We start from the raw sequence: 118,537 nt of genomic DNA, 5'->3' as shown, positions 1-118,537 counted from the left end.
TATATATGATTGTGTAATCTCAGAGGCAAGCGGTAATAATTAGAAGACCTAATTTAAACGATTTATTCATCAAAACATGGTGTTAGGCCATCTTGATACCAAATCCACTATCATTCTCCAAAATAAATATACTGACAAAACACATGTGATGCTGCATCATCTTGGTCACAAGGTATTGGGTGGACTACTAAAAATTGTATTATGCAATGTCAATAATTACGAAAGTTTGCTGCAAAATGGAAGACTTCTACAGTATAAAGTGGAGAGGTTTATGGACCAGAGATGTTTCTACTACTGCATGTGAAGGGTCAAAGGTAGAACCGTGCGCATAAGATTACTGCCAAATAGGATGCAACAATGAAAGCAATTATACATTCCCCTGCAGGAATAAGCCAAAGTGCATTTCGACTGTGTGCCATTATTCTGATAGACACTATGGAATAATTGAACCCACTAACATCAGTCAAGATCATTTGTCATTCAGCCACAAGCTTCCAGTAGAGTTTTTGTACAAGACTGAATGTGAAAATGTGCAGCAGTTGTGATGATAGCCAGAAGATGTCATTGTTGTGTGATTTATACCCAATTTATCACATCAAAACACAGAGATTTTTATTATGCTGTAAGCAAGAAAACATGGTGGGTTACAGGTGTGTGTGTGTGTGTGTGTGTGTGTGTGTGTGTGTGTGTGTGTGTGTGTGTGTACAAGTGAGTAAGTAAGTAAGTAATTATGTAGTAGGTAAGTAAGTATGCAAGTAAGTATATAAGTAAGTATAAGTATATAAGTAAGTAAGTAAGTAAGTATAGATAGATAGATAGATAGATAGATAGATAGATAGATAGATAGATAGATAGACAGATAGATAGAAATGAGGACTAAAAAATCTGTATATTAAAAAAATGTACTCAAGTAGTAGGTAAGTAAGTATATAAGTAAGTAAATAAGTATATAAGTAGGTAAGTAAGTAAGTAGGCCTATAGATAGATAGATGGATAGATGGATAGCTAGCTAGATAGATAGATAGATAGATAGATAGATAGATAGATAGATAGACTGAAATAAGGGCTAAAAAATCTGTATAATCTGTATATTTTTACTCAGATTCTGCTCTCCGCCCCACTCTCTCTCTCTCTCTCTCCTGACCTCCTGTGTGTCTGTGCAGCATTGAGGTGACTGTGGCCAGCAGCCCGCAGGAGGAAGACTCAGAGCCAGACGTGGGTCTGCAGCTGAAGGTCAGCTTCATGGACAAGGCCGTCCAGCGTAATGCTCGCCTGGCCGGGAAGTGGGGTCCAGCTGAAAATACCCTGTCCTTCTTTCCTTTCACACCCGGAGAACCCTTTAAGGTATAACTGTGCACGGCGTGTCTTCAGTTTCTGATATTTTTGCGTTTACATTTTAGGCATTTAGGTGACGCTCTTATCCAGAGCGACTGTGTCTTCAAAGTTCTTCATTACGGGAAAAAGAAAAGTAATTCTATGGGCTGTTCTGTTTGGTTGCTGCCTTTATGTTGCATTGCCAAATGCTTCAAGATTGTGGAAAATAGTTTTAGAGGAGAAACGTGAGTTCTTACTCCTGTGCTCTTGTTCCATCTGTGGCACAATTATTGTTTGCTTGTAATGTGGGTGATCCAGTCTTATTCTGCTGTTGCACTTACTGTAAATCAGTCTGGAGTAGAGCATCAGCTAAATACCTAAAATATAAAGCTGTACTATAGGCAACTTTATATGTTGGCAGCCCCCAAATGACAGCAAGGGGTCACTGTTTGAGTGTTTTTGGACTTCAATACCCACAAATCATGTCATGTGACATCAAACTACGCACTCCTCTGACCTACATTTCTTCTTCTTTCATGGCTGATTGGGCTGAAGGAGATGAAAAAGTTCAGCCATCACTGTTGAAACACTTTCGCTCTTAAGTTTCGATTCACCACTAGACTAGTCTAGTCTTGTTTATTTATAAAGTCCTTTATCACAAGCATGTCTCAAATGGCTTTTTGCATAGCATCATATACAGTACATGTCATATACATACTACATATACACATCCTATATAGGTTACATATTTCATATACAAACTATACATCATATACTACATCATATACATCATTTTTTACGAGATTGCATATATACACAAACACACTCATGCCTATGGGCAATTTACCTGGAGGAAACCCACACAAACACGAGGAGAACATGCAAACGCCACACAGAAAGGACCGGGGCAGATTCGAACCCGCGACCAGTGTAGGTCCGCATGCAGATATATGCTCCACCATTTTTTCTGTACAAACAAACACCGTTTCGACCTGAATTGTCACATCTGACATCTGACAAAGACCAGGTCAGGTTGAAACGTTGTTTGTTTGTACCGAATAAACTTTTGGTGGAGCATATTTCTGTGCGGACCTACTCTGAAATTTGTTTGTGCAGCACCAGTCAGAAACTTGGATGTGCGTATCAAAAGATTTCTTTGGATTAGTGTAAAGATTTCCTGCTGGTGTCCTTCCCGATGCGAGCACTTAATTTGGGCAAATAAGGTGAATCTACGACTTCTCAGTCAGTAGGGATGGGCCGCTCTTCTCTGCTGCAGCCCCACTTTGTGATTTAGGCTGATATGATGGGAGGATTTTTGCATAAAAATCCTGCCTAGTGCAGCTTTACACACTCAAGTTCGATAGGAAATGGAAATGGAGCATTAATCCCCCTTCCCCCCTTCCCCCTCTCACACTCTCCTGCTCTACATCCTCTCTGACTCTCAGATGGAGATTGTTTGTGAGCACCAGCAGTTTCGTATCTTGGTGGACGGCCAGCCGCTGTGTGGCTTCACCCATCGGCTCCCCCAGCTCGCCTCCCTCACTGCCCTGCGAGTGTTTGGAGATCTACAGCTCACCAAGGTGGCCTAACGTCACGCCCTCACCCACAGATTGAGTGACGATGTTTGGGGACAATATAGGATTAGAATAGAGCTACTTCTTGTGTGAATAAATTAACCCATGGGGATGTTTTGTTTCCAATTCCAAACTAATTTACACCTGCCTCGTAATCACGTGTTAAGACAAAGTGCCTTCACTAGATTACCTGTTTGGGGACTTGAAGATATCGACTGAATGTAACGGTCGTCTCGATGTCTTAAATCCACTGAGGATGTGATTTGAACTGAATCGAATGAATTTTTAAGTAAATACAGCCCCAGTGAACATAACATTTGTATAAATATGATGTATTACTGCAAATAGAAATGCTGCGTCAGTGTAGTTACAGTGAAGAGGTGAACAGGGGTTAAAACATTGTTCTGTAATGAGTGTATTTGCATTAAAAAGAGATTTCAGACTTCATTGATTTCTTTTGAAATCAACATTTGAAAGCACTTATAGGTTTAAGAGCGCTTGCATGAAGCTGAATGTTTCTGGAATCGATCACAAAAACAAAAGATTGTCATTCTGTGACTGACTAAGTCCTGTAACTGGTGTGATGTAAAACAAAGTAGCCTTCATTAATGCATGCCAGTAATACATAGTACATTACGTCCCACTCAGTCGGCCTCCAAAATAAGGACAAAGACTATGACAGAAGAGCTTGAAGTATTGGGTTATGTCACACATTCTGTTGTTGTACCATTTTAACAATTTTTGCTTTGAAAAGCTAACTACCTACCACTGGTTTGTGTACTTTTCCATTAAAAAATAGCACTTTTTTATGTGAATGTTTCATATTGACTTTACTTCACTGCAATAAATCTTTCTTTTGTTGGGTTTTTTTCCACTCTGGTTGAGTAACTGCTACTTGAATTTATTCCCAAACACAGTTTATAGCGTCGTACATCATCTGGGCTTTTTTTGGACAGAAGCATTGTGTCGTGATTTAACGACCGCAGCAGACTGGAACAAGGCAGGAACCACCACCAGCTCACCTTGACTCATTCCTGATAACACGCTGCCAAAAGAGGAGGGCAGGCTGGACTCGGCTTGCTGTGTGGGAGCGCCTGCCTGTCCTCGCTGGGCGCGCCTCCTTCACCTGAGGAGCTGCCAGCCTCAGCTTACACTTGGTGAATGTGAAAAATATTTCCTGAGGCTTTGCTTGTCTCTACTTGTACTCTCTCTGCCCTTGCTCTCTGGAGTGGCATACAAAAAAATGTAATGGTGAAGAATATAGTCCAATTGTTATGTTTAATAATAAACAATCCCGTAAGAAATTCATGAAATACATGGTAATTTAGTCATATACACACATTAATATATTGCTGTTGTCATGTGAAAACCTCATAACTCCAATCTTGGTGACTTTCATGTGTTAACTTCAATTGAAGGATTATATGTTCCACTATGGTTGAAAAAATCTACAACTGTCAAGCTTTTGAAACACTTTCAAACCTCACCTCAAAATCACAGGGTGGTCAAGCCAGAAACAAGGCTGTTTTTCAACAACACTTTCATTTAGATTGCATGTGCCCCTCTTTGCTACTACATTCACAGAATGTATGAAATTAATCTTGTTCCAAACTGGTTAAATGTCAGGTCTGATCTGTAGTTTTTAACTTGAAGCCCCTGCCCCTATGTCTCCTGTCTGATCGCATCTATCCAGTCCATCTTCTGCTGGTGGGTCGGAGCCTGGATGAAGTAATGTGTGTCTGACTGAGTGATGATTTTAAACAGGTTGCCTTGAATGTTGCCTTTCACACCTGTGTGGGAGAGGAGGTACAGACTGGGTTATAGATAGATAGACAGATAGATAGACAGACAGATAGATAGATAGATAGATAGACTAGCTAACCTACATAACAATATGTCTAGGTTTGTAAGTAAAAAGTAAAAAAGTAAACTCCAATCTGTAGGTAGATAGATAGATAGATAGATAGATAGATAGATAGATAGATAGATAGATAGACAGATAGATACATAGATACATAGATACATAGATACATAGATACATAGATGCAAAAAGTAACAAGTATGCACCAAGTAAATCCTTGAAGTGTGCTCAAACACCAAGTGTAACCTCCCTGGTTTATCAAAATAAAGTTTGGGACCCAATATGTTTTACTGGGCCTGTTTTTAGTCAGCCCTCATAAAACAAAAAGTAGGTCGGTCCCCACATGACATGGGAGTTTTAATGAGCTTGTCTCTCAGGCAGAGACTAAATTTCCAGTTTGTGTCCAGTTATGTTTCAAGGCCTCCAGTCACCTCATCACACTTTGTCCTATAATCCAATAAATTGCTTGCAAAGCTTGTTTAGAAATGTTCACATTGTTTTCTGAGGTCACTCCAAAGCTCCGGCCCCGTCCCAACACTGTTCCCAGCAGCCCCACCTGTACCTGAGGTGGAGACGTGTGGTGACTCACCTGAAGGAACTCCGTTATCGTCCAGCGCAGAGACCAGACAGCCGCGGAGGGGGAAGCCGCCTACAGGGCTGATGTCATCCTGACAGGTGACAGGTGAGACGGGAAGTGGATGAGACAGAACCCAAACAAGTCAAGGAGGGGGAGGAATTAGTCAGTAAGAATGCTGAGTAATGGCAGCCTTGGAGGAGATCGGTGCGCTCACCTTGGTAGGATCATAGTAGTGGAGGAAAGCAGGTTCTGAGCGCAAAACGAACAGTCGCACCTTCCAGTTCTTCCTGTTGTGCCCCTGTGATTGAAAAATGTGTTGAAACATGGATCACACTTTATTTACTCATAATTGTGGGAAAAGTAGTATATAGATATTCAGTGTCTGGGCTGGGGTTAATCTTTGGGTCGGGGTTATGTGTGAGAAATAGAGTCAGGTTAGGGTTGGGTTAGGTTTAAAATTGGATCAGGGTTAGGGTTTGGGACAGGCTATAAAACATACACACATACAATAAAATGAGAAGAAAAAAATGAGATAAAAAAAAAGGAAAAGACCAGATACAGATAATAGATAAAGGAATAAGGTAAGAGCAAGCAAGGAACTGAAACATACATACACCGAAACAGAAAAACCCCACACAACATGAAGATGTTAAAAAGGTCCTTTTATAAAAATATGTTTTTAAAAGAGATTTAAAAGAAGACACTGTGTTGGCTAACCTAAGTCTGAACACACATAGTCTGAAGAGATGCAGCAAATAGACAAGTGACACTTTCTTAAACATCTACTTTTTGTCACCTGATAGTTGAGTATCAACACTGGACTATATACAAATAAGGTGTTACCAAAACATGTTGTGAACAAATGAAAGCCACTGAATATGATAACTGAATATGATTTTCAGCAGCACAGCATGTGTCTTATAGGTTTACCTGTTTAACCAGGAAGCCTCTCCTCATCACTTTTCCACTCAGCTCCACTGCTGACAGCGACGTCTCCGCCTTCACGCTGCCTCTCTTCTTAACGCTCTCAGGCTGTGATGAGACATGGAAACACTGTAAACATTAACAACTGTGCAGCACTCAAACCTCCTGTCTGCCTTCTCAGATGGGAAAATAAATGGATAAACACTGAACATCCAGTGTGGACTGATTACCTATAGTCCTGTCTGAGAGAAGCACATTTTTACATTTGAAGAGTTTCATTCTAAACTTCTATATATCCATTTTGGAAAGATGTTGCTACCTGAAATTCACCAGGCATGATTTGAGATATGATTCTGTCTGTAAAAAAATGAACTACTTTATAAGCAAATGTCTTAAGATGACTCCTAATTACAATATCATTATTACTGCACAGTAGGCATTTTATTTTAATAGGTGACTCCACTTTTACCATGTGATAAGTGTTGTCATCTGCTGTAACGGTTTTTAAGCTGCAAAACAAATTGCCTCAATGAGGACAGTCAAGTTTTCTATTCTATTCTATTCTATTCTATTCTTCAATACTAACCCATAATGTGCTTAACTTTCATGCCAGCAGAAAGTGGGTGTTATTTCTTTTAAATGGTGGATATCTCATTTTGGAACAAACCTCTTTGGATCAAAAAAGCAACTTACGAACTTACGAACGATTCAGCAGCAGAGGAAGCTTATTATAAACAAATTAAGAGGAGCAGTGGGGTCGACACCTACATATTCCCTGGTACTCACAAAGCTGTAGAGTGCAGTGGAGTCGTCCATGAACTGCTCGGTGAGGCCGGCGGTGCGGAGCGCCTCCACGCTCCGCAGCCCCACGGTCCGCAGGAAGCCTTCCTCCAGGAGGGCGGAGGCCAGCGTCACCGCCTCCACCCGGCTCAGAGTCAGCTGCATGAACACCAGCCAGTCCACCACCGCCGAGCCTGCAGGGACAGACACACATGTACACATAGACATACAGTATACGCATATACACAGACATATACACAAATACACAGATATAGTACATACACATATGCACAGACATATAACAGACATATACATAGACATATACAGAGACATGTAAACACACAGAGATATATACACATATACACACACGTATAACATAGATATAGACATAGATATAGACACACACATAAAAACAGAGAGAGAAACAGAGCAATATCAGAGACTTTGGCTTCATTATCACTGCGGTTTCATGAGCATCCAAAGTGCAGGGAGCCTAGACAGTAATCCAGAAGAACCGTAAACCCATCCTATAAATCTATAGACAATGAGGAGGATGCATTTCATAATTTATGTTTGCAAGCAAATGCCATCCCAGGTCATCTTGTAGCTTGAGTGTAAAATACATGAAACGTACAGACTTCCATGATTTTCCTAGTTTGAGTTTGGAGCGTTCAGTTCAGCCAAATCAGGAAGTTAATTTCCTTAAATTTCCTTTTTTCCCCCCCTCATTTTCTTCTATAAATTCAATCCACAATGACATAATGAGGATAAAAGAGACAGAGACTCACCTGAGAAGCAGTTGCTGTAAGTGCTGCCCTGCTCCACATGGTTGGTCAGCTTGATACCACTGTGGACGTCATACATGGAGTCCAACACCTTGCTGCAAGACAGAGAGAAAGAGAGAGAGAAAAAGGGATAGAGAGAGTTAGAGAAAACAGAGACATAGAGACAGAGACAAAAGCAGCGAGACAGTGAACGCACCACAAGGTTTAACTCATGGATAATGCTGTAAAGTCTGTGGGAGAGTCTTTGTTTACATGTGTACTGTGTGTTGTAGACAGGCTTACCTCAGATCGATGTTGTGTAACTGGGATCCAGCAGGGTCTTGCTGGCCGGTTGCCTCCCCGCCATCCGCCGGTGGCCGCAGCTTCTCCGCCGCAGCAGTGATGTCAGCGGCCCACTCATCTCTCTCTTCCCGGGAACAAGCCTCCAGGAAATGCTCCACACAAGACTTTGTCCTCAGCTTGAAGACCAGCTGGCAACAGAACAGAGAGGGGATCGATATTTATATGGACTCGCGGTTAGTGTTAAGAGGAAAGTGCTGGAGGATGTGAAAAAAAAAATACTGCAGAAAATGACAAACGAATATCAAATTGCACTTCACAGTCAGCGGGTGCAGAGATCAGGTCCCAACAAAACAGCACCCTGAGGCCATGAACTGTCTGAACAGGTGAGAGAGGTGTGAAAAAGATCACAGAGGTAAAGCCACACCTTCAGCATGATTCTGTTCCCAACAATAAAATCTAAAGAAAGGAAACACTGAATGGAAATTTTGCACCCAAGTTATAGACCAGTGATTCTCAACGTGGGGTCCGGGGACCACCAGGGGTCCTTGAGGGGGTTCCAGAGGGTCCCCAGCAAATTGATGAATTGTTAAACTTCAGCATTGTTTTATTTACAAGAAGTTAACACAATTCGAGAGACAAAATCTCATCAAATGGGGGTCGGTGGACTAAATTGGGGGTCCTTGATATGAAAAAGTTTGAGAATCACTGTTATAGACACTGCCATGAGATGGTGCAGAGGGAATTTTGAAGCTGGATGTTATTTAATTGCTATGTTTTTAACTGGAACTGAAGCTATAGAATATTTTTTTGCTTTAATGAAGTTAAATTGTTTTTGTCATTTCTCCCTTTCCTTCTGTGACAGTTCATTACATCTTTTGGCCTTTTATAGATCTTTCATGAAAGAAAACTGTAAGTCTGTATTGAAATGTTTTGAATAGCCAAGGTATTTGCAGTTGAAAAGTCTATCCATATTGCTGCAATTTGAACGCTACACAACACTTCAAAGAACACTTTAGCTATGAACATGAAGAATGCCTGAATGTGCAGGTGTTGGATGAGGAGACTTTCCAACATCAGTCATCTGAACACTTGAAACAAACTTGCATGCTTCTCCTTCTTCTTCTTCTGAAATCTTCATTGCAATTACTATGTCAGGAATAACTCACCGGCCGATTATCGTACTCCAGAAAAGGACAGGTGATCACACAGTCCTTCAGCAGGATTCTCCCACGCTGACAGGAGTCCCGTTTTCCCCCCTCAAATTTATAATACAGCAGCCTGTCTGGCATCAACACAAACCAGCGAGCCTTCCAGTTGTGGACAAGATGACCCTGTAAAAATATGATATAGATAGACAGAAAGTAGGTCCAGTCAGTGATTATCATAAGGCAAACAAGCACTAACACAAACAAAAAACAATTATATTTTCAGAAAAGGATTCATTTGTACTTTTTCCCTTAAAAGACCCAGTTTTATACTTTCTGTGATAGGATAGGATAGGATAGGATAGGATATACTTTATTGTCTTTATTGTATAAATTTGTCTTAGGCTCAGGAGTCATTGCACTTTAACAGATAGACAATTGACAGATACACTCTACATAGACACATGACACAGTCAACCCTTTGTTGTAAAAGTAAGAGCATTAGTAAAAAGGTTATTGCACCTCTAAAATGGCGTAAACCAGTGATGTATCGTTACTGTATGGATTCACATCATAAAGATTCATGTCAGGCCTAAAATGTGTATGTATAAACCCTTTTCTACAAATAAAAAGATGAATAAACTGAGTCCCTCAATACATGCCACACAGAATCAGTGTCATTAGTAATACAGTTTTTTTTAGTTAATACAAAAGTTTTTTTTACCCTTTTCACCAGGAATCCTTCTCTCAGAATTGTCTTCTTGTCCGTATCCATACTGCTCAGTGTGATCTTGCCTAGTGCTTCGCCTGTTCTTACCTGCTCAGGTTTTGAATGTAGTTTTTTTTTTTTTTTTTGCTAATCAAATGCGTCACCCTGTTCACACCCACTCACACACCCACACATACACACACACACACACACACACATTGCTCAATCCTCAGCGGTGATCCTGTAATTCCTGCCCACTGTCACACGAGGGCGTACTGACTCCTTTGGAGGCTCAGCATGGATTCATTCATCATGTGTTTTGTGTTTTGTGTTTTGTGTGTGTGTGTGTGTGTGTGTGTGTGTGTGTGAGTGTGTGTGGGTGTGTGTGAGAGAGAGAGAGAGAGAGACAGAGAGAAAGACAGAGAGAGAGAGATTTGTGTTTGTGTCTTTGTGAGTGTATGTGTCAGTGTGTATGTTCATGTGCATGTTACATTACTATTAAACGTACTCATGCACACACACAGATGTGCATGTGTAGGAGAGAGAAAGGCACATAGAGAGAGAGAGAGAGAGAAAGAGAGAGAGAGAGAGAGAGAGATTTGTAAACAAAAACAAAGGGTAGGAGTGCTGCTGTTCCCTGATGAAGTCCAGACTGTTTTTCCCATGTGAAATAAAGGAATTTTAATTTTTGCAATGAGACTGAGTGCCACACACACGCACATACACACACACACACACACACAGATGTGCATGTGTAGGAGAGCGACAGAGAGAGAGAGAGACAGAGAATAAACTCTTCAAAACCAAAGCCCAGAGAGGTATTTCACCCCATGATGACTCGGCTCTCCATTAATTTCAGTATGTGAAGAATTCAGATCCTGGAGATGAAGCTGTAGGGAACGAGCTCAAGACAGACGAGAGAATACTTATCCCGTTTTGATGAAAAAGCAGCAGCTGGTGGTCGACTGCGGCCCGGCTCGTCTGCGGCAGCTGTGTCCAATAGGAGGACAGCTGGGTACAAGTCTCCTTCAAGTGTTGATTCCTCCAAATTGCAAATGATAGTATATCTGGAAAACAAGATTACAAGCCTACTTGTGCCTACAAACAGCGTTGTTATTGAAATCCCTGCATCTGCAACCACATGTAGCCCTGCTGGCCCTTTTTGAGACATTTCTCCAATGTTCTCTCTGCTTCATGTGCCTCTCTGCTTCTTACTGACTCACTGAAGAAAGAAGAGAAAATGCCAAAGCAAGTGGACAGTCCTTTAATAAATGAGTTTATGAGAAACTGCAGCTTCTACCTCTCTCTCTACTAATCTACTCTCAATATGTTAAATGAATTCATACTTCATTAGTCAGCTTATAGTGAGTCAGGTGTTCCTAACCAGTGTGCCAAGGTGTGCCTTGGTGTGCCTTATAACTTCAGGTTTAGGCTTGAAGTTTAACAAAATTATTGCATTTACTTCATTGTTTGATGCTTTGAAGAAGGTCTATGACCGAAATGTCGCTACATTAAACTGTGATTTGCAAGTGGATGGTGTGCGGGAGCCTTATATATTTTTATGTTGCTTTTTTTCTCCCAGCACCCATGACTGAAGTTGTCAGGTATGCAAACTTTATTCTATTGTTGCATTTACTTCATTAAAATTCTATAATAAATAATATTATTCCTTCTAGCCAATGCAATTTGGGCCAAATCCAGCAGACTGTTGTGATTGCAGACCCTTCAATTTGACCATGCAACACTTTCTGTGACATTTTCAAACAATTCATAGGAATTGTCTTGTTTTGGGTTGTGAACTACTGCTGTACCTCCTTGCAAATATCCTCTTCTAGGATACTGTTCATGCTAGACGAATGAGAAAGGGCAATACCAGCGTTGTTTACATGCTGTTGCTGTCCTCTAATCACCAAAATGTAACATTTCAGGATTTAAGAGAAACTGCTTGACGGTCATGCATTTTTGAGTTCATCCAATGGGTTTTGGAAGTTGTTTCATAAGCCAAAGGGTAGTTGAACTTTATGTAATCCTTCCAATGAAGTTAAAACATGAAAATCACCAAATTAGGAGTTACGAGGTTTTCATATGACAACAGCAACATGAGTCCTATAGCACTCCAGGACTCCTTTAAACTCTCCAGCGTCTCCAAGGTGAAGGAACTTGCTCATACGAGTGTGTCGTAGGCTATAAGACAACTGGCATTTGTAGCAGAGTCAGTATGGCAACCAGCCAAATGAATGTAAAGGGCAGAATCTGTTAAACACACAGCAGAACAATAACCCATCTCTACAGAGAGAGCCCACTTGTGGGACTCAAGCAGCCCTCTTGAGTCAAACACCCTCCTAGAGCCGGGTGTTAAGTCGAGTGACTGGATAAGGTGTGTCTGGAATGCCCTCTGTTTGTCTAACCATTAACCATAAATCAAACATTAATTACGTAAAGCAAAGATGGCGGTGATTCGGCACCCCAGGATACGGAGGGCCTTGACGCAGGTCGGATCACGTGGAGCGGCCTGTCGTCCGGGTCACACACACACTTCACACGCAAACACTCGCTGCGCTCTGTTTTCTTGGTCCACAGACTTATTGTTCGCTGGGCGTGTGTTTGTGTGTCCACATCCACAGCTGGTTACACACAGCTAGTCACTGGTCAGTCCCACACTTTATGAGTTCTCAGAGTAAAACACAGAAAGAGATTTCACTTTTGGATGATGGACTGAAGGGTTTCATTCCAAAATTGTATATATTCTCTTTAGAAAATAATATTACTTAATGTTCAATGTTCAGTATTTGAATAGGACAGATGGTTACATGCTCCAAAATGATGCTGTTTTGTAAGTATGGCAACTTCAACAATAGTCAATAGAAACTTGTGTTTTTAACACCAGTAAAAATTGTGTAATTGCAGGTGTCACATTTTCCAAATGGTGAATTTGACATTTTGGAATGAAACCCTTCAACTTTTCAAAGTGCTGCATTTCATTTAAGAGGAAGTTGTTTTGATTTCTACACAAACAGAGAAATGTTCTTTTCTATACTCAAATGTCTTTGGGGAAGAAATAGATTGCCCCATAAATTGCCTTTGTAATAAAAAAATAAAAAACTGAAATTGAAAAACAGGATGAACCAGAGAAAAGAAGTCAGGTCAGTGGTTTCTGATTCTCTTGCTGTTTTCTGGAGGATTCTTCAGTCGGTCGTGACTTCAGTAAAAGAAGACACAGTGACACAGCGCTTTATGGCTGTTGACCTATTTAACAGCCGCTGTAGACGGACCTGGATCAGATGTAATGTACATGCTGAAGACCTTGACCTGCTTTCTCTCCCTGTGCCGCTCCATCACTCCAAACTCACCACAAACCAAACAAAGACACAAAAAAAACAAAAAGACCAAGGCATTCCTCACCTTTAAATAAAAAATCCCTTCATTATTGTATAAGGTAGAACACTTTGGTCCTCTTATTTTTGGGGATTTTATTGAAAACCAAAGGGCACCTACATATTACTACTTCAATATTTTATTTCATTTGTATTCCATTAACACTCTCTTCTCTTCTTTCTTTTAATAAACATAAATTTGACATTCCAAAAGACACCTAGTTTTAATCAAACTAACCTTACAGTATAGCAATACATTAAATACATTAAAAAAAAATTAAAGTGCTTTTATCAAAAGCCTGCAGCTAGGGTTTGATACTCTATGTGCTGATGTACTGTACAGTAACATGTGATCCTCGGGTTAAATAAGAGACAAAAAAATAAACATATTTCTCCAAAAGTCACCATATAGGAAATTAAGAGGGGTTGTATTTACAGACTGATAACCATGATTTCTTTTTTAAAGTATACAATGGGTTTGAATGGTTTACATTGCATCTATGGCCATGCAATCTACTCTGCATGTACTGAACAATGTAAACTTTCAATTCAACTGAAAAACAGTTAAGGTTTTCACTCAAAAGCAGTGTTATACACAAGGCAATTGACATACAAAATGCAACATTATATACAGTACAGTAGTTATATACTACACGCCTACATTTTTGTTAGTTAATACCATACTTCTTAAAAAAAAACGACTTCATTTTGTCTACTGAATTACATAAAAACCACATATAAACTCTTTCAGCACATGTATTTTGTTCGAAATCCGATCTACCATCATAATATAAACTTCTGCGTCTGAACTGTCTCCGTGGAAATTTGGTCTCCCGGGGCGTTCAGAGCATGTTCAGTATTTTACAATCCCCCCATACAGGACTGCGCCCAGCCAACTGGAAAAGCAAGCAGGCACAGCTGGACCTGCAGCAACAAATGCATTAACTCCAGCGCTTCTGAGTGGATTCGGAAGTTGAAAAGAAGAAGAAGAAGAAGTAATTTAGGATGCGCTCAGTCTGTGCCACGCTGCCACCACTTTCTCAGGGTGAGCCATCGTGTCCTTCCACTGCTCCACAGCCTCCGGGACGGGGCTGTCGAATCCCAGCTGGACCTGCCGGGAATATCAGAAAGGTGAAGTTCCTAAACCTCAACTTGTTGTTGCATTCATCTCTCCAAAGCTTGAGCGTAAGAAAGAGGCATTGTTGTGATATGTTTGCGTATGGATATTAGGGTTCGACTGATGCTGATGCCGATATTTTTGTGTGAAGCTGCAGAATTTGAATATATTTCAATTTTTCAATTTTTTCTGCCAAAAAATGACAGGTATTCAGAGTTTCCCCGAGAATGTTATTTTTGTCGTAGTGGAAAAGCCTCTGACACAGCATTTAGACCATCATGGGACACTAAAACTCTCCATTGAAACCCAGACTAATGACATTCTTCTAGGTGGGTTGGCAGCTCCTTAAAGCAGGGTGACCCACTCCACTTAGTCGATGGCAGGGGAACTCTGGGATACATTACCGCCTTTAAAACAAGGAATTAACTTACAAAAAACATTACTGACCTAAATAAAATAAAATGTGCATAAAAACTTTCATTGCAGGCTTTACAGACTCTTTTTATGTAGCTGTGGTCAGGGAGGAGCCTCATCATCATATCAGCAGAAATAAAAGGCCAATAGCGGGAAACTGATATATAGATCTAACCTTAATGGATATATACTGTAGCTCAATATTACAGGCATGGCAGGTAAAATCATGAATGATCATGAGTGAACGAAAAGGCAATATATTATATTTTCCTTTTCTCCATTAATGGGACAATCATACATTTTCTCTCTGTAGAGATATTCATCAGATGAAAAACGTAGCACTCACCTGTCCGAGACACTGTTTCCTCCTGACAGAGCTGCGGCTGTAGAGTTTGATTGACAGCGTGGAGGCGTGGTCTAAGGCGGCCAGGAGGAAGTGGAAGGTCTCCGTCCACTGACACTGACCCCCTGAGGCCTTCAGCGCCCGCGTCTTCTTCTTCATCACCACCCGCCCCAACTGGGACAGCTCCGCCTTGACAAAGTACGCTGAGGAAGAGAGGGAAAGGGTTTTTCATTTTTAAAAAGTGTCACGCTCCAGCCATCGAACTACACAGGACCACATTTACTCTTCAAGTGGTATTCCTTCTAATTTTCCTCTCCTTTACATGGTTAAACATTTGATATTAGCATTAAGGCAGTTTCCAGCGACACGTACCCTGGGTGAGGGGAGAGGAGGATGCTGGGAGGTTTTGTGCTGCAAGGACCTGGAGCTGGATGCGTCCGTTGACCGGCTGAAAGCAAGTGGCTAGATTCAGCTCAGAGTGGCACACCTGTAAAAGACAAAGCAAACATCCATTCTTGAATATTAAATACAGCGTAGTAAATATAAACTATTAAAAACTTCAGTGCAGTTCAGCTCATTTCATGGCTTCAGCATATCTCTCATGCTGCTAATGTTTATGCTGTATTGTTGATAGAGATAGCAGAATACAGTCCATAAACTTTATACTGGTCAGCTTTATACTGTGTTGATACTATCCATCCTTCTTGTTTTGTCTTGGTTCCATGCCTCTTACACTGTGCTGAAATTGCCATCCATGCCTCTTTACAATGTCTTGCTAACATCCTTCTTGTGTAAGACTTTCACAAATTCAGCTGCTGCCTGTGTTGGTCCAGAGAGCATCTGCTGAATGAGTGACAGTGTTTTGGACAATTTGAGCATTTTGTGTGGACCGGATGGGTAAAATCACTCGGTCAATCAAAGTGCCCCTCTGAGGACGTAATGATGATTCGCTGTCTGATTTCCTAAGTGCAGAACCAGTTTCCCAGACCCGCATCCATTTATCAACCAAACCACTCTCTGCCTCTGACATTGTTTGAGGTTTGACCTACTTTCCATGACATTTCCAGTATCCGCAGTCTTGATCTTTTTTTCCCAATAAACGTCTGTTTCCCAATTTCCCTCTAAAACGAATCCCCTCTCTCTCTCTTTCCTGTGATTATGCAACAGCAGAGAAGTCAGCTTCAGTGTCAGTGTTGCCATGTTAGGGCCAAGTGTACGTGCCTGTGGGTTACAATACATCATGGGGACAGTTTTATGAGCTACACATGGTGCTTTGTGCTTTTTCTTATTTACTGTGGACATACAAAGGAGTTGTAAAAAAAGACAGTGGTCTATAGAGGGAATGGTCAAGGGGAATAAGTTGTGAAACTCTGGGATATTCCCACACCGCAGGTATTTCCTCTTGGCCACAACAGCAGGACAATGAGAAAGACAATAACAGCTAATTGCTGCAACCTATAGCCTACTATATTCACTATGAACATCCTACACTAAATGTTGTGTTGATTATTTAATAAATAGACTGGGTGAGCTTAGTCTTGGTCCTCTTGGCTACAGCAGGTACTGTCTTACACTTAGTTGTCAAATTGCTATAATCTAGGCTCCACAAATGCAAAAAATTCTCATTTTACTTCTTGTAGCAGGGCTGTTAGTCAAGACTACCTTAGTCAAGTCCAAGTAAATTCCAAGATCAGGTCCAGTTGAGTTAAAGACTAGGTCCAAAGGGAGTTGAGACCAAGTCAAGACCGAGACCAGAGCAAATCGAGTCCTATTCAAGACCAAAACAGGTAATAAACTATACATTTCTTTCCAAATGTAACAGAAATGCTTCAGGATCAACAGAGATGTAGATGTGTCTGCAGCAGCTCTGTACTAAACCCTTCAATATCCAGCTAATCAATGCATCAGATTTTGGCGAATCAATGAAGAAGTTTGAAGACCATTACATGCTATACACAGGTATAATCCCTTAAACGCAGGAGGACCAGGTGGAGAAAAACGTATCTTTGAAAGGTTCGAGTCAACATCCAGCAGTGGTCGAGACAAGTCAGAGTCAAAATAGGCAGAGAGAGACAGAGACAAGTCCAATATGTCAGAGAAGTGGTCCAGAGATGTTGTTGGTCTTGTTGGTCTAGAGGTGTTGTGCCAACATTTGTATCTCCCTAAAAAAATGTGTTTCCCTGGTGGCGTGTCTTCAGTGTGTGTTGTTGTTTTGCAGCTACACAGGGAAATGATCTTGGATAACAAGCTGACTAATGTATAGCCTGACAACTTCCTTGTACAATCAGCGGATGCTTGTGGTTTGAGATAATAAGATCACAAGCCACAAACAAGCCTGATGTCAACTAGGTATGTTACTTTCATTCTTTGTAATGCTTGCGAAATGTTTTTAGGAGGTTTTACTGTTTGAAAAGCCAGTGATAGGAGAATAATCCACAGAAATTGTAATTTTTTCATAATTTTCTTCCCTGGCATGAAATTGAGGCGGAGAGGGGAATCACCACTACACACTGCACCTTCCCCTGCCCCCATCACTACCACACGCCATTATTTATTTATTTTGATTTATTTATCCATCATAGTGCAATATTCAAAACAGTGCAAATACTTACAGTGCAATACTTATATTCTGTATTTGATTCTGATTTTATCTTTTTCTTCTACTGTTTCTATATTGTTTTTTTATATTACTGTCTTTTATTCTTCTCTGTCTTTTAACAAAGCACACACGCTACCACTAAGCTAAATTCCTTGTATGTGCTAATATACTTGGCCAATAAAGTGATTCTGATTCTGATTCTGATTCTGAAACAAATTTTGGCACAACACCGCAGGCCTGGACTGCAGACCGAGACCGGACCTGTGTGCACACTCACATTGTTTTTGGACGGCGGGCTGAGGTCGAGCCAGTGCTCCGTCTCCTGGGGGCCGAGCTGCCGCAGGGAGAGGACGCACTCGGCCACGGTGCGTTTCCTGGGGCTGTGCGTCTGCAGCCGCAGCACCAAGGCGCTGCAGCGCAGCTGCTGCAGACGCAACGCAAACACAAAGGTCTCCATGAGGACGGCATCCTGGGAAGCAGAGGGAGCAGAGAGTAAAGATCAGGAAACTCTTGATGATCGAAGTTGAACTCATTTTGAAATTTCAATGTGGCACATTCACATTCCTTCTAGTATTAATAAATCCATGTGAAACTGCTGAGAGTGGATGCAAACTATGAAGCTTTTTGAAGTGCAGTAATAAAGCTTCAACATTGCTCTCTCAAATCAAAAATTTTACTTCAAACTCCCTCTCTCTCCTTTTTATTGTTATTTTTCTTGATGTGATGTTGTATGTTATATGTGCTGTCCTGTCTGCAACTTTGCTTTTTGCCTCTGTCTTGAAAATGAGTTTTGGATCTCAATGGGACTTCACCTGGTTAAATAAAGGTTAAATAAATACATAAAATAAATAAAAGTGCTCTAACAAAGCCAATGAGAAAAACTATGACAGGGGATCTTCTACTACTTCTACTGTGTACATGAGCTGAACTAGGCTTAGTCAAACCTAGTCAACATCTTACAACAAGACATTTTTAACATTTAGCAGTTAAAGTTCATAAACTCCTGTGCCTATATGTGTTAAGCAGTGACAATGTCCCAGTAAACTGAAATACAGCTTTAAATTGATACACTAAACCCAAAACAAACAACAGTGAAAAGGCCAAAAAGGAAATTCCCAGGGGAGGGAACAGCGTCAGCAGCCAGAGAGAGTGACCTTTCCTCCATGGATTCAGCAGGCAGACTGAGCTCACACTGGAGAGGCACAGTTCATTCAGTGCTACTAAAAGGTGGGTGTTTAACGGCAAACTACAGCCACACCACAAGTTTTAATCTAAAATTTAAAGTCTTAACGCTAATGCTTTTCAAACGCATATCAGGTTTTAGATACTCTGCGTTACCTGACAGCACTCCTTGATCGAGCTCTTGAACTGTATTGGTTTGGGCATGGTGATGATCCCTTTAAATCCAATCTTCTGCTGTTCCCCGCCGTCTAGAGGGAGGTTTAGGTCTGAGCACTGATAAGAAAAGAGGAAAGACGATGTTTAGTCAAGTGAAGCCAAGTCAAACCTAGTTAGAAAGCGCTTTAAACCAAACAGGTTTGTCACAAAGTGATTTTCCGGAGCCGGAAAGGACACCGATAAAAACAAGAGAACAAAGACAGTCCAAGTCTTTAGATATCAGGCCACAGATTGCATGCACGTGTGTGTGTGTGTGTGTGTGTGTGTGTTTTTTGTGTATGTATGTGTGTGTGTGTGTGTGTGTGTGTGTGTGCGTATTACTAAAAAAACAAATGAGGGGAGGGGAACAACTTCTACTGTAAATAGGATTATTCAAGCAGTCACAGAGATAAAAAAAATGAATACAAAGGCCATGAAACAGTAAATACAGCTATACTGTACAATACATACACACTTGAAGCAATGCATTTCTTCCTCGGGGAGAAACGTGAGTCATTAGCGAAAGCCCTCAACATAGGGACAGTTCTGTTACTTAAAAAAACTTCTCAACCTTCTCCGGAGTGACCAAGCCGAGAGTTAATAGAGCATTGAGAGGAGCTGATGCGATACCTGGACTCCGGACACACAGAGGGACCATTGAGCAGCGCTGCAGGAGAGCACAATGGGGCGTTTTGTCCCTCTGCGCTCCCCCCTTCCTCCGGGCATGTAACCTTACCTGGACCAGGGTGATCCACACCTGCTCCACGGCCTCCTGGTAGCTCAGGCGGACGCACACCTTCCCCAGGTCTCGCTCATCCCCGGACAGGGCGATGGACTCTGTGACGAACGGGAATTTAGTTTTACAGCAGGGTCAGGGTCAGTTAGTAATGGGTATAATGTGAATTAGGTATGAGCCTGAGATTAGTTCTGGTCAGCGTAATTCAACAAAACGATGGTATAGAACGAAATGAAACAAAATCCAAAACATAACATCGGAACTATTTATGCTTTTGCAGAGATTGATTGAAGATTAAGACTAATATTGCTGTTACACCTTTTTTGCATCACATTTAATCTAAGATTTGAATCTTGGACACTTGAGTCTTTTGGATTTTCCCACTTTACTTTTTAATTTAGTTTATGATTACAAATGTGTTCATCTGACCATTTTGACCATCAGATAAAGCTCAACAAGAACAAATTTTCCGCCAAATTCACAAACACACGCATCAAACCCTGGAAAATATGTGCAAAATATCCAAGCTAAGTTTCTACACAGGTGCCCAAGGGATAGTTAAATCCAATCCTGTGTATTAGCAAATGAATAACAGCTTTGTGGTCATGATATTGCATAGTAAGTATCAAATAAATTGCAGTTTTGTCGCAAAAGACCAGGATTTATTCAGATTTTGAAAAAATGTAACCAATTCTATTAGATTAACTTGGATTGCGCTTTTGTTTTTAATAACTTGATTTAAACATTTAAACAAACCATTTATCTCCAATGATAACAAAGCTGCCCGTCGACATGGAGAAATATCTCTATGTCCGAACGCTTATCTGTGATGCTGAATGGTGGACCACAGCAGAAACATTTGGGAGTGATTACTCTGTCTGCCCTTTCACGGTTGCACAATCCAGAGTGATCTTAATCTGACTCAGTCAAGTCCCATGGGGGTTGGCGGGGGTGAACAGGGACAGTGAGTGATGTGGGGCAAATCGTTTTCCTTTTTTTTCCCCCAAAAAAATAGAACACTGCAAGACAAAGTTCGTCCAAAAGTGGAAAGAGAGTGGGAAAGTGTTTGTAGCTGGGGATAAATCTGTTGGACAGATGTCTATGGTTGAATGAATGTATCTTTATTTGAGGTTTCTTTTATTGTAATCTGTGTTGTACGCATCTGTGTATACGTCTATGTTATGAATGTATCTTAGGTGCCTGAGGTTTGCATTGTTTGTTGGTTTGTTTATGCATCAAAGAAACATGTATAAACATAGGAAAGATGATGCTTCACAATAAAAAAACATTTGAAACTATATATATTTACCGAGGCTGCTTTCAACGGAGCCCATCATGGAGGAAGTGCTGCTCTGGACGCTGGACACAGAGTCGAAGCGCTGCGGATGAACCAAAACACACACAGAGACAGTCATCAGTCGCTATTTTCCCCTGTAAACCTAAAGCATCCCTTCAAGAATCACTTCACCTCTTCCACCTCTCCCTGTCCTTTCCCATCTAAATCAAATCCCCCTTTTCTTTTCGCACTGAAGATTCCTCTAAGTTATCTTGTTTAAAAACACCATTTCTCCCCGGCTCTTATTTCTTTACCTGGCACTTTTCATTACACATGTTCATTCTGGGGACACAGGGATATTTGATACATCTATTGCCAAGGACCTGTGCCTTTCACCAACGCTCTACTTACTTCTGTTTGCTCATAATGTTGACAATCTAAATATTTAAGTTAATTATACTGTTGCAAGATAAGAGCACCAACTAACCAGTCTTATAATGTGACTATAAATGCACACGTGTTCGTTTAGCTTATGCAAAACAGTGAGGAAAAAAAAGCTGTGGCTGTGTTGTTTTAACGTTGCTATGAGGTTTATCGCACTGTGAGCTCTGAATGAGATTTATCGTGGTTTTGGGCGAGACATTAGACAGATTGCTCATAACCGACTGTCAAATATTCATGTTAAGTAACACGGAGCTAGTGGCAGAAATACTATACCACATCCTTTATATAACAAGGGAAATACGCCCTGAACGGCCCTGACTTCACTCTTTGTACTGCTCATTGTAATACTAATTAAATAACACTCTATCCAAGACAATCAACACAGCTGCTGAGAGGCTTGAGCTGAGCGACACGTGGCAAATATGGTAAATAGAAATAAATTCCGGCACACACACTAACTTGGATAGCTGTTGGTAAAGCTTAAAACCCATCTAATCTCCAGTGATCTCATCATCACTTTCAAACTGAGGAGTTAACTTCTAAAATACTTTATATCCATTTTGGAAAGAATCTAAAGTCCATCATTCATATCTTTTATTCATAGAGGATCAAGTCTGTAAAAATGTTTTGTCTTTTTGCTTTTTGTCAGTTAAAGACTTAAGTTACCTGCCATCCTTTCAAAAGTAACAAAATTACTAAAGAGTTACTGTCATGTAGTTTAAATGACGAGTATCTATTCAATTTCAAAACTCCTTTGAAAAAGGCTCATCCTATAAAAGTGATGATTATCTCCACCAATCCCAATCAAAATGAGCTGTTCCTGTGTCGACAGGCAGGAATAAACTGATCCCAAATCCCAACTTGCCCCTTAAACCCACGACTTGCTCTCAAGGTTTGTTTTCAGTTTCCCATGTTGCTGCTGTTCAGGACACTGGGGGGGAACTTGAAAACTATATTTAGGCTGGGTTGACACAGGGTGAGAAACGCTGTGTGAATGCAGATTAGATAGAGAACAGTCTCACCTGCATGTGGCTCTGTGGGCTGGTCAGATCAAACATGGAGCTGCTCAGCCTTTGGCTGCCAGGTTTCAGATCACATCCTAGAGGCAAGCCAGTCGTCGTTACACATGATGATTACACGTGATTTGTTGTGTTGTGTGGATTCAAAATTATGTAATTAAACTCTGTAGAAAGCTGTTCTGAATTCAGATATACATACAAAACATTTACAACAGCCGTACTGTACGCGACACTGCTCAAAAGCGCATACATCTGGCCTAAATGTTAAACTGCTGTAGAAGTTATATAATGCTGAATGCATTTAACATGTACTGTATGTATCAGCGGCCAAATCCAGACAGACATTCTTTCACATGAAATTTCATATTTAGCTTCTCAAACATATGATTTCACACCCTTTCCTTTTGGCAGGAAACCTTCCATTCGGAAAATGGAAAAAAACAAGAAACTGCCTCAGTGTGTGTGTCCGGATTTGGCCGCTGTTATGTTACATGAAGTTGTCAACATTACTTTAAAAACATTACCTCAAAGATGTATTCCATTACAGTTATTAGTTACCTCATCAAATCTGTAATCTATAATGTAATGTACTGTACAGTACTGTATTCTGATTACTTTCAGAGTATAAAGGTACAGATAAGAAAAAGTGGATAAGCTCCGGAAATGTCTTTCAGGTTTGCATACAAACACAAACTTTCCTTTTTTTTCTGTTTTTATTTAAATGGCCTGCTGAGTTTTCCACTTCCAGTATTCCCAGAAGTAATCCTCAAAATTTTCACAAGTATCTATAATCAGAATACACTATTTTTTAGGTAACTTAGTGGAATACAGTTCAATTTTTTCATATTCAGCATACGTAACACAGAATTCCTTTACTACCCAATCCTGAATATCTCTGCACCGATTGTCACCAAAATAAATTTCTGTGCTTTTTGTTTTTGTACTCGGCCATTAAAGTAATTCTGATTCAAATTACACAACCCAGTGATTTGAGAAGCATGAATGTGAGATGTTGAAGTGAAGTGATGGTCTTGGCTACCTGGGCCTTGGGGGCTGGAGGTCCGGTTCTTGAGCGTGTCGCGGCGGGCCGAGCCGGGGGAAACGTACTGGGCCATGTGACCCTGATGGAAGCTGGACTCAGGATTGTAGACGATGTGATTGGTTCCCGACAGCTCGGCCTTCCTCTCTGCGTACGTGGTCCTGGCTGAACCTGAGGACCGACAGCAGGACTGGGGGGTCAGTTCAACTTCAGTTTGTCCCAGTTGTTTATTTCAGCATGAAAACTGACAACAGTGATTCATTCAGAAGCATTCATTCTCATTAACTGTCCCCCTGTGCAATGAAATTTAAGGTGATATCTCAGACACCACTGGTCTGATTTTGACAAAACTTGAAACAATGATAAATTGTGGCACAGTGTTCTGGCATATACAAAAGTTACACTGACTGGCCTGATGGGGGCGTTATAATTAGAGGGAAATCTGATCTGAAGGCAGTAACTCCTACACTGTAAGTCTGACACAAAACTTGCTACTCAGCTACACACTGATTGGCCTAAAGGGGGTGCTATAATTAAAAGTCAAAATTTTAACTCAAAAGCGATATCTCAGACACAAATGGGGCAATTTTGACAAAACTTGGAGGGACGATTCATTTTGGCTCTGTGTTCTGGCGTTTGAAAAAATTACACTGATTGGCTCGATGGGTCCAATTTTGATGAAACTTAGAGGGACCTGGTTTCTGATTGGCCAAAGGGCTGCCTGCGTTATTTGATCATTCATAGGGGACAAAATGTTTAGTTGTTGATTTTAGGTGACATCTTTGGTGCTAAGCGCTCATCACTGTGGTGTTTCTGAAACTGCATTTCCCAGAGATCACCTGTTATACTATATGGATTTACAGATGAAAACCATAGAATGGATAAAGGTTTCCTATATTTTGGGTTTAAAAGAAAATTCACTATCTGATCTGGTGAAATTGAAAGCAAACTGTTACAGATATTGTTGCCAATTGTTGCAGAAAACAAACCAAAAGGTGCTCACCACAGTTTAACAGCACAAGGTGTGGTCAGTTTCTGTATTAACTGATAATTCATTAATCCCAACAGACCCCCAAAAGTCACACTGCATCCATCCCCCATGTTGTTGTACATACTCTGCAGCCCAGACTGGAAGTTGGGGTATCGCGGGCCTCTGGGCTGGATGTAGGACGGCTTGAAGGTCGGCAGGACAAACGGCACCTCTCTCCCGTCCGGGGGGAGCTTGGACAACAGGTAGTCCTCTGAAACCCCCCTCCTCCCGTCATCTGCACCCCGTCCTGGGGCCGCTGGCCCCGCAGGAGGCATCCTCACTGTGAACACTTCAAAGCAGAGGAGATAATCCGCCGTCACACAATCAGAAAATATAAAGTCCGGCCAAAGCTGTGTGATATGCAGATGTACAGGATGGCAGTTTACCCTGAGTCTCATGCTCCCGCTCCTTCTCCTTCCTCATGAAATTCTTGCAGCAGTTTTTGAAGCATTCCATTGCTGTGATTGGGAAACAGATCAGCAGTGAAACGTCTATACATGTTAGATTACACAGAAAACACTACGACCACTGGTTAATTTGTAGGGCATGGAAAGGATAAAGACTCGAATGCTTTAAAATAGGCAAGAACATGATATGAAAGGGGTATTGATCATTAACGAAACACTTCAATTTGAAATATAACTTGAACTTGATATATTAGTCGTGTAGGCTATTATGTGCGCGGTTGGCGTGTAGGAATGTGCGGTCAGTTGTCACACACACAAAAAATACAAAATGGAAAAAAAAAAATATTTCAAACTAATAATCAAATCGTAGGCTACATACAACTTACCCATGCGGTGTTGTCACTGATAAGAGGCAAAACTTGGTCCATCCAGCGGTGTAGCTCACTCTCCCGGGCCGGGTGGAAAGAAATGCCAGCCGGGCGCAGCAGTGGAGGTTTATCAGGTAGCCTACTTAGGTTACAGCGCTCTCGCTCTCTCTCTCTCTCTCTCTCTCTCTCTCTCTCTCACACACACACACACACTCTCTCTCTCTCTCTCTCTTTCTCTTTCCCGGATTGACACCGCGCGCTTCCTTCTCCGAAGAGCGATGAGCGCACTTTCTTTATCTCTGTTTTTTTTTTAGCACGTTTTTTTCCCCCTCTCATCATCATCATCACCAGGTGTGCTCTTCTTGTTTTTTTGCGCCCAACCATTTATTTCCTCCTCTTCATTCAACACAACACGTTTTCTGTCTTGTCCAGTATATCTTTATTTACTGACCAGGCTCACTTACAGGTTCTCATTGAAAAAGAATGTGAAAATGGAAACAAAAAAACAAAAAAAACAACAATAACCAGGAATCAAAGCATCACTGACCTCAAGAGCCTGCTTATATCATGGACAGTTGTGTGGTGAATACATTTAATGGTCTTAAAGAGATTGTGATCAATAATTCAGTCAATGGCTGGTTGGTACATCATTCCAAATATTGCCACTGCAAATGCACAATTACATTTCTATATAGATAACAGGCTCTCCTCCTTTCTCATAAAAAAGCCTACAATGCTCAGATGGCTCCCATTTGATGAAATGATAGCACCCACAGTCTTATCTTACTTTTGGATTCAGGGCACATAAAAGTCTTGACAGATTAACTCACACACTGTAAGCTCACTTTCACAGCTTATCTGAGGGGGATGAAGATTCACAGACAATCGGGGAGCGTGGGAAAAAGATCACAAAACTGTATTGTGGATGCATGAACACAGACAGTGAGTTTCAGTGAGGGTAATTTAAGCCGTTTTCGGATCATTTTTTTCTAAATAGAGGATGACAGAAATTGTACACCATAAATATCCCTCTGTGTCGAAAGTCCATCTCGTAGCCATAAAAGCTCAGCGTCCATTAAAACATTAAAACAGGGTGGGGGTGCGGGCGCAGGGATGCCTTTCCCATCAGCTGGTCTTTGCTGAGTCTTTATCGGATATGCGTCTTTACTGAGGATGACTTGATTCTTTGTGGCTGGAGATCGGGACGGCGGCGGGGCTCTCGGGTTCAGAACGGATGCTCGGACACAAATATCGTGAGGCGGATGATGGAGCTGCCGCGGAAGTTGATGACGTTGTTGACCGTGACCATCTCCAGGTCCAGCACCACCTCCTTGGGTCCCTTGATGGGCCGCGACAGGACGAGGGTGGCGCTCACGTTGCTGGTTTGCTGTAACATAAGGAAGAGAGAGAGAGAGAGAGAGACAAGAGGAGGAATGTGAGGCACGAAATACAGGAAATGATGGAATGTGACAGCGAACTGCAAACGGCGGAAGGAAAAAAAAAAAGAAACCCCAAGCCAATTATATCCTATCTGAAACTAGTACAAGCACAAAGTCAGGGAAAGTTCATGTGTTTTCCATAATGTATCTGGAGGAAAAGACACACTGAGATCAACACAGCTTGTGTAGACAGGAGTAATAGAAGTTAATTCATACAGATATTTTAAAATCTCATGTATTCATTTCATCACAGTTTGAATTAGTTTTGTTGTTCATACCCTGACCTGACAGACACACACCACACTGAAACTCTGGTAAACAGAGTCTCTGCTGCCTGTATTGAACAACTTATGCAACTCATCACCCAGTCACACACTTATTGCTCCATCTGCTGGCCGTTCATGCTGCATACTGCGCTGCATAAGAGTCAAGTCACCTGCTGCACTGCTCTCCACAGTGATCCAGCTTAAAACTTGACTTAGGAGTGCTTCATTGCTGAATTACAACAGTATATTTCCTGAATATGCCTCTTAAACACACACATATTAGTTTGTAAGAGGTCGATGCACAGGTGTGACATTTTGAGACTCACACAGAGAAGACAGAGGTTCAGTATCTTGCTCAGTGACATTTTGTCAAGGATGTACACTAACTGACGTCGGGAATCAAACCTGTGACTTTAAATTGGAACGACTGAGTCTCTAAACACCAAGCTATCCCACTTTAAGGGTTTTACTACTCTGTGGTGATGGATTAGGAAGAAAATTGGAGACACAAAATTATTTAAAGCAGGGCTGGCCAAGGACGGGCATGTGTGCCAAAATTAATTTAGGCTCCAGAGAGTGATATGGTGAGTGGGATTCTGTTTGGTCTATGCTGATGCAATTTAATCGTATCTGTGGAGTGATTCTGACATAACTTGCTTACTACAAAGCATGTTAACACATTAGACTTAACTGTTTTTTGATTGTGTTGACGTCTTTGTTGCTAAGCGCTCATCACTGTGGTGTTTCTGCACTGCACTTCCCAGAGATCACCTGTCAATCAAACAGTGTGTCCAGTGACGTCGTGGATTTTCTGTTGATGAAGTTTGAGTTTCTCTTTTCTTTGTCTGTTCAGCCATGGTGGCTGTCGCTGCTCATGCTAACTACCCAGTTCTTCTTCTATTTATTACAAACAAGCTGTTGTTGCTGGAAATGTAAAAGGCATCACTTTCTGTGCAACAGAGGATTTTGCCAAGGAACAACCTACCAGACACCGTGTTCAGAACAGCAAATGTTAAAGCTTTCATGAACTGGGTATAGGCTGGATCATGATTGTGTTATATCAATTGATGATAGACAGAAGCAAAGTGAACATTTATTTAGATTAAAATGTCATGGATAATTACTTTAAGGAGTTAATGCCCGCTTGCGGCATTTGTTTATAATCAATGTCTGATCACTTACAACAATCCATTTTACATGTTTTCCTTAGCCCTTTATGTCAAAACGTTTGTGAAAGTTTGTGTCTCTCATTCATCTCTGAAGCACTCACCCTCATGTAAAACTCTCGCCCGTCATTGCCCGACTTTATCTGGAAGATGTAGAAGGCCCCGGGGTACCGCGTGGTGGCCTGCATCTGGAAGATGTCTGCAGGCACGGTGCGCCCCGAGGACAAGTCCATGTGTCGGTACAGGATGGTGAAGGGCTTGTCCCTGCAGGCAGGGTTCTCAGCTGAACACATGCACTGACTAGACAGGAGGGACAAAGACGTCTGTTAGGCTTTGGAAAATATGAATGGACAAAACTACGACGAAACATAATAACTTGGTTTTATGGAAGGCAGTACAATGGATATGCATCAACATGAAATAATATGCTGTGCCCTAGAGCTAGGAGCAGTAACCGAGGAGGAGTCATGCAGCATCACAGTTGCAGATGCTTTCAAATGCAAACAAGTTCATGGGATCACTGTAATGCGCTGATATAAGATTAACATTTGAAAATGAATGCAAGCAGATGAGAAATCAAGTGTCATAGAGGCTGCAAATGTTTTTGCACCACTTCAGCTATCCAAATAGTAGTGAAATAGAAAGACTACTGTGCAGTCAACTAGCTAGGTGATATTCACTTAATATTATGTCAGAGATTTTACACTTTTATGTTAGTTTTCCGGGCTAGTTGACTCATGCTGGCTACAACTCTGGTCCCATGTAGACGACACCCTCTGAATAAACGCAAAGAATTACGTAATGAATGAATCGACTGTTGTCCCCTCCTTGGTTACTGCTCTTGGTCCCAGAGGAGGAAAAACAGTGAGAAACAGTGAGAATTAGCCAGAAAAGGAGTGAGAATACTCACTTGTCACTGAGTTCAATGTAAGGAGGGTCACATTGTAAAGGATCCAGGCATGTATAGCCTCCCTGGAAATTGAAACATACTTGTGCTGTTGTACAGGTGTTGTTACCAGTGTCACATTCATTGATATCTTCAAAATCAAACACACAACAACAACCAAAGTCAGTTAAAACATCATCATCATCATCATCATCATCATCAGAGAAACAACATCAACAAAAGCATCAACAACATGGTTAATAAAAATGACAGACTAATTTGAGAAATACTGAGCAAAACTATTCAGCATTACATTAAAAATAAGGAGAACAACACTCAAAATGTTGACACTGCTTCAGTAAAGTAGCTGAGTAATTAATTGAGGCTGGCAGTTATTTGGGCAATGCTGCCAGCAACATGGAAAAAGTGAGACAGGATCAACATTATATTCATGTAACAAGATACTCCTATGTGATTAAGGCAACAAGGCAACATCTTGGGCAATGTTACCCATCAGAGTTGCCCAAAGATTTGCCCTCTGTGTCACTGCCTTTCAAGTGTAGCTGAATTTTTGCTTTTACTCAACAGAATTCAATCACTGTGGGAGAGCTGTGAGGTGGCAACAGAGAGGCTTTGTTTGCTTTCGTCCAGAACATTTACCTTCACAACTCCTGCCGTCCTCATATACATAGTATCCAGGCGGACAGACACAGGAGAAAGAGCCTGGCGTGTTCACACATCTGTGCTGACACAAAAACTCAGAGAAGCCGCACTCATCCAAGTCTACAGGAAAAAAAACAGAATTAATGCTCATCACATGTGGGATGTAAAACCCAATGGTCTAATTTCTTTAGAAACGGTGTAACTGAACTACACTGGATATACACACACTGGTCCAGTAGCAACTGAAAATGTAATGACTGCTGGAAAATGTAATAATTGGTCAAAGTGTAATGAAAGTGTCTCCCTAAATGGGTAGATAATGTAATAAAACCTGTGAAATAATAAATTGCTGCACAATATAATAAAATCTTTAGATATTGCAATATTTTTAACAAAGTTACACCCCTTACAATGTAATTATTGTGCAACATCTAATAAAATATCCTTCTAAGTGAAAATGTAATAAACATTTTAATATAAGGAATTGTTGGGTAAAGTAATAATATCTTCAGATTTTGATTGATTGATTTAAAAAAAAGTTACCCCTTATAAAAGGTCAGAGCCCTTATAACATAATAATTACATTATCAGTTACTACAGGTCTTTACAAGTGGCTAAAGTTTTTAAAAACATTTTTGTAAGTGGGTAAAAAATGCAAATTAAAACATTTATATCAGTTTTACCCCATTGGATGTAGAAACTTTACCGCCAAATATATCAAAACTACTCAAGCAGATTGAATCTTACATTTCAAGGACATGATTTTAGAGATCCAAATTTGTCTCACTCTGTCAGAGCTGAGACCACTGATTGCTGTAGCACAAAACACAATTATCTCTTAGACAACACCACAATTAATGAGATCAAAACACAAAACATAATTCCTCCTCACCGATGCAAGAAGTGCCGTCGGACGCGAGTTCGAATCCCTCGTCACAGTTACACATGAAGGAGCCGTAAGTGTTGAAGCAGCCGTGACTGCAGGGTTCATCCTCACACTCGTCCACATCTGGAGAAGAAAGGATGGGCTGGCGTTAAAACAGGACTACAACGAGTGTGTGTGTGTGTGTGTGTGTGTGTGTGTGTGTTTGTTTGTTTGTGACTATGACTGTGCATTGATCTACTATACATGTGTATCTGTGTGTATGTGTGCACCTGATTGTTTCTGTGCACAGCTTGTTAATTCTGCCTATGTGTGTGTGTCTGTATGTATTGATGTGTGTGTGTGTGTGTGTGTGTGTCTTTGTAAATGTGTGTGCTGGTGAGACTGTAAGTGTGTGTGAGAGCATGTGTGTGTACAGTATACATGTATGTGTATGCCAGTCTGTGTACGCTATACTTAATAGATGTGCCCAGCCTTGTGTGTGTGTGTGTGTGTGTGTGTGTGTGTGTGTGTGTGTGTGTGTGTACCTTGACAGGTCCTGCTGTCCGGGTTGAGGATGAAGCCGGGGTTACAGGAGCAGGAATAAGAGCCGGGAACGTTGGCACACAGCTGTTGGCAGTAACCATAGCGACATTCGTCAATATCTGGTCAAAGAGAGAGAGACAAACTGGTTATGACCATGACCTACAGTATAGACTGCACTCATGGGAATGTAATGTGTTTCATGAAGGTGCTACTTGAAGGTGCAATTGAACATCAATAAATCATTACCACGTTCATTTCGTGACATTAGTACAATATATTACTGTTAAACAAGTCCATCACCGAGAAGATTGTCAGCCTCTAGCGGCCTCTACTCTGCATTTTACATTGTGTGAAACCTGGTCAGATTTAGCAGGAAATCTGCTGGATTGCTTTATGGCACAAAACAGGAAGAGGGCACTGTTCTTCCAGAGCAAACAGAGTTAAAGCTTTCAGAGTTTCTGGCAACAGCAGATGATGGAAGGAATGAAAGGCTGATGGAAAAATTCCACTTCCAACATGTTTATCCTCTTCAGTAAAGCAAAAGACACCAGAGAGGGAGACATGGAATAAGTAGAAAGATCCTCATTGGGACATTAAGCAACCGGGCTTATGGGAAATGGGGTCTTCATTTTGAGAGACACTAGCACTAGCGTGAAATAGAGGCGACCAATCGTCTCGACCATGGTCTCATTTGTTTACAGTAATTATACCAAGGTATCAATGATATATTGATGTTTCAAAATGCAACACACAGCACCTGTAAGTTGTGTACCACGCAGCACTTACCCTGGCACTGTCCACCAACCAGCCAGTATCCCTCAGTGCAGGAGCAGGTGTAGCCACCTGCTGTGTTGATGCAGACCTGGGTGGGGTTACACTGGTGAGAGTTTGTCGTGCATTCATCAATGTCTGGAACAGGGAGAAAGAGGGGTGGAGAGTAGAGATGTTACTGTCAATAGATACACTACCAGTCAAGTCTGGACACACCATATTTCTCTTTACTTTTACTGTTTTTCACATTTTACAATAATAGTAAAGACATCAAAACTATGAAATAACACAAATGGAATTATGCAGCAACCAAAAAAGCGTTAAACAAATCAAAACTATCTTATATTTTAGATTATTTAAAGTAGCCGTCCTTTGCCTTGATGGAAAAGCAAAAGGCTTTGGAAAGAAATTCATACATAGGCATCAACTTCACTATTTAGATTTGTCTAAGAAACACATTTCAAGCATTTAAGCAGAAGCCTTTAGATCAAAATTGCTTTAAGAGAATGAAAAACATAGAACATTCAATCAGGTGGGTCCAAACTTTTGACTGGTAGTGTAGATTATTTCGATTTTTTGGGGCATTTTTTGACCTATTAGAGAGTTGAAAGTGGAGAGAGACAGGAAAGACGAGAGAGAGAGTGAGGGATGACATGAGACAAAGGTCCTGGAGCACATTCAGACCCAGGATGTTGTAGTTACATGGTACATGCCTTAGACCACTAAACCAAGACCCCTGTCACTAGATTTTTTTGTGATGCTCTATTGATCCCCGAGAGGAGAAATTCATCCACAGGGAGGCCAGAGGTCAGCTACAGAACAGCACCGCTGCAGCCGTTTGCTAGAGTCAGGCATCATGTGGCATCGAACCTGTGGCATTCTGGGTACAGGACTGCCTCTCTAACCACTAGGCTGCAAATTACAATACCATCTCAAATTAATTTATATAAACTCTGAAAACTTTTCCCACAGCTGTGTAATACCCTTCTCATTTCCAAAGTGATCACATTGTATGGTATGCATGTTTATTCTCTTTCAGTTTGGCAGTTAATAAAGTCCTTTAATTAATCTTAATCCAGGGAAACTACACAGTCTTCCACTGTTGGCCACTGAGCAGCTGCACTGGAGTAGTTGAGGGTTAAATGCCTTGCTCAAGGGCACATCGACTAGACTGTAGCTGTTGAGAGATGAAATGAGTGTTACTCATTCACTCATTTTCTCAGCTGGTCCGAGGATTTGAACCGCCCTCTTTCATATCAAAAGCCTTTCTCTCTATCTCTCTCTCTTTAGCACCCCCAGCTTGAATACGCGTAACATTACAGTTAGCATTTCAATACAGCATCAATTTACACTTGTTATTACTGGAGATTAGAGATTACAATCGGGGTTAAATTCCATCGACGCCCCTGGAGCGGCTCACACAGCGCCCCACAATAGCCACATTTCCTTATGAGGATATGACAAATCAAAAATTCCAATCTCTTGTTTATACTTCTCAGACAATGAAGTCACCAATCTTGTAGAGAAACGGTGGGAGAAGTGGGTGAGAGCCTGAAGCCCAGCGAGGATTTTTGTTTGAACAGGCAGCTATGATAAGCGATAACGTCTGTCAGTGGGTCTGCTGCCCTTTGTGCCAAGTTGGTCCGCTGGCCCTCCATGGGGGCGGGAGGGGGCGGGAGGGAGGGGGAGGGAAGGAGGAGGGGGGAGGGGCCTGGAGCGCTCGGCCGCTCGCCAAGGGCAACATGCACGGCCCCGGCCCCGGCACCTGCATGCAGTTACCAGCTAAAACCTCTCTGTATGGTAGTTGGATCATCTGCATCCCATGTGTAGGCCTACCGCGACCCCAGAGAGTCTGATCTGTAACACACACACACACACACACACACACACACACACACTGCGGGGGCGTTTCAGTTCAGCTCCATATATAGACTGTTTCATGAGCTGCCCACGGGCCCCGGGGGTTAACTCTGACAATTTTGATCAACTTCAGAGAAGACGTGTGAGACGGGCTTTGTTTGAAACGGCCCAATTTCTGTCCAACGTAAGAAAACGGAGAAAGCTTGAACTGTTGAAGCATTTTGACACTCCACATTTGTACACACATTCATTCAAAATACACCCAGTGAAATTAAATGAGACAAGACTAGGACTTAGATAAACACGTCTAAGATGTTCATCATCCATCCTGAAACGCTGTTGGGGGAAACCCTCCTGAATGTCAACAGCCTTGTTTTCCGATTGACATGCATTTTTTAGTTTATCCGACGGGTTTTTCATAAGCCCAAGAGGATGGAAAGTTTTCTTGACCCACAGAGGAGCATGTAATCCTTCAAATGTGAAAGTGAAAACATGAAGATCACTAAAATGTGAGTTACCAGGCCAGCTGAACATGAGAAACAGAACAATGCGTCATAGCTTGAGAGGTATCACTTGACTCATGAGACTCCAGGCAGCAAGCTGGTTGGTGAGATGACCTTGTAGTCAATAGGTTGCTGGTTTGATTCCTGGTTTGAGTCCAATACTACAAAAGTGTGCAAGGTCAAAGGAAACTCCCATGTAGTACTAGCTGCTTCAAGGCTGGGTATCAAAAATCCGTATATATGAGGTTAACACTATGATTCATCATGATGGGAAGCTGCTTACAAAATGCCACTGTGGTTCTGTCTGTCCTTGTAAAACATAAATACATGAACCGCTAATTTGTTGTATTGTTCTCCCAGACCGGTGCCATTAGTGACATTGATAAAGTAGCGGTGCTAACTTCAACACAAAGCCATGTTTGTTGCAGGTTGAGACAGGAAGTCACAGTCTGCTAAGTTTCTGCCCCATAGCAGCATCAATCAACAACCCATTACATCACTACATACACACATACACACAAACACGCACACACATGCCAACCTTCAGGGGTGCGAAGACTCGATTAGCCCCCACAGAGGAATGTCTGTTCTACAAGCCCAGCTCGGCATAGATTTGGCAACAAATGACCTCATCTTTGGCGCTTTGATTTTGTAGTTTACCCAAACAAGGTTGAGAGCCGATTCCCTGACAGGCCGCCTCCCCTACAAAGAGAAACAGTCCGTATTTGTGCATGAGCTAAACACACTGTTTTTTCGCGGGAGAATATGTGTACATTTTCCGCTCATTACAGGGTCCACGGGTGATTTATCCAGAATGACAGAAAAAATACCCCAATGGACTTTCAGGAGTCCATTTTCAACAGCTTGTCCCTGCTGGACCCACTGGGATAATTACGTTAAGATGTCCAGCGTGTATCTAAGACAGCTGGGAAGAACATCAGACACTTGGTGTTTATCTGAGAGCTGGGATCTCTTACTATTGTGAAATCCAACAGAGTCAATCAAATAGTTGATTTTTCCTCGCAATGAGGAGTTGAAAGCCCTCCTTTCCCCTGCTGGGTAAAGTCAGGCAGTCCGCTTACACTCTCACATGTCCAAAAACTTACACCAGCTGCCTTTGCGATCTAATGGATTAATCTATTTGCCTGGAGTTCATTTATCTGCTGTAATTACATAGGTTTCATTTCTGGCTTCTCTCTCATATCATCTAGTTTCACTGGAATATCTGAAAAACAACAGGAGGAGGCGGGACTGTCTGTCTGAAACATACACAGCTTTCAGCCAGAGTCATTATAGAGATTCAGTAGAGAGGCTGGGATTTGTAATAGACTGCAGTAGAAAACAGACACCGTCTCCCTGTGGACTTTACATGGATCTGTCTTGCAGTAGTTAACAGTAATGATTTCCTAACCATGTGATGTCTGTAGGGCTTTGAATGGCATTATGGTTCTATTAGACTCTCAACACTGTACTAAATCTGTCATAATATGTCAACCTGTTATGAATGGCAGGAATTAACACAAAAAGCGGGTGGAGGGGCAGCCAGTGGTCAACAATACGCCTGGTATTCCAGGGAGCCATTGAGACTGAAAATTGACTTAGAAACCACCGTTGGAAAAGAGACTCCAGCCGGCCAGTTTGACTCTCATCCAAACCCACTCGCCCACCGCCGCCGCAGAAATAGCAAACTTACTTCAGGATCACTGTCTACATTCCCTGTCTGTGATGAATGTGAGTGCATGCTGAACCACTGTAAATAACCAAGCACAGTTGTTCGGTTAGAGATAACCACACAACAAAGAACAAGGACCAGCACTCTCTTGCGACATTTGATGAATAAGAGCAGCAGACTTGGCTCAAGTTGTATTTGCAAACAACTTGACATTTTGGCTGGAGGAGCAGATGGGTGGGGTTTGTCACATAGGACTAACTTATGACCAGAGGTGGGGACTCGAGTCACATGACTTGGACTCGCATGCATGAAGAGAATACCTGAGACTTGACTTGGGTTCTGGTGACTTGGGATTTGACTTTGATGACTTGAAAAGGTTTCTTAAGTCTTGACAAAAGATCTTGAGTTTGTGTAAATGACTTAGATTGAAAGTGATGAGATTTGTTCCACCAGACGACTGAATTTAAATTCTGTTTTCTGAATTTCTATGGATCGATTGAATTTATTGAATTTGAAACTCAAACTCATGATGCACTTACCAAGTTTTTATCCTATTATAAAACAGTATTCCATTGAAAAGTCCTGGATATTTCGTTTTCTTTAAGATAATACATTGATACTGGACTCTTGATTCGTTCTGACTTGACTTGCTGTTCTACATTTAGACTTGAGACCTGACTTGAGACTTGTGCCTCAACACTTGAGACTGACCCGGGACATGAGCAAAGTTGACTTGGTCACACCTCTGGTAATGACTGATTGACAGTTTATCACTATCTGAACTGTCCTGATGCGTTAAACCCCACCCACATGGTGCTCTGAGGAGGTTAAAACCGACTCACCGTTACAGGTACCATCGTCTGCAAGAGTATATCCAAGGATGCAGGGTGCAGTGCTTCTCACTATGGGGTAGCTGGGCTCCACGGGTCCTGGAGGCGGGGGGCGGAAGGTGTCCGCAAACCCCACCGACGAGTCTGGGTAAGCCGGGTCGGGAAGCACCGGGGTCTCCGGTCGGTACGGCTGGCTGTATAAGCCTCTTGGGATGCACAGGTAGCCGCCGTTCTGGTTGACACAGCGCATGTCCCCCCGGCAAGCATCTGGCAGAGTGCGGCACTCATCCACATCTGGGGTGTGAAGAGGGGGGGGCACTGATAAGGACACTTCTGCATTCACAACATTTGTTACATCTGCTTTTTGGGTCTACTGTCTGGTCACTGTGGAGGCGATGCTTGCACTCCTCACTGCTGGGTGATGGTATAGGAATTTAAGCTTATTCTACTGCACACTGTGTTTTTACTCTGGATAAGACTGTTAGTGGCACGCCCAAACTGTTCAAAATATAAGACAAGTGCAAGTCGAGTCACTTACCTATACACTGCCTTGCTCTGCGGTCATAGGCAAACCCCTCTGTGCAGGTCTGGGGAGAGACCAAGAGTCTGGTTCAGTGTGGTGGCTCTTGGACAGTTTGCCCTTGTGACCAAAATTCACTGGTAACATGTTGAAAATGCATTATGATACTGCTTGACTTTGGATGCAACCTCACACACTTACTATTTTAGTATTCTGCCTAACGTGCCTTGCCATCTTTACATGATGACTGACTTTTTTAGCTTTCAGTGTGACATCTTCAGTGATTTCATTTATGTTTTATTATGTCCTTAAAGTCGTCAAATACATTAAAAAGCATAAAAAGCTGGATCAGGATGGCACAACTATAAATGGACCTTTGCAGAATATGAACAGGATCTTAGTCTCCTTCAGCACTCTATGGCTATAATATGTGAATGAATGAAATCCATGCAAACTGAGTGTCAAAGCGCATGAAGGAAGGGGTTCTCTTACCTGACCATGTCCAGGCTGGATACAAAGCAGAGCAAATACCACAGCTGCCAACATCCTGCAAAGAGGGAATTTCAACTTTTTTAAACTCTTCTCGTGGACAGCCTCGTTGAAAAACCAGCAACGTAGTGCCAGTATCCCGTTACATATTCATTCAAACCCATAACTCAAGCAAAACAACTCGACTTAGTCCGCTATGCAAAGGTAAAGTCAGATTTTAAAAAAATCCTCACGATGTAGCTTACTAACCTTGCAGAAGTCCAAAAGCTCAAGCCACGTACTGCAGAAAGCATGGTTTATAGTTTCTATTGAAATCTCTCAAAGGAAAGATTCAGACGACCCGTAAATTCTCCCTAATCCCCTCGCCACTACCAGGGTCTCACCACCCCCAACTATGCGCCTTTACGCGAAAGCCGACACCAGGTTTTCATTAACCGCTGTCTGGTCGAGCTGAAGCTTCGGTACATTGACCAAGTGTTGAAGGAATGCCTTTTCAAAATGGACTGTTCTATTTCTTCCGCACTCTGTCGGCTCTACAGATTATTTAGCAATGCAAATTGACGGGCCCCCTCCGAGCACTTTCACAACAGCTGGATTCAATCAGGGAGAGCCAGCCCCCTCAGTCCGGGCGCACAGACAGCGGCCCCACAGCGGCGGAGCGCACGGACTCCAAGGGCGCACAGGCAAATAACGGGCTACTTATGAGTTGTTGGGGGGTAAAAAGACAAACATGCACAGTGTCTGTTCCTGGAGACACAAACAGCCCCCCCCCTCTTCCTCCACATACGGCTGAACAAAACATTGCACATCTGGCGTAGCCAATGCATGCTATCCCCACTATCCCCGCTGTAGTAGCCTGCATCTGTTTTGTATGAATGCACACTAATTCTGGAGAAAATGACAAAGCGCACAACAGCAAGGGGACTGTAGTACCTTTATTTGATTTGAAAAGCAAATTCCAATTAAGACACTGGTACTAACCTTGATTAAAGATCAGGGTAATCTAACTCATTTTTTTGACATTTCTGAATTTCAGATTGCACATCTACAAAACATTCTTTTACAGTAAGGATTTACAATTTATACATTTCGTCAATTCACCTGGAGGAACCCTGTAACATTCTTTCTGCAGAGGCTGATTGATTTCCATACAAAAATGTGGAGCAACTTGGCCAGCCCTGGTCAGGTAAAACCTTTTGAATGTGCAGTTTTTACATTTTGTAAATATATATATTTATATTAACCATTTACAATCCTGATCATACAATTATCTAGATAGCAAAAAATGTAGGCACTTGGATAGTACTTCCAGAACTTCCTAAGTGCCCATAAATATGAAAAATGCCACCCATTTACATATATATAACTATATAATAGTACTGTACTTATACATGAGAGCAGTCTCGTCATCAAAACCTCTGATCAACCACAGCCCGCAATTACAGCTATAATTACAACGCTATGTTGCATATCACAGTCTGACCGTCTGGGAAAGACAAGATTTCGCAGAAATGTCTTTATGGTTTTAACAGATGTACTGAACCACATAAATCTCAACAGAGCTTCTGCTGCCAGAGAGCATCAGGCGAGCCTTGCATCAGACAGAGCACACTGCACTGCTAAAAAGAAAAGACAAGAAAAAAAAACACAAAAGACAAGAAAATAGAAGTTCTCCAATGAAACGATGACTATTGTAGGAAACAAGATGTTTCCTCTTGCTAACAGAGGTGATGATTATACTCCATCCACATGTATTGCACTGCACTGCACACAATGAGTTTACAAGGTCACTTGTGTTCAGAACTGGTGTGATGGACAAAAATAGAAAACTTAACAAAATAAAAGGCATCCATAATCAAAAAGGCAGTTTCTTTTAAAATCTACTGCATTGCTTGCACTCTGAATGCGATAACCTCTCAAAAGAAACACCCTGCTTTCTGAATGTGGACCTTCATCTATAATGCTTCTCACCTGGACATTTTCAAATCTTGGATCAACGGCTACGATGACAATAACAATGTTGTGGCTGAAACACTTTCACTGATGCGTAAAGGGAGAATTTGTTGCATAGAACAGCAATTGCCAATGAAACTGATTCTCAGAATATTTCAGCTGAATTTTCTTTCAATTCCCTCCCAAAAATGAGGGCATGTTACACCTTTATGTATTCTCAAGTCATTATTTTGCAGGAGAGTCAGAAAAAGAGCAGCAATAGGAGTAGTAGTATTCCTTGATCTCAGTCTATGTAGTATCAAACTTCAGTTGGATGAATGAAGAGCTTTAACTGGCACACATTATGGCACCAATCACTGCTTTAGTAAGTCTTTGAGCACGGCTCCAGCGCTGGCCTCGGCCGAGACCGGCACCGGCGTGAAGGTGGGCAGGGCATCTGAGATGGGCTTCATCAGAAGGTGACCTCCCGCCCCCCCGGCCCCGGCACCGCCCGAGCTCAGCAGCGGGACCGCGGCCGAGCGAGGGGCCAGGAACGGGTTGGACTCCCCGGCTCGCTTGCTGGCTGCCGCCGCTCCTAACAGAGGAGAAAGGTTAGGAGTTAAATGAGGCTTGATGCGTCTGGTTGCAATGAGAGCAAGAACACCGGCTTCTGTGTGACATGACTGATTTAGTGTGTGAGAGAAAGAAACATCCAGACAGCGGTGACTCCCAGAGGGCTCGTTTACCTGCGGCGAGGTTAGGAGCAGCGCCGGAGGTCCTTCTAGGAGGCGGGGCGCTCAGCGGCTTGATGTCATGGACTGGAAGCATGAGTGGAGGCAACACCGGGGTCGACTCCACCTCCAGGAACTTTACGAACATCTCTGAGAAGGACTGACACAACAAAGGACAGGATTGAGATTTCTGAAGTCTGAAGTGAACAAAATGGAACGTGAAGTTGTGATTATCTTTTGAACTTCAATAAAAACATAAAAAAACAAAAGGGCAAGATAGTGCTGAATTAATAATAATGAGATACTTTGCTGATCCATGCAGAGAAATCCTCCTTGCCACCTATTCAGCGAGGTCAGTGCTTGCAGACACAAGTGCTTGAACCCAAGTTGAAGGACAGTCTCTCTAACCAGTAGGACTATGTGTTTGTGTGTGATTTGGTGCAAGTTTGCGTATGAAGCCTTGTCGGTGTGTTCCAGAGTGACCATGTTCAGGGTGAGAGCATGTACTGAATCGTGCGAGTGTTGTCACTTTAAAAAGAAGTCCCCGTGTTTTTTCTTACCGAGTTGAAGCCTTGACCATGGGTGGGCCTCTGGGGAGTGTTTGGGACACTCTGTGCTCCCCTGCCTCCCAGCCAGCTGGACACCCAGCCGGTGACACCGTGCCGTCCATCCTCGTCCAACATCTGCACGGACACACACAGGGGTCAAGAAAGGGCAGACGAAGATTACAGGATTCCCCCGAAGAAATGAAGCCTCAGGAGAAGTTATTAACACTTATTTAATGAGTGCTGTGCATTGTTAAATACAGCATGGGTGTGGGTTTCACACCTGGGACCTGCACAGTACTACAACAGTCCCAAGCCTTGCCCAAGAGTGCTTGGACAGTACATGCTGAGCGATCAATCACTTCCTACTATGACAGGAGAACTTTTATTTGGAGATCCTTTTAGGGATCAAATCTGGTCAAAATATTGTAGTAGGTATACATCCTTTTAGCCAATGCTGTGATCACAGGGGACAAATCACATCGTTACGGTATACTATGGAGTCTATCCAGGAGGCTGCATCCTGCCAAGGCAAATGACGTCAGTGATTAGGGAGTCCAAAATGACGTTAAACGATAAAGCCATAAGTTTCTTCATGGAGAGACAGAGAGCTTGTAGAATAGTGTACGTGGAGAGCGGGTCCAAAAAACAATTTTCCAGAAAACAGTGGCAAGCAGAGAGGAAACAAAGTACACTCAAAACCTGGATCATCTGAAGACTTCCGTGGAACAGAAAACAAATAAAATGTGATATTTGAAAAGAAGCACTGGGAGGGGGTAGCCGCTCCGCCGAGGCCAATTCTGAAAAGACGTCTGGTTTTGTGGGACACTTGGCTGCTGTAAACACGAGTTGAGTGGAAAATTTCAATAGCATTAACAGGAGATGAGGGAGAGGTGAATAAAAGCGGAACGACCTCCAACGCAATAAAACTGGGTCTTCTGAGGAGTTGTAATCTCATTTGCCCCTCACCCTCAATCTGTTTCCCTTTAAGACTGTTGGGTAATATGCTTTGGAATAGTTGGATGCAGTCCCACAGGGCTCCTGCCAGCAGATCTGGATAAGGAAATACTTTCTTAGTAGGCCGAACTCTGGATTTTCAGGGGCTGCTGGAGTTAAAAGTGTATCAGACAGATACTGAGTTCTGCGGTTGACTTTGGGCCGCTGTGTTTGTCTATAGAGTATAGAGGATGTGCGCAACTTCAAATGTTTCAGTGCAGAAAAAACAAAATCAATCAAGAGGAAGGTTCTGTTTGCTTACGGTCAGAGTGACTTATGTGTAAATTGTGCAATTCTACCATAAACTCACTGAGAAAAAGTGCTGTGTTGAGTAGTAGGTGGAATTCCTCTGTACAACAAAAATCAGTGTTTCTTGTACATTGATTCAACGGCCTCCCACAACTGGAAAACTGTCCAATACAGTGAAAATTCATCATCCAGCCTTAGTGCTCTAATGCCCCAAAATAACAGCAATTATGATTGCAATCACAGCAACACCTACTGGAACTGACCGTGGAATTAGCCCAGAAGTGAACTTGGATCTTACAAGCAAAATGTTCCCTGGTCGAACATAACAACACATTCTACAGTAAACACTAAAAAAGCATTTTTACTTTTGTCACTGCTGCACTCCTGCCAAGACCAGATAACTGCTCTTATATAAAAGGAATTTCATATCCCCAACAGTATGGAAAATTAATTCACAGAGATTAGCAGGTCTATCAGTTTTGAAGGGAGAGCCAACCAAAATGCATGACTTCACGAGTGTCATGGGCAGGGGGAATCAGTTGTTGAGAGCGTGTGTCATTACAAAACTGATGCCAGATCAGTTGAGGTATAGCCTTAGGGATTTCCTAACCCTGAATTTTCCATACATCATCAATGCTTGGGCCACCAGATACTACAATCTGTCAGCACATGTCTTTGTACACTACATCACTTCGGGCCTCAGGAACAACTTCAGTTCTCTATAATGATCAGAACTTATTTCATACATTTCATCCTATTCAGTGAATGGTACACTGGTATTGTATTGCTGGACACTCACAATACCTCCTCTACAACTGCAGCTATACTGCCATGATGTCTCTGTCTCTGCACCAATGCTGCAAAGATAAATCCCTGTACATTTAGTGTACCTGGCAAATAAATTGAATTTGAAATCACTGGAGGAGTCAGATAAATACTCTACATTCCAGACAGATATTAAGATGTAAAGGAGAGAGTTTAGAACAAGCAAGACGTACAAAACAAGTTAAAAAATAGGACAAAACTCTTTCCTGGTTCCTCATGTTCATTTTAAAGGACTCAGGAGAGGGTTTGAGAGATTCAACATGGTCCATTTAGAACCGTAGGCTGTATCTTTGTATTCAAAATACTCCAGTGACATGTCACGCATTTATTACTAATATGGCACATTGCCACAAACACTCCTCACTGCCTGTTGCGGTCATTAAATTCCAAACAATAGCCATTTTATTAGTAACACCAATTGCTGCCTACCATCATAATTATGTGGTTACTTAAGTTGATACTTTGAACACAGGTAGTTGGCAGTAAAGAAAGCTCTCACCTTTTCAACATCCTCTCGGCCCAGTCCCAGAACACTTCCCATGAGCCTCAGCACCTCAGAGCGCTTGTTTTTAGGTGTGTGGAAGTATCCCATGAAAAGATTCCGCATTAGGACTCTGGAAACAGAACAACACGAATAACAAGGCATGATGTAATTCCAGGTTAAAAAGATCTGGCCCCTGTCCTATTTTTATACAGCTGTGTGAACTATGAATAAACCCTGAACGTATAGACTTGATTTTCTTTTCCTTCATCTCTCCAGGGAAGGATTTGAGCACACACAATCTTTTCTATTTATTCCAGTACCTCACAGCAGTGGGAAAGCAGGGATGGGAAAGCATATCTTTTTCACTTCCTCTGCCTGGGTTTGCTAAACTGGAATTCAAACCGGCGACCATCCGGTCACAAGTTTGCTCCTGTAAATATTAGGCGACTGCTAAAGAAGATGAGACCCCGTCCAATCTTTACACTGCTGTGTGAATTTGGACCCATGGACCTGAGTTTCAAATGTGTGCAAAAAATTATCAGAGTCCAATGAAAACCATATGAGTGCTTAATCATAATCTCTACTTTGCAGAATAAAGGAATGTGAGATTTGACCCAGATAAGATTACTGAACTTACTTGTCCACCTTCCCCTCTGTGCTGTTCAGCAGATTCATCAACTTGTCCTGCGCCTCTTCCAGCATCTCCTGTCTCACATCCACTGCAAGCCGCACGCACAAACACACACACACACACACACACACACACACACACACAGAGAGAGGGAAGAGTTGGGTCTTGCTCTTACAGAGAAATGTTGACATATCCGTTGAGCAGACATTCCGAAATTAGCCTCTGTCATCAGTCAGACTGCAGATCAGAACATGCTCACAGTTGGTCAACTATTACTAGACGCCATATACATTTTCCAAAAGTGATTGATTGATTTGCAAACCAAATATATACGCTCATACAGTGCCTGAGTAAATACATTGTCTGAACACCAGCCAGAGAGAGGGGGGAAAAAAATGAACAGGCACGTCTGAGAATTTGCTGTGATGTCATGCCCATGTCTGAGGGTGATAGGGTGAAATCAGCAGACTGTGTGACACAAAAAATGATGTAGGAGAATCTAACCCCAGGGGGATTATAGTTTGACTGATTCTGTTTGTGTTATTCTCCTCTGTTATTTAGCCTATGATAAGAATGTGTGCAAACTGAAATCTTGATGCTTTAAAGGCAGACATTGCAAGAAATACAAGCTGAGGAGAGAGAGAGAGAAAAAGAAAGCCAGTGTTCAAAGGCTGCTTGGCAATTGAAAGGAGGTATAAATGTCAATGCTGTCAGAGAAAGCCAGAAAGGGATTGCAGAAAAATGCATATCATCCATAACAACTTAAGCAAAAGCAGAGGAGGGGAGCAGCGGTCTTTGAACCAAGACAGGTGAAGAGACATTCATTTCATCACAGAAGACACCTTTATTTTGCTATAAAATTGGTAAGCTTAATGGTAGACTGAAGTTTTTATCCAGTTTTGTCTCAGTATTCAATCATTCAAGCTTCATGGGGAGAGCTTGGCTGGTGAGAACGCTCAGCTGTGTCTCACCTTGTTTTTTCAGCTCTTCAAGTTGCTCCTCCTTCAGATCCAGCTGATCGGTGAGGCGAGATGCCGAATCCAGAGCGGCGTTCGCTTCGTCAAGGTTCACCTGACAGAGAGAGCATCGGTTATTACGGCTTTTATACAACAGCAATGTGAACTCTCTGAAGGGTTTTCATCAAGGTCCCATGCATACATAAGAATAAAGAATAGGACAAATTAGTGAGAGCGATAGTGCTCCAGCTCCCAGGTTACAACATTTACCCTTTTTCATAATGCATGGCTAAGTGTGCTTCACAGGCTCATAAAGCACTGCTTAACACCTGTGTGGCCATATTGTTTGGTTAGTTTTGTTTATTTGCACATTGACAAAACATAGAGCTGACGTGTTACATTAAAAACAGTGATAAAATAAAATGATAAAAATGCAGAAAGATATGCAATCAACATGTGCAGATTAGATATAAAAAACTACACATATTTACTAAAAAAACAATTCACTCCAAATCCAACTGATTATGTACTGATTATATAGCTTTTACATAGACGTATTATTAGTTATTACATATTACATAGACTGGAACTAAACAAGGTATGTAACGGCTATAAAATCAGCTAAATAATAGTTCCTATGTGATCACTTTGTGGCTTTGCTATTGACGGCACATATCATCAATTACACAAATTAAAACAAACTGTATGAAATATGATCAGGTTACAAGCAGAGTGAATGGATTCTCTGATGTGATCTCTTGACTGGTGGTTTACCTGAAGGGCAGATGCTTTGTCTTCCAGCTTCTCAGCTTTCCTTCTCCACTCATCCTTCTCCCTCTTGTGCTTGTCGAGCTCCGCTGAGTACATGGCTTTCTCTTCTGAAGGGGCAAGAGAGAAACACTAATTATTATAGTTAATATTAAAGTTCAATGTCAAGAGTGCTCACATAAACTGAATCATCACAATTACTAATGCTTCTGTTTTTAGGACAAGCATTGGCAAAATAGGGAAGACTCACTGCAAGAGATATGGTAAAAAACACTTTTACCCCCATAAATATTAATATCTACATCTACTATAGACTGATAGGATCTGTATGCGAGAACTGAGAATGTAAAAGAATATAGAAGTTGAAGCAGCCAACTTGCCTTGTTGGAACTGCTCTAGCACCATCTGCAGGTTGGAGAGCGACACTGCATACTGGCTGACCTGCTCCTGGGAGGTGCGGAGCTGGATAAGTGCGTCGTCCCTCTGCTTCACCACGCCGCTCAGCTGCTCCTGTAAAGACTCCACCTGCATGCTGGCCTGTTGGCTGGAGGCAGCGGGCAGGCAAAAAGGACAGGAGGAATGAGATTAACAATCAAACAAAAGACTTATCATTTTTTTTTTTTTTAAACTGCACTAGGCAACTTTGCACATTTGAAGTGGCAGAGAGAGAGGTAACTGGTCTGTGATAGCTTTATAACAAAGGAGTTTTGGATTTCACTCTCAAGTTTCAATTCTTAATTTCCTCGAGAGATTTCCTGCCAGTAATCATACTCGACACCAGAATTTCTTTTGGGCAAATCGGGCAAATCTACAAGTCTCAATTAGTGGGGAGGGGGTGCGCTTCTCTATTGCAGCCCCACTTTATGATTTAGGCTGATAAGAGTATTTTTTACTTAAAATCTTGCCTAGTCAATGCATTTTTTATGGATATTTTTGGGGCATTTCTGCTTTTCTGCATATATTTTAAATGGCATTCCCACTGAGCCACCATAACACCTGTTTTAATTAAAATCTACACATTATTACCAATTTACTGTGGTGTGTAAAACCTGTACATTATCTGAAACACAAGGGAATTCAGTCTTGATTATTATATTTCTAGTTAATGTGTTGACATAACATTTCAGCATCACAGCCAATATATAGACTGTAATTTTGTTTTCCGCTAACCTGGCATTCTCCACTGCGCTTGAGGAAGTGGCCAGCCTCTCGTCCAGCAGCGCCACCCTCCTGCGCAGCTCAGTCTCTCTGTCCTCAGCAGCGAGGGCTTCTCTCGTGTACGAGTCCTCGATCTCCAGGAGGTGATTACGCAACCTGTCCAGCTCCAGGTTGAGACGCTGTTCTTTATCCTTCACATGCTGCAGCTGGGAAGGGAACAGGAACACTGTTAGATGTGTAAATCTGCAAGAATAGCATAGCAATCTGGCTTCCTAAACAGTAATTCCATACTTTTTATAGACTTTCATCTAGAATTCATATAGAATTTAATCACAGGATTTGAAGATTTTGGTCAGTATACAATATGATGTATGCTAACAGTGGCTGGGCAATATGGGAAGGCATTATCACTCTAGAGTTGGATATTCAACAACAAATATCACAATATATGAACTGACAGTGGCTATACAAATACATTAAATGTGAAATCATATGTGTATCAGAACAGAAAATTACAATTTTCTATATTTTTTCCAACCTGATGTTTAACAACCTAGAAATACTTGAACTCATTTTCCATACTTTTTAAGACCTATGCAGAAAACCTGAGCAATGTGAAGTCTGTCTTTCCTGATACTGGCGTTAGCAGGAAACATGACATAATAAAATAAATAGCTAAACAGAAAATGCAAAAATGCATCAACCTGGTTGATGCATTTTTAAATGTAGTTGTGATCCTCTTACCCATGTAAAAATAACTTGAAGTAGTTTCATAAGGGTAATGATAATCAAAACAAAGAGTAAATTGTGTTTTGATCAACTTTAAGACATCAGTAACATGGGGTGAATACAGTAAGAGTACTGAAAGTATACTAGGATGCTTTCACATACACCAGTTTACATCCCTGTTTGAATTTGACTCAATACCTAGAATAGAATAAAATAGAATAGAATCGTTATTACAGACGCAGTACAGACCATGCTCATTCATTACATACAACAGACAGTTAAAATTAAAAAGGTACTGAATATCATCTGTCCTCCTACCTCAGTCTGTACAGCAGTTGTCTCCATTTGCTTCTGTTTGAGAGCCAGCATCACCTGATCCCTCTCCTGCTGGAACGCCACGGCTTTGTCCTGCATGGACTTCATTTCATTCAGGAGCTGATTCAGCTCACCAGACTTTCCCTGTGTGACATTATCAACAGAGCAAATCATGAGTGTAACTATTTGAAGAATGACGAAAAAACAGGAATCCAGGGCAGAAATACATTTTTGCCAATCTAAAATGTCATTTGGTGGACGTTTTTTTTCCCCTCATGTGCCTTAGTACCATGACTGCATACATTTTTAGTATGGGTACTCAAACCCCTAACCCAAATCTTTTTTTCTACTTAAATGATATTATGATATGACATATGATATGATATGATATGAAGTTGCCAACTGACCTGCTCTTTGTCCTTGAGCATCTTCTCCAAGGTGGCAGCCTTCTCGCTCATTGCGCTGAACTCAAATTCCTTCTCCCTGAGCAGGAGGGAAACCTGCATGTTGGTTTCCTGCAGCGCTCTGAACTCGGACTCTTTCTCCCGCGAGCGCGCCGCCACCAGCTCGTTCTCCTCCTTCAGCTTCTTCACATCCATCTCAAAAATCAGGGCGCGCTCTTTCAGGTTGGTCACGGCCTGCTTCAGCACCTCGTTGTCGTTCTCACGGTTACGCAGTGTCTCGCTGACGTGGCTTAGCTGGTCTCCTTTGGTTTTGATGAGCAAGTCCTTCTCCCTCACCGACCTCTGCAGCGCGTCCAGCCTCTCTCTGACCTGCCGGGCCTCCTCCGCCTGACCTCTCTGCTCGCTCTCCGAGGCAGACGCCGAGTTGGAGAGCCGGTGGTTGTTCTCCTGAAGAGTCCTGATGATGGCGTCCCTTTCAGCCAGCAGAGCTTGCAGCGACTGACGCTCTCGCTGCAGGTTCTCATTGTTTACTGGTGCTGCCCCCTGGAGGCTCGGAGGCTCAGCTGTGAGAAAAGGCCCACTCGCCTGGGCAGCTACACAGACTTCTGGAGTCTGTGCAACACTGTCCAGTTTACCCAGCAGAACATCCTTGGTGGTGCTGAGCTGGCTGATGGTCTGCTGGACCTGAGCGAGTTCCTGACTCAGGCTCCCCAGCCTCCTTTCTTTCTGCTCGTAGCTCTGGATCAGTCGAGTGTAATCCACTGACAGCTTGGAACTGCAGTCGCTGTCGGCAGACACCTGGCCCTGTAGTTTGATCAGCTCCTCCTGCAGCTGGGCTGACTCATGCTGCATGTTCTTGACCGTGGTGATCACCTGCTGCTTCCACTCCTCCATCTTCTTCACCTGCTGTTTCAGCGTGTCCCTCTCCTGCAGCAGCTCCTCAAACTGGTTGCTGCTGACACCTCCTGAGCCAGGACCACATTCCCCTCCTGAGGACTGCAGGACGGCCACCAGGGTCTGGCACTTCTGGGTCAGAGCATCAATCTCGATGTCCTTCTCCCTGATGATGCGGGACAGGTTCTGGATGGTTTCCCTGAACATCTCTTGGCTTCCTGAAGGATCACTCATGTTGGAGAGACGCTGGTTCTCCTGCTGGAGTTTCAGCAGCGCCGCCTCCTTCCCTGCCATGATATCCATGATACGGTGGTAGTCAGAGCGAAGCTGGCTGTTCTCTCTGGTCTTTTCATTCAGCACTGCCAGCACTTGCTCCCTCTCAACAGCGTAATTCTGCAGCTGTTGCTGGAGGAACAAGACATCTTGGCTGTGCCCGCCACCCATGGAGACTCTGGCATGAAGTGCCTGTATCTCCAGGTCCTTCTGCAGAACCATCTGGGAGAGTTTGCCCAGTTCGTCGCGAGACACCACCAACTGATCCACCTGCTTGGCCAGGGAGAGGTTCTTCTCATTCAGCTGGCTGATCTCGGTCTCCTTCTCCTTGATGCCCCTCACCAGCCTTTCTATTTCTACCTTAGACAGGTCATGCTTCTCATTGCCGTTCTCCCCATTTAGAGACTGGGTCTTATCTTCCTGCAGGATGACCTCTCCCTGTACGGGCGGGGGATCAGCATGGCCCTGGTGCTCACTGAGCCCATCCACTGTCTGCTGGAGACGGGTTATCTCTTCATCTCTGGCGTGGATAAGTCTGTCATAGTTGAGTGTGGTCTGCTCATGGCGAGCGTGGGCCTGCTCCAGCTCGCTCTGCTGTGCCTGGAGGGATTGCTGGGAGTGGAGGAGAGAAGCCTGCTGTTCCTCCAGGGTTGTCCTCAGGGTCTGGACCTCCTCTTCCAGAGCATCTCTGGAGGACTTGAGCTGGGTGATCTCTGTCTCCAGCTCTGTGATGATGTCCAGGGTCCTGGGCTCAGCCAGGGGCTGAGGTCTGCTCTGCTGGTCCCTGAGGCGGTCGATCTCCTCTTTCAAGTGGCTGTTGTCTTCTTTCATACCGCCCAGCTGTTTGTCCTTGTCCTCTAGTGCATGTCTGAGAGTTTCAGCTTCCTTGGTCACAACCGAAATACTGTTCTCCATCTCCTTCTGCAGGTCTGCGGCATTCTGTTTTAAAGTCTCCATAAAAGCATCCTTCTCCTGCAGCAGATCTGTCAGCTGCTTCTGCCCTGAAACTGTGATAGAGAGCATCTCATTGGTGTCTCTGTGGTCAGATGCCATCTGCTCCATGTCTCTCTTCAGCTGGGCTATCTCCATGTCCTTCTCCTGGTTGAGTTTGACGGTGCGTTCATGCTCCATCTCTAAAGCCGAGGCGTCCATGGAGCGGGCACGAGTCAGCTCCTCGATGGTCTGCTGGTACTGTTTAGCCTGTTCTGCCAGAGTCCTCTCAGTCTGGCTCAGCTCTCCCTCCAACTGACCTTTCTCCAGCTTCAGAGCCTCGATACGAGTGTCCTTTTCCAGTACCGTCCTGTTCAGAGATGCCTGGCCATCCTTCATCTGCCTGCTTAGTTCCTCCACTTTACCCACAGCCTGCTCGCTCTCTGCCTTCAACCTCCTGTTCTCCATCTTCATCTCATAGTTCTCTGACATCACCTTCTCATGAGAGCTCCTCATCTCCACCAGCTCTCTCCTGAGGTCTGATAGCTCCGTCTCTTTCCCCGCTAGCTCCTCTCTACTCCCCTGTGCCTCAGTTCTTCTCTCCCCTACCTGAGTCAGTTGTGCTTTGGTGGCAGACAGCTGCTCCTCTCTTTCCTGTAGAGTCTTCTTCAGTTCTGAGATTTCTTTGCGTGCCTCCCTGCTCTGGTCCTGTGCATGTCCTAGCTTATCTTTCAGCTCCTTCGCTGTGCTCTCCAGCTGCTGCTTGCCCATATGCAGTTCGTTCAGGGTGTAAGCGCTCTGGCTCAATTTCTCCTTCTGGGTCTCCAGCTCTTGCTGCAGTGCCTTTTTCTGGTCTTTGGTTGCGTTGAGCTCTGTAGACAGTCTTGTCACCTCCGCCTCAGCCTCCTTCAGCTGCCCAGAGAGCTGCTCCTTCACCGAGATCATATGCTAGAGACAAAAAAGATAAAAACCCAAATGTAAAAGTGAATGAATACATTTTGCTAGTTTTACATTGCTGTGTTCTGCAGGGTTTCTACACATTTCCCATTAAAACTTCACTGCATTTTCCACCTCAATTTGGTCAGTGTTGCTCAGTATATGTGTTGACAGTGTCTTTGCAATATAACTGTCAACTAGGCTATATCATGTCACAGATGAACATTATTCCCCACAATATATATAATAATGTGTGAAATGAAATCACAGTGGGTCTACAAATACATAAAGTCATGTGTATCGACACAGCATTTTCCCCCCATATTTTTCAAGACCTTCCACACCTGCATGTGAACCTTGGGTCAAATTACAAGTCCAGCAAATTAACAAACAAGGCAGGCCATGCTGGTCAGTCAGACCTGTGTTGCTTCCTGGTTTTGCTGGTCCAGTTCCTCCAGCTCAGACATGATGGTGTCCCGTTCCTCCTCAGTGTCCCTCAGGGCCTTTTCTCTCCTCTCCAGCTCTGCCTTCAGCTCCTCCAGCTGCTCTGGTTCACTAGCCTCAGCTCCCTCACTGCTGACTGCTTGCTGCTCGGCCACTTTGAGTCTCTCCTGCAGATTAAGCTGCGAAATAAAAACCAACAAAAATCAAAAATTACACAACATGCCTCTTTCTAGGGAGATTTCTAGGGAGTGTACTGTTTCACAACCCCTGATCTGTATTATCACATCAGCAAGACAACATAAGCTGGACTTGCAAGTTCAGTCACTCAATAGGGACTTGAATTGAGCCTCACACGCGCTACTTCAAAGGATAGTTCAAATGTCACAGTTGGAAGTTGGAACAAACCAGTCAAATTAAAAAGGGCCTTCTGATGTTCTCAGGAATGTTAAACCAATATTTTACTTTTGTAGACCATGTTTACTTCTCACCATGAATACCTCCAGGACAACATGAGCAGTCAAACTCAAACATTTGCTCCCCTGTGGATCTATATTCAACACTGGTTCTGGCTTTTCCTCTCCTCTCATTACCAATAATTGCATACATACAAAATTTACTTTGTGAAAATGGCCACCATAGACAGAAGAAATAAGTATTGTTAGGGTCCATATTGCTGCAGTTCATGCTCCGTGTTAGAAGTGGCATTTTATATTTAAGCCTGCAAACAACATTTGCACTATAGGGGTATGAATACTAAAATGTGACAATAATAAAATATGATCTTAAGTTACCATAGCAGCCAATCTGGGAAACAAACCTTTTCTTGTTCCAGGATCTCCTTTTCTTGTCTCAATGTCCCAATAATGGTGTTCAGCTCTAAGATGTCTGCATGCTCAACTTCTTCCTTTGGTTCTGAAGCCTGAATTACGGAAAAAAAAAAGAATAAAGATATAAAACAAGGGAGAAAATTTCATAAAGATTTACCACGGCATATAAATATGACATGATATATGGCATGTGTTCACATTAATACTTGCCTCAGACAGACTTTTCAGTTTCTGCATTTCTTTTTCTGCAGCTGGAAAATAGAATTTTAAGTTAATATGCTGGAAAAATATGGAGCGAAAAAACCTATAATAGTAGGCAATCGATGATGATATCCCGTTACTATGCAAGATTGATATGTGGTTACAACTATCAAAAGTATCACATTAAACAAGGAGGATTATCAATAAATATATCAGCAAATCTATTTGTATAGTACTTTTCCTAACAAAGTTACTATGGCTATTTACGGTTTAGTGTCTTTTTATGCTATTTCTTATTTATTTAATGTCACGGTTGTCACTGGTGTTCAGCACTTTGTAACTTTGTTAAATGCTATAAAAATAAAAATGTTATTAGTATTAATATTATAAAAGGAACAAAACAAACTAATAAACCATCAGCTATAATAACGGGAAGACTTGAACTGCTGGCGGCATTAAGGTCTGCTCGGCAGATGTGAAACAGCACATGACTACTTAACAGTATTCAACACTTCTCAAGATAAGACCTTATACCTGTAAGAGCTTTCCTCAGACCCTGGATCTCGTGCTCTAGCTGGGCCTTTTGCAGAGCCTTCCCCTCTTGCTCCTGCACTCGTGTCTGCAGCTCAGTAACGGAGGCCTGCAGCCGCGTGTAGTTCTGCAGCAGCTCTCCGTTCTCTGCCTGGGCTTCATCCTTCTCCAGCTGCAGCGAGTCCTGCTTCCTCCGCGCCTCCTCCAGGCTGCCGGTGAGCTCTGCCTGCTGCTTCTCCCGCTGATCTGCCGCTTCCTGAAGGGACCGTATGGTTTTCTGGAGATCAAGCAGCTTGGAGGAGTCCAATGGGGAACTGGCATGACCAACACCTGGAGAGAATGATTTGGAGGGGAAAGTCCATTTGTGTGTTGTGCTTGAGTAGAAACATTCAGTCGGAGGAAGAACTTGCATTTGTTACAAATACAGAAAAGGAGATGGAGTAAAAACAAAGTATTGAAACAATCTGTATTTCATTCATTTACATATATGCCATTTGGTGGATGGTTTATCCAAAGTGCCTTACAGTACCATGACTGCTTAAAATTTTATTAAGGCTGGCCATCATGGGAATGACTAAGTCATCATTGGTGTGAATGGGCATTTGAACTGATGAAGGCCTAGGGTAGGGCTGAAACGATTGCACTTTTGCACTTTATACAATAAATATGTCAAGAAGAATATAATAGAAGAATATGATAGAAGACCTTGTGAAGAATTTAGATTTGTTGGAGTGCAGGTCCTATGTATTCTTAAGCCTTGATTTAGCCATCCTTAATCAAAGTTACAATACAACATTTCAAAGTGAAGCTCACCACTCTGTTCCTCCAGCTCCTCTATCCTCTCCTCATACTCTGCCAGCTCCTCTCTGTGTCGTCGGGTGATGTCGGCCATCTTCTGCCGCTGGGCGTCCTGCAGAGCAGCCAGCTCATGCTGGTGTTCATCCACCTCACGACTCATCTCCTCTCGCAGCTCCTGCTCCAAAGCAGCAATGACGTCAAGGTTTGAGTCTCAGTCTCATTATTATATTGTCTATGTGTGGTGTATTTACTGTGTATACAAGAGGTTAAAATTTGAGATTTTAAATTCCACTTTAAAATAGAATTTATACTGGCAATAATGACAGCTGTCATTTTGACATATTGCCGTCGCTCAAACTCACCTTGATAGTCCTTTGAAGTTTGAGAATGTCACTCTGATCGCCATTACCAGATCCTGCTGCTTTTGATGCCTGAAACAAAAAGAGGAGTATGTGACCTCAGCAGATAGATGGAGTTTAACACATCAGAATAATTCAGACTGAAATTAAAGAAACTTGTGATTGTCTAAACCTTCTGGCATCCAGTGCATTGTCGTATGTGGTAAACCTCATTCTAAAACAATAAAAAAGTAATCATTATTATTACTACCTGAGACATACGCCTCCAGTGGGACACCTCCGCCTCCAGACGCATGACTTCTGTCGACAGACGGTTGATCTCCTGCTGCGACCAGATGACATCACTGAGGTCCATCTCGTCGCCATGGAAGCCCTGATGGGACCCCGAGGGGCGCGACAGGAATGAGGAAGCAGAAGAGGAGGTAGTGGTTGTGGAAGTAGTGGTCACAGGAAGCATGGCGGGGCCGACGGAGGCAGACTGGGCCGAGTGCTGCAGCTTCTGGAATTCTTCCTGAAGGCCGCTCTGCCGAGCTTTCAGGTGACTGATCTCCACCTGGGAAGACACAGACGAACCTTAGGTCACCTTTATACCTGGCGTTAACATGGGCCTCATATCCAGATTGTGTTTTGACATGATTTAGCTGGTGCATTTTCCAGTAGGCTACACAAAGTGAACTTGGACTGCTTTTACCCCTTGCAAAACACAGGTTGCCGTGTACATTAGTTCCTCTCCTTGCCTCGCTTGTTCAATAAGTATCCAGACAATCCATTTTTTACATGTATGTTACTATCTGTGGTGCCTGCCATCTGTTTGATTGGGCTGATTTGTGTGCGCTTCCTTGTTGGATCTGGACACAAGTTTACTAAGTTTATTTTCCATTTATGTAGTTCCTATTTGTGGCCAAAAGTGTCTCTGGAGGCGGTTTAGGTGATTCTTCAGTGGGTGTTAGGTTCATTTACACCTGAATTTAATTTGCTTTTTCTCTATTCAAATACAATCCGATCATCATGGATGCATATTATACCATGCATACCAGATGTAAAGGGGTCTTAAGGCAAACTACACTACAAAACACTATAAACTCCCTTTCTTCTAGCATCCAGGCAAGGTTTGTACAATGTAGGGGCTAGGGGCTTGCCCTAGTTCAATGACACAAAAGAAAGTCACATTAGATCATGTGTATTCGTAAATGTCAGGGGAAATAATGCAACTTGTTTGGGTATGTGTTTATTCCAGATAGTGTCTGTCCAAAAAATAAATAAGTAAACTAAAAACAATAATAACAACAAAAGAAAATGTCTCAGTAGCTCTTATTTGTTTACCTAGCACTTACCTAGATCACACATGATCATTCTAGGTTACAGGACTATTCTGTCTGGATGCTGGATGCTTTTACCTTTGCATTCCTTACTACAGGCTGCTTGCAGTGTTAGCCATCTGGGAGTTTGAACCTATTCTACTCTTACAATCAATGGATGAGTGTCAGCTAAATGCCCAAATTGTAAATGTGAATGTCCGTACATCTTTCTGCTGCAGAAGGGATCTGTACTCTGCAGACTGCTGTTTAACCTGGATCTCCGAGGCCTCCAGCTTCTCCTCCAGCTCTGCATGGAGCTTCTTTAATCTATCATACTGCAACAAAGAGAGAGAGAAGAGCAAAGAGTCAATCAATAATAATGTGATTCCTGTAGGAAATTCTGCTTCATTTTTAGCAAGGTCGGCCCCGGTAGGCATCAAACTTCTACTCCTGGTACTGCTAGTGCCATTGAGCTACACAGAATCTGCATAAGGACTGGGATATAAGCTATAAGTTGGGTTTTATATTTTTATCTTTTGCACAGGATTTGAGTCAGTGAACGAATAATCTGACCTCAGACTTCTGAGCAGTAAATGCAGCCTCGACTTCTGTCAGCTTGGAATTGGACACCTGCAGTTCTGTGGCAGCATCTGTAGTTGGATAGAAAAACAGAATTGAGGTAAATATCACAAATACAGCCAGAAATATACTCAGAATATGAGGCACACTTGAAATTCCTTCACAAACAATTGGAAATAATTGTAAAAACAAGCACCAGGATAGCGACTGTGAATGTTTATTCCTTTTGAATTCATGGTCTTTGAGATATGCCAACAGAAAGACATATACCTACAATCTTTTTAATAGTTTTTTCTTATTTATAATAGCATAGATGTTTCAATGCAAGGAATGGTTCACTTTGAGGAATATGGTATTCTTCAAGTTTATCTTCCATGACACAGCACATTCAAGAGATACAGACAGGCGACTGCATTTCTCCTTCCCTCTTTTACTCACTTGCGCGCACACACACACACACGCACACGCACACGCACACGCACACACACACACACAGATCTACTTAACTAGGTTCACATGACAAACTTGCATGGCTGAGCAATAAACATTTCTAGAGATCTTGTCGGGGCTGCATACTCTCAACAGCTGGGTGAAGGTTGGCGAAAACAGAGCAGTTATAAGTACATGAACTAAACTGAAGCCTACATCCAAATCCAATTCCAATCCATGCCCTCTCTTTTTAAAGTTAACCTAAAGATGGCATGCAGAATGTTTCACAGCAGGTTAGATTTGTTTATTGATTAGGGCTATGAGTTGGAGATCTGTGATCAAAGTTCTCTTTGCGTCATTGTTTTATCACTCAGTCTGTTTGCTTTAGACAGCTGATACTTTTGGGGTGAACTGGGCAAATGTGATAGAACATTTTTGACAAAAGCTGTAATTATTATATTTTGGCTTCATAAAACATATTCCTCAGCTTAGCCTAGACCCACCAGTAACAACAAACCTACTCCCTCAATACACTGACATATTGTAGTAGTAAATACTGAAAATGGAAAGACCCATCCTGCACTGGCATTTCTTCAAGGAGAATGACATTTAATTTAAGAATTCATTTAAGAATATCTGCAACCATGAACAATTCTGTCCAAAAACTACAATCCAAAGAATGAAGGCTCCAATCTGTGATGCCATCAAGATGTTATCTAAAGCTCCACTGACAATGAAATGGGAAGCGACTTTCTGCACTCACAGAATGTTTGTTTGAGCTTTTACACCCACATGAACTGTATGATTTGTTCCTATAGAAGAAAATGCTTGGCTTACATGCCATTCTGTTATACATGTATACAAGCAAGCATTACTTACAAGTGAGCGAAATATAACATTCACCCACACTACATTTAGCTGCACACGCATCAGGATAACAGAGAGTGCATTTTTTGTGCATTTGTGATGGTCATTCACAAGCAAAGAACCCTTTTGTTCCTGTCAAGTGTACCCATCCATGTAAGAGCAGCTTTCTTAAAATTGTTGACCCAAGGAGTGCTTCTTCAATCTGTTTACCTTCATTCTCTCTAGCACTAACAAGCAATCTGAACCAGAAAATGTACCGTTGATATCCAAAATGCCCTAGATGCTCATACAATCACCTTTCACATCTTTTCTAATTCACTTAAATGTTGTACTTAAGTGTGGTATAACAGATCTAGGAGAAACAATGTCGGGATTTAGTGGTACTCCCCTTGTAATAAGAAGAAATTATTCAGAATGTGTATTTATTTAGCTTTAAGTACGAAGGCAGGACTGCAAATATGTGGCCTGCTTTGCTAAACATCTGCACAGTGTAGATTAGAAGCCAGTCTCTAATAAACGCACTAAAACACATACCAAAACCAGAAAAAACACATGGTTTTGGTATGTGGTATGTGTTTTAGTGTGGTTGGTATGTAAAAGGTGGGAAATTTAAAGGGACAACATATGTGTAAATATAAAAAATAATGATAAAATACAACAGTCAGCAAATCTAAAAACAATGGCAGCCAGAATTCACTCAAGAGACATAAACAACCCAATCTGCAGGCACAATAATAAAGCCCTGGGTTGTTTTACAGGCAAAAGGGTGCATTTTCTGGTCCAGAGCAGATAGAGCTAGAATGGATGGATGTAAAAGCTCAAATAAAAAATATTTTAGTCCAAGAAGTCAGACACTTAATTCAATGTCTCCATGGCTTTCTGTTATCTAACTCTGGGAGAGAGTTTTCAATGTTGTTCACACATATTATTAACTGAACTGAATGAGAGCAGGAATATCATATTAGTAAATACATGTAAACTCACTTTAAATGTTAGGCTATTAACGTTACAGCTGGTAAGTTAGCTAATAGTTGCGTTAGACAGACAGCAAGCACCAGTGGGCAGCTTAACCCATTCAGTGCATCAGTTAGGTTACGTTTTTTTTCTCCTTTCACCGAGTAGGAACCCTACTGTTTTCATTTTTTCACGTTGGGATATGTACGTTAAGCACAAAATGTCCCAGTATGGACATTAATAAAAATGAGGTACAGGTGCGAGTCTGGTGTGCTCGATGATGATGTGGCGACCAAAATAAACCCCCAGACCTTACCTCCTACTTCCTCCACACCTTCCAGTAACATATCTTTGGTAAAGTTGGATATCTGTCCAGTGAAAGACGACAGGCTTCCCCCGACCTGGCCGAGGGACTGGCCGAGGCCAGAGCCGATTCCACCCAGCCACGATGACATTTTCGGGAAAGACCAAAAACAAACAAAAACAAAGCAAGGCCAAAGACTGGGGAGCTAGCCTAGCTGCGACTGGCGAGCCTGTGGAGTTAGCTTGGTCATCCAGATCAACTCTCAAACACACGGAGAGTCGGAGACGCCGTTGATTTCAGGATTGACTCTGTTTTCCTTCAACAAACTCGCTTTTCAAACTGACAGACGGTGTCATTTAGCACAGACCCCCGGCTAATAACGGCTCGTCGGCTGTGTACGGTAATTTGTCAAGACAAGCGAGCTAAGCGCCATCATATCTCAGTCAAACAGCTCAAACCTTAGCTGGCGACGTTATGTTGCAGTCCGTATAATCGGTCGTAAATATCAGTGGTATTTTCTGCTGTTTTTAGCCGGTCTAAACAACACAACGCCTATCAAGTGCCACCTCAACTGCAGCCATTATCGGCTTGACTGCGATGGCTGTCAGGTTTGACGTGGACACGAAGCAGGGCAGCGCTGCATTGTGGGATACTGGAGGACCAACAATCAGACAGCAGCAGGATGCGTTCAAGAGCAGCAACTAGGCGTCGGTTACAGGAGGTGTTAATTTACATCAGCCTACACGAAACGTTATGTCACAAAAAATAATTAAAAAAATATGTTGAAAGCTGACCGAGAACCTTAATTGGAGAGTTATAATTTATATAAGTTATATTTTAGGTTTCTTTTAAAAAACATTTATGATCAGTTTAATTTTGCTGTAGGTTGTGTACTTGTGTAAACATAGTTGTTACCACACGTCTTCTTACAGCAGGGATTGGGCAGTCATGTGTAATAGAGGGCCTGGAGTGAAATCATCTGGTGTAGTCTTTGGCTGGAATGATAACCTGATTTTTTATTTTTTTATTTTTAATCCCACACTTTTCTTTCACCCACAATGTGATAAGAACTCGATGATGAAATTAAATAATAATCTTTATACTTTAAGTTGCAGTGTTTTGTGGTCCAGAAAATGTCTGAAAAGGCAGTGTGACTGTTAGAAAACCGGCAGGCTGTCTCTTGTTTCTTCTGATTTGTTTATTAAAAGACTCTTTTTTACATAGTGTTAAATACAATCTCTCTCAGGAAAACAAACAAATGTCTGAAAGCAGGTGATGAGAAGAAAGGATGTGAGATCAAGTTTGATTTAATATCCCGCCATGAACCCCACCAGTACAGTATATCACTGCATAATTATTTTAAAACTCCATGCTGCCGTCAGCTGTGGATCTTCATATTGGAAAAAAAATAAAATAATCCATAGCATGTCTGTGCAAAACAGGGAGAGTCAGGTCCCAAAGAGAGTATGCTAACATTGACCCATATTCCAGCAGCGTGCACCATCCTTACATTGAAGGCAACAGAGCACAAATCATAAAACAGCCAGCTCTAACATTCAAGCCTTCTATCTTCCATCAGGATGGCCATGGTGCATTTCTGGTGTGTAAGTCAGAAGAACAATCATGACCCACAGGTGCAGTAGTGCCTGGGAAAGGAATTTGTCACAGAGTTGTTAATTTATTTGTCTAACAAGTGTTCACCTTTTGAACAAATGAATTAAAAAAAAATTATACAGTCTCTCAATCAAATACTCACTATGTACAGGATCACGAAAACTCTGGCCATCGGGTAGCGTCTCAAGAAGATTCCCAGTCTTATGCTGAAATGACAAGATTTTCCGTTTATCATTGGAGGGACAATGAAAAAAAACGATGTGAATTTTAGTATTGTGAAAGCAAGAAAAAAAAACGATTGTGAAAGCTCACCTAAAACGGTCGATGGTGCTGGCTGCTTTGCGTACTTTGCCATACACACCTGGGCTGTCCTGGTCACTGAAAAGGACCGGCGTGTTTCTTTGTCGTGCCCCTGAAAGTTAAAACACACAGAAAAGTAAAAACACCCGTCTAGAAGAAGGTGACAGTGGAGTTAAAATGAAGTCGGATCAACTATTCATGTTAAGCCTCATAAAACAGAAATTGACCCAATATTTAGAATTTGTGTTCAAACCCAAATGTCTAGTTTTAAATGAATGTGTTGGCATATGAAATCAATAGGGGATCCTGAATTTGGGACTAGAAATTGGGGAAAAGCTGAGAAAACCTACAGTGATGCCAGCTTGTCTCTTTGTAAAAAGAAATTTTGATGACTCTGCCCCATGAATGCTTAACACTGCCCCCTAAAATCAGTTCACATGATAAAAAATTTTATTAAATGAAATAATAAAAAAAACCAACACAGTGAAAGTTACATTTTGACCCTGATCTCAACTCTCTAGCCTACCTGGTCCCTCTATATTGCCCATGTTGATGGCTGGCCCTCCGCTCTGTCCTCCCTGAGCGTTCTTCAGCTGCTGCTCCAGACGCTCCAGCTGGAAGACCAGGGAGCTTTTCTCCGTGCCCAGAGCCTCCAGCATCGTCTGCTTCTGGATCAGCGTCTCCGTCAGCTGGTGCAGCCGACTCTCCAGCTCTGTCTGGCTGCTACTGCTGAGAGCCTTGTTGGTCAACTGGAGGAGTAAAGTAATATCATGATGGAGAGGAGTGCTTCACTACCAACAAAAATTTTTTTGCATGCGGTATATTTCTATTAAGTGATTTACCTGGTTCCTGAGTTTTTGGATTTCATCTTCCCGGTCCTTGATTCGGCTCTGGAGAGTGGACTTGGCACGGTGTTGCTCTTCCTCCAAGTACTGCAGCTCCTATGGAAGATGTAAAAAAAACCCCATCTCAAGTCATTTTTCTTCTTACATAGCTCAGGGGTTTGATCAGACATGTAAAAAGCAGGAAAACATCAGTCTCCCATTAGAAATGAATGGGAATTGTATGTCCAAGAGCCTAGAAAAACACATCCTTGATAGCTTGTCATTTTCTGTAGTTGCCATGTAGTTAAATGACTTATCAGTCCCCCTCACCTGTTTGTAGCGCTCCACCTCAGCCTCCACCTCCTGCTTGGCTCTGTTCTGCACGGCCTGCTGCTCCTGTAACTCCAGCTGCTGCTCCCGCCATGTCTCTGCCTCCATCAGGGCCTGATTCTCCAAATCCTGCAAGAATAAATAAACACGTGTCACCCATGCAGCTGAATAACCGACATCTCCACGGTCTAATCAAACTGTGAGATTTGTAAGGTGGACGTGTTTCTCAGAGATGACTCATCAGTGTTCACAACTGCTTCACATCATATAGAGACATTTACAACTGGACACTTCTCAGTGCAACCATAGATCTAGAGGATCAAATCAGCATCACATTATTTACATTTTTTCCACTTTCCCTGCCCAGATTTTTTACAGTCCACCTAAGGATTCGAACCAGCGACCCCCTAGTCTAACTTTTACCCTGTCATTTTCAGCATCTCACCTGTATTTCTGTACGGAGCGTGTGCACTTGGCCCTGCAGCTTCTGGATCTCGTCCTTCTGCAGCTCCTTCTCGTGACGCAGCTCCTCCAGCTCCAGAGCCGTGGCCCCGCCGCCGTCCAGCGCCTCCAGACCAGACCCCTCCTTCAGACTGCTGATCAGCTTCTCTTTGGACTGGACACAATTATACAGAGAAGATAAGTGAAATTACACCATGTTGCTGTTGACAGTAAACGCCAACAGTGCTACTACTTCACAGGAATATTTATTATATTTGAAAAACATATCCTCAAAATTGTACAGTTTGATAAGTAATATGGTAATATTGGTAATTCAGTAATTCAATATGAGTGCCAATCAAATCAAATTTAATTTATATTTTTGACACAACAATGAAATAGCAATAACAGAAACAAGAGTGGCAGCATCACAAAAGGACACAAGAACAGAACACATGATATTTAAACGGGTGAAAAGTATAAATTAGTATAGAAAATAGTATAGTTTGAACATTTAGAAGATTTTCCACTTCAGCACATATAATCCTTGGTCACAGAGTTTGCTTTAGCCTTGCACAAGTCAAACGTAACGCTGATGCTACCCATGACTCATATGGACCTCTGGAGGGCCTGTAGCAGCGAACCGTCATGGTGACTTACTTGTAGGATACGTGAAGCTTTGTGCTTGTAGTCTTGCAACTCCTGCTTGACAGTCTCAGCTGCAGCTCTGGCACTTTTAGTTTGCTGCTGGAGGTCCTCGGCCCGGTGCTTCTCCTCTGCTGCCCGCCGCTCGGCTCCAGTCACAGTCTCTGCCAGCGTCTGCCTCTCAGCCTCCACTTTGGCTAGACGGGCAGCATACTCACTCTGCGGGAAACACAAGAAAACACGACCACCAAGTACTCTTAATTTAGTATTTCTATGTGTCAACAAAAGAAAATAATACCTGAGCGCTAAATCTTGTTTCAAATAAGATTTACTTGTGTTATGTTTTAAATGAATGCCGTTTTTGTAAGCCCTGAGATATAAAATGATGTACAAGTAAAGCTTACTGGCAGCAAGATTTACTGTATGCATACTGCTTTGTTCAGTCTAGACTCAAGTTTTTTACTGTGCCCCTGGGATGAAATTCTGTTTGTGATGTGCAGTCACTAATTTCTGTGTCACGTTTTCATTTAGGCACACCGAATAACAATAAAATGCAAAGATGAACACTAGATTTTCTTAACCTTCATCTACACAGAGAAGAAAATGGGAGCAAATCCACCTGCATCTGCCGGTAGCTGTCCTGTTCCCTCCTGAGGCCCAGTTCAGCCTCTCGCAGCCTCTCCTGCATCGTCTCGAGAGCTTGGGACTGCATGCAGCTCCCTTCGGTGTGATCCTGCATGATTCTGAACAAATGGAAAATATAATATTAAAAAAAAAAATCTAAAAAACTAGCGATGAAATGCAGATGTGTCAGGGACAATAACACTGCTAAGCTGAATCTGATCTCCAGTTCAAAATGTGGTCAGGACGGTGTACCTTGACTTTTCATTCTGTGCCTCCTCTAGCGCACTGCTACGGGACTTCAGTAACTGATCAGCTTCATCCAGTCTGATTTTCAGGACCGCAAGTTGACCATCCTTAGCAGAAAGGGCCTCTGTCAGGTCATCAACCTGCGACCGAAATTCCCTCACCGTCCGGTCTGTCCGAGACTGGTCCGAGTTCCATTTGTCGGCGCGTAGGCGGGCCTGGTTCAGTTCTACAAGAGCGGACAAAAAATTAAACCAATACAGTGGGAGACAGCACAGAAATGTAGGACATTGTCATTCCTGTGTTGTACCTCAGCCTTGTCTCTTGAACACTTACCATCCTGCAAGTCTTTTGCTCTCTGGATGAGTGAAGCCATCTCCTGGTTGAGGGAGGCTACCTCGTTGCGCAGAAGCTGGTTCTCCAGACGCAGACTGGACAGGACTTGGCTCTGTGGCTCCTCTGTGGGCTGAGGCTCCTGTCTGCTGGTCTCCTGAGGAGGAGCCAAGCCAGAGTCTGAACTCTCAGGTGTGTCTGTGGTGAGTGGGGTGGGGGGTGTGGACAGGAGACCACGTAGAGAGAGACAACCAAAGAAATCATTGAGACACAAACAAAAAATATTGTTAGGCCATTTATATAGATAAGGCAAGACAAATCTGATGTAGTTGTGGTTATTTTGTGTTGTAGGGCTGTTGAACTAAACAAATTCTTACTCCCCTAATAGATTTGTTTGACTTGTCTGTTGATCAGTCATATTGCTTTCTTAACATTGTCATCATACAAATTAAGGAAATAATCCAAAATTACCAATTTTGACCTCATGTATATATAAAAACAACACATTTCTGGATATTTTTGTGATACCAGGCATCATACCAGGCATCATACCAGGCACAACGACAGTGAATAGGATAGACAACTATGTCAGTTATCTAGGGTCTTAATAACAGATGATTTGGCAAATCAACTAACAGGCAGTTTATACCTTGGCTTTCTTTAGCAGAACCATCCTCTGATGTTTTGATGCTGTGAGCAGACAGTGAGCTGAGGCTTGAGGCCCGTGATATGCCACGGGTAGAGGGGGGAGTGGAGGGGACTGAGGGGACAGTATGGGGAGCAACGGAGGGAGGAGGTGGTGGGTTTTGGGCCTCGGTGACTGGAACTGACACTTTCAGTAGTTCTCGTCTCACATCCTTCCTGTCGCCGGCAGGAGGGTCTGAGCTGTTCAGAAAGTCAAACAGCATGTCATCGTTCACATCCTGCTCGCTCTTTTTGCGCCTCACGAAGCCAGAGGAGGCTTTGGCTGTGTTGGGAGCGCTGCTGGCGGAGCCCAGGGGAGCGCTGGACACGTTGGCCGTGCCAGCCAGCAGGGTAGCGTTGGACCTCTTGATGTTGCCGGCTGCCGCAGAGATGAAGCCCGGTGCATCGTGAGAGGACGCATAGGCATGTTGTGTCACAGCCGAGTCAGTCCTGTACCCTGCACCACTGTATCCAGAGGTGACTGTGGGATCTTCTTCATAGGATGTGAAGGAGGATCCGCTTTCCTGGCTCTTGCTTAGTGCAGTGGCAGCTCCTTGGTCCACTTTATTCAGGAAGTCTTCAGCTTTCCCAGCCAAGTCAGTAAACCAAGACATTCTGCATCCTAATGGCAGAAACAAACTAGCACAATACCGTGGTGAAGTTAGATATTGGAGATATTCGGCTCTTCAAATCTCAATAGCATTTAAATGAGGCACAATGCTATAAAATGCAATGGTTATGCAGGTAGGGTTATATCTGTCGAATCTCCAATACGGTTAGCAACCATTTGAACTTAGCTTTCTGCACAGCTAGCATGCAAACCATATAACAGCGTAACTGCTGGATAACTATAACATTACCACTTATTTCTGGCACGAATATATGCAAACAAATCAGTTATTACAGAGTCTAGGCTAGCATAAATCTACATTAAACATAGGAGGCTTGGGTTAAACTCTAGACTCGTAAAGCTAACAGGCTAGCTAACCACTACTGGTAAGCTACTGACTTACCGTTGAAAACGACGTCCGACCTCAGAATATCTCGGTCACTCGTCTGTCCCCAAGGTTTTACTGCTGCGCATTAAAAGAGTCTAATACCGTTAGGAAAGACAATGTCAAATGTCATCATATGTCAATAGGATCTTGTTGGTCTTCTCAATACGTGGACCAGGAAGTCCTGCTAGCAAGGACCCAACAACAGAGCGTCTGCAAAAGAGCCTGATCAAAAATGAACCAATCAGCTTTTCTTTTTCCTTTTTTTATTGAAAGAATCTTCATAAAATACAGTAATGTAATAAATAATAACAACAATAATAATAATAATAATGGGGGATATACAGATTTACTCAAATTACACAAAGACTTTATATAAATGACAATATTAAATGTTCTAACTAAGCAATGTCACACGATATTGCTGTTGTACTCTACATCAGCATAACTGTGATTCAGTCGTAGATACTCACAGCCACATTATATTGTGTTTGGCCAAACAACATTCCAATTATATATACAGTAACAGAGTGTTATGTTTTGATAACCTGCACCCATATTACAAATGGCCCAGGAAATTCTTGTTCACAATGCACAGTTCTACCAAGAGTACCGATTATAGAAACACAGTCCATCATAAAAATCCTAATCATGATGATGATAAAGAAGAAACGTTGTATGAATTAGGCCTAGTCATTGGACATATCTGGCCGATTTCAGTGTGTTTTCTGGCCTACAGCAGCCTAGTCTGCAGGCTTATATGAGAGCGTTGTTAAAGCTGTTGTAGGTGCCATCATATGTATTGTCAATTCAAAAACTCTGTATTGAACATTTGGCAAGAGATGTTATTGGCCTTTACAAAAACTCCCTTTTGTCATCTAAAGCCATCGATAACAGTCAAATCCCCGTCTTCACCTGAAACAGAAAAAAATACATCCATAGCAAGTGTCATTGGTCTGACCCATGTATTACTTAAAAAGAGACAAACAGACACAAAACCTATGAAACAGTGCCTCTTTATTTTTCCCGCACTCACTCCAAAATGCATATTTACATGGCATGCCACATCAATACAGGAACTGACTATGGACACAATCGATAACACTTAAGAATCTGCTCTGGGAGTAGGGGCAAGGGAGTTATCCCATGAACAACCAACCTAGAGATAATAGAAATAAAGCAACGCTTTTAATCATCCATAGAAAAAGTTTCATCTTAAATCAGGTTGTTTCAAAGACTTAAAAAGTGACAAATGTTGCCCAGTTGACATGTACTGACTATGCCAAGTTCCTATATTTATCTTCTTGTTTGAACAGCGGGCCGGAGTTACGGATGAGTCGTAGATGGAGATCATCTACAGTTCTGCAGAAGACCATGACATGGTAAACTTGGGATGGACTGGAAGTGTAGATTCCCTCGCCTTTTGGAAAAAAGGACCTACAACAACAGCAATTCAGTGATGATGAGGAAGAAGCTGGTCAGCTCCATTAACTGTCCGGTCCAGTAATCTCAAAGTAACTCAACAATCTAAGTCTTATAAGATAGTGTCCTTGTTCAGGTAATAATCCACAAGGTAATAATCCACAAGCGCAGCGTCCTTTTAAAAAAAAACAACAAAAAAACAAAAAGGACACGGAAGGAGTGAACTCCAGAAGATCCAAAAGAGGGGAGAGAAGTTAAATACATAAAAAAATTAATAACAAAAAAACCCCACAACTCAATATATGAGTTTGTGCGCAATAATGAAAAAAAAAAATCTGGACAAGTTTCTTCCTAGTGAGATCCTTTGAGAAAAAAATGTTGTCTTTGCTTAATCAGTATTTCCTCTGTGTTAGGATAAACAGTCTCTTGTATCAACATTCAAACGCACTTCCTCCCGAACTCATTCTCTCTCTCTCTCACTCACTCGCTCACACACACACACACACACACACACACACTCACAGCCAATTACACATGCAATGTGGTTTTTGAATGAGGGGCTAGCCACAGCTATTAGATCAACCCCCTCCTCTTCTTGTAGTCCTCCAGGTTGAGGGACCTGCGAGGAGCACCGTCCTTCACCGGCAGTGCATTGGAGCTTACTGACAGAGACTTTGCCTCTGCAACAAAGAAGAGCGATATTAATTAATGACCCTCGCTTCTAAACTGGTATTCAATTCAATTCAATTCAAACTCTGTTCAAGACTCATCTTAAAAAAGCGGTCCACAGCAGATAAAAACAACACAAGACAACTAGGATGCTGTCGGGGGCCGACAGCAAGGGTATATCCCCGAAATTCCCCAATCCTCGAATGCCCCATTAAGTCAAATGTAATAAAAAGCCATTCAATAATCATACAATGAGACTCCAGGGTTAATCTTCCCAATTATATTGGTTGTATGTCCCAACTATTTTTATTTCGCCAAATAATAACATTTTTCCTTCTGGGCTAATCTAGTTGTTATAAGCCAAAATGTTATAGGCCATGCCCACTTTCACTAATGACGACCAAACTTCAGATTTTGACTAGAACATGGTGCTAGGGCATGTGTAGCGAATTTCGTGCAATTTCACCAATTGGATTAGGAGATACAGTTTTCTGGCCTTTGTGGCGTCCCCTATTGGTCAATATTTTAGTGGTTTTGCACACATGTTCATCCATTATATGTGAATATGTTGTCCAAGTTTAATGATGATTGGACCATCTATCACAAAGTTATAACAACTAGTGCAGTGCCCGTTCGCACCGCTGCTGCACAGAGCGCTGTTCGCTTGTTTATTCAACGTTTATTAATATTGAACATGTCGCATGTCCAAATTGCACCAAATCTGACACTGCACTTCTTTGGGTCCCCAGCAATACACCCGCCAAGTGTGAAGTCGATCGGACGAACAGTTCTCGAGATATGGGACGGACACACAGACAGACAGAGATTCCTTGCTTTATAGTATGATTTAGCTTATAGGCCACACCTCCAACTTTAAGAGTTAATATCTTCAAAACTACAGTAGATATCAACAATCTATGAACAAAATTTAAAGAGCGTAGGACCATAGATGCTACTGACCGATTTTGGTGGTAATCGGTCAAACGGTGTAGGAGGAGATGTTAAAAATGTGTTTTTCAAATAATTCAGAATATCTCAAAACTTATGGCAAATTTGCAGAGTACAGTTAGGTGGACATGTGTACCATGTTTCATGTAAATCGGACAAACAGTGTGGGAGATACAGCCCTTTAAACTTTTTATTTTTGACCTTTAATTATAGCGCCACCATCAGGCCGATAATAATCAAAATCAAATCAGTTCTTCCTCTAGGGGTCATCAATGTCCATACCAAATTTGAAAAGATTCTTATAAAAACTGTTCAAGTTATCGCGTTCACACGAAGGATCTGCGGTGGATGAGACAGCGGGTGGGGTGAATCCATAATATCCCCGAAATGAGTTTTGGGGATATAATTACATATAAATAGAAGAAGATAAGATAAGAAAAGATACATATAAAAAGAATAGGTATGTCTGGTGCAGAGGTGTGACCAGGCCAACTTTTGAGTCCCAAGTCAGTCTCAAGTCTTGAAGCACAAGTCTCAAGTCAAGTCTCAAGTCTCAATGTAGAACACAAAGTCAAGTCAAAACAAATCAAGAGTCCAGTATCAATTTAATATTTTAAAGAAAACTAAATATCTAGGACTAGGCATACGGTTTTAATAGGATAAAAACTTGGTAAGAGCATCATGAGATTGATTTCTATGATCATTTTCAACTTCAATAAATTCAATCATTCAGAAAACAGAATTTAAATTCAGTCGTCTGCTGGAACAAATCTAAGTCATTTACACAAACACAGTATCTTTTGTCAAGAAACCTTTTCAAGTCATCAAAGTACAAGTCAAAGTCAAGTCCCAAGTCACCAGACCCCGAGTCAAGTCTCAAGTATTCTCTCCGTGAATCGAGAATAAAAAATTGTGACTCGAGTCCAAGTCATGTGACTTGAGTCCCCACCTCTGGTCTGGTGGGCAACAACAACCATCTTTGAACAACAGCCGCGTAAAACACACACACAGCGAATCATCTTACCTGCATTAGGAACCTGCAGGTCAATCTTGACATCAAAGTCATGAACTTTAAACAGGTCCTCTGAGAGGTCGCTGGTTGGCTTGGGGGCATCTTTGTCTTTCTGGCCCGCTTGATCCTACATCAAAAGAAATTGGGGAAAAAAAATTAGAACGTGTTCAGGCAAAGACCCAAGGTTAAGTTCTAGTCAACCTTGGTGCTGGTTATCGCTGGGAATGTGTCAATACCAATGCTGGTTCTCATACTTCAAACGAAATACATTTCCCTATGCAAAAGAATCAATTATTTTCCCTTTCGAACTTGTAGGCCAAAATGCACTTGAGCTCATTGAAAACACAATCTAAATGAAGAATTAAACATTATGAAGCTTTTTGACACCTTTCAAAACCTGTTGAGGCCTTAAAATTTATATCTACAGCTGTAGCCAACAAAAAGGTCCCTCATCCTGCTGTATTGCAACAGCGACTGCAGCCTATTCTTTGTAAAAATGTTTTAGACAGAATTTAACAAACATATTGTAAAACACAAAATAAGAGTTCCAAGGCACTGGAACGGTTTCCAAAGAGCACCACGAGTTATACGTTCCACACCACTGAAGCACACCTTGTACTTTGCTCAACCTTGCTCAGTAAAATGGCTAAATTTGTGCCCCAAGAAAAAAACACTCAGAACAGTACTGATAGGTATCATTCTCCGCTCTAGTCATTATTCTCTGATGTTTATCTGGAATCGAAGACGCCAGTGAAATGCCATATGTCTTGTATGACGCATGACCATGTGCACGTGAACCACGAACATGCAGACTGTGTCAATGTAAACAAGGTCAGCATAGCATCATGTTACACATCACTTGTTGCATGGCTAAAAACAGGGTCAACACAACAAGATGAGTGATGCTACAGGCCAAAAAGAGGACAGAACAGCGACTTGTGCTTCTGTACAACCCGCTGAACAGATCCTCGAAGTGGATCTTGGTTCCTTACCAGTTTGTTCTTCTCTGCAGAATTGGGATCTTGCCCCGACCCAGAGCCATACTTCTGGTTTAGGTGAGCAAGGATAGCTGCATGGACTGACGGGTCTCTGGCCTACAGAACCAAGAAGAACAGATTGACACAACCTTAGAGTAACCGCAGCAGATTCATCAGTGGTTAATTGCATTGTACATATCCTACTTTGGAAAATCTTACATGACATAATAATGGAAATCTTACATTAGACACCATGGTGGGCTTGCACTGTCTTCGGGTGAAAGGATCCATTTGCTGGTTCTTGGCATTTTGTCCCTCAGCCTGTGAGGAAGTAAATCAGCAAGTAAAAAGTCATTTAAACATCATCGTTTATAGAAAAATCATCACAGTCGAATACACACAGGTATGAGGATGATGCTGGAGGAGACGGGCACGTACCACAAGAGCTTTTTCAGATTCCACGATGTTCCAACTCCTGTTCCTCTGATTAATGTAGCTGGAGGATAAAGAGATTGAAAGAGTCAAACAGAATACAGAATGGTATGAACAATCTCCTCCAAAGCAAAGGATCATGGTATTAAGGATTGTATATTTAAATATAGAGTATGTCACGACAAAATTGTTCATTGATATATTCCTGCCTCATATTTTACACCTTATAACTGCAGCAATAAAACGTTACCACCCCCATTACACTAGCCCAAATAAGCTATGCTGTATTTTAATTTGGGTGAGGTTGTGGGTCACATTTTCTGCAAAAGCTGTAATTTCCATTCCAGCAAACTGGTAAAGGGATGTTTTTTCAACCAATGGAACGGAGAAATGCACCATTTCTGATAGAAAACAATTTATATTGCTGCAGCATTGCTAACATTTCTTCATTCAGTGGTTTAAAAGAATTCTAATGCGCTATTTGAAAATCCAGCGCAATGTTCCCAGAAGTGAAGCCAGGGACATTTTCCCTTTTTATAAACATTTATAAGTCTAGACACAGTCAGACAGCTATAATTGTAACTGGCGAACCTGATGGCAGAGATGTTCTTGGTCCTCTGCCTGTCAAGTGCTTCTGCCCTCTCCTCTAGCTCGTTCAGCTCATCCTGGATCACTTTCACTTGATCACCATCTCCGCTTTCTTCTGCCATGGCCTTTAGTAGAAATACAGACAGAAGGGATAAGCATAACACACCAGAAATTGATATATACACACGAGACAATCTTCTGCAATATTTCAAAGGCATAATTTGTCAGCATCTATGTTCAAATGTTATGTTTTTTGTTGTTGAAAAGCTGATTTGATTGTACTAGTTTTAGTTTACACTAACCCACAACAATTACTTGGGACTTATGTAATCAGGACATATGTTATTTGGGTTTTTTATTCCTTCAAAAGATAAGTCCATCTACCAGTGACCAAGCTTCACATTTAACATTTGACAGGTTGCAAAGTAGGTTATTTTACAAATGTAAAATTCCATGACTTTTCCATCACCACTGAATCCTATAAGTGTATTTCTCAGTACCTTATCTTTGAGGAGTTGAGTTTTCTTCATGGCATAATTTGGTGGTGCTTTTCGGAATCGGTCTTTCTCTTTCACAATCTGTGAAGAGAACAAAAACAAAAAAGTATTTTTTTTTTCTGCACTGCATAATGTGTGAGACCAGAGAAATGACTGAACATGAGAGAAACGGACTTACATCCTCTATGTCTTTGTCATTGAACTTATAGTTCAGAGCTTCTTTGATGGACTGCTCCTTTTTGGTGATTTCATCAAGAGTTGGGACTTGCATCCCAGCGACTATCATCTGCAAAGGAGAAAATCAACACACAGCACATTAACTTGCGCCATCTAACTTGGCAGATTGGACAGATCATTTCTCTCTCTCTGGCCCTTGAAGAAATTCACTTCCCCTTAATCTGAGGTTTTCTATGACATATTTTTGTTTAGTCCACTTACCGCCTCTTTCCACTTCATGAACTCATTTTCTGTAAACTCCTGATTCGACACAAACTCAAGTCTGAAAACCCGCGTGTCGCCGCCATGCCTGAGGAAAACAGACAAAATATCTAAAGTCACATTTTGGGAGCAGGGATAATGGAAGAGAGGGTCCAGTATTTGAGTCTTGGATTCCTACCTTAATTGTAACCCTTTGTTTGTTCTCGTTGATCCAAGCTGGTAAACCTTGGCCGTCTCTACCACATCCACTATTTCAGCAACCTTTCAACGGCAAGAGAAAGGAATATAATTACATAAACATTCATCATTTAGACATTATTTAACCAGGCAGACCCACTGACATTCAAAATCTGTTTCAAGAGAGACCTGGCCTTCATGTTTCGACTGAAAAACAGATCACAATAACACAAGAGCGCATTTCTATTCAAATTTGCAGACTGTATGAGAAACAAATTTGCAGACTATATGAGAAACATTATCAACGAGTCCAACTTACCCTATAAACTGGTTTACTACTGCTGTTCCCAATCCCTATCCTCACAAAGCACCCAGTCACAGTTTTAGCAAAGAAGGGCATGTGGCACCAGCGCTCCAGCTTGTGCCTGGACAGGCGGACCCGGTTTAGCTCATCCGGTAGTGAAACAGGCTGGGACTTTGGCGGAGTCTCCTCTTTTCTGATAGCGGAACAAAGTAAAGAGTTATTCAAAAGATTGTGACATGATTGACTCTGTAATACTGTTCAGCAGAAAATCAAACAACGTGATGTTAACACTGATGAGATAGAAAAGTGTAGTCTGCTTTTTAAGTTGTTTAAATGAACAGGTAGAGCGGCTTTCAAATCTCCGGCAGAATGATACTCACTCGTCATCATCATAAGATGAAGAACGTGAACTCCGATCACTTTTTACTGATGACTTGTCATCGTCTTCCTCTTCTTCCTCCTCATCATCAGAGTACACCTCGCTGGTCTTCAGGGGCTGACGCTTGGCCAGCAGTTCCGCTGCTCAAAGAGGTCAAAGGTCAGCGTTCTGAATCGACTCACAACAATGGAATCAGACAGAAATAGAAATATCAAATATACACATTAACTGTGCCAACCTGTTCTGTTCTTCTTCTTCTCACGCTCTGCCTTCAGTTCTTCCATGGCCTGGGACTTCTTGTCGAGTTTTTCGTCACGCTTTGATCGCCTCTCCTTGTTATGCGACATGACCTAGAGAAGAGTGGAAGTTGCAATCGCACACGAGAAAGTCAAGCCTGTGTAATGCTGCAGACGTACTGCTACATTTGTCTGACTCTTTAATGTTAATTTAAGTGAGTATTTTATAAAATGATTAAGAATAAATCCCCATGCACACAAAACAAACTTTGCACCAATTAATTAATGCAGTAATGTACAAAATGTGTCTTTAGAGGGGCTGATAGACTGTTGTGCAGTGGTGACTTTATGTGTGCTGGACTTTCTTCTTTATCTTAATCTTTGATCTCTGATTTGAACTCAGAGCTTGAACAGTCCCCAGCATCGATTCTAGGAATGAAGCACACTGACGTGCTATTTATTATCTTTATGGATCTCTAAAATGGTATAAGATGCTCATGAAACTGGACTCACCACTTGTGTGTCTTGAACCTGAGATAGCTTCCTTTTTTCTTGCTCTTCCTCCTGCTTCTTTTTCTTTTCCTCTTTCTCCTTCTTCTTTGCAGTCTTCAACTTCTTTTTAATTTCAAATCTGTCAAAAACATACAAAATCAAAAATGAGGTGACACTGTGGGCATGCACATTCCACAATGCAGAGATATCCAGCTGATTTCTCTGGGGTGGCTTACTCTAAAGCATGCACATCAACTACATGCATTTCCTTCTGTGAAAGGAACATCTGCTGACAAAAGTATGTCTATTGTGAGACTTGAAACAATCTTGGGTCAAACAGGGTTTGCAAACCACATTTACCATTTGATTTAAAGGGGTTTGCCACATCAGGACAATGCAGATGGTGTCAGGTAAGTGGTATACCAGTGTCATTTACAGTTATAGCCCATTTACTTCTGTCTACTATCATTTTGCAATTCATGCTGTATGTAATTGAATTTTTTTTTTTTTGCTCATTTTCATTGTTTTTAGAATATAAACTTTACAGTATCAAACCTAGCTTGACATTAACTGCTGTCCCAACTAACAAAGACGCCCTTAATAAGAAGACATGGATGTAACAATAAAGTTTGTACGGCAACATGTTTTTGAGGGATTATTTCCTGGCGTAGACTTCCACTTCTTTCTATGGGTGTCAGGTGATTAACAGTAAGCAGAGCGTAACCTATTGCAGCACTGAAAACAAACACTCAACTTGGGCACAGTGAAATAACAATAAAATAGAAACATTGACAAACCCAAATTAAGGCTTGATGTTTACTGTGATGCTTTACCTAGCTCTGTGATAGTTGTGTTTCATACTGTACAAAAATGGATGGCAGCATATGGCTTCTTCTGAAGTCACCTGTGTGACGCCAGCAGGAATAATGTACAGCAGAAAGAGGGGCAACCGACAATTGGCACAAACTTAAAAATGTTGCACATCTCATCATTCTGGTGTTCCACATAACTTAAAACAAATGCTACAAATAAAAATATAATTTAAAGATTCTTGCAGCTCCTCTCTCACAATGTCACCACTCACCGTCTCTTGAGCACCTCTCTCTTCTCAATTCTGTTGAACAGCTCTTGTTCCCTCTCCTTCTCTGTCATCTGCTCCAGTCGAGCCCTGTCCTCCGCATCTCCCATCAGGTCGTCGTCGTACCCGTCCCGGAACACGTCATCCTCAGAGGAGTCCGAGTCCGAGCTGGAGGACGAACTGTTGCTCTCTGAATCAGACACCTCTCCTGATAGACAGAAAACAACAACAGATACCTTACATTAAATGGTCACCTGCAAATTTGCCATTCATTGGCATGAACAGGAATTATTCCCATTTGAAGCATTTAGCTGACTTCAGCTTTTACCCAGGGCAATTTATCATGAATGCAACACTACACAGTTTTCCTAATCAGTTTTCCATGACATATGTGAAATTTCTATGACCATTATTTGTCGGGGTATATTAATGTTCAAATTTTGTTGATTGGCCAAACTAAATATTCCAGGTCGTGTTTTAGCTAACTACAACTGTTGACTGTTACAACTTGGGACTCAAGAGGTTATGAAACGTATTCTTTGGGTTATTATTCCTTCTAAGGTATCACTAGTAGCAGCCAAGTTGAACTTTAAACAAAACACACTAAAAATTTCCATAACGTTTCCCAAAACCTTTTGGGCAGAAATGAATTTCCATGAGTTTTTCCAAAATCAAAAACTTTTACAGATTTTCCATAACTGTAGTAACACTGCATACAGTACAGAGGGTGGCAAAGTAAGACAAATAAACCAAATACCAGCTTAGTTGCTTCCCTACGTGCCAGCTGGGATAAAGGGGATGAGCGACTGAGTCACCTAATCCCAGCCACCTGAAATATTCTACCCATTGACATGGCACCCTGGTGATACCTGTAATCTACATCTTATAATATGTCATGCCATGTTGCCTTGCACTGTATGCGAGATGCTACTATCCTGGAGCCATGTGTGTCAGTAGATGTGTGTCAGATTAAAGCGATTCTGGGCCTGATAGTACACCAGCTGAAGTAATGATAACACATTCTGCCTCTCTAGAGAAGCTTGCCAAGATGATTCTTTTGCATGCAAAGATTAAATAAGAGGAAAAGAAGAGGAAAATTAAATTAAGCTGCTTTTAAAGCGCAGATCATCTTTTCCCCATGTACAGCCTGAAGAAACTTACCCTCCTCCGGTGCAGAGCTCTCCGCTGAACTGTCTCCATCTGAGCTGCCAGACGCTGCTGCTTTGTTCACCCTCTTCTTTGTAGCGTTCTTCTTGTCAGACCCCTTCCCTTGCTTAACCTTCTTTTTGCCTTTGGTGCCACCAACAGTCCACTAGACAAAGCATTGAAAGCTTCAGTTTTGGTTATCAAATAATTTAAACTGAAATAGCTGAAATACTCTCTTGGTGAAAAAGCATTTCAGGTGAACTTTGGTGTGCCTGATATCTGAAAAGAGCAATCTGAAATGTTTTAAAAAAATATGGCCTCCATTTTCAACTTTTTATTACATCCATAATTGAAAGAAAAAGAGTGAAATTCTGCAGAGCAATTAGTCTGTCATACCTCGTCATCACTGTCAGATGTCTCAGAGTCTGTGGAGGCAGCAGGCTTACTAACTGGCTCTTCCTGCTCACCTGAGTCAACCCTCTTCCTCTTCGCCAAAGACAACAGCTCCTGAAAGCAAGTGGTTTTTCAGAGAGAACAGCCAATGAAATCACATTCCTGGAAAGAAGGAAAATGCACCCAAATATTGAAGGGAAGCGGGATAGCTGAAAACCACACTTGAGACAAGAGGTGGTCACGAACTCATAGCACCAATGCAAAGATTTATTAAGACACTGCATACATGTGAGCAGCACAGATCTGAAATCACAACCACATGAGCTCCCTGCAGAGAACTCACCAACTATTAAACACCAATCAGTTGGAAGCCTTGTGACTGTTTCATATAACTGGCTTAATAGTTAACTTTTCTTAACTCATCTAGCCACCAGCTGACAGTAAAGAGACAACTCAAGAGGCAACCTGTTGGCAACCAATTACTGAAATGCACCAATTGACAGATGCTAATTTGAAGGACATAGCCACTATCTCAGGGTTAGACGTCAGGTTATGCACACAGAAGTACACTAGAGATCAAAGTTATGGAAGCAGCATTCCTGTGAGGCTCTTCAGCTATTTGACAGACAAGGTGGCTTGGAAAGCTAGTTAGCTTGCTAACGGCTGTTTGTCAACAACACCGAAATAGAACTTCAGCTCTGCGCCCATGACGTCATTCAGGAGATAAGGTTCTAAATCCAATGCGACGCCACACCGACTTCAGTTGTCTAAACACTTCCCACTCTCGTCCACAACTTGATAGCCAACGACCCCCGGTTCTGTATATAAGTTAGCCAGCCTGCTAACTAGTCAAAACCAGCAAGGCCTGTGGCGCGGTGTTTTCGTGCGAAATAACACTGCACGACAAGAGCTAGCATTGAGTACATCTCTTGGAATGTAGCTAACGTTCCCGTTAGCATAGCTAGTTGCTGAGGCTCAACAGCAGCACTGTATTCGGTTGAAACAAATGTAATTTGATTGGTGCCGTCTTAAACAACTGAGCCGTACCAAAAACGTAACAATTTATTTGACTCGGGGCTATCACATTTGTTCACAAAGGATTTTTATGTCGCTGAGCAAGTGTTGTACTCCAGTAGCGTTAAATACGCTAGGCCTACTTTCAGTTTTTCCCAGCCAGACCAGGCACAGCGCAATCACGGACTGGCTGGCTAATGTTACCTTGGTTAGCACACATTAGCTTCACCTCAAAGTGTTGACAACTTAATAAACGATCATTATTACAAATTAGAAAGGTTGTGCCCTTACCTGATCTAAATTATCATCACTAGCACTGTCTTCAGAGTCGGAGTCAATCACGACTCGACCTTTCCGTTTCTTTACATTCACCATGATTAGCTACAAGGCTAACTTGCTAGCTACCTCTATGTCGTCTGAATGTTTGTTTGACGGTACGGCGGTAGCTAGCCAGCCAGTCCTGCCGTGATGCTACCTAGCTAGTTGGCTCTGCAGTCAGACACACAAAGGCACAACTGAGCATGCGCGCTCATAATGATTGCAGAGAATTGCTACTAGTTTTGTATCACCATCGATAAAATATATTAATATACATATCCATACGTGTGTTTCTCAAACGTTTATAATAAATAGAGCTGATGAAAAATGGGAGGGAAATGCAAGAGCGCTAATATATCTGAGGGGGAACTAGATATTGTCAGTGAGAGCGTCATCAGGACAGAGATCCTTGGTGCACTTGGGGTACATTCAGGATAATGTAACCGTCTATCAATGCACGTTCTCAGTCCCGTTTGTCGCACTGGCGTGTCGCTTCTATATTGTCCATTTCTATCTGACGATGTGCTGAACGCAGCCCAAGTATTTCCGCTGCCTCTCTGGTGGACGGACAACCTTGGGTTTGTGCATATGAATGTAGCAGTGTGTAAGTATCTTGTACTTAATAACTGTACTATAAAGAGTTTACTTTATAGTGTTGTCAACCTCAAACGCCACGAGCCTAGACCGCGCAACCTGGCGATGCTTCCATCGCGCCGTTTTTGGTCCAGCATGCCCAATGTAAGTGGAAGTTGGTCAACATTATGGGAACATAATCCTAGCATGCTATCAGTGTATCTAGTGTATCCTAGTTTAATACATCCATGAGTATATCCTGTTCAGGTCTCCTGAATAATATACAGCAGTGATTCTCAACCTTATTCATATCAAGGACCCCTAATTTAATCCACATTAGGGCCACGGACCCCCATTTGATGAGATTTTGTCTCTCTGCCCCAAATCTGAGAATATTTTTATTGCTAGATATGATTTTGTCCAGAATTCCATGACTATCTGTATTGCAGGTAGAGAGATAACAGTGAAACTATGATCAACACAGTCATTCTTCTACATTCTCTAATTGTGTTCACTTCTTGTAAATTAAATAATGTTGAAGTTTAATAATTCATCAATTTGCTGGAACCCCCTCAAGGACCCCTGGTGGTCCCCGGACCCCACGTTGAGAACCACTGATATACAGCATGGTCATTAGTTATATTTATTTCAACGTTGTCTAAAATGTGGTATCCTGTGCCAGATAATGATGTGGAGACTGAACATGAATATCACAAGTCAGTTGAATAGGATTTTATAAATTCCCAGGCTCTTGTAATTCAAAGGAAATCCAACCTTCATAATCCAATATTGCTAAGTACAATAACAACACTGTTCTTTGTGATTTATCCCCACAGTGACTCGTCCAGACTGACACCGACATGTCCCTGCAGAAGATCACACGCCTCCCTGCAGTGAGGCTGCTGGGCTCCGTCTGCCAGCAGCAGCAGCTCCTGCTCCCCTCCGCCTCTCCTGTCTCTGTGTCCAGGAGGGCTGTGATTCAAAGCCCGTACAGACGGCCCGGCCAGCCCAGAGAAGACCCCCCTCCGTGGCAGAAGATCAAGTTTGACTTTTCAAAAGGTGTGGAGGGGATGAAGAAGCATTTCACCCTGCTGAAAAACGAGTTTTTCGGCCGCTGGGTCGGTCCAGAGGGCAAACCCATCGTCGAGCATATTCTGGAGCAGAATCAAGTGATATGGGAGTTCAGAGGTCCAGAGAGCCTGGAGCGGTGGACTGTGTCCTCAGATCGAGAGGTCGGAGGCCAAAGTGAAGCTTACTTGAAGCTCGGCAGAAACAATAACACCTGCTTCCTGTACGGGACTCTGAGCTCCACTCCTCCAAGAGATGGAGAAACACGCTACAGTGGCTACTGCACCATGCGCTCAAAGCAGCCACTGGTTAGTGTCCTGTGATGTTCCCTGCTTTCTTTTCTCCTCCTTTTGTAGAATCATACATCCAGTCTACCAAACAAATGCTGGTGTATTTTGCCGATGGCCGACTAGTTTTTCTGCTCTGCCAGCCACTTTGGCAGGTAACCGTAAAGCTGTCAGCAGCAGGGATGGGCAACCATGTGCCATTTGTTATTGGTATTCATTCCAACCAAACACTACACCAGCTGAATTCATTCAGTTTTTTGTCTGTGGTTGAATGTGTGTTAAACAGGGGTGGAAAGAGTACTAATTTGACTTGAGTAAAAGTTAAAAAATAGCTCATTAAAAATGTACTCAGAGTAAAAGTTATGTTAAGTAAGAGTTACTTTTTTAGAAAATAGAACATTGTTGCATGATACATTTTCCATGTCATTCTAAATGGATGAGAGGACAGAGCTCAAACTAGATCCCTTTAATAAAAATAAAAATACAAAATAAATTGCATAAAGTAAAGCCAGATTACTCTTCTTTACTCCACAACCAACCAATTTACATTGGTCCAGTTTCTGATGCTTATGGAGAATCTACAAAATGTTTACTCTGTAATGGATGTGATTTAAAATGTAGTGAAGTAGAATACTTCAATGAAAAACTACTTAAGTAAAAGTAATATTACTGACCTTAAAAAATACACAAAAAAGCTACTCAACAGTAACTGGAGTACATGTACTTGGTTGCTTCCACCCTTGGTGTTAAATATTGAAAACACCAGGTGTGTTTTGTTGGAATCAAAACCTGCAGACTTTTGGCCCTTCATGGCACAGGTGGAGATTCTTTTCCATTTCTAAAATTCCTACTCAGCTGGTAAAACAGTCAAAATGTCTGACAGTGTATTGTGGAATGCATGAGGCACTGCGGCTGGAGGATGAACAAGTTAGTTTCCTACCATGACCTCAACATAGTTAACCCCAAAACATTGTTTCTCCAGGCTTCCTTTGAGAGGAAGAAGCACTTTGATTGGTCCAGTTTCAACACCCTGCATCTGCGCGTGCGCGGTGACGGCCGTCCATGGATGATCAACATCGCAACAGAAACCTTCTTTTCCCACCAGAAAGATGACATATACAGTTACTTCTTGTACACCAGAGGAGGACCCTACTGGCAAGATGTCAAGGTATAATTCTTTAAGTTATAAATAATGAGTGTCAGGAGGCAGAGAATGCAGTTGATAGCATCTTTAAAAAGTTGATGCTTCAGGGTCTGTTCATGGGTCTTTTTTGAATGTTTTGCAGTCTACGAAGTGCTATCAGTTAGTTCTGTCGATATTCCTCAAGAAGCATCAAGAGTTAGCAGTGATGCTGATGTGCAGAGTGACTTCCCTTTACTCCTTCACAGATACCTTTCTCCAAGTTCTTCCTCGCACATCGTGGGAGAATACAAGATGATCAGCATCCGCTCTGGCTGGACAAGGTAGAGCAAAGGAAAACACGTCCGATTTTGCATTAAATGTAAAATGCCTTAATGTTTATGGCTGTCCTACATCAGTGACGCTTGATGAAGACATGCTGAAAAATTAAGTTTAGCCATTAAACAGTTAGGGTTTTTAAACTTTTTGCACATTAAAGTTAATTTGCATCCTTGCCTGAAAAGTGATTCTTCCATTAACTCCAAAAGGATAGGAAATTTTTTGCAAGAAATTTTGACAATGCTTCATAAAGCATGAACACAGTACTGTATCAACCTGTATGTTCACCTTGTTCACTTTATACACACTAGTCACCTCATGTTTTTGTGTCTACAGATTAACACCATTGGATTTACCCTGGGAGATAAAGCAGACGGCCCATTTCAGCTGGAGATTGATTTCATCGGCGTCTGTAAAGATTATGCACACACTGAAGAGTTTGCCTACGAGGTGTACAAGAGGAATCCTGAAGTCTGAGAGCAGCACACTGCAGCTGCCCATCAAAGATTAACTGTTTTTGGATCTAAGAGCTGCTTTATTCCAACACTGTCAATAAAGCAAAAGAAATCTACTGTAGACTCACTTGAGGGACAAGCTACATATTCAAGATATGAACCAACAACAAAAATCCTGGTACTCTTGGTAATGCTATATATGAAGAGATGCTTCACATCTGAACTTCTATTCATGGACTGATACCTGACCGTAAATGAAAGCATTTTTTTCACTGTACAATTAAAGTAATAAGTAAAGTAAAGCCTGAAGAGGTGAGTTACTGGATATGAAAATACACAAATGTGGCTAACTGAAACTGAACCAAACATTTTTGTTGCATTCAGGTGATGCTTTTATTCAGAGTGACTTGCAGTGAAAGCGGGAAATGGTTCAGAGGCTTGCTGAAAAACACGTCGACATTAAATATGGTTGTAGCTGAGATGGAATCTGTTTTTGTTATGTCTTCCAATTATTGCTCACAATCACTAGGGGTCCTTGAGGGGGTTCCAGCGGGTCCCAGCAAACTGAATTGTTAAACTTCATTTTTTTCATTTACAAGAAGTTAACACAATTAGAGAATGTAGAAGAATGACTGTTTTGATCATTGTTTGACCGTTATCTCTCTACCTGCAATATAGAAAGTCATGGAATTCTGGACAAAATCACATCTAATAATAAAAAATATTCTAAGATTTGGGTCTGAGAGACAAAATCTCATCTCATGTGGCCCTAATGTGAACTAAATTAGGGATCCTTGATATCAAAAAGGTTGAGAATCACTGCTCTCAGAAACGGCAATAGCAATTTAATCTAAAATGAGGAATTTTTGCACCAATGTCTTCATACTGATCTTGCCCAAAAAAGTACAACATAGCATGTAAAATTTTTAAGAACAAAATTACAATACAAAAGTTTAAAATGTAGCAAAACAGGACATCGATACACATCGAAATACAAATGCATCATTCAAAGTTGAACTTGAATGCTTGAACTAATGTTTGAGTAAAATCTAGAAAAAGCACTGCACAATAGGCTGGAACTGAAGAACTGCACAATGGGTTATAACTGAAGAACTGAAGCGATAAAGGTGAGCTAGTCTACTTTCCTCAAAGGAGAGACTGCAGGAGTCAATATGTCCATTACGGACAGACAAAATATTTACAATGAAATGACAAGCTGTACAAACGCCTACAAACAAGCACAAAACATTTATGCCATGACGAGGCCTCTCCTGGCCCCCAGCAGGTTCTCTTTCTTCTGCTTCCTGTCTTCCTTGTGCTTTGTCCTCCTTTCCTCCCTAAAATAACATTCAGAAAACATCCAGAAGAGACAGATGTTGAAGCATCATTTTAATTGTTATGGGAGACAAATAAACAAATATCAGCCAGTAGCGTTTTAATTTAACTTTATAAACCTACCTTGTCTGGACTTGGTGCTGTTTGTAATTTTTCTGATGCGAGTGAGAGATCAGAGACTTGTTTCCTGCGTTTCCTTCCTGTGTCTTTCCTGTGTTTTCTTTGGTCTCTCCAAACGGCTTCAGTTTACCTATGAAAAAGTAAAACGTTAAGTAAGGGTTCATCTGTCTGTTGATGCTATATTTCACGGAGCAGATAAATTCTCGTTGGTCTTACCTTTATGAGGCTTGTAGGTAAGGGGGCGAGACAGACTGGCCTTCAGGTCAAAGCTTGGCTTCATATTCGTTCCAGGGGTGTTGGACACACTTGTGTTGCCGTTGAAAACGAACGTTGCTTTGAAATTCAGAAGAAAACAAAAACCTTAATGAGTCTATCCAGTGGTACAGATAAGTGCAGACACCATTCTAAGGATTTAGTGTGAAGTTACCTGGTGTCTTTGTGGCAGAGAGAGTTGAGGTCTTGATGTTGTTGGGCTTTCCTCCATCATTGCTCTGCTTTTGTGGGGTGCTGGAGGTCACAAAGGGTGACATACGTGCCGGCGTCTTCACCAAGGACCTCTTCTGCTCATTATCCTGAGTGGCTTGTGAGAACCTGCACACAAACAGACATTTGGTTGTCCTGCTGTGACATTAAATAGAGCTCATGCAATTTGAATTTTTAACACGGAAATCCCTCTTGAAAGAATGCTGCCGGCAAGAATTAAGAGAGGCTCATTGGAGGGAAACATTTTTGGACCAGAGCGGCTGGTAGATCCAAAACATGGCCAGCAACCTTCACTATTTCACCAACTCGATTAAAAACTCCAAATGATGACTAGTTACTTGCCAAAGTCGCTGGTCGTGTAGACAAATTTACCAGCCACATCTAAATCCCCCTGTATTTGGCAGCTGGAGTTAACATCCCTCCCTGCAGAGGCCAGAGGAGGAAACAGCAACTCACCGAACATTGATCCTGCGAGTGGAAAGGACAGACGGTCTGAAAGGAGCATCTTCCTTCACAGCAGGTTTATTCGGGGGAGGCTTACTGGCCGAGAGAGCGGTGAGTCTGCGTTTGTCCCCAGCCGGTCTCTTATTCCCCGCAGCAGGGCTGAACATGGACGCACGGCTCCGATTTGCCTTTTGTAAGAGACAAACACACATAAGTCTTCATCACAGGAGTTTGAAATTAATTAATATACTGCAACTGTGGTGTCTGTACGATTGTGGATGTTCAGGTGCTGATACTCACAGGTTGAATTTTTCCATCAGTTTGATTTGAGATAGTTTTCTCTGAAAGCATCTAAAAATAACAAAATAATGTCCACTTAAAAGTTATGCCATTTTAAAGTCAGCCAACCAAGAATGGCCAGAAGCATTCACTGATCACCATTACATAGTTGTTTCCATTATTCTGTTACCTACCTTCAGTTCTTTAACTGAATTTCTGTAAGTGTCCATCTGCTTGGTCTTCCTCTGGACATAGGAGTCAATGGACTCCATCTTGTTAAAATGCGCCTCATGGAGTTTTTTGAAGTCTGCACAAGAGACATATTTACAAAGAACATTTAAAGAAATGGTGCAAAAAAAACAAAACAAAAACATTCCCTGTCAACAGTCTTTGAGATCTGGTTTCAGAGAAGGTAAAGAAGAGACAGAGAGAGAAACTTACTTGGAGTATTAGGCTTCAACAAAGGCTTGGTCTTCTTCAGGAGCCCTTCATGACGAGGGATTTTACCTGCTTTTGCCACTTTTGGTTCATTTCCTATTTGAAACGCGTATAAAAAAATATATTCATTTAACATAGTTATTCCTGTTAAGATCAAGGATTTAAGGGTGAACTGGCCAAGACAGCAGCAGCACATTTAGCTCTATAACGACAGCAAACATTTCATTAAAAGTAACAGACCATCTAAGAAAATGTGAGACAGGAGTGACAGAGACAGAGAGCAGGAACAAAGGCATGCTGCTAAAACAGCTAGCTAAATCAAAGCAATAAGTTTACTAAAGAAGTTGTAACCATTTCTTTAAGTCTCAAGTCTTAACGCAGGCTATTCCATGCAGAAGACACAGAGATAAGAGTATCAACAGTTCTAGCTGTGAATATCTTTTCATCACAACATGCTCCTGACCTCTATCACAAGGCGCAGGTGCTTCATCTTTGATCTCAGGTTGCTGCTCACTGTTGGCTGCCAGGGTCTCCTCAGGTGGCTCAGCTGTCCCAGACTCCCTGGTAGAAGACACCCGCCTCCTCTTGGCACCCCCAGTACCACAGAGAGCACTAGATTCAGCCTCTTCGTTATCCTTCTGAAACGGAAGAACAGTAGTTGAAGTGCCATGTGACAACCCTCCCACTCTCCTGGCTCGTCTTGCAGGAGCCTGGTGGGCAGGGTTGTCAGAGCTGATTGAGTGCACCTGGGCCCAGTGTACTCAACTTAAAAAGCCTTCAGACATCAGTGTCTCTCTCCCTCCTCACCTATGCACACCTTTTGTCCTGTTCTTTTAGTTTGTGTCGCTTGTTTTCCCCTAGGATTTAGTTAATAAATCATTGTTTTAACTTTTACTTTGGCGTATGGCTCCCTCATTGTTGCTTCCTTGAGCCGGGTTGTAACATATGGGGGCTCGTCCGGGATCCATATGTCTGTAACATATGGGGGCTCGTCCTAAGATTTTGTACTCTTCGTTTTGCACTCAGTTTGTTTTGTTTAACTTTGTCAGTCCATTTGCTAGCATGGTCAGTGAGAGGCTACGCTGCAATGGTAGTGTTTCTGGGTAGTTATACGTCAGATTATTTGGTTTTGTTTGGCTTAGTTTGTGCTATGGCTTGGCTTACTGTTGTGTTCCTCTGGTAAGTTTTTCCTGTTTCATTTGTTGCCTGGTATCATTTATATGTGCCAGTAGTCTTGTGGTGTTGGTGAGAGGAGAGCCAGTGGGGGTTGCATCCAATCTGTTTGAGCAGGGTTCACTGGCTACGAGCAGCCTCTTGTAAAGCCTTACAAACCTAGCAGTGAGTTCGAATAACATTGTGGCCGACACTTTCTCCCGCACCTGAGGTGACGACAGTGGGAGTGTCATCTCTTTTGGGTGGGAGTGTTAGTGAATTGCTCATATCTGTGTCAGGAAGCCTACTGCTGTGCAGTCTCCTCTGTTTATCCTTCAATCGTACAACCTTAACATTCACTGTTAAGGGGACGGACAACATGGTGGCAGTCCTGTTGTCCCAGCCCTGAAGCCTAATTATGTTATCCGTTTCCTGTTCTGTCTCCTGTGCTGTTCTCTTCCTCTTAAGCTGCTACCTAGGTACCGAGGTCTGCTGAGGATAGGGCAAGTAGCTGGCCACTGGCCAGGGACAGGCAGAATGGAGACATCAACTTTAAATGTATAATTTTGTAAACTTGTGTTTTGCTTGTGTTACAGGGCTTTCCGGTGGGACCCTGTTATGGAGGGGGGTGTGATGAACCCACTCTCCTGGCTTGTCTTGCAGGAGCTTGGTGGGTGGGGTCGTCAGAGCTGATTGAGCTCATTGGGCTTAAAAAGCCTTCAGACATCAGTGTCTCTCTCCCTCCTCACCTATGCACACCTTTTGTTCTGTTTTAGTTTGTTTTCCCTAGGATTTAGTTAATAAATCATTGTTTTTTGCTTTATTTTGGCGTCTGGCTCCCTCACTGTTGCTTCCTTGAGCCGGGTTGTAACATGCCCCATCCTACACACAGGGGGAATGACCTTAACAGGGTCTGTACGGGCTACTAGGGGATGCATGTATACAGACATGCATGAGCCAGCCATGATTGTTAGATGCTATTTGCTGATGCTGTCATTTGTATATTGGTGTTGAGTGTGTTTTCTTATGCTGTACCTTTGCTGCACTAAGCGGCAAGTTGGGATCACACTCGGTTCCTGCCTCAGTGTCAGAGATCTTCCTCTTGTTCTTTTTCCTTTCCCACGACGTTTGGTGACAAAAACTGTCGTGCTGGAGACTGGTTCGTCACATTTTGCATCTTCCTCTTGGACATTTTCTTGCGCACCGTTTATGTCTTCTTGGACATCAGGAGCACCTTTCTCGTTTCCCTGGAAAACATCACAACATATGCACAAATTAGCCATTGACAAAACGGCTATTGTCAAGACCAAAAGTGTACAAGACCGTGCAATGAAACAATATAATTGACCGAGTAAGTTACCTTCCCGTCCTCCTCCTGCTCTTCTTGTTGATAATGCTGCTTGATCGCCTTCAGGAGTTTATCAGTCTGTTTTATAAATGATTAACGTTAGGAAACCCTCAAGTCACAGAATTGCTTATTAGCATATAGCCGTTAGATCCTGACTGAGTTAACGTAACATACGAATACATACACATACACACAGTTGGACAAGTTAGCTAAGGTTAAGCTAGTTACCGTTTCGAATAATAGCTCTCTAAAATTAACGTTCATTTTAAATTGTGGTTTCGTTACCTTCATGTTTCCTTTAAGCCCGAGCTCTTTAGCAAGACTTCGCAGCTCTGCATATTTCATAGAGTCCAAATCCATGTTTGTGCGGTAGTTTACTCTGTTAGGTGAAAAGAAAACAGCACACACGCGTTTTTCTCATGCATACAGTGAAAGAACCACAGTGGCGCCTGACGGTTGAAAATCTTCTGATTCAAAACACAGCAGTAGAAGCAATTTGATTGGATCATTGGTGTGAGCGGAAGTACCTCGCACCCAATCGGAACTAAGCTGTATTTTCACGGCACTGCCCATTGTCAACATAGAAAATGTTCCATAGATCGGGCATTCCTCTGCGCAACTCGTTTTCCCTTGCTTCCAGTCGCTTAACTAAACGGCGATACTTGTTTTGGCGTCCCATTACTATCCAATTATTTTAGTATTGTATGTCTTCATAATGAAAATACTTCAGCAGTTCATATCTGCATTCCCAAACTGCTCCAAATGGTGGTAGTGTTGCACGCAACAGCCCGCAGAGGTAAACCAGAAGGAAGACAACACACGCTCGTAGCGATTTCAAATCACAAGCGGGACGATCAGTCGCACCAAATTTCACCAAATGGAGTATGATGGCAGCTTCTTAATGCAACGTACCGATGATAAAAAGCGGGCGATGGAGGTCGAACGTAAAAATCGGGCGACTTTCCATTGCGAGCAATGCAACGCCGTGTTGGGGGACTCACTTGGCGTGTGTGGAGAGCTCAGAAGTATGGACTGTATCTTGTGCTCAAGTAAGTTCACTTCTGGAGAGGTAATCGAAAGTTTGGAGGACCTTTCTAATGGTTATTCCTGTTCTATCCCAGTTTGATGCCCATATGAACCTATGCACTTTGAAATATGCTTTTATGTAAGCCTGCTGTCTCCAGTAGTGGAGTTGAGGCACTACCTTCAACTCCAACTCCAAATATGCAAACACCTTGACTCCTATGTTTGTGTCCTTCCAGGAGTAACCCATGATGTGCTTGTCAGTGATGAAATGGAGTCAGGACTTAAGGGGGAAATGGCTAATTGGTGAGTGAATTGCACATATTCCTGATGGTTAGAGAGGCAAGAGGGAAGTAAACAATCACTCCCCCAGCAGTTACTGTCAGTGAGCCCTTGAGACAGGCACATAGACTGTGGCTGTATAAAGCTGCTACCAGATTTGTGTGCAGATGTGCAGGGGTGTGGCTAGGAATTATGGGCCTTGTGCATAGGAAATTACTTTGGGCCCCCCTCCATTTTCCTCTCATCCCCACACTGCCATTATTCCATCTATGATAAACATCAAAGTCTACTCATCCACAACTAAAACACACGTCCACACATTCATTTACTGGTCAATTATCGGACACATCTCTAATTGAAATTCTCGGTTTTGGGTATTAATCTGATGGCGCTAAATCAGCTGTCATAACCAAACTGTCACCATGTTCAAAATCTGTATAGGGAGGACAGTTGTTTTAGTCTGCGCAGGAAAAACCTGGCCAATTTTTATTCCTGCTTGTTCCAGTTCGCCTCAGAAAACACAACAGTTGCTGCATCGTTTTATTTGTTTACATTTTTGTATAATTGCAACCAAACCCTGTTTCAGAACCAAACCAGCGTCAAATAAAAGTATAAAATATTTATAAATATACACTTGAGGACCACAAAAGTCATTTTAGTCCAGACACTTTTGGGGACTTTCGCTGTGAATAACAATGCATTCTTCTTAGTCAACTGACCTCACTACAATAACGACTGAAAGATCTACCAGTAATTCAGTATTTGTTGTTGTTGTTGTTGTTGTTTCCTTTCAGCATCTACAGTTCTCTGAGATGTTGTGGCTGCCGCTGTGTGGTGGGAACAGTCATTCACTCGGCCCCGCAGCACTTGGCCGCGCTGCGCTCCCTCTTCCTCCTCTACAAAGCAAACATCAGCTGGTAAGCCCCGCTCCATCTGCTGTCTGGATATGCTTCACTAAAGCAGTGCTGTATGAGTTGTTGTTTAATTCCAGTAGAGCATTTCTTTTTAAAGCTATGTGTATGTTACGTTAAATGAAAGAATGAAATGTACTTTTAGACATTGTGCACCTGAGAAATATTGCTGCTGTGTGGGGATTTCACTACATTTCCTTTTGTGAAATGCCAGAAGTGGAATGTATTGTTGTTGTTTGTATTGTTTTTTCAATCTATGGAATCTAAGTTAGGTTTTTTTTATATTCTTCCCTTATCTCTCTCTCCAGTTACATCCTCAACAGCAGCTCCATGGTGAAAGCCTCTACACTCACATTTGACCTGAAGCCCATAGGAGAAAGCATAAATGAGGTGAGATAACAAAATGACATCATCTGTGTGTATATATAGAGTGGTGTTCAAGTGTCTATAGTCTACTGTAAACACTTGTACTTGGTGTTTGAAGTGATTCTGAGGACCACGATTATGTTTCCACAAAGCCTAAATCAATGCACTATCAACACTGTAGTAATGTGCTGACTTGCTCCATTGCAGGTGAATTTACTTGCTATGACTTGGAAGATATGACTTGTTAAAAATGATCTAAAAATGTACGGTGAGGTTCAGTCCAGATTGATAGTGTGAAATAGTGCTTCCACCCACATCATGTTAAAGCATACACAATAGGGCTGCAACTAACGATTATTTTCATTGTCGATTATTTTCTTGATTAATCGATCAGTTGTTTGGTCTATAAAATGTCAGAAAATGGTGAAAAATGTGGATCAGTGTTTCCCAAAGCCCAAGATGACGTCCTCAAATGTCTTGTTTTGTCCACAACCCAAAGATATTCAGTTTACTGTCATAGAGGAGTAAAGAAACCAGAAAATATTCACATTTAAGAAGCTGGAATCAGAGAATTTTGACTTCTTTTTCTTAAAAAATTACTCAAACCGATTAATCGATTATCAAAATAGTTGGCAATTAATTTAATAGTTGACAACTAATCAATTAATCGTTGCAGCTCTAGTAGAATGAGCTGAAGTTGCTAGATTTCCAGCATTACAACCAACCAGTTTTAAGGAGCACAAGGGTCAATATATGCACCTAATAGTCTTCTGTCCATTGCATGTTCTTGTGTAACAGAGGAGTACTGTGTACAGAGATAAAATCCAGACAGATATGGTGGATATTATTGCCAAATAACAGATGACCTTTACTAAAAAAAACAAAAAACAAATCTGCTGATCCCGTCCCTCTCCAGGTGAGACGGCAGTTCCAAGTCCAGTTTGATCAGATGTCCCGCATCAAGAAGCGTCTGGCTGAAAGGAGCGCTGCCAGTGAAATGGACTAGCCGCCTGCACATGCTCACTGCACCGCATCCAGCAACTGGGATCTGGGACACTGTGTGTTCTCCAGTCTGTTTGTTCTTCTAGACCAGTGATTCTCAACCTTTTTCATATCAAGGACCCCTAATTTAGTCCACATTAGAGCCACAGACCCCCATTTGGTGACATGTTTTCTCCCGGACCCAAATCTGATAACATTTTTATTGTCAGATATGATTTTGTCCAGAATTCTATTTCTGTATTGTAGGTAGAGAGATAACAGTGATACTATGATCAAAACAGTCATTCTTCTACATTCTCTAATTGTGTTACCTTCTTGTAAATGAAGTAATGGTGAAGTTTAACAATTCATCAGTTTGCTGGGGACCCCCTGGAACGCCCTCAAGGACCCCTGGTGGTCCTCGGACCCCAGGTTGAGAACCACTGTTCTAGACTAGTGTACGTCTAGAGACTAGTAATGTGTTTGTATTTTGATGTTGGCTTGTTGGCTTGTATTGTGTTTGGTGTTTTGTATTAAACAGGTTTTGTTGCAGAGTTGTCGTCGTGTCACGTTGCTCTTGTTTGGTGAACCAACTGGAAGTGAATCGCACCCAAACCACAGTACAGCCTTGGTCAAGGTTCCTGCACATTTTCCATTTCAAAATATTCAATATATTCTTCAAACCTTGGCTTAAAGCAATATTCCAATTTGTTTTAACATGGGGGGGTTATTTGGCAATTGACCCCCATGAAAACCAGAATATAAATGACTCACCAAGATGAGATGCAGCTGGATGAGTTTGTAGTGTTTGAATGAGGCCATGAAAAGGCCACTTACATTTAACACGTTTGTGAACAGATTCAACAACAGATCCCGCTTTTAAGACAATAAAGCAGTAATTCTTCCATCCTCATTTTGCATTTCTATTCTTGGTTTACACTAAAATTTGTATTGAAAAATATAAGTAGATCCGGTCTCCCAAACAGGAACTATCTCTCCTAAATGGTATCCCTCCGCTATGTTCTCTTCTATCAGTAAAAATGCTATCAGGATCTGCTGTTGAATCTGTTCACGAACGTGTTAAATGTCAGTTTTCAGGTTATTTTCGTGGCCTCATTCAAATGAATGGGAAGAAAAAGTCTGAACACTCACCAAACTCATCTAGCTGCATCTTATCTTGTTAAGTAGTTTATATTCTGGTTTTCATGGCGGTCAAGTGCCAAATAACCCCCATGTTAAAACTAAGTGGAATATGGCTTTAAAGGGGAATTAAGTACAAGTGCAACATCTCTTCCTGCCTAGTCCTACTTTGGTACTTGTAGCATTGTCCTCTATCACTGAGCAGCTGAGTGTGTGTGTCGAACAGTATCTGGGCCAGGAAGTAAGTTTTGAAAGACAGGAATCTCTGCGCCTGCCCAAGAAATAGTTGATTCATTGGTATTGATCAACTTCTGCAAATACATTGTGGTTATTTCTTACTTATTGCCCCTTTAATTTCTTAACTGGATTTTAAAGAAAGTAGGCTAACAGTGGTTGGGCATTAGGACTGTAAACTAGGCCATATCTGAAGTTTATTCTTCACAACAGCACACAATGTGAATGAAAGTGAGCCTACAACTACATGAAACATGTATTCATCTGCTATTTTTATCAGAACCAGACAGCAGAGAATTTTCCAGATTTTCCATACATTTCCAGCCTCGCCAGACCCCGTGTGGGAAGGCAAGGCTGGGAGGTCTAGTCATTCATTACAAATGGAAAAAACAAACCTCAACACCCAGAACATCCAATTGGCACCATGCTGCTTTTTATTGCTGAATTTCTGATACAGATTTTTTTTTTCTTAGTTAATACAAAACCAGATAAGAGGCTCACACGTAATAAGCATGCCCAGTTCCTCCTTCTGGAGTGCATAGTTTCTACATAGTCCACCTCTTCAGTGGAAAGAGTTGATCAACAAAGTAATGTCACTAATCTTTTCTTCTTTCTAGGCTTTTGTTGTCTTTTTTTTTTTTTTCCTAGGAGAACAGAGGTTGATTGATGTTTTTCAGCTGCACTGTGGCTGTACTGCCACATTTGACACAACAGAGAGAAAGAGCAGAATCACTGAAACTATTCTCTATTCCTTTACCAGCTGACAAGCAGCAGTAATATTCCTTTGAGATGTTTTCTTTTTGTGCGGTTGGTTTATCAATGAGGTTTAGCAGTCGGCCGGTATAATCCCAACAGATAATAAAGGCCGTCCTGTTGTGTCAAACAATCATCCCATATGTGTCACCTTGTTACAGAACATCTGATATGAACATTTCAGTATCATAGTTACACTCATTCACATTACAAAGTTGGATTATTGCATGCAATACAAATCATTCGTTATTCTGCTAAATCATGCATATTTTTTAACCCATATATTCATGTCGCTAAACGGCTACTTGCTTATAAATTGTGATTATAAATCCCCACATATAGCATTACAGAGTTTTTAGAACACAGTATTCAAGACAGGGTGGTGATGATGAGGATGACGATGACAGAGAGAGAAAGTGCTTTTCAACGAGTGTCAAGTTCGTTCATTTGTCCTTTGAAGCCACACAGTTACTGATAAACTTGATTTTTTTTTGGGGAGGGGGGGAGTAACAATGCTACAAGAATGGAGACTTAATTGCATCGCGTTCAGTGCAATAAAGCATCACTACTGCACCGTTTGGTTTGGACTGTTAGTGGTGCAGAAAGGATACAAGGCCGGGGTTGATAGTCTGCAAAAATGTGAAGTATTTTGTTTTTTTTAAATTTGTCAAAGCAATGCTACGGTGCTAAAGCGGTCCTCCCCAGCTGTTAACCCAGCTTCTGCCGGAAGTAGCCCCAAACCTTCGTAAATGATACTGTATTCTAAAGCCAAATATAATACATATCCCAAAAAAGTTGACTAAAAGCTACCATAGGCATAAAAAGGGTGGAGGGGTGGGGGGGGGGATCCTTTCCACATGACATTACAGAATCCTTTCAACACTTATACCCTGGCACTAAACTCATGCATTATTGTCGGTTATTGCTTCTAAAACTCTAATCAAATACAATTTTATGGATTAAAATATAACGCTCTGAGTCCCAAAACTATGAGGTATTATGTACATTACAATGTTATGGTGAGATCTTTTGTTCTATAACTAAAACACTATGTTGGATCCCTACCAATCAGATCCAAATCTAGAATTTAAGTACTACTCTTAATATTACATTTCTCTATAGGTTTCTATCATCTGAGACTTTTTATTGGAGCTTTTTGGCCATCGCAAAACTAGGCTAATTAAATTTTGTTTTTTTCAGACAAAAATCCTAACAGCTTACAGCAGCTCTGTTAGAAAGCGTATAACTTCAGCTGAACGTATTGCGCATATAAGCCTAGTTAAAAATACTTGAATCAATACTTTATAATTGATCTTATCTTGTCAAATACTTATATTTTCATTACTCAGCTCATGCTACACCCTTGCCCCGGACTAAAAAAGAGATCTTGCATTAGTCTTAAAGAGTGTAGGACGAAGCTGTGACTAGATACATAATGTGGTTTATCTGATGGTGTAGTATACTGATCTATCACTTAGGCCCTTCGTCAAGTCTCACTGAAATGGTTTTCTGCAGTTTAGAGCTCCAACTTAGTCTAGAAATCGATTTCACTATTCTTCATGAAGCAAGCATCACTACTAGTCATGCATGGCTACTATAATGTTGGCACCACAGTCCCGCTAAATAAGCTAATGCACATGAGTCTATACATATCATAATGGAAGACATTGGTGATTTTGTTGCTTTCAAACAACTTGTCACTTGTTTATACAATATACAGTTTGGTCAACAACATGACAGTTAAGATCAAATATTGCACAAATCCCGATAAATGTGTGTGTGTGTTTTTTTGTTTTTTTTTATATGTAAATCATCTGAAATTGAACCAAAAGAGGCTTAACGAATTATACCAGGGTTACCTTCAGGTCAGGACCAATCCAAGGTGAAAATAGTTTGAATCGCTCACTGGAGCTACAGGCAAAATCTCACCGTACAGCTTCTCTGGACCAACGAAACACACCACAGTGAGTCAGGTAGAGGCAAAAATATGACGTTCAAGAACCAGCAGAAAGAAATGCATGGAGCAAATAAGACTGATTTATCGTTTTGCTGTGGAATTTTTATGGATCTAGGATCAAGATGATGGGGAAAACGGCCAAGTCTGTCTCAAAGTGCAATGTGTGAGGAAACTCCCATTCATGTCTCTTACTTGCTATTAAAACATTTTGACAAGTGAGAGTATGATGAGGGGGGAAATGACAAAATGAGAGTATGTTGAGGGGAAAAAAGACAAAATGAGAGTATGTTGAGGGGAAAAAAGACAAAATGAGAGTATGTTGAGGGGGAAAAAAAGACATAATGAGAGTATGTTGAGGGGAAAAAGACAAAACGAGAGTATGTTGAGGGGAAAAAGACAAAATGAGAGTATGTTGAGGGGAAAAAAAAGGTAAAATGAGACTATGTTGGGGAATTTTTTTAGTCATGGAGTAAGTAAGTCATGGAGGGAAAATGGCCAATTCTGTCTCTAGCTGCAATTTAAAAAAAAACACTGACAAATGAGAGCAAGATGAGGAGAAAAAAGATGAGAGCAAGATGTGGAAAATACACTCTTGTGACTTTCCTCAGAACAGGTGCATAGGAGAGGAGAGGAGAGGAGAGGAGAGGAGACCACAGTTTCAGCAAGTCAGGCTTTTGTAAAGATGGTTGAACTGAAGTAGGCTAAGAGACAGAGTGCAGGAGTTTTTTGTGTGTTTTGTAGGTTTCTAAATCTCCTATTCACCTGTCGACAACATTGCTCAGCTGTGCAAGGGACCAAACCGTTTTAACCCTCTCATCTGGGAATATGAAATTAAAACCAAATCCATCTAGAAACACTATAAAACTGCGGTGGCGCTTGACAACCATTTGGCTACTCATGCTGATCACGCTCCATTTCGTGTTATAGTTTCACGTGTATGACAATGAGGTAGTGCAAAAAAAAAAAAAAAACACAAAAAAACAACACCGTATAAGTCAAATTCAATCACAGGCCTAGATCTTTGCTACAGTATGTTGTGTCTTACTTTCCTCCCAGAAAATGGGAGCTATGAGCAATTTGTTCATAATAAAATTGCTTTGTTCCGATTATAGCAAGGTGGTGGGGTGGCAGCAGTTTTAAACAATTCATGAAACAGCAGTGACTGTGTTTACATGCAGCCTGGGACTTTACTAATGCACCAGCTTTATAAAACTCTTCCAGATCTGAGAGAAACTTCCACCAGATGATGGGAGATTTTCAGGCACACATAACCAGCACAGTTTTTCAGCTACTTTCCGGCCCAAGTCAGCTGTTGCAACCCAGTTTCAGGCTAAATGTAGACACAGTTTAGAGCATGAAGTAAGTGAAGGGGCCCAGACTGGCCCAGATCTTGCAGATGCCCTCACTGTGATGGGGAGCTGCAGACATGGCAGGATAGAAAGGGGGTGAGGGGGGTGGGGAGGGTGAGAGGTCAGTGTCCCGACAACTTCCCTGAATAGGAAGCCGTCCCCCAAAGCCCGGAGGAGCTTGTCATCATCGTGGATCTTCATGCTTTACTTCCACGGGTCTCCCATGGTCTGCCAGGCTGCTGCTACTGCCGGGTGGGGAGAGCTGGGTCCGGCCTGGGGGAGACGCATCTCTCCAGTCTGGGCATCAGCTGACTTTACAACTGCACCAAAGTAAATTAGCAGTCGAAATTAGACGGAAAGGTAACGTATGAAGCGTTTAGAGACGTCTGACATGACAGAGAAGCACTGACCTTGGCGAGCGTTTGTCCAAAATGATGGACAGATATTTCCACTGTGACTTGAGCTGCAGCTGCACTCACTGGTAAACAAAAGCCAGGGGTTTTTCTTCCACCGCGGGGACACATTTTGGATCTTCCGAAACCCGGAGAACTGGACTTTAATCCCGACCAGGACGACCAGACCGGGCGACGATACATTTAAGAGTAGGAATGTCGACGGTCCGGACCTCCTCCGAATTGCCGGAGAGGAGACGAGAAGGTCCCCTCGTCCCTTTTTCGCACACACCTCCAGTCTACGCCATTTTCGCTCTCCTACTACAATCCAACGGACGGACGTGTACGGCGATTGCGCGGGGAAGCTGTCACTCAAAGCCCAAAGCCCGCCCCGAAACCATAGAAGTAGATGTTGTAGAGAAGCGGTGTTAAAGGAGTAGTTCACAATGAAAACTCAGTCATTAGCTAGCCATCCTCACGTCAGTTGAAACCCCAGTGAAGTTTGTATTACCACCAAACACTTTGTAGTTTCATGTCAACCCTCTTTCAAACTGCAGAAGTTAACGAAGGTCTTTTACCATTCTAAAAATAGCATAAAATGTCCATCAGATCTCTCCAAACAGCTCGTGCAGCATAATTCAGGTGTTTTGTAGCCAAACAATTACACTGTGAGACCAAAAGTCTAATGTTTACCTCATTACCTCATAGCATTGTCAGTGAGGAAAATATAGGAGATAATGAGGAAAATAATTGGACTAATGGATCCAGAGTGCAACCGTTTGGCTACAAAACACTTGGATTATGCTGCACAAGCTGTTTTTGGAGCTATACAAAGACAAATTAATGAAATGAAATTACTGAATTTTCATTTAGCCAGCTGCATATGTTACATACAGGTTGATGAATGGAAGTAGGAGTAGGGTGGAGAGTGGAGAGGCTGTCCCAACCACAGAGGCACCTGAATTATGGCCTACTGAGTGTCCTTGAGTAGGACACTGAATCCCTACTACCAGCTCCAGGGATGCTGTTCTGCAGCTGACCCTGACCCCGACCTCTGACCTCCCTGTGGAGTGGTGGCGAACTGGATCAACAAAGTACCCCATACGTTAATGTAGGGAACTAATCTCATATAACAGTATCCTCAGAAATAGATGTCACTGATGATCTGGGTTCCAGAGCGTGTCAAATTTTGTATTTCAAATGTTTCTGACCAAAACATTTTACTTCAATGTTTTTTCAGTTTTTTTTTTTTACTTAAGAGACTCATTCATAACTCCCATTCATCCATAAAGTTAAAGATGCCATTCACATTCTCACATCAAACTGACTGTTTTATGTTTTTTTACTGTGCCTTGCTGCAAGCTGAATTTCCCCCATGGACAATGAAAGTATGCTGAACTGAATGTAATCCCACCCTCAGACCCTGACCCATAGGGCATATTATGTAATCTTGTTATGTGGAGCCTGGAAGAGTCTTGATACACAAGTACCCAGGCCCTAACCTATAGCCTCATAACAATATCAGTATTGGTATTAGTCTTTGGTGGTAAAGTCACTTGTCTCTCCCTCAATGTTCTTCAACTGAAATGAAAACTGAGAGGCACAATCGTTTTCCAATAAATGACACATAAATAGCATGGCACTTATTTTATTCAAATCAAATTCATAAATCATTTTGATAATACCTAGACCTAGACATCACATAACATTTGAATTATATTTGATTGATCATCACATCTTGATTAATAAAATGAGCGAGTTGTATTTCCAGCGTTCAGTAGCCGGAAGGTGTTCTTAGAAATCATTTAACAAACTCACAATCACATAAAAGATCAATGGTCTTACATCTGCATTTCAGGCCAAGCACATGGGCCTGTACAGAAAATATACTTTTAATGCAATGAATCCTCTTTCAGTACCTGGAACTAGCCTGATGAAAACAAAATGCAAGACAAATATTGAGCAGTGCATATAATCAACACATAAATGGTTTCTGAGCCACAATGAAGCCGATCATGTGAAGAAGCATAGCGAGTTATCTTGGTTCTATCTTGTTCGAAGTCTCTGCACTAACTGGTCCACAGCCTGGTTTCCACTACAGGGCCAGACGGTGTTAGCCAGGGCTTAAATATTAAATATTAAATCTCAATCAGGGAGGAAAACCTTCTGTATGCAGGCCACAGTGGCACCTTAACTTCACCAACCAATTTCACCATTTTGCCAGTCAGCTATGGTTTTAATAGAATATGACCTCCAAATGTTAAAGTGGCTGTTAGAGTAGACAAATGTACTAGCCAAAGAGCTAGCAGCATTTAGTGTTAAATTTCCAGTCTTTCTGTCACAATTTATGTCATTGTTTTTCAAATGTAATGAATAGTTGTGTTGGCCCTGGCTCCATCTCCAGCAGGCCCCAAGTGGATTTTGGCTTTGAGGGAAGGTCAAATTCATTTTGGTTGCAGTCCAACAAATGAAACGGGCAATTACAATCTATTGGCAGTAGCTGGGTTAACCCATATGAAAACAAAACACACAAACATGACCATAGGTTCCCGTGTACTTTGGAGATATTTACGAGGGGGAACCAAAACCATGGCACTTCAGTGAGTAAAACACACAAGAATTTATCCAGAATATCCTGCTTTGCTTTAAGGGAACAAAGGACAAACTCACAGCTGCAGGCTGCTCAGACTTGCTCTGCCACAAGTCAAAGAAGAGGAGTCATAAGATCCTGTTAGTGTTAAAAACACTGCCTTTCTTCTTAGGTGGAATTGTACAACTTAAAGGTTTACTTTCAACATTTGCATATTTATAAGGACAAAGACGCAACACGTGCTATATATCCATGGAAGAGAACAGCGCGAGTACGCTTAAATGGCTAGACCTTGCCTTTTCTGCCTACTCACTGCTATAGCAAAAGCCTTGCCGTACCATGGTATAAAATAATTTTTCGCGTGAATAAGAGTGGAACAGCGGTGACCCCCTAAAAAGTTGCAAATAAATAATGTTCCATTTCTGGGGGGAAAAAATACATAGTGACATAACACAACACAACCCAAGGCACGCAACTTTTCCCTTTGTTTACAGAGCAGTGCAAAGGCAGAAACTCAAGATCTATGACAGTATCTACCTAATGCTTGGTCAGAGAGCATGTACTTGTAGTGTGGGCCACTGCGGCCCATTGAGAGGTTGAGATGGGTTTGTGTCCTGTATCAACTGGCATGTTGAGGCTCCACTCAGAAAACACAGCAACTTAGTGTAGGAACCGGATGCTCATTTTCTGTTCCACATCCACCTTCTCCAAGACCTAAGAAAACAAGAAAAACACTGTAAGTTTAGCTGCCAATAATAACTGGATGTTTCTATGTTGTGGTCCTGTACTGTGTAATGGGCAGAGCATGACAATTTCACCCCCAGGGTAAGAGGTTTTCTATGGAGCCCGGCAGCGTCTGTCCTGCTTTTTTTTACGAAGTATTAACTCATGTGCACAATATATCAAATGTGCAATTGAGTGGAAAAATGCCTTGATAACTAAATCAGAGTATTTTAACTAAAGTAAAATTTAAATCAACAATATATCAATCAATATGTCTTTATTCAACAAAATATCAGGCTAATTTAACTAAATAAATCAATGCAAACATGTGTGCAAAAACTATGAAACTGTCGCACAGAATAAGGAAAACGAAGGCACGAATGAACCAAAACAAGTGAATGATATGCATCTTGTGCACTCATATTAATTAAACAAGGGCACGGGATCTATTTTGTGCATATACGCAATACCATCTTGTGCCCTTGATGTAGTAAAAATGGCCTCGAAATGTATTTTTTCATTCTGCCTCTCCCCAGCTCTGTAGTTTGGGGCCACCGGTGCTAAAAATAAATACACTCATGGTTCTGGTACATGGTTAAGCCTTTAAAATACAAACATTCATCAAATGGCATACGTTTCGTTGTTAATTAGTTTCACCAGCACAACAAGGCAGCCATATTTATGTTTAGTATTAAGAGACAGGATAGCTTTCAACACGTTCATTAAGATAGATGCTGATGCTACTCCTCTGACCACAAAACGTACCTTGATGAATTCATTAAAGGAAATGGAGTTGTCTCCGTTCTGGTCGGCCTCCTGGATGGTCCTGTCAGCAATACTGCCGAGCTGCTCATCTGAAATGTTTACACCAACCATCATCCTCAACACCTGTAAAGAAAGGACAAAAAGTTCCTTTGGGGTTAATGAATACCAATGAAAAACACTTCCTATCTAAGATGAAATAACAACAGATTTTCCATGAAGTAGACCTACACAAAATAGTGCAATGTTTTGAAAACAATGCTAATACTACATGTATTTATGTACGACACAAGATAATGTGTAGTTGTCTCAGTTAAATTGCAAGTAAACACCAGCCACACTGGACTGTAGGAATTACACGATTATCAATACAGTGAGCACATATTTACTGAAAAATAAGCATACAAACGTTACTCAGGTCTGAACATTTAAGTCGTGCAGACTTGTGCAGCACATGAAGCAGGCAAGACAGAAATGTTTTGCGCAAAACAAGAGATCCGTCTGAGTCATTTAACACCGGGCTTACAGCAATTGCAGGTCACACAATGTCACCGAAACCGAGATGGCTTCGCAGGGGTACAAATAACATGGGAAGAGCACACAGGAAGACAAAATACAGGATATTAGACTGTCTGGGAGAAATCAACCTGTAGTTAAGGTGAGATATCGCATCATTATCAGCAGAGGGGCAAAGTCTTCTCCTCATCGACATGGAAATCCCTCTCTCTAAGGAGTACTTAGAGGGAAGGAGTAGTAGATATTACACAATGGCATCTGACTTCTTGTTAATGCGTGGAACGAAAAGCAAATATTTTAAGTGGCAACAATGCTAGCTCCATTTTTTTTTGTTTTTCCATGACCATAAGGAAAAGGCGTGTTTGGGATTGTGTTATTCATCATCCCCTTTATTTCCTTATCGTGTCAAACAGTTGTTTTCACAAAATGTATCGTGACTCAGCGTCCTAACTCACGGCACAAACCAAACCTCTCACCTGTAGCAGCTCATCACGAGAGATTTTGTCATCTCTGTCCAGGTCATACAGACGGAAGGCAACTGAGAATATAAAAAGAAACAGGTCTTCAGGCTAATGAGAGACATATGTTCATTTCACAAACTGCTCTGGGTGTGCATGAGAGTGGTCCAGACACGCCCATGTGACTAAAGCTCTAGACTCACAGAGCAACTTGTTTGTCCTGCTGTTGAGCGGCTCGCTGGCGGTGGGGTCCTTGTTCTTCTCGTTGTCCTCAATTGGTCTGAAGTGGGCCAAGGTCCGCATGAATCCCCTGAAGTTCACCTGGTCCTCCCTGACCAATAACAGACATGCAATTTAGGACATTTTACAGAGGAAAAAATTATATTTACTTCCATTTTCTGGTTAAGGGATTCGAAACAACCCATCACTGGGTTTTTATCTGGCTCAAATTACTCTTTTACTACACATAATACACACAAGTTGTGTGGCTAACAATGAAAAACCCTAATTAGTTGTAATCTAATACCGTTGAGCAGAGTGTGTATTCTTTGCCTGCAGTAAGGAGTTACCCTGACCCTCTGGCTCTGTTCTCAAGCTGTTCCAAACCACACAAGCCAAAACCAAACCAGACAGACAAGAGCACATCTGAAACCATTAAAAGCCATAGCTAAAATTAAGACGCCTACACATCTGACTTTTTGGGATTATAATGATACACTGGAAAGGAAACTTCAGGTTTAAAACAAGTGGTCAAGCTTTATGTAAGCTCCAAGATTGACAAAACAACCATCTGGCCAAAGAACAGCCTAATATACAGGCAAAACTTGCTGTGCTCAAAACCCCGGTTTGATTTTTCTTAGCAAGGTTGGCAGAAAAAGACTAAGGTTCTGAAGGCTGCAGAACCACCACTAAAGAATCACCACTAAAAAGCACGATGGCGTGGTTTGGCTTTGTGGTGATTGTGACTCAAGCCTATAATGTATAGTCTTGTGAAAAACAAGATCACCGCTGAGAGCAGGCCGACAACAGCGACGACTCACCCCTCAGGAAAGAACGCATTGATGATTCTGTCTCCCAGAGGATTGATGGCCAACTCCGGGATCCTCTGGAAATCTTCTCGACTGCAGAAATGAGGAGACACGATGGAGGTGAAATCCAGCAGAATATATTTTAGGGAATAAATGACAAAATATCTGTGGAGTTGGTTCGAACCCTGACACCAAATTACCACAGATCTTAGATAAGTTGACAGATAACTGATTATCACCAGCTATAAAAGGGTATGATGCATCAGTGCAATGATCACAAGGGAAAGTCTTCCTCATTCTTAACAAATGTACTCATTTTGAATGAATATATGATAACAGTGGAAGAACAGCTGCAAACAGAGTGGGAAATTAACAACAGCCACCAGTCAAATGCTGGTATATGTAAAGGCCCTTTTTGTTCTAAAAATTGTTTTGGCTGGTAAAATAGTTGTAGTGTGGCCAGTGAATTTTGTAATCCAACAAAAGTTAGTCCTATCCTGTTGTAAAAGTACATGTTACAGAGATGAAATAGAGGAGTGTAAGAGTGTATGTTTGCGTCTTTATTGGCTGCCAGAGCCACCAATGGGACAGTGTGTCTGCCAGGTGAGATATATTTAAAATTTGACTGTTGTGGCAACTGATGAATGATTAAAAAAAAAAGTCACCTTGGACTCAAAGGAGACAGCGGCCAACTGCATACCATGACTTAAAGCCTTGGTGCAGGACAAGGGGATCCAACCACTTGTTATGTGTAAACATAAAAGTCTTTGACTACGAAACTACAAACTATTGTTTTTCCCGAGAATGACTGATCTCCCTATGAACCCTCTTAGTAAAGGACTATGTGGAAACAGTCATACTGAGTGCTTATAAACTTTGCATCAAGCTTCCCAACATTCAATGATTAGCCATTTCTTCACCTATTGCTCATTCTGTCTAGATTATGCATAGAGCTAGAGGTTAATCACGAACTTAAGAAATGTCATACTGAGTTCTCAACTGAATACTCACATCTGGCTGTGCTGTGATAATATGAAACATAAAAGACTTCACACACAACCTCTATGAAGCCTAACATAAGACTCGCACCACCTTAATATCTCCCATCAATGACAATTCACAAAGCTGTGTGTGAGACTATGAATTTTGATTGTTGCCTTCACACTAAAACTATTAGTCTGGTCTAGAACTCTTTAGACTTTTCATTCCACCGGCCACAAAGGCAGGGTTTTTCCAAAATTCAGACACTTTTGTAATTTAACAGGCCAAATTTGTAATAGAAAAGAACATCCTAGTTCCAGGTTGGTGACCTGCCAAATAGGCTGGGAAATCAGGCAAACTAGTCAGCCTCAGGATAAATTTACCAGCATTTGGCTAGTGTTATCTGTATTCATTTCCCATCCTGGTGTTTGTGTTATTGTTTACCTGAGGGTGCCATTTTCACCTTTATCCAGACTGGTGAAGCGACTGTAGAGGCGAGTGATCTGACTGTGGGAAACTGCAGGGGGACACAGAGAGCCAGAGAGATGTGACCAGCTGACCACAAAACAGGGTTTAGAGCATCAGGCAAAAATGCTTTTCACCTAAATATTGGGGTGGGAAATGTGTGAAACTGGGCATCATTACATTAACAATACACATAACGTTGTAGCATCCAAAACTGTCAAGTGTCATCACAAACTTTTTTCATACACAGAGGTTGTAAGTATGCAGTATTTCTCAGATACACGGGATACCAGAGTGGCAAGTACGGGCACTGCCACTAAAGCCATACAAAGCTATGTCGTTAATGCTATTATCCCCAATGCTTATTAGTTCATTTGAGGGTGTAGAGGAAGGTTAGGATTAAAGCAACTGGCTAGCTACAGAGAATGGTAACGTATATAATTTAAAGTAATTCATGTCAACGAGTGTTTGTGTCCCCCTCCAGCCCAGGAATTAGTCCGAGCTCAACTTACAGCCAGTCTCCTTCTTGATTTCTTCAATTTCCTCTTCTCTGAGTAACGTGGACGCTCGGGATCCCATGGTGAAATGCTAAAACCAATACAAGTACAGACCAGCCAGCTGTCTTTCGCAACCTAGCTGTACAAGAAGATCTCGGGGAGATTCCGGACAGAGCACCTCGGACCGAGGTTACACAGCTAACGACAAGTTAGCAAACAAGCTAGCGAGCTAAACTACTAACGTTACGCTTGTTGTGTTCTTGTCGTAAAATGAGCTGGCAATTAGTCAGAAAGCCGAGAGAGTTCAGTCCAATCCAGCTGTTCCCCGTCTTCTTCGCGATGTACTTGTTGTGTACTCCGTTCGTTACGAAAGCTTTTCAGAGGTCTGTCGTGTTATCATGCCACCAAGGAGGTTTAGCTGCTAGCTATCTTCCTGCATCGTGAAGTGGGCGGGCAGAAGAGGCAGGTAGAAGCGATGACGCGACGTGCAGGCCTGCCCACTGCCGCCTGACACAGAAATACAATTTTCAGAACAGACAGCTGCTTTCAAGTGCTGCCGCAAATATCGTACTTACGAGGTGAACATTCACCTAGGACACAACAAAGGGATAAAAACGACCGGACTAGGAAAGTTGGAATTTGCTGTCATAACCGAGTTGCTGAGATTTGCCATTTAGCGGGTGGAGACCGTGGAAGCCATGGCAACAATTGATGGTAAAAGTGGCAAAAACATTAATTCAACTTAATTTGTATGCCACATGAACATTTTATCCTCGTAGCAACAAAGTAGCTGTGTGGAATTTGATTCGATAAAACAACTGCCACCAAAACCTTTTTTTTGTTAGTGTCCATTTTGTTATTTTTTTCTGCCCCAAAATACCGCAATGTCAAGTCGTATTTATTACTTGTGTATTCGAAAGAACGAGCTTACGAGGAGCACTTGAAGGCAGCATGGCTACAACAGGCGAGACTACGCAGCTATACCACTTCTACCCACACGGGGTCAGTGTAGGCTGCACAATAATACTATGACTTTATACAGACAGCTTGAAATCAACCTTTCAGAGCAATGCTTTCTTGAACTGTTGTAAGTCAGGACTGATCTAATGGACAAGTCAGTTTACCACCTTTTAATTTGTCACATAAAGTCTACCCAGTTTTTTACCTGACGCGTTTACGATGTAAATTCATAGTATCCACTACATTATTGTAAGTAGGATCAGACAGTGTAAGCTATATGAAAACGTGGTCTTTTCATTCATATGAAACATGAATGAATACTTTTCTGAGAATATAAATGTTTTTCCCCCTTTTTCCTGTTTGTATTGGTGGTGAATCTGATCACCACCAAATAAAGATTATAGTTAAACCACCTTGTTATTTACAACATCACTGATATGCACATAGCATTTTAGAATAGGGAACACACATTAACTAAACTATGGGTTTTCCCTCAATCATTTAATAATTTCCCTCAATAATATGTGATACTAGCACTTTCTAAGCCCCATACTGAGCAAAGCATACTAAGAGCCTGATTCATGTGCAACAACTTTCTCGCTGACTGCTATAAGCACTAATTAGGAGGCTATTGAGGGAAAACTCATAGTTAATGGAGTATACTTGTAGAATACAATAGTGCAGAATAAGGTGCTAATAAATTGTTTGTAATCACTAAAAATGAAAACAATACACTACTAACATGGATGTTAATAAGCAACTTATTAATAGTTAATATGTGTTCCCTAATCTAAAGTGTTACTGAGAATCCTTGTTGCAGACCAAGGTGTCATGCTTCAGATATCAGGCATTAGACAAACCCGCAGCCAGGCTGAGATCCTAATAAAGCTGACATTGGTTTATAGTAGAAGTGGGTCTGTGTGGGCCAACTGTCTTCCAGGTAGAGGAGTGAAGACTGAAAAAGTGTTTATAATCACAGGCAAATAGGCTTAGGTAGGAATTAACTTATTTGAACAGCATACAAATCCTCTTCTGAAAAACATACAGTATGTAATGTATGCTTGTACTCTATTCAACAGCTGTGTGACATATTTTGCTCATAAAGGTCATAAAAATGACTCATTTGATATTTGGGAATTATTCAAAAATTACGTAGGAAACACAGAAGCAAGAGGTAAAACCACATTGATTTTTTCATCAGGTTTTATTTCAAGATCCCTGTGTTACAACAAAGTCTCTTGAACTTTTAACAAGCTTACTATATTCAGCGGCATGTCCTTTACACGTCAATCAAACATTCATGCCAGGGCCTTACACACCACAAATAAAGCTAAGAGCAAAATGGGGAAAATTTTTCCAATAATTCCATGTCATAATTGTCAAATCTATGTCTTATAAAAATCAGAATCAGTAAAACATTCATCCAGAAACAGTGACTTTCACAGTGATATAGTGCAATTCATCATAAAACAAGTCTTTAAAAGTTCTCAGTAAAATCAAAAACATCAAAAGTAAAAAAAAAAAAAAGTAAAAAAAAAAAAAAAAAAAAAGAGAAGTGTCATAGTGTGTTGATAAAACAATAAAATGTCAAATCCATGTCAGATTGGTTCCTAAGCAGCACGGAGAGAAGCCTCGTCTTCTCAGGTCTCAGGTACAGATGGAAAAGCAATTTTATTTGAGGCTTGCATGGATTTCCAGAAATCCTCTTACTGTCTGAAATAACACACAAAGTCCATGGCCTTCTGGATCCTGGAGAGAGAGAGAAACAACAAAATAAAAGTAGGCATTAATAAACAAAAATATATTTAAAAAAAACAACTTTTGATTTAGAAAAGTTTAGATTTTTCTATTGCTTTCTTCTACTGTTAGATCGATATATATCGGCCTGTAAAACCTGCAATGACATTTTATTTTCTTTGCACATTTTATTTATTCATTTAATTGTTCAATAATGTTTTTGTATTTGTGAATTCTTCATTTAAAAAAAAAAGCAGTAATGTATTTCACAGTTTCCCCCACCTATTCTTTGGTGGGTCACCCTTAGGTGCTGCTAACCCACCTAAAACACTGAATCCTTGTAATTTTTGGTATGACTTTGGTCAATTTGAAGATATTAAATACCGGCACAAAATATCAGCTATTTGCAACAAGTCTAAAAATATTGCTATCAGCCTTCAAAAACCCATATCAGTCAAACCCTGCATTACTATTTAAAACTAACTGGTCAGTCAGCAGAGGAGAGTAATCTGGCTTTACTTTGTTTTCGCACTTTACTGTGTGATTTCCACATTTTCCAATTAAAAGAACTCAATCCTCTCATACTTTTACAGCTGCATGAAAAATATCACATCTAACGACGCTCTCTTTTCTAAAAAGACTTAACTTTTACTCTTAAATGAGCAACTTTTACTTCTACTCAAGTAAAATATCAGTCAAAGTAACAGTGTTTCTACTCGAGTTGGACATTCTAGTACTCTTTCCACCACTGACAAATCAAACATTTAAAATAACAGAGCATCCCTACTCATCGACACCCAATTAAAAAAACCAAATAAATCAAACCACAGAGAAAAACACCAGCACAATGGTAAAATGAGTTATCAAGTGTGTATCATGTTGTACCTGTCTGTGGGATATCCTCCCTCACACAGGTTCACCAGAGCGTAGAGATGCCTCAGAGCGTATTCAAACTGAAACACAAGAAGACACCGAGTGTCAAAAACATCAACCACAAGTGACCTTTATTTTCAGTGTACTGTATGCAAATGATGGTGACCCAAGCTAATTTCCCTGAACACAAAGGGAATTTTTGAGAATATACCCATGCAGACGCAGGAAAATACCCAGGAAATATTGTGTTTGAGCGATGTGATGAAGGATTTAGTGTCATTTAGTGTCACTTCTGAAGGATTTTAGGACGATTTCACTCTAGCCTGACAACTATTATTATTAATTATTATCAAAACAGGCAAGGGACAAAAAAAACAATCCATCCCTGCATTTAAAGTCAGACATATTCAGACATTTAAAAAGACAGAACAGCAGAGTCACTCCCCGTCTTCTGTCATAGATTGACAATGCATCTCTTCAAGAGGAAAAACACACACACCACCATTTCCTCCCTGTATCATCTCCATACTCCCATATCCTCTTTCTAGTCACTCTATTATGCGCTCCTCTTACGGTAAACACAAATTGCTCTACATTTCTCTCTGTAGCACTTATTTTCTGTGTTTCTTTTTCTAGCACTTCTCTCTTACAAGATCTTTTTTTTGTTTACACCTTACTGCTGGTTGCCTATAATGTTGGTAATGTAGGAAGTGAAACTTGGCCTGCTGTTGCGCTCACTGTCGGTCACTCTGCATTGCAGTCAGCTAAATTTATCCTTGTGTTATGAATGGCATATATATAAAACTGGATGTGATATTTCCCATTTTAAAAAGAGAACCAAAAACCAGTACCGTGCCACAGGAGTTCGTTTCAACCATCTGCTACAAATAAAACCTGTCAGAACTGTGACTGATTGAGCATTACGTCAGACACAGAGAGGAGGAAAAGAAAAGTCATGAAAATAAAAATTGGCACGTCTGGCAGCCAAAGACAAGCAGGATAATGTCTGAATCCCAGAAACAGCGGTCGCCCCGATCCTCTGCTATTGTCATTTCAAAGTGAAATATCTGGAAACCCATCCGACCAATGAGCAGAAGACAGAGGCAGAAGGCGTGACTCCGTCCTGTCAATCACTCCTCCTGTCAATCACTCCTCCTGTCAATCACTCCTCCTGTCACTCACCAGGAGGAGAGGGTGGCGTGTCGTTCCTTGTGTTGGTTTGAATTTCTCTTTCCTACAGCAGCTTTAACTTACCCACCAACATGTTCTATGGCCTTAATCTGTTAAATTCTAGTGCAAGTGCGAACTCAGCACAAACAGCGGTCAGTGCTGCTGTACCTCTGTTTTGTGCCAGTTGAAGCAGGTGTTTTTGTAGTGTTGGACTGCAGCCTTGTAGCACTCATGCTGGGAGAGATCCGCTTTGGCGCTGAGAATCTCCTGGGTCTCGAACTCGTCGCCAGTCACCCTCTGAACCACCCTGCGCATCGTCTCAGCCAGCATCTGCTTGACCTGAAAACACAGACACACACACACACACACACACACAGGGCAACAGCATGTTCACGCTACGTTAGAAATCTGTAAATGTCGTGTTAACTGCTGCGTTAGTGCTGTGGCATATTTCATGATGAATCTGATTTGCATCGCACGCTCCAACGATCCTCCACACAAGACAGGAAACAGTCAAAACATCAGACAGTAAAAACAGGGCCAACTGTTAATATGTGTGAAAACCACTGAATGTTCCTCCCTCTTTACCTTGAGGTGGCTATTGATCTCCATGAGCAGCCCCCTTGCCATACCAATATCATTGGTGGCCATCATCTTCCTCTTGAGGATGGCCAGCGGTACGTCGGGGCTGGGGGTCAGATCTGGGTTCATGACGGGTTGCAGGGTCATCGGGGGAGCAGGCTGGGCTCCCGACATGGAGTTACCCTGGAAGGCCATCACCTTCATGTGGGCCAGAGTCTGTGCAGGAAGCAAGAAGCTCATATTAAATAGCGGAAACGGGCAGGAAACGAGCTTTTTTGTCGCAAAATTCCCCTCGCCACTTTCACTATTCTGCAAGCCGGCTAGACATTTAAAAACAGAACAGAACCTCCAAATGGTTGTTGGTAAGAGAGGATTTACCAGCCACGGACAAAAATTTACAAGCATTTGGTTCATAGCAGGTAGTAATTTCCCCCATTGGGCTATTTATTCTTTTCGCTGACCTTGTTTCCGAACTGCTGGACATGGCTGGTGGTGGTGTGGTTCTTCACGATCTTGAACTGCTTCACCAAGGTCTCCTTATTCAGGTCCTCCTGTTAGCATAATGTTAGAGAACAAAAAAACCCATCAGAGACAAAACTATTTTATATATTCCCCGAACAAATTGTCTTAAAGTGGTAATCTGTAAAATCCTCATTTTTTATTTTGGCAATATCTTATACATGTATATATACTGTATATCATTGCTGTAGTTTTGCACTGCACTTCCCAGAGATCACTTGTCATCAAACTGTGTTTTTCAGTGGATTTTAAGTCGAGTAAGGGCTTTCATGAACTGGCTATAGGTTGAGTCACTAGTGTGTTATATCAATCAGCCATAGAGGGTGGCAAAATGTAATTTATGTATATGAAAATGTGGATTATTATTTTAATTTTCAAGATAATTGATTAAGATCTCAGTTGGGTCCTATTACCCGTTTAAATGTGTGCTGTAGCTGTAAATGTCTGCACCAATGGCACAAAAAAAACATTCCTGTACATTTATTGGAAATTTGAAAACCAAATTTGAAAATTTATGTGACAAAATATGACTGGGGAAATGGCGCTAACCATATCAGAGTCCTCCATCCAGTTGACACTGTACCAGTCTCCCAGGTACGTGTCTCTCTTCTCGTCGTAGTAGCAGGCGTAGGAGGATTCATGAGAGTTGGCTGCAGTGGTAGCATACACTGAAAACAGAGGAGAGAGTCTGATGTTAACTGCTATTACATGTTGGTAGAATATTTTCTCAATTTGACTCACATCAAGTGCAAGTCTCATTCATTGAGGCAAAAACAGACAAAACAGGCAAAAAAAAGACAGAGAACAGAGAACACAAACACATCTGAAACTGATCGATCGGGGGAAATGCAAGTTAAAAACTGCCCTGAAGAAGAAAAACATTACTTTCCATTTGGACTTTGGTACAGACATTTCAGTCATGTGCACCACATTCACAGATGTTGTTATGTAAAAAGGTGATGCACACAATATAAAAACTTCAATTCAGCACAATAAAAAACAGAACTTTGATCAGGGGGAAACGTTGTGTGCATCACATGAGACTGAGCACATGAGGGAGTGACTTCGCCCACAAAAGTGGCACCAAACATAATGCTGACCTCAGTGATAGGCAAGACACGAGGGTCAGAACAAGCCCATAGATCAACCACCAAAGCTGTCCATGATATTCTTGGTAGAGCGGGCTGTTCTATTTTTTTTAAATTTGGGGTCAGGGGTCAAACTGTCACAAGGAGCAGTCAAGTTCATCTTTGTTCCAGGCCGATCGATTGAGAACGTTTTATTGACTGGCCTCGTTTCATTATCTCCGTTTTGCTTTTCCTAGAAAGTGGTTCTGATGAGGTCACGTTCAACTCACCGTCAATATCAACAGGCAGGTGGTTCATCATTGACCCGGACTCACATGCCTCGATATAGAACACCATCTGCATGTGTGTGTGTGTGTGTGTGTGTGTGAGAAAGGAGAGTTGTGGAACAAAAGAAGAGAAAAACAGGTTTCGTGAGCTGACAACACCATCTTCCACTACATGATTCATCATTAGCTGATTAGACATAATCTGTGACTAGGGGCATGCATGCACACGTAGGCCCAAAAGTTGAAAACAACAGCATGTTGGATCTCACCTTTTTGTATTTCTTGTTGTCGTGCATATATGTTATGGTGTCCTGGAGGTCTTTAACGTGGAGCTGCAGAGAGAGAGAGAAGGAGAGAGAGAGAGAGAGAGAAAGTTTAAAATTACTCTGAGTGTGCAAATGTTTCTTTTCTTTGAGACACATATACACATTTCACCAGATAACCACAACCCCACCACCCCGTTCCTGTCACCCTCTACAGTCAGTGTACAAACAAATATTGGAAAAAAAACACTGAACACCACACTGATCAAAAGTAATAAGTTATAAGTAATCTTTGTCTCCACAAGGCCATGCAAAAAATTGTCAGTTATCTTAAAAAAAACAAAAAACAGGCATGACTGTTGCACAATCACAAATTCTTGGGAGCCATTTCAGTGACTCAGGACTTTCCCGTCAGCCTTGTTAAGACGAACCGAACCAAAGTGAACAGCAGAACAACAATTACTGTTACTTTAATTACTGTGTGGTTCGTTTTTAGGGGTAAAAACTGAGTAATTTGTTTGGAGCAAGCAAGTTCGGGCAGAAACATGAACGAGAGCAGGAAGTAAAGAAGTGCTCACCTCATCGTCGGGAAAGGCCAGAATGCCAGGAGCCCCGTGATCGGTGAAGTAAACAAACACGTGGTCATTGGGGCCGCTGCCAAGAGGAAGAGAAGAAGATGAAAGACCTGATAAACCAGCTACACCTTATTCTACCTTCGAACAGATTTACCTTACTGCTCAAAATACTTTATACAGACAAACATACCCTGGAAACTTAAAGCTCTCTCCTCCAAAAAGAAGAGATTCACTACTCTAAATCTCCTTTGTATTCCTCATCACTTGCCTCTTCAGCACTTTTCCAGAACCACCTGTGACACTTGCAGCGTCGCCCTTCAGCACTGCCAGGAAGTTTTCAGGAGTCACAGCCTACAGGATACCACCATAAATAAGAAATAAGCAGAAAACAAAAAAAAAGGTGGTTTTAAGATCGAAATCTCACAGAAAAAAGCAGTTTGTTTGAACATTATCAGCATTGCAAAGCACCGATTTGTGTGCTATGCAAAAGTAGCCTGGATTTGCACTCTTGTACAAATATTTGGACTGCAGCACTCACATCCCCGGTGTAGTCTTTAGGAACTCCCTTGTACACGTCTGTGCCATTGGGCCTGTTGATCAATATCCCAGGGGTGGGGTTGCTGGAAACAGAAAATATGATTTACGCTGGCTGAGGGAAGTGAAAACGACTGACAAAACATTTTCACGCAGATGTAGCAACGACATGAATGATTCACCAATCAGGTGATGATGAACACAGAAACGGGTGAAAACTCCACAGCACTAAAGGTCTTTCCCTTTTTTACTGGAGAATCACGTTCTGAAACCCTCAACCTCAGGGAACCTGGTCTGTCAGTAACTGCTTTGTCACAATGATTCTGTGGGGAAGTCATGTTCATCACACAAAGATCATCATTTCATATGAAATCACTGGAAAACTTTACAGTGTTTGTATTATTGTCAAAGCCCTGGAAACAAGCTACTATCAGTATTGCCATTTGAACATTACAGTCTGTATAATAAATCATATGGGCTGCCCTCTTGTCCGCAGGGTTTTCTTTTAAATAAGAGTTAATCATTAACTAAAAAACCCAATCGATCATCACACTGTGAGCCATGTTACAGCATATATGTGACAGCAGATATAGGCTAAAACAATCAATGCTGCATCACTTTCTGTAAAACTTGACCTACATTATGTCAAGGTATACACACTTAGGTAGGGAAACTAATCAAATAATAGCGATATTACACAACCATTGTTTGTTACTACACAAAATTAAATCAATCAGCATCTTGAATGAGCTATGATCTCAGCAACTCTATCTACACTTGGGTTTCCATCTAAAAAAGGTATTACATAGATAATAGAAAAAGAGCAGCACCAATCCTGCATGTGCATTTATCTTTTTTTCTTTTTATTACCTGGTCAGTGCTGAAACCTAAATGTCAAGTGATACATACAGTCTACTGTGCATAGTATTCAGGGATTTAATGGTAACCATCCGAGTTCTACTTGACCCTCATATGTTTTCAGAAATTAAGTTAACAACTTTTTCATACTCATATTTAAGCAATTTATTAAGATAAAAGTATGTCGACCGTCCTTAATGTACAGCAAAAAAGTGGCTGAAAAATAATAAACAAAAAGTAAATAATTGAGTGTGACTAAATCTGAAATGTAGGATTTTTTTTTTTAGCAACAGTGCAAAAAGGCAAAGATAAAGACTCTGGTGGAGAAATAGTAAGAGGAGAAACTTGTTTGGCTGCTGATCCAACTGGGCCACTGACTGACCAATCAGCTCTCACTCTGCACTGCACGTGAGGCCCTTCTGTTTCTGTCCCATGTGTGTCATTAAGTACTATGAAACTCTGTCATCAACAAGTTCCCAACATCTCATGTAATTGGCGAATAACGAGATTCTGATTCTGGCTGAAACTGATGGATGTGCATACACTTCTGCCCTGCTATCCAGTCACCATCTGAGTAATACAACTCCCAAGTCGAAGCCCTGAAGGAGCACTAAAATTAGTTCCTTGTGACTCTGTGGACAAGCCTCAGTGTCTCTCTTTAAGTCAGCCTGTTTACTGTGAAGCCCGGTCTGAATACCGCTGCTCTCACAATGAACCTCACAGCGCCTACAAGCCACAGCAATGTGAGAAATGCCGAGTTGATTGTATAATGATTCTGCGACTTACAGGAGAATACAGACGACGTCCGCTTTTGGAAATATGCATAATTTAAATCATTACAATCATTTGATTTTTGACATGCCAACCTTTTAGAAAGGCCATTGATGATGTGCTGCAGTCTATAACAACATTGGACAGCATCTCAAAACACACTATTTAAGGCTCTACAGAAAGCTTATATCAGAATATATCTCAAACAAGGAGCAAAGGCACTGAGTCACATATGAAATCCTGTGATTATGGTTTCGACTGAAGCCTATGTCATGTATAAATGGCTTATAAAACCATTTATGAAACTAAAAACACATATATTTGCATACAATGTCAAATATTGAAACAATGTTTAATGTGCTGATACTTGCCCTTCCCAATACAATGACATTTGTGTGTATTTTCTATTGACTTACAAAGGGAAAAACAAGGACAATGGAAGCCAACAAAAGGCCAAGAACTAACACAACCAGCCTCCAACAGGGTTTGTGAACACTTTGAGGGAAACAATAAAACAATAAGTGAGTGTACAACAGTGATCTTTTGTGTACCACAAAGAAAAAGAGAACTCACTCCTCATTTTGCGCCAGGTCGTCGTACATCATGACCACAATCTGCTCATCTGGGACGCCATTCTTGTGGACAATCTGGTAGGCATGGCAAGCATCGGCCTGAGGGGAAGCAATAGGTAGAAATCAGGAACGCATTATCACAATGAGTCTCTCAGCCTATTCAGAGGCTGGAAACACTGTGGAAAAAAGGGATGCATTGTGGCTCCATGGAAGGGGCTTATCTGACAGTAAAGTCAGTCTTATCTTATCACAAAGCCAATAAGGAAAGGTTTCTTTCTTGAATCCAAGTAACAAAAACACTTGGGTCATGCACAGTGCTGACTTGATAAGGTGACATTGTGGCAGTAGTTTCACACAGGGCCAGTTTCATCTCTCACCTGGTGTCTGTAGTTGTACCAGCCATTGGAGCCGGCGACGATAACCACCCAGTTTTTGCCATTTTCTGCCTGCTGTGAGGGAAATGCGTTGGCCAGCCCGAGGCTCAGGCCCAGCAAGGCGAAGACTGACTTAAACATTTCCTCGCCTATGGATATCCTGTGTGGATGATAAGGGGAATTAAACGCCCTCCTTACTGTGGATATCTTTGTTTTCCAAATGCCCACTGAGTTGAGTTAAGTTAGCTTTATTGACTATGCTACGGGTTGACAACAACAACTGCAGCTAAACATAAAGCAACACACACAACCTGCCTGCCTGGGTGTCACATGATAACGATACTGACACTTATCTTTGGAAAGCTAACGTTCGCTAGCTGGTAGCATAACAAGCTAAACTTACCGACTTTTAAAAGCCTAGAATGCGACAAGATACATATACATCTCTCAACGTAGACAAAAAACAAGAGGAGAAAATAATTGTAATTTCGTTTACCTTCTCTTTGTTGCGGCGTATCAAGATGACAGCGATAAGCTACATGTATTCTGCACAGGAGTCAATGGGAAATTTATATGTGCTGTCGGGAACAACAGTGAGATAGGGAATCTACTTCGGCAGCCAATCACGTCGCTCCGTGGGCGGGGCTTCACTGTAAACAGTCATGTGCTCGAAACAGCCACAACATGTATGATCTAGTCTTAAAATAAAAACTAGATAAAGAAACTATCATCTCCGGTCGGTGAAGATTATGAGGTAAACGACCTGTGCCACAAACAAAAATAAATCATACTTTCATATAAACATGTATTTATGTCATTGTCCTTAAAATACCCTATCTTCACATAACTGACATTAGTTTGATAGTGCTTACTATTAATTCATGCCATAAAAAAATTATGTCAGCTTAAAAAGGAGGGTAAACTATTCTGCAAATGTAACTGGGTCAACTGAGTTTGCGTTGCCCCCAGTTTATTTGTAACTGTAGTACTGTGGTTGTAATACTTTAAATTATAGGCTTATCCTGTGATTTTTTTTTTTTTTACAATGCAGTGATTTCAGGTGGTGTATATTGAATGCATTAATTCTTCAGACTACGCAGTTCCTTATTATCTATGTAGCTGGGCACAGTAAAGAAATGTCATATGATTCACTCAATCATAAAATACCTTAGAAACCATAACAAACACCTTATAAAATACTAGATGAGTGCACCTGCTCAACGGATCAAGGGTTGCCTTTTAAACCTGTTTTCTAGGCTAACATTGAGTGTGTTGACCCAGAACTTCTAACATTGTCACTGTTAATGTTAGTGACTTGATTTCCACTCCCCAAGATGTAAATACCACCATTCTTTTAGTTTAGTCTTTTAGTTGTTGTTGTTTTTTTACTAAAACATTTTGGAAGGATCAATAAAATTCTGCATAAACAATCAGAAGAGGCATTTTAAAGAAGATATCAGCAATAAATCAAACTGTTTTATTTCTCCATATAGAAAAGAATTAAGTTAAATAGGGAAACAGTCCATCAAAAATTCGGCATCTTGTTTTCAACCGATGGTCCTTGATACATTAACCTTTGTCCATAAATGAAAAAAAAAGATGTAACAAAGTGTAAATACCATGTTCACAGTAATAAATATTCAAACAAAATCTTTTGTACATTGACATAATATATATAT

General features: G+C 41.7%; 12 protein-coding genes and 1 long non-coding RNA gene across 18 annotated transcripts in view; 3 read left to right on the top strand and 10 right to left on the bottom strand.

Moving 5' to 3' along the window:
• LOC139652129 (galectin-related protein B) overlaps positions 1–4,008 on the top strand; it is a 5,162-nt gene extending 1,154 nt beyond the window's left edge. The window contains 2 exon segments of the mRNA XM_071529093.1: positions 1,164–1,344; positions 2,760–4,008. Coding sequence (XP_071385194.1) covers positions 1,164–1,344; positions 2,760–2,903 — 325 coding nt within the window. The 3' untranslated portion in view covers positions 2,904–4,008.
• Positions 4,009–4,147: 139 nt separating this feature from the next.
• On the bottom strand, positions 4,148–10,029 carry plek2 (pleckstrin 2). 2 transcript variants are annotated; one of them, XM_071529089.1, is made up of 9 exons: positions 9,967–10,029; positions 9,264–9,428; positions 8,098–8,285; positions 7,819–7,910; positions 7,037–7,224; positions 6,257–6,358; positions 5,541–5,624; positions 5,339–5,417; positions 4,148–4,678 (listed from the first exon to the last, which is right to left on the bottom strand). In XM_071529089.1, the coding sequence occupies exons 1-9, from the start codon at positions 10,015–10,017 to the stop codon at positions 4,551–4,553; spliced, it is 1,077 nt and encodes a 358-aa protein (XP_071385190.1). In that variant the 5' UTR covers positions 10,018–10,029; the 3' UTR covers positions 4,148–4,550. The 2 variants fall into 2 exon arrangements, with proteins under 2 accessions (XP_071385190.1, XP_071385191.1); XM_071529090.1 differs by having other exon boundaries at positions 7,819–7,956; positions 8,138–8,285.
• A 3,392-nt stretch (positions 10,030–13,421) lies between these two features.
• On the bottom strand, positions 13,422–25,644 carry LOC139652140 (tandem C2 domains nuclear protein). The gene is made up of 12 exons (XM_071529107.1): positions 25,513–25,644; positions 25,106–25,177; positions 24,805–25,008; positions 23,690–23,860; positions 22,654–22,730; positions 21,221–21,290; positions 19,912–20,012; positions 19,137–19,253; positions 18,076–18,267; positions 15,572–15,686; positions 15,203–15,402; positions 13,422–14,436 (listed from the first exon to the last, which is right to left on the bottom strand). The coding sequence occupies exons 1-12, from the start codon at positions 25,514–25,516 to the stop codon at positions 14,326–14,328; spliced, it is 1,434 nt and encodes a 477-aa protein (XP_071385208.1). The 5' UTR covers positions 25,517–25,644; the 3' UTR covers positions 13,422–14,325.
• Positions 25,645–25,922: 278 nt separating this feature from the next.
• fbln5 (fibulin 5) lies at positions 25,923–38,559 on the bottom strand. Of its 2 annotated transcripts, XM_071529102.1 has the most exons (11): positions 38,217–38,559; positions 37,971–38,025; positions 37,497–37,545; positions 36,971–37,252; positions 32,109–32,231; positions 31,325–31,441; positions 30,807–30,923; positions 29,912–30,034; positions 29,276–29,402; positions 28,470–28,665; positions 25,923–26,881 (listed from the first exon to the last, which is right to left on the bottom strand). In XM_071529102.1, exons 1-11 carry the CDS (start codon positions 38,258–38,260, stop codon positions 26,720–26,722), a joined length of 1,395 nt encoding a protein of 464 aa, XP_071385203.1. In that variant the 5' UTR covers positions 38,261–38,559; the 3' UTR covers positions 25,923–26,719. The 2 variants fall into 2 exon arrangements, with proteins under 2 accessions (XP_071385203.1, XP_071385204.1); XM_071529103.1 differs by lacking the exon at positions 38,217–38,559 and having other exon boundaries at positions 37,497–37,615.
• Positions 38,560–38,892: 333 nt separating this feature from the next.
• trip11 (thyroid hormone receptor interactor 11) lies at positions 38,893–59,873 on the bottom strand. 2 transcript variants are annotated; one of them, XM_071529104.1, is made up of 21 exons: positions 59,327–59,873; positions 56,755–56,831; positions 56,406–56,516; positions 55,134–55,436; positions 54,887–54,955; positions 54,513–54,699; positions 53,730–54,056; positions 53,201–53,245; positions 52,985–53,079; positions 52,143–52,346; positions 48,694–51,735; positions 48,290–48,430; positions 47,255–47,448; positions 46,465–46,628; positions 46,091–46,194; positions 45,332–45,431; positions 44,367–44,448; positions 43,745–43,859; positions 41,191–41,313; positions 40,646–40,790; positions 38,893–40,494 (listed from the first exon to the last, which is right to left on the bottom strand). In XM_071529104.1, the coding sequence occupies exons 1-21, from the start codon at positions 59,463–59,465 to the stop codon at positions 40,274–40,276; spliced, it is 5,988 nt and encodes a 1,995-aa protein (XP_071385205.1). In that variant the 5' UTR covers positions 59,466–59,873; the 3' UTR covers positions 38,893–40,273. The 2 variants fall into 2 exon arrangements, with proteins under 2 accessions (XP_071385205.1, XP_071385206.1); XM_071529105.1 differs by having other exon boundaries at positions 54,540–54,699.
• A 633-nt stretch (positions 59,874–60,506) lies between these two features.
• On the bottom strand, positions 60,507–66,511 carry golga5 (golgin A5). Its single transcript, XM_071529106.1, has 13 exons — positions 66,366–66,511; positions 65,318–65,991; positions 64,672–64,866; positions 64,345–64,564; positions 64,088–64,211; positions 63,484–63,687; positions 62,828–62,998; positions 62,383–62,511; positions 62,071–62,169; positions 61,755–61,977; positions 61,241–61,340; positions 61,071–61,134; positions 60,507–60,960 (listed from the first exon to the last, which is right to left on the bottom strand). The coding sequence occupies exons 2-13, from the start codon at positions 65,964–65,966 to the stop codon at positions 60,880–60,882; spliced, it is 2,259 nt and encodes a 752-aa protein (XP_071385207.1). The 5' UTR covers positions 65,967–65,991; positions 66,366–66,511; the 3' UTR covers positions 60,507–60,879.
• Positions 66,512–66,664: 153 nt separating this feature from the next.
• On the bottom strand, positions 66,665–79,011 carry rtf1 (RTF1 homolog, Paf1/RNA polymerase II complex component). 2 transcript variants are annotated; one of them, XM_071529099.1, is made up of 18 exons: positions 78,841–79,011; positions 77,539–77,649; positions 77,158–77,308; positions 76,003–76,204; positions 74,943–75,057; positions 74,429–74,540; positions 74,192–74,330; positions 73,827–74,004; positions 73,509–73,591; positions 73,331–73,418; positions 73,071–73,178; positions 72,896–72,973; positions 72,399–72,520; positions 71,814–71,871; positions 71,619–71,696; positions 71,391–71,492; positions 70,411–70,510; positions 66,665–68,449 (listed from the first exon to the last, which is right to left on the bottom strand). In XM_071529099.1, exons 1-18 carry the CDS (start codon positions 78,922–78,924, stop codon positions 68,343–68,345), a joined length of 2,016 nt encoding a protein of 671 aa, XP_071385200.1. In that variant the 5' UTR covers positions 78,925–79,011; the 3' UTR covers positions 66,665–68,342. The 2 variants fall into 2 exon arrangements, with proteins under 2 accessions (XP_071385200.1, XP_071385198.1); XM_071529097.1 differs by having other exon boundaries at positions 66,667–68,449; positions 70,411–70,525; positions 74,940–75,057.
• Positions 79,012–79,433: 422 nt separating this feature from the next.
• Positions 79,434–82,742, top strand: ndufaf1 (NADH:ubiquinone oxidoreductase complex assembly factor 1). 2 transcript variants are annotated; one of them, XM_071529095.1, is made up of 5 exons: positions 79,434–79,471; positions 80,277–80,816; positions 81,778–81,963; positions 82,185–82,259; positions 82,591–82,742. In XM_071529095.1, exons 2-5 carry the CDS (start codon positions 80,301–80,303, stop codon positions 82,729–82,731), a joined length of 918 nt encoding a protein of 305 aa, XP_071385196.1. In that variant the 5' UTR covers positions 79,434–79,471; positions 80,277–80,300; the 3' UTR covers positions 82,732–82,742. The 2 variants fall into 2 exon arrangements, with proteins under 2 accessions (XP_071385196.1, XP_071385195.1); XM_071529094.1 differs by having other exon boundaries at positions 79,439–79,605.
• Positions 82,743–83,907: 1,165 nt separating this feature from the next.
• nusap1 (nucleolar and spindle associated protein 1) lies at positions 83,908–88,724 on the bottom strand. Its single transcript, XM_071529084.1, has 13 exons — positions 88,594–88,724; positions 88,321–88,386; positions 87,996–88,207; positions 87,806–87,842; positions 86,272–86,446; positions 85,812–85,904; positions 85,565–85,677; positions 85,392–85,442; positions 85,104–85,279; positions 84,592–84,755; positions 84,381–84,497; positions 84,168–84,294; positions 83,908–84,046 (listed from the first exon to the last, which is right to left on the bottom strand). Exons 1-13 carry the CDS (start codon positions 88,666–88,668, stop codon positions 83,959–83,961), a joined length of 1,494 nt encoding a protein of 497 aa, XP_071385185.1. The 5' UTR covers positions 88,669–88,724; the 3' UTR covers positions 83,908–83,958.
• A 391-nt stretch (positions 88,725–89,115) lies between these two features.
• oip5 (opa interacting protein 5) lies at positions 89,116–92,408 on the top strand. The gene is made up of 5 exons (XM_071529112.1): positions 89,116–89,357; positions 89,571–89,637; positions 90,408–90,530; positions 90,833–90,914; positions 91,807–92,408. The coding sequence occupies exons 1-5, from the start codon at positions 89,186–89,188 to the stop codon at positions 91,894–91,896; spliced, it is 534 nt and encodes a 177-aa protein (XP_071385213.1). The 5' UTR covers positions 89,116–89,185; the 3' UTR covers positions 91,897–92,408.
• Positions 92,409–93,656: 1,248 nt separating this feature from the next.
• On the bottom strand, positions 93,657–97,998 carry LOC139652137 (uncharacterized). Its single transcript, XR_011695738.1, has 2 exons — positions 97,715–97,998; positions 93,657–97,624 (listed from the first exon to the last, which is right to left on the bottom strand). It is a non-coding gene; the product is annotated as an uncharacterized lncRNA (long non-coding RNA).
• Positions 97,999–99,328: 1,330 nt separating this feature from the next.
• chp1 (calcineurin-like EF-hand protein 1) lies at positions 99,329–106,145 on the bottom strand. Its single transcript, XM_071529083.1, has 7 exons — positions 105,732–106,145; positions 105,199–105,271; positions 103,786–103,866; positions 102,949–103,076; positions 102,764–102,825; positions 101,775–101,897; positions 99,329–101,000 (listed from the first exon to the last, which is right to left on the bottom strand). The coding sequence occupies exons 1-7, from the start codon at positions 105,796–105,798 to the stop codon at positions 100,947–100,949; spliced, it is 588 nt and encodes a 195-aa protein (XP_071385184.1). The 5' UTR covers positions 105,799–106,145; the 3' UTR covers positions 99,329–100,946.
• Positions 106,146–107,869: 1,724 nt separating this feature from the next.
• lgmn (legumain) lies at positions 107,870–117,441 on the bottom strand. The gene is made up of 14 exons (XM_071529096.1): positions 117,355–117,441; positions 116,862–117,018; positions 116,486–116,583; positions 114,288–114,369; positions 114,018–114,100; positions 113,753–113,828; positions 113,181–113,243; positions 112,915–112,981; positions 112,107–112,225; positions 111,500–111,589; positions 111,045–111,254; positions 110,625–110,795; positions 109,299–109,366; positions 107,870–108,425 (listed from the first exon to the last, which is right to left on the bottom strand). Exons 2-14 carry the CDS (start codon positions 116,997–116,999, stop codon positions 108,383–108,385), a joined length of 1,308 nt encoding a protein of 435 aa, XP_071385197.1. The 5' UTR covers positions 117,000–117,018; positions 117,355–117,441; the 3' UTR covers positions 107,870–108,382.
• Between the last annotated feature and the right edge of the window lie 1,096 nt (positions 117,442–118,537).

The sequence above is a fragment of the Centroberyx affinis genome, unplaced genomic scaffold, assembly GCF_046629955.1.
Source record: "Centroberyx affinis isolate AG114_WGS23_722 - 3 ecotype Tasmania unplaced genomic scaffold, CSIRO-AGI_Caff_v1 ptg001765l_1, whole genome shotgun sequence".
Classification (NCBI taxonomy): Eukaryota; Metazoa; Chordata; class Actinopteri; order Beryciformes; family Berycidae; genus Centroberyx; species Centroberyx affinis.
The sequence above is the reverse complement of the archived record's forward strand: the minus strand, read 5'-3'. Positions and strand labels throughout refer to the sequence as shown.

What these genes read in the sequence shown, in the direction of transcription:
- golga5 (XM_071529106.1), bottom strand. Translation starts at nt 65,966, where the DNA reads ATGTCTTGGTTTACTGACTTGGCTGGGAAAGCTGAAGACTTCCTGAAT. An exon ending in CGCTCCGTACAGAAATACAG is followed by an intron (nt 62,512 to 62,827) that starts GTGAGATGCTGA and finishes TTATTCTTGCAG; the next exon opens with GATTTGGAGAATCAGGCCCT. An exon ending in AGCACCATCGACCGTTTTAG is followed by an intron (nt 61,135 to 61,240) that starts GTGAGCTTTCAC and finishes TTGTCATTTCAG; the next exon opens with CATAAGACTGGGAATCTTCT.
- rtf1 (XM_071529097.1), bottom strand. Translation starts at nt 78,924, where the DNA reads ATGGTGAATGTAAAGAAACGGAAAGGTCGAGTCGTGATTGACTCCGAC. An exon ending in GTGATGATAATTTAGATCAG is followed by an intron (nt 77,650 to 78,840) that starts GTAAGGGCACAA and finishes ACTTGCTTTCAG; the next exon opens with GAGCTGTTGTCTTTGGCGAA. An exon ending in CCTGCAGGTTCCTAATGCAG is followed by an intron (nt 68,450 to 70,410) that starts GTAAGATGATTC and finishes TCTTTGTTGCAG; the next exon opens with AGGCAAAGTCTCTGTCAGTA.
- oip5 (XM_071529112.1), top strand. Translation starts at nt 89,186, where the DNA reads ATGGAGTATGATGGCAGCTTCTTAATGCAACGTACCGATGATAAAAAG. An exon ending in AAGGGGGAAATGGCTAATTG is followed by an intron (nt 89,638 to 90,407) that starts GTGAGTGAATTG and finishes GTTTCCTTTCAG; the next exon opens with CATCTACAGTTCTCTGAGAT. An exon ending in TAGGAGAAAGCATAAATGAG is followed by an intron (nt 90,915 to 91,806) that starts GTGAGATAACAA and finishes GTCCCTCTCCAG; the next exon opens with GTGAGACGGCAGTTCCAAGT.
- trip11 (XM_071529104.1), bottom strand. Translation starts at nt 59,465, where the DNA reads ATGTCATCGTGGCTGGGTGGAATCGGCTCTGGCCTCGGCCAGTCCCTC. An exon ending in TCTGAGGAAAGCTCTTACAG is followed by an intron (nt 53,246 to 53,729) that starts GTATAAGGTCTT and finishes TCTATTTTCCAG; the next exon opens with CTGCAGAAAAAGAAATGCAG. An exon ending in AGATCCTGGAACAAGAAAAG is followed by an intron (nt 52,347 to 52,984) that starts GTTTGTTTCCCA and finishes TTTATTTCGCAG; the next exon opens with CTTAATCTGCAGGAGAGACT.
- ndufaf1 (XM_071529095.1), top strand. Translation starts at nt 80,301, where the DNA reads ATGTCCCTGCAGAAGATCACACGCCTCCCTGCAGTGAGGCTGCTGGGC. An exon ending in TGCGCTCAAAGCAGCCACTG is followed by an intron (nt 80,817 to 81,777) that starts GTTAGTGTCCTG and finishes TTGTTTCTCCAG; the next exon opens with GCTTCCTTTGAGAGGAAGAA. An exon ending in ATCCGCTCTGGCTGGACAAG is followed by an intron (nt 82,260 to 82,590) that starts GTAGAGCAAAGG and finishes TTGTGTCTACAG; the next exon opens with ATTAACACCATTGGATTTAC.
- nusap1 (XM_071529084.1), bottom strand. Translation starts at nt 88,668, where the DNA reads ATGGATTTGGACTCTATGAAATATGCAGAGCTGCGAAGTCTTGCTAAA. An exon ending in ATTCAGTTAAAGAACTGAAG is followed by an intron (nt 85,443 to 85,564) that starts GTAGGTAACAGA and finishes TGTTATTTTTAG; the next exon opens with ATGCTTTCAGAGAAAACTAT. An exon ending in CTGATGGAAAAATTCAACCT is followed by an intron (nt 85,280 to 85,391) that starts GTGAGTATCAGC and finishes CTCTTACAAAAG; the next exon opens with GCAAATCGGAGCCGTGCGTC.
- chp1 (XM_071529083.1), bottom strand. Translation starts at nt 105,798, where the DNA reads ATGGGATCCCGAGCGTCCACGTTACTCAGAGAAGAGGAAATTGAAGAA. An exon ending in CTCGTGATGAGCTGCTACAG is followed by an intron (nt 101,898 to 102,763) that starts GTGAGAGGTTTG and finishes CTTTCTTTACAG; the next exon opens with GTGTTGAGGATGATGGTTGG. An exon ending in CCTTTAATGAATTCATCAAG is followed by an intron (nt 101,001 to 101,774) that starts GTACGTTTTGTG and finishes TTGTTTTCTTAG; the next exon opens with GTCTTGGAGAAGGTGGATGT.
- LOC139652140 (XM_071529107.1), bottom strand. An exon ending in GCGGGAGCATGAGACTCAGG is followed by an intron (nt 25,009 to 25,105) that starts GTAAACTGCCAT and finishes TCTGCTTTGAAG; the next exon opens with TGTTCACAGTGAGGATGCCT. An exon ending in TGTGGATCACCCTGGTCCAG is followed by an intron (nt 19,254 to 19,911) that starts GTAAGGTTACAT and finishes TTTTCTTATCAG; the next exon opens with TGCTCAGACCTAAACCTCCC.
- plek2 (XM_071529090.1), bottom strand. Translation starts at nt 10,017, where the DNA reads ATGGATACGGACAAGAAGACAATTCTGAGAGAAGGATTCCTGGTGAAA. An exon ending in ACTACTATGATCCTACCAAG is followed by an intron (nt 5,418 to 5,540) that starts GTGAGCGCACCG and finishes GTCACCTGTCAG; the next exon opens with GATGACATCAGCCCTGTAGG. An exon ending in CGATAACGGAGTTCCTTCAG is followed by an intron (nt 4,679 to 5,338) that starts GTGAGTCACCAC and finishes TCTCCCACACAG; the next exon opens with GTGTGAAAGGCAACATTCAA.
- fbln5 (XM_071529102.1), bottom strand. Translation starts at nt 38,260, where the DNA reads ATGCTTTCTGCAGTACGTGGCTTGAGCTTTTGGACTTCTGCAAG. An exon ending in AGACGATGGTACCTGTAACG is followed by an intron (nt 32,232 to 36,970) that starts GTGAGTCGGTTT and finishes TCCCTGTTCCAG; the next exon opens with ACATTGATGAATGCACGACA. An exon ending in GGACAGCAGGACCTGTCAAG is followed by an intron (nt 30,924 to 31,324) that starts GTACACACACAC and finishes TTTCTTCTCCAG; the next exon opens with ATGTGGACGAGTGTGAGGAT.
- lgmn (XM_071529096.1), bottom strand. Translation starts at nt 116,999, where the DNA reads ATGTTTAAGTCAGTCTTCGCCTTGCTGGGCCTGAGCCTCGGGCTGGCC. An exon ending in ACAACAAGAAATACAAAAAG is followed by an intron (nt 112,982 to 113,180) that starts GTGAGATCCAAC and finishes ACACACATGCAG; the next exon opens with ATGGTGTTCTATATCGAGGC. An exon ending in GGATGGAGGACTCTGATATG is followed by an intron (nt 111,590 to 112,106) that starts GTTAGCGCCATT and finishes TTATGCTAACAG; the next exon opens with GAGGACCTGAATAAGGAGAC.